This window comes from Pseudoliparis swirei, chromosome 13, assembly GCF_029220125.1.
Source record: "Pseudoliparis swirei isolate HS2019 ecotype Mariana Trench chromosome 13, NWPU_hadal_v1, whole genome shotgun sequence".
NCBI lineage: Eukaryota > Metazoa > Chordata > Actinopteri > Perciformes > Liparidae > Pseudoliparis > Pseudoliparis swirei.
This window is the reverse complement of record NC_079400.1, coordinates 17,317,993-17,444,823: the sequence shown is the minus strand read 5'-3', so window position 1 is coordinate 17,444,823 and position 126,831 is coordinate 17,317,993. Positions and strand designations below refer to the sequence as shown.

Genomic DNA, 126,831 nt, shown 5'->3' with positions numbered 1-126,831 from the left:
TCCCTTTGCTTTTCTGGTGGCCCCTGAACTTGGAGCCACTGTACAGCAGCGAGGTGACAACACCGAGCTGCCGGGTGTTTATCGGCGGCGGTGGAATAAGCGAGGCCGAGGATGCGAAGGCCGCGACTGGGGAGTCGCTGACGTATCCAGCGGGGACAGGCATGGCTCCCGCTTGGCTAGGCTGGCCACCGACCGTGGTCAAATTGCCGTCCGAGCGATGGTCTCCGTCGGTGTCTACAAAGAGGACTGAGACGTCCACCAACATTCAAAGCGCCCCCCGATTCCTCCAACAGTTTTTTAGTTTACCAGGCGCCAAGCTTCCAGAAAAAAGTATGTGGACTTCGAGCAGAAGAATCCGCCCTTCTGATTGGCCGAGAGAGTTCACCTCGCCTACATCCGTTACGCTGATTGGTGCGAATCGCGGAAGGCGTTCAGGAAATATCCGGATGTAGTTTGTTCCTGTGCTGTTGTGGGGCGTACGAGCGCGTTTTAAAACTACACTTCCCTGCTGTAGAAACTATTTGCGACGGTATCTTTCATACACGGAAGGTCACACGCATATGCATTTAGGTTACCGCTGTTTGAAAGCTGAGGCAGAAACGTGCACCAGTGTGATAGATCCATAGCACATTTAGACAGGTAGCCAGTGACGTCACCTCGTAAACAAGAATAGATGCTAGTACGAAACACGTTGACTCGGATACAAATGTGGCGTTTAAGGAATTAACTGAACTGCTGTCAGAAAACGAAACAGGTAGCCTAGCCTGTTCAGCTAGCTTCTCTTAAACACATTACTATAACATCTTCTACATGACTGCCGCGATGTTGAAGAGCCTTGTTAGACTGCAAAGCCATTTTGGAAATATCCTCTCTCCCGGTCAATTGTGTCCGAGGAGTCAGCAATTACGCACCGCACTCAATTACTCCTCGGCCACAGCAGGTAAGATACATAATTAATATGCATACAATATGTATTTCTGCTGTGGCAATAAACTCTTTGACTTAACCTTGTAGTGCGCGTGTTGACTGATGTCACGTGCTCTGCTGTTTCCAGAAAGAAAACGATTTTATCAAGATGTCAGTCTATCCCAAGGTGAAGGTAAGTGTCAACAAAAATACTGCTCTTCACTGGGACTTCTTTGCTTCATGTTATATATATATATATATATATATATATATACACATAAAGTAACCCTATTCTCCATATCTATAATTAACCTGCTTAATTCATTTTTCCCATTTTTCTTTTAGGTGGTTATGAGATAAGCCTAGACCAAAGAAAACTGAAGACACCGGGAGGGAAGCTGTTCATAGTGCCAAATGAAGCCCTGGCCATCGCCGTGGCAACCGAGTGGGATGCTCAAAAGGACACACTCAAGTTTTACACAATGCACCTGGTAAAGTTTATTATCCTCAGGCGAATTTAGGGTTAATTTTTTTGAAATGTCTAAGACAATATAGCTCTTGGAGCTCCTCCTTTCTTGGGATGCTTTTCAGGAATTGAGGCATCCCTTAAGTGGGCGTGCTGAAATTGATTTCTGGAGGACGGAGGAGAGAGAAGACGATAGAATCCACTGGTAAAAGATATTTAACCAAAATGTAACTGACTGAAAGAAACATGTTGGGACTCTTCCTGCAGAGTACACTATGCAACACAGCGCTGGACAATCCCACCCAACGTAACAAGGAACAAATGATCAGTGCTGCCCTGAAGTTCCTGGAGACTGACACCGTCTGGTAAACTACTTATTCACTTATAACCTTATTCAGTTTTCTGTTCATCCAGAAATAACCACAGCTAATTTCTAACAACATCAACACAGTGACAACACAGATATTAAATGTCTATTTTATTAATTAAGTGACACCCTTTCAGTTGAAAGGACACGTTCAACACAATGACAGGAGAAAAAATGCAATGCTGCATTTAGACAAGCATGTTGGTTATTTGCAGAGATATTTTGTACATTGGTAAAAGTGACTTTCCTTGCAGTTGTGGTTTTACATGTTGATGGTGTTTGTTCCGTGTAGTTACAGAGTAGATGAGCCCCATGGTTTGGTTGAGCTACAGAAGAAAGAGTGGGATCCTGTGCTGCACTGGATGGAAAACAGGTAACCGCAGCGTTAGCTTTTTACATTCAAGGCACATTAAAAGCGATGTCTGGTGATTATAGCCCTCGTAAATGTAGCTATCATAATAAACTTTTTCCTCATTGTCTCTACGTCCCACAACTCAATTGCAGATATAATGTCACTATTGGCTCCTCGTCCAGTATTTTGGGTCCTGAGATCCCAGAGGCCACCAAAGAAACTTTCCGGCAGCACCTGAATTCTTACAGCTTCTGGTCCCTGACAGGTGAACTATCTCCCAACTGATCCCAGATAAGCACTTCTGAAATAAGCCATGATTTTAGATGATTTAACTGTAGTGCAAAATATCATCATACACACTGTCATGACAAGATTGTATGTCTAGACATGTTTTTGTTCGGGTTGTGTGGTAATTGTAAATGTGTGTAATAGTTTATTTATTAAGTTTTGCATTAACAGCATTGTAATAAGCTTTATTTGTAGTAGGACATAGCTACAGTAATGTGGTTTCTCCTCTGCAGGGCTTGAGTATGTGATCACTCAGTTGAAGTCTGTTGTGCTGTCCATGGGGATGATTGACAGACATCTGACTGTGGAACAGGCAGTGCTGCTCTCCAGACTGGAGGAGGAATACCAGGTAGGAGCTAAATGTTTTTTTCCAATATATCCTATATCAACCATAAACAAATGAGACCTTGGTCAAGTTGCTTGGTAGCCTCTATGTTGTGACACTGTTATTGTTAATGCTGGTGCTGCTCATTACCACGTTTTCAAGTCACCCCTGTACTTCTTTTGCAAAGAGAATCTTGTATTCTTCAGTCAAAGTTTCCATTGGCTTAAATGGAGAGGAGGAAAAAAAACATGTTTGAAGTGTAATTGCAAGAAACTCAAACGGTTTGCTTCATTGGAACAACAGCACCTTTCTTTTATTTTCATCATATTCCCCAATGGAACCTAAACTGGTAGCACACAATGTACAATGCAGTGTAGAAGCTGACGCTGCTATGATTTATTTTATGTTTTTATTTTGCCTTTAGTGTGACAATTGAGCATCTGCTGCTCTCCCTGCAGACCATTACTTAATATTCTCTCGCATGCTTTTTGATCCTGTACAGATTCAGCACTGGGGAAACGTGGAGTCGGCCCATGACTACGACATGTATGAGCTGAGGGCGCGCACCGCGGCCGGAGCTCTTTTTGTTCACCTCACATCCGAGAGTTTGACTGTCAAACGCAAACTTATGCAGAACTGAGAGGGATGAGATCGGACATAAAACTCTCAGTGAGCACACATCCAAGCAACTCTGTGTCTCCACGCTTCTATATCCATTCGGACAAACACATCCAGTTTGTTCTGTTTAGCAGCGACAGCTGCTTGGTCTGTGATCTGTTTATAGTCATCTCAATCCAGGGGAAAACATTGGCTGTGTTTTTGCAGTGTTAATATGTGGCAGCTGCCAAGTGTGGCACCCCTCACCGAGTTTCCAGTCATCCGTAACATTTTGGACACTTTGCAAGAGAACAGTGACTCATGTTGTTGTTGTCTGTTTGGTGGTGGAATGTGAATTCCATGTCTGAACGCTGAGAAGCACATATGCTGTCCTAACATCCATACTAATTGTGCTGTGTGAGGTGTTTGGTAATAAAGAGGTTGCAGAAAGACGAAACATACTGCATTTAAATTGTTTTTCTGTAATTAAGATTGTCATCATCCAGGTTGTATGCATTCAGTCATTTTAAGATTGAGTGCTGCACACAGAAGACCTATCCACCTGTATCACCTCCACTTAACAGTCAGGTTCATGTTTAAAGCTGAAGGTTTTAAGTAAAATAAATGTCTGCCCTTTTCACCTTCTGTAAGCAAAATGTCAGTAAAGATCATCATGAATTAAAACCTAAATTAATTACAATATGTCTCTTTTGTTTGTGTCTGTAAAAATCACCAGGATGAGAATGCTATAGTCACCTTTGGTTCCTTTTTTATTTACAATCGTCCAACTCTCCCGACGGATGTTGCAGCTGTCCAATCACAACACAGGGCAGTATCTCTCGACCAATCACGTTGCGGTGTGGGCGGGACGTCTAAGACGCTTCCTTCATGTTTTATCGTCATCAACCCATGGACTGACTTGTTTGTTGTCGAGCAAGATGGAGTTCCTTTTGGGAAATCCTTACACTACCCCAGTGGGGCATTGCATTGGTACGTAACCATATGTTTAAGAACAGTAGGGCGCGTGTGCCCCGTAAATGCGTTAAATGGTGTGAGGTGGTCGTTATACCTTTTATCATGCTAGCTAATGAATGAGTGCTCCACAGCTGGACCGTTAGCCGTCTAGCTAAGTGGTAGTTTCCATAACGTCTCTTGTCACTTTCTTGGCTGTACATTCAACAAACCAACGGTCTCTTTTCTGTCAGTGTCCATGTTTATGTTAGTGCTAAAAAAACTAAAAACATGTATATGTTGTGTAGTCTTAACTACGCCGGCGGATAGGAGCGGACGTTGACGGTTAGCTAGCCGCCAGCCAACGTCTTGTGGTCGGTCTGCTGTCTCTTTACTCTGCGGTCTTTATCCGGTTCTAAAATTCTTGTGTGTCATTTCCAGAGAGAGCCACCGATGGCTCTCTGCAAAATGAAGACTGGACCCTTAACATGGAGATATGTGACATCATCAATGAAACAGAGGACGGGTGAGTCCACGAGTCTCCATCTGTGTTATTGATTAACCCTCGTGTGTGTCATCTGTGCTGCTGTGGTGTTGACATTATATTGGAGGAGTCCATCTTCCCCCTCTTTTCTTTATCCATGTCGTACTGAGAGAAGATGCCTGACTCTGGCTGTGTACGGTGGATTGAGGCAAGGCCTCATTGCTTAGCTCATCCCTCCATTAACCTGGCACTGTATGTTTAAGCTGGTGTGTGACGTCCAGGTCTTGTTTGATTAGTGGGTCGTAAACTGTCTTTAGTGGCTCTAAACCAATGCAGTGGGCTGTATACCAGCGGTGTATAAAAATAGCTCTGACTCACCATGTTTCTTCTCTCTGGGGGATGTAAATGGTATTATACGCAAACTGCTGTGAGGCTGGTTTGATCTCCTAGTAGTGGTAAAAGGATTGCTGAGTTAATAATGACTCCCTCGGGTTAAAACAGCCACTTTTGTTAATGTGTTAAAAGTCAAAGAATCATTGACATGTACCTTTGCCTGGTGTTCTGCTCTTTGCAGTTTGTGGCCATCATTGTGCCAAAAAAATTACTCTTAAAGACGTCACTAAGTCAAGTCGGTCAACTTGACAATGTGTTTGTTCTGCTTGTACTTACTTTATCAAACCATTTAAAAGCTGTGGGCATACATAACTATGCTATCCTTGTGTGTTTAATGTGTGTGTGCAGGCCAAAGGATGCGATTAGAGCGGTGAAGAAGAGACTGAATGGCAACAGAAACTATAAGGAGGTGATGTTGACTTTAACGGTGAGTTAAAAGTGGCCTGTCAAGTATGTAAATGGAGTTATGCATGTGGTTTTGTTCTCCTGTTGCACAATCAGACGTCTAAGTCACATGTGAAATTATATTTGTTGTTGTTGTTTCTGTCACTTAATGTATCTTTAGCTACAATCTGCATACACAGATCGTTTAAAAACCTGTCCATCTATTTCTGGGTTGCCAAACTCAAGCTGCCTACAACGGGATGGGATTAACAGCAAATAGTGACGTTGAGTTCTTCTCTGCATCCATCAGGTCCTGGAGACGGGTGTGAAGAACTGCGGCCATCGTTTTCATGCGTTGGTCACTAGCAGGGACTTTGTTGATGGCGTGCTCGTTAAAATCATCTCCCCTAAAAACAACCCCCCGACAATCGTTCAAGACAAAGTACTTGCCCTGATTCAGGTACGGTAATAGTTAGCAGAGTCTGTGTCATAAGCCTAATGGGTTATTTGCATTAAAGTTATTGAGTCTTTAAATGAGATCTTTAGGGCTGTCCATCAATGTGACAGAAAGCTGGTGTTTTGGATTTGAGTCGGTTCGTGAGAGGTGAAGTGTGGTTAGCAGTGTGTGTGTTCGGTCCAGTATGTGTCAGTGTGTTGCAGTCCAAAAGGTGGACTGTCATCCCCAGGTAAAGTCCAGTGTCTCCGGGGCTTCAGCCGGGAGCAGCTCGAGTTACCCCCCACAGCTCGGGTAACGCTGCTCGACTCGCGTGGGCTGCTCCTATTTCCGCCAAGGAAACCATGTGACATCATGAATCCTGGATGGGGGTGGGAGGGCAGATTGTTTACTGTTTGCCTCCTTAATGTTAGGAGGGCCTGCTGGGAACACGGTGTGGGAACATGTATCTAATAGCACTCTATTTACACAACAACAGCAGGAGTATTGTTGATGTTTTTGTTGAGCAAGATGTGTCCGTGTTGAGCAGCGCCATGACCACCTGTCTCTCGGTAGTTACGGTGTGTACCTTTTGTGGACGTGAGCATTGGATGCACAGTTTATAGCATGGCATTAACTGTATAATAATATACAGTTAATAACTATTATTAACTATTGTGTTATTAATTATTGTGTTATTAACTGTATAATAATATACAGTTAATATGTAATTTCAAAATGGTTATTTCCAGGCCTGGAAAAGTCTTTGAAAAAAAAATCCCAGAAGTTTTGGAAAAGTCATGGAAATGTGTTATATTCATCTGTGCATTTACACAGATATAAATAATGAATACGCTTTTAAAAGAATGATGCTCAAAATATAAGCCGGAATACTCTCTCATACTCGCAGCGCACATTTTTCGCGCTGCAATTGAACGCACCTTAACTGAAAAGACATGCATGTTTTGTTCTTTTAATCAAACTATTGTCTCTCACTCATTTTTATAATTTAAGGTTATATACTGTTTGCTTTGGAATTCTCATTGTTAGTTTAAATACGACATCTTCTTACTTTTTCATGTTTGCACCGAGATTTCACAAAATGTTTCCTCATGGAAATTTGGTTTACAGTCATGTAGAAGTCCTGGAAATCCATTGGTCAACATGTGTGTGAAGCCTGTAATAGTCTTAACGACACTGAAGTAGTTCTAGGTTTATAAATTTCCACGAGCGAAACTCTCACCAGCCTCCGTCAGAGCGTAATCCGTTGTGGAAATTAGAATTGGCCTCTTTACCAGCCGCACAGCCCTTTTGCTTTTGTTTGCCGTCTCTATTCAGTCTCCCTCTCTTTCTGTTAAGCTCTTTTCTCTCTTGTTTTCCCCCCTACCCTGCCTTCTCCAGGCGTGGGCCGATGCGTTCAGGAGCAGTCCGGACCTTACGGGTGTGGTCCAAATCTACGAGGAGCTCAAGAGGAAAGGCATCGAGTTCCCCATGTCCGAACTGGAGACCCTGTCGCCTATACACACACCTCAGCGGGTAGGCGGCGTCGTACCAAGTAGGGCTGCATTTGGCGAATTTCCCAGTTTCTGTTTATTCCCACCACTTGCTTTTAAAAAGCACCACACCGGACCAACAACGGCTCAGTTGTGAGACTGTAGTGAGGAGTTCATCCTTATGATGCCCCCTCATCTGTATCTGTGATATCCACTTGCCGGTCTCTGCCATTATTACGCTTGTTGTTGAATCATTTCTTTTAATTTGAATTTGTTAAAAGTGATGTCGTGGTGCATTCAGTGCAGACGGGTGCATTTTGTTTGATTTAGAAAACCTGGATTTAAATTCTTCTTTTTGATATCTTTGCGAATTTAACATATTTATTGACGGCCCTCATACTGAGCAGCTTGTGTAAAAAGCTTCTGTGCGAGGTCAAAGTGTGATGCCTCTTATCTTCCCAGGTGATAACTCTGTCCGTCTGTCTCGTTTGCTTCCAGTTGGCCTTTGGCCCAGAGAGCGACTCCACCCTACATCAGTTCAGCCCCCCCCCTCAGCCCCTACCACAGGCTGTCCCACCTGCCTTCACCGCCCCTCAGGTGCCCAGCGTTCCTGCCTCTGGATCCATCAATCCTACATCTGAACAGGTACCGTGCTCCTCCCATAAACACACTGACACCCTCAACCCTGTGGCAACCTGCAGGTCCAAGAGGACAGACATGTTCTGGTTTTCTCCTTTGGTGCCGTGAAGATTCAAAATAGACGTATGTCTGCGCCCAAAAAGACTAAACTAGAAGATGTAACGCTGCATTGTTTGATTCACTCTCCAAAGCAATGCTATTGTCTTTAACTCAATTTGACCGATTCATTTCACCCCCCCCTCGCTTCGGGTCAATATGACCCGATTCAATGTTAACCCTCCTGTTACCTTTATATTTACTAACATATTTTACCCTTGAGGTCAATATGACCCCAGCTATTAAAATCTCCAGAAAATTATTAGAATTAATATTGTTTTCCAAGTTTAAGTGTGAGGTACTTTATGTTTGTTTGTTGACTCCCGAAAGAACACCGACATTAAACATTGGATCGGGTCAAAATGACCCGAAGGCAATGCTATTGTCTTTAAATGTGATAATTCTTAAAGACATTCTCACTGATGAGATGAATTCAACTCCACGACACACAGATTTGCCGGCTGCGCAGCGAACTCGACGTTGTTCGTGGAAACTCCAAAGTGATGTCGGAGATGTTGACTGAGATGGTCCCAGGACAGGAGGATGCTTCAGACTACGAGCTGCTACAGGCAAGGACCGTGTGTGTGTGTGTGTGTGTGTGTGTGTGTGTGTGTGTGTGTGTGTGTGTGTGTGTGTGTGTGTGTGTGTGTGTGTGTGTGTGTGTGTGTCTTCAAATATAAAAATACAACTAGAGACTACTGTGAAATATGTGTGTCTGAATATATTGTGTGTGTGTAGGAGCTGAACAGGACTTGTAGATCCATGCAGCAGAGGATGATGGAGCTCATCTCCTGTGTGTCCAATGAGACGGTGACTGAGGAGCTGCTGCATGTCAACGATGACCTCAATAACATTTTCCTACGCTACGAAAGGTTAGAACACAGTGGGGGGGGGGGAGCATGTTCATATTTAAGGATAAAAAGTATGCATATTGAAAACATCTTTTCACCCACTTCCTTCTGGTGGGGTAAACTCAGAGATTTGTTTTGTTGTTGTTGTCCTTAGGTATGAGAGGTTCCGGTCTGGGAGGTCATTGGTTCAGAGTGTCAACAATGGGGTGAGTCGGCAGTTGGTTACTAACATCCTGGATGACTTGACTGAAACCTCCCGGCTAGTTCTTCCGTGTCGTGATGTTTATCTTTTGCTCGTGTTTGCTCACCTCTCCGTGTCAGCACCGTGGACTCGCATGTCAAGTGCTGTTTATCTGTCTGATTTACCAGATTTAAATGCCCAATTAAATGGAAATCCATAATAAAGACGTGCACGCATTTACTTTCATTATAAAAAGGCGACGCAAATATGATTTACTCAGATTTTCATTATTCCTTTTGAATGCTCCGTCTACAATCAGTGCAGGCCTGTTGCATTTAAGTCCAGTCCAGTCCAGCAGGGGGAAACATTGACCGTGACAACAACACTGTCGTCAGAGCAAAGCAGTCATTGCCTTTTGGGATTGGGATTGGGATCAATAGTCCAGACAGTTTGGAGCGGCAGGTTAATACCAACAAGGTGCTTTAGGGTTAATCAGCCAAGAAACCTGACTGCATTGTTAAAAAACAGGTTTCATTGTTTTATCTCACTTTTATTTCCCTGTTTAAAAAACCCCCAAAAACTTTAAGTTGAGGGAACATAGCGAGGCTTATAAGTAGCACAGAGAACATCCACCAGCCATCAGGCTGGTCATTTCTAAATTCCTGAAGCACATTTGATTATATACATATATATATATTTGTGTATATGTATATATATTTGTATATGTATATATATATATATTTATTTGTGTTTGTATATATATATATATGTGTGTGTGTGTGTATATATATATATATTCCCTTAACTGCTTCCAGTAGAAGTTGCCTTTGGTTTCCATTTCATCAACGCATGCACCGATTCATATTTTCTTAGTCGTGCAACAAAATCCACACGACCCAACGCTGATGAAACGCATGGTCCGAGGAGACTTTGTCGGCACACGCTCGACCCCGTCATCGGGTTTCCAGTTAACCGGGCATGCTCTATCTTCCACAGAGGCATGTTAATGGTATTCACTGTCTCTTCCTTTCTGTTCTTTTCTGTTTCTGTTCTTCTGTTTCTGTGGCTAGCTGAGACAGGCAAGTATGAAACACATTGTCAAACTCCCTAAATGACCAGCCTCACCCCACTACCGCCACTTTTGAAACATGGCTAAATAATATGGGCCCTGCCTCCACCGCTATCTGTCACCCCCATATGGCATGTTTTGACTCTGCAGTTTTTCAAGAAGTTATTTAATTACAGTTACAGACATGTTCATGCTCTCCTGAAGCTAACCCACATGTTTTCCATGAAACATGTCCCCATCTTTTTTTAATTTTTTATTTGAGCCACAATGTTCTTACTTTGTTTTTTCCGAGACAGTCACGTAACTATATATGCGCTATAACTCCTCCTTCTCCTTTAGACTCCCACAAATGGATTAAATCCTGAGTGTTTCTCATCGGTTCTTCTCCTCCAGGTCCTGAGTGAGGCGACAGAGGACAACCTCATCGACCTCGGCCCGGGCTCCCCGGCGGTGGTCAGCAACATGCGGGGCGCCGCCTCGCCGGCCCCGACCGGCCCGCCGCCCACTGTCACCGCCACCGCGGCGAGGCCCTCCTCCCCGGCCACCTTGGCCTCCCGCCTGGCCGGCCTCGGTGAGTAAGCCCCGCCTCCGCCATTAACCAAGCACTCACTCTGAGACAACCAACATGTTCTTCTTGTTTGTGTTGTTGTTGTTGTTGTTCTTGTTCATGTTGTTTTTGTTGTTGTTCTTGTTGTTGTTCACCTCCCTCCTCGATGCATTGTTATATATTTTTTTTTAGTGTGTGTTCTGACCCATGAAGCATTTCAATGCTAAGCTAACTCTTAGCAAAGTTAAGCTTTTCCTTTTTTAATCACTGCAGTTTATTGGACACTTAATTCAGACCCGAGCTGCTTTTTATTTGTTAGTTTTTTGTAAATTGAACCTCTCCAATAGTGGAACAGTGACGATTCCATTTACTTTGAGCTGTGTTATTCAGTTGTTGATAACCGAGTGTTTTCTCTCCCTCCAGACGTGGGTGCCGACAGCGTGAGCAGCACCTTGAGCTCTCTGTCCAGCTGTCAGCCGCCCGCTGGCCAGGATGACTTTGACGTGTTTGCCCAGACCAGGACGGGAGCTCTGCCCGACACGCTCAAGACGTAAGGACGCGCTCGAAATGAACCCACCACGCACCAGAGAGTACCCTGTGTGGTGTTTTTAGGTGCAGTCTCTACACGGCGTTTCAGATCCCACATTAATTAATAAAGATGAATTGATTATCAACATTGTTGTGGATTAATTCACTGATTGTTTCAGCGCTATTTTTTATTTTCGAGGACCAGCAGGCCTCTTTAAAAAGCCCATTGTTCTACCTTTTGTCTCAGAGCGGCAGCAGAAGACGGCCACGCCCCCGACGGCGCTCCTCCCACTCTGGACGTCCAGCAGCCGACTGCAGGAGGGGTGAGTCCCGGTGACACGGTGACGTCCATGTCCGCCGAGGGGCTTTTTAATTCTCACTCTGCGTTTCCATAACCACCACAAAAAAACATTTGGAGTTTGTATGTGTGTGTGTCTGTCCCATTCAACTCGCCCCTCGTGCTGCTGGACGCTACTAACCGCTACTATTAGTAACCGCTACTAACAGTTAGTAACCGCTACTAACAGTTAGTAACCGCTACTAACAGTTAGTAACCGTTACTAACTATTAGTAACCGCTACTAACTATTAGTAACCGCTACTAACTATTAGTAACTGCTACTAACTATTAGTAACTGCTACTAACTATTAGTAACCGCTACTAACCATTAGTAACCGCTACTAACTGTTAGTAACCGCTACTAACTGTTAGTAACCATTAGTAACATTTAAAGTATATCTATCTATCTAACCGCTACTAACCGTTAGTAACCGCTACTAACCGTTAGTAACCGCTACTAACAGTTAGTAACCGCTAATAACCGTTAGTAACCGCTAATAACCGTTAGTAACCGCGACTAACCGTTAGTAACCGATCAGTTTGCTATGACAAAATAAGAGAACAGATTCAAAGCTTCTCTTGGGACATTATGTTTCTGTCTTTTTGGTCATTCTCAGTCGTATCTTTGCTCAGCTGTTTTTTGTTGTTGTTGTTTTGCGTGGCTCTCAACATGTTTCCGGCACATTAGATTTTTCAACAATCCTCGCTGCTACTAACACAAGGCAAAGATGTCGTCTTGTCGGTTGTAATGTGTGTGTGTGAGTGTCTTCGTATGACTGGACTGTCTGTGTGTTGGATGTGCTCTGCGGGTTATTAACCGTGTGAAATGGTCAAATTTAAAAGATTAATCTTCGGCGTCTTTACACTGCAGGCTCATCTTCATCAGCTTTTGTGATGTGGCGTCTCCTGCATGTTCACTATCGGGGTTCGTACGGTCATGAAAACCTAGGAACGCCACGGAATTTAAAAAAAGGTTATTTACAGGCCTGGAAAAGTCCTTGGAACAAATAAAATCCCTAAAGTTTTTGAAAAGTCAAGGAAATGTTCATTTACACAGTTTAATTAAAAGAATACACATTTATATAAATATCTATTCTTTTAATCAAACTATTGTCTCTCCAAAATGTTTAGTCATGGAAATTTGGTTTGAAGTCCTAAAAAAAGTCCTGTAAATCCACTGGTCCACATGCGTGTGTGAACCCTGACCGCGTGTGATGCGCCTCACAACCAATACTTTCCCAAGTTGCATTTTGAGTTGACGCTGAAGTTCATGTAAAGTCATGTTTTCTGTTGTGTTTGGGGCGGGATTTTTGTTCCTTCTTTTTTCTTTCGTGGCCTTCGCTGCCATCCGTTCCACCCGTTGCCATCTCCGCAGGGCGTCGGAGGCCAGTCCTCTGTCATGGATGACATAGAGGAGTGGCTATGTACCGATGTGGTGAGCCCGTCATGATTTGTTTTCTTTCTGCCTGCAGTTCTCTCTCTCCTTTTTTCACTCTGTTTTATCCTCTAATCTCCAAGTCAGAAAGTAACCCGTTTCTTTTTAACGTTACGTTTCCTCACCTTCTGGCCAATCACACACTCTCATCCTCGGTCCCTTTGAGTTACTGGTGCTGTGTTGTGGGGACGTACCTGACTAACCTGTGTAACATGAGCATGACGTTTGCCGTGACCTGTCGGGGATTATGCTTTCCTACCACTGGATGAACTATAAATGATCTATAATCTGGTTTTAGTCTGATGCATCCATCTGACTGTGTCCATCCAGCTTCAGCTCAACATTTAGGGATAAAGTTTCTCCTACTGTGTGAGATTTTTAGTTGTAGCTGTAAATCAAACCAAAATGTGTCGCCTAAATCTATTCAACCGTTTCAATGTTAAGAAAGGGAATGTGTAATTATGTGTGTGTGTGTGGCCGAGAATGACCAGCGAAGCATCACAAGAGACCGCGCTCATTTTTCACACTTTTATGAGATGGTGTTTTCTGAGTGGTAATATCCAGATGTTTTGGTTGGGGAACCGACTGGTGGATTTGTCTTGAAACTATTTTCCCTAAATGGGCATCGATAGAAAAGGTATTTTCAAACATTCTTTGCACACTTTTGGGTGATTGGTAATGTCGGGTAAGTGGCTTCTTGTTATATAATAAAACTTGTGAGTGGGTATAAAAAAGAGGGTGTGTGTGTGGTGGTTTTGGACACATGCACGGGTTTGCTGTGGTTTGCATTGGATTGGGTTTAGCAGTCAACTCCCAGGTGTGTGTGTGTGTGTGACATTGCTCTCTTTTTTTCTCTCTCACCAGATCGGGGATGAAGGTGAAGAAGGCGTGACGAGTGAAGGTGGGTCATACATCTTTTTTTCCCCTCTAACTTTCCATCCTGCTATGTTTCCAGCTGCATTTGATCCACATCGTCTCTTAGATTCACATTCCTCCTTTTCTTTTTTTTTCTTCTTTCTTCTTCTCAGAGTTCGACAAGTTCCTCGAGGAGAGAGCCAAAGCTGCCGAGATGGGGCCCAGTTTACCGTCGCCCCCTAGTGGCGAGCCGGGTGCAGCGCAGGGAACCCCCAACCGCAAGAAGCCGGACCGGCCGGAGGACGCTTTGTTCGCCATGTAGACCTTTGACCTCTGGTCGAAGACCCCGACCAGCCGAGCAGCATCACCCGAGGACAGACCGACCCGACACTAAAATACATCACCGCCCATTTATTTTTCTTTCTTTCTTTCAATCTCACTACAGATTTGTAATTTCTCTGCTTGTGAAAAGGGGATTATTCACGCTCTGCGTTCATTCTCACGAGAGAAGGAGAAACCGAACGAATGGCCTGGTCTGACGCTGACGATGGATCTCCCTGCACATGACGACAGACTCAGAGGCTTCCCTCCTCCTCCTGCTCCTCCTTTCAAGTGTGAGGGATCTCCCTCCACCCGCCGTGCCCCGCAGAGCTTCATGTTGCAGCTAATCTTCAAGAAGAGTTTTATAAAAGGATTAGTAGGAAATCTATTTCTTACCCGTGAACCCATTAACACCAACATTATTGATCATTTAATTTTTAATATTCGCAATCCTCCCCTGACAGAAACCGTATTGCAGTCCAAGTGTAAATCTGTAAATGACACAAGTCAAGTGTATTAGTTGTGTGTGTGTATATTTGAGCTACAGAGAAAGAGATGTTGATTTAACGTAGATTATTTAGTCTTTATCGTGCAGCTGCTTTGACAAGAGGGATGTACTCACCAGCTGTTTCACACGTCAAAAGGGAATCGTGTAGACACCTGATGATCTACAAAGACTCATTTAAAATATCGGTTTTCTATTGGCAACAGATAGCCTCTAAATCACATGTTGGAGACGCGTCGTTGACAAACTCAACCTCAGCTGGAGTTGTTGTTGAGATCATGTTGCTGAGATTTTATTCACCTAAAGCTGCTGACTTTGATTTATTTTCTTCTTCCATCCGCTGAGAAAGACGCGGTGTGTGTGTGATCCTCTTGTGTGAGCTTTGATCCTCTTCTGGGCACAGAGGGAGTGGTCTTGTTATTTTTGAACAGACTCCCAGTCGGAGAGACACACACACATACGCTGTCTTGTTGGTGAGTTTAGTTTTTTTACTCATTCGCTGTCGGTTTTAACTCCATTTTTAAGTAGATTCGGACCAAAATGTTGCTTTTTATTCTTCACGCGGAAGGAAATGCCTTTGATACTTTAGGGTTGTCGTTACACAATCGCCTCCCCCGTCTTTTGAATCCTCAGCTTAATACCCAGGGATGGAATGAGAATGAAAACGTCACACTACAAAAGCTGTTTGCGTATTATATATCCATATGTTTTTAGTTTTGTTCCCCTTCATTTCTCTGCTGACATCTTAAAGGGCCTGACATTTTCCACATGACATTTGTTTAGAGTGCTACAAATGAGACGTTTGACTCGACATCACGTGCAACATGTTACGCAATCACGACCACCTTAAAACGAGCGGTGCGCTTTCTGACGGCCGCGTTACCTTTTCAACCCGCACTGTAAATCCGCTCCACGCTGTTAACGGGATGAGATTAACCGAAGGACCGCGTTGGGGAATATTAGAGCTGGAAGTGTAGAAATAATTTATTCAGAACAATTGTTTTCCTTCTTCAGATCAGTATTTTAAATAATTTTATTGTGCAAAAAGGAAAATATGGGAAATGTTAAGGCACAGACGGATGAGTTATGTCATCATAATGTGTGTTTTAGTGTTTTTGTTAATGGAGTTCAGATTTTCCTTTTATACATTACTGCTGGCTAATGTATTTCATGTTTAACAGTTATATGAATATTCTTCTTGGTTTAATTTGTTCATACGGTAAAAATTATGGACCTATAATTCAGCCCATCACTGATTCCTAGCTGCGGGAGAACCTCACCAGTTCTCCCATCAACTCATGAGGACCTGGTTTCACTCTGAAGTATCACACAGCAGAACACACACTTTTTGAATGGAAAACGTGTGTCGGTTTCTGTAGCGCACAACATTTGAAAAAAAGAAGCCTACAAATTGTTTTAAAGCATACGGGTCGGTACCATCCTGTTTGGTACCGACCCGCCTTACATCGGCGTGGCGCTGTGATGTGTAACTGGTTCTCGGCGAGCCTGAGCCCGTCCTCTGCTCTGGAGGAACAGAGTGTGTCTTTGTCTGTCACTGGTTGATATGAATAGAGATGCTGATAGGTGTGTGTGTGTGTGTGTGTGTGTGTGTGTGTGAGTGTGACTGCTTCTTTCTCCGAGTTGCCTCATCTCCCAGTTCTCTCTCTTGTGTTGTTTGACTTGTGCATGAACTCTTAATAAAACATTCGCAGTGTGTCCAGCACCTTTTTGTTTGCTGTTTGTCTTTATTTATTGATTGTTGTTTTTCCCGTTGTTCGCGGCCACCTCTCCGGTCCTCTCCTCCATCCCTCCTGGCTCCTGCTTCAGATGCTAATGGCGGAGGCTGACCTGCAGTAAACCCTCCCTGGAGGCCCAGGGGCCCCCACACCGAGGGGCTTTCCCCATTGGTCGCCAGGAATCGCCTCATACCACAACATGGCCCCCTCTCCCCACCACACCACACACACACACACGTTTTCCCGGTCAAAAGGAGAAAGAGGGCTGTGTGTGTGGGACAGTAGCCTGGAGGACCCGACGTGCTCGCATCTGCTGGATCTCTCTCCCAAGAGGTAAACGGATACTTTAAAAAAAAATAATAATAAATGTTTTCGAGCTCATCACTAAAAAATAAGTTCTACATTTTGAATGTTTTTTAGAAATGTGTTTTATTAGGATGCTTTTGCAGCTCTCGATATAAATACGCGGGTTTTTTTTGGAGAATGGATCCTTGTCGGTGTAAAATAGTGTCGTGTGTAAAATAAAGTGCACAAATCCTTGCGCACCACTGTTGCGCAGGTCTCGCTGAGCGCCGCATTAAGTTGTACCTTTGCGTGTGTTGCAGAGGCCCGAGTGTGTGGAGCTGCTGGCCTCTCAGTGGAACTACAGAGCATCAGCTCTGAGGTGTTTGTGACTCTCCTCTCCACAGGCGGAGAAACAGCGCCCCCTGGTGGTCGGAGCACATAGCCTGACCACACACACACACGTTGGAAAATGAGGGCCCTTTCACTTGAATCATCAATAACACTCACAATGTACCTCTTTGTCGCCCTATGAAGCAGCAAAAAAAAAAGAAGACTTGTAAAATAGAGCCGGATATCAGGGGAACGACCTCCAGATCGACCTTCAACCCAGATGGTCCCTCTGGGCGTGGAGGTGAAGGCCCGGGTCAGAGCTGTGGTGCATTGTAGTTGCATTGCATGTTCTGATGACAGTGCAATGGAGCTGCTCTGCAACACAGAACTTGATCACATGACAACTCGACCATGGGAACCAAGAAGCATCATCATCATCATAATCATCATTATTGTTGTACAGGTAACTAAGTAAGGTACAGGAGTCAATTAAATTGTATTTACAATAATGGGGACCAAAAGTTTCAACAGTTAAGTGTCAAGTACAATACAAACATTTAAAAGCAGGTCAGAGAATATGTAATTAGTTATACATTGTTTTCATTTTTCATTTTTGTTTAATTTTGTCTCTTTTTTCTTTATTCTATATTTTACACTTCTTGCTATAATTATAACTAAAATGAGCATCATCCAAAATCCTGCACATGCAATGTCAATTGTCTTAAAGTCATGTGTAAATGTATAATTGATGACTACTTTCAATAAAAAAATGTAAACAATTTAATGAACCAAATTCTAGTTTAGACGGGTTTGTCTTGAGTTGGTGTTTAATAAATAAATACACGTACAATACAACTGATATTTATCACTTAAAAAGACGTGTAAATGCTATTGTTATTTATAGGGGTTTACAATAAAATATATTGCGTTCATACATGTTTGTTTATGTACTGCAATGAGTGTTGCTTTGAAGATTGTGTCAATATCATTTTGAGGGGCATGTTATGTCTTTTAATAGATGGTTCATATAGTGGAGAGATGAGGACTGACACCCAACCCAAAGGCCACAGGACTCCCTTATGTTTTATATTTTAAAGAAATGTAGACGATCGCATTATTATTTAAAGTTCCCCAGAAACTTTACACTATAATTTAAAAAAAATTCAGATTTGACCACGAGTTGTGCCTATAATCTGACATATGACATAATATATCTGCTGTAAAGGAATTCAGTAGCATGCTTTATTAAAATGTACATTTTACTCCACTGCATTATTTAATATTATTTACCAGTTACGCTGCAGCTTCAGATTCATAATAAAAATATTGTATTGTTAAATGATCGCTATCAGGTAAGCCAGCCGACGGTATATAAAGTATTTAAATGCTTCAGTACCTCTAACATTAAAGTGATGGACACATTAATGCATATTTGTGATTGAATGCACTGCACGGCCCCTTCTCAGGTATTCCAAGTGAGAGGACTGTGGGGCTATGAGGCATAATTAACCTTTCAATGACACCTCGTCATCACGTTTAGTGGAGAACAAGTGCTGTGTCTCTTTTCTTGAGGCTAAAACTGTCATATCTGTTGTTTTCTTAATGTATATTTTGAATGTGAAGGCCACAAACACGCGTAAGGACAACATTAATGGAAATTAAATGAAATAAAGCAAAATGTATCGGTGTCTATACTGTTTTGTGTTTCATTAAATAGAAGGTTGCAGGCGGACTAATGTTTTGTCTCTGCATATATTATATGTCGTTGGTCGCCATCTTGGATGTTGTCACAGTATTTTACCAAATAGATGTCATGCTTTATTATAGAAGACTTACAACTATATCCATTGTTACCATAAACTACAAGTTCATAATGTTTACAGAGATAATAAATCAAATGAGAAGTAGGTTAGCCTTCTCGTGGACGTCCATTCAATCTGACTTCCGGAGGAGTCGCCCCCTGGTGGCGAGGAGCAAGTATGTCATCGTATAGTATGTCATGAAAACGTTAAAGTTGAGAGTTTTATAAAATGCCATAATATTGTTTATACAAATAATGAAAAAATGGACAGACTTTTATATGATCAGTCTCTTTTAGAAGATGAGAATAATATTATACGCTGGCTCTTTTTGGATTACATCACGATAAATATGAACTGAATTTAAAGCTGCAGAACAATTCAGTTCATTGTATTAAACTAAGAACTGTATTCTAAGATGTGCATTACATTTTTTGGTCTTGTCCTAATTTGACTTGAAATGAGTGAAGATCATATATTTATTATTAGAGGATTTATCATTTAGAATTGATCAATAGTTCAATTTAAAACCTGAAAATGAATATTATTGGGATATTGTTCTCTATTTGAAATAATAATAACAACAAATATTTGTATAGCGCCTTAAAAGGTCCTCATGGCACTTTACACAGTAAAGTAAAACAAATAGAAGCAACACAAATATAAACAAGAGAGATGACAATGAGAAATAATATTTAAAAAATAGTATCACAGGCTAAAAGCAGATTTAAATAAATGAGTTTTAAGAGTTATTTTGAAAGAGTGATGGAGAATATCTGAGCTGACGGGGGAGGAGGGAGCTCCAGAGGGAGGGGGCAGCAATGGAGAAGGCCCCGTCTGTGCCGTATGGGGATCTTGAGATGGTGGAGAAATGAGTCCAAATACAACTATAAGCTACTTAAATCTGATGTACAGGAGATCCCTGCAGCGAGCGGAGGCCAATGCAACAAGCTAATGAAAATAAAATACAGAGTAACACGTTGGTGGCCGCACCATGACTGAAAGCCAACAACGACACTGAACCGGGGGCGGGAAGCAAGTGGCACTTCTTTTAACACCTGCTGGGCGCAGAGGTCAGGAGGTCAGGGGGGTCAGGGGTCTTTACCATCATGAACATATAATACTCATAGTGACTAGGAGCTGTTATGGACTAATGGAGGAGGCGGTGCCGACACCCTAACCGTTATCCAATGAACGGGCCTGCTGTGGTCTTGTATCGCATAATTAATGAGTTGTTTACATTGTAAACAACCCAAAGTTGTTGTTCCCTCAGCCCTGATATGGGACCTCTCTGGCTCGTGGATCATGATGTTTAGGAAAGTTGGGATGCTAAGGGAAGGAACATGTGTTTGTGTTTACCACAGAAATGACTGTCATCACATTGCATTTACATTTGAAAATGTAAAATAAATTTTTATTTTATTTTAATGATATTAAAAGAAAATGAGGTTGCATTTTTTTTACGACATTGTATTTACATTTTTTTATTTGTAATCAATAAACAGCTTCTCCATGTTAATTGTACATATGGTCACAGGGCACGGTTCAGCCCTCATACGAGGGTCCAATTGGATTATTGTAACACTTATGTGTAAAGAAAAATGGTGTGCTATTTTGGAATTGCATTTCATTTTAAAGTTGACTCTATATAACGTTATTAAAGTCGCCTTTGGGCTTCCGTAGCGTCCAGCGGTGGGTCAGAGGATCTAGTCGTGACCCTCCAAGCACCAGGACCTTTTCCCTGAAACTTTCCCGCCGCGTAGACTGTTTACCAAATGAAAACTGACAAGTTTAAACAGATTTTTGGCAGATTTCCCGAGTCATATTTTCATTTGAATGTCAAACCCGTTCTTTTATTAAATTGACTATATTTTCCTTTTTTTTTCTAGAAAAAAACCAAACAGCACTTCTGGTATTCCTAGCAGGGACATCCATGTGACAGGCAGAATGTAAACACACACAAATTACACACACACACACACACACACATTCAGTATGTGTGTGTGTGTATTTTTGTTAGGCCTCAAGCTATTTCCCCGCTCTTCATTAGCTAGAAGCTCACGCTGTCTTTCCGGTGTCGACTCCTCCAGCCACAGAGGGGGAGAAACACACTAAGAAACACTCATATTTATAAAAATTAAATGACCTAATTGTGTTTATGATTTACTTTATATTAACGTTGCAGATCAACGGGTTTCCCAATTTTCTTTTTCTTTCCATTCTGCTGTTTCTCGTTGTATTTTTTCTTCCTGGCAGCAATAATAAAGTCTCTAAAACGCCTAAATGAGAAATAGAATTGCGCATAATTATGAATGTTGAGAAGCATTAACCAGGAATGAAAAAGCAAACGGATGAATCTAGAAGTTATTTAATCGAGGCCGCTCATCAGGACAATGTGCCAGTAGCTACATTTCGTACCTTCCCCGGCAACACAACATGTGCATTGACTTTTCGGGCCTGGCTGCTGCCTGGGCTTTTCTCTTTAGCCCCGTAGCCTCCGAGCACTTTATGCTAAGTTAATTTACCCAAATATATATCTTTTTGCGCGACAACATCAACAACTTTGTTAATGGAAACTTGCTGATCCGTAAACATTTTGTGCCGCCGCAGACGTTCGCTCGGGGGGGCAGCTCACATATGAATGTTGAAAAAAAAAGAAAAAGAAAGAAAGGAGCTCCAGATCGATGAGGGGCGTTTGCAAAGGAGGCATAAGGTGTGTTTAATTATAATTTGTGTGTGTTTGTCAGGGGGTGTTGCAGTTGAGGCTCATCCAGGGTGGGTGGGTGGGTGGGGGGGGGGCTCTGTATTTAAATAGGTTCACATCTCGGGCCTCACCTCGCGAGTGTTACGCTATATTAAATGCCACTCATGTTAAGTGCGTTGAAAGCCCCCCGATGTACTCAAGACATAATATAAAGGTTAAATTGAAAAAATGTCCCTTCGACGGCACGAGGGAGGGTGGGTGGGGTGGGGGGGGGGGGGACGACGACGCTATGATTGATCTCTCTCGTACAGGCGAGGAAAAGGTTCGCCTCCGTTTCGTTAGGCCTCTTTTTTTTAATGCGTGTGAATACAATGTGTGATATTAACAAGGGAAGGTCGGGGTCGGGGGGGGGGGGGGGGGGGGTTAGAGATTTAAGTGTCAGTCAATCAGGACCTCAAAAGGTCAAATGAAAAATATTGTTTGCAAAAGGTCTGAAACGAGCGCTCCGTCATAATAGGACCACTTTGAGTCTTTACGTGGGACATGTCCTACGAGCTCATATTACTATGGGTATTAAAATGTGGAACTCCCAGCATGCACTGCAGCTCGGCCCAAATGAGTATGATTTATTAATTCCATGCATATTGTTGTATGTTAGATTAGATTACGAGATTTTACTTTGTTCCTCCCCAGAGGGAAATTTATTGACGCAGCAGCGGAAAACATTTTGTTTGCGACGGAAAAATGACAAAATGAAATATAATTAAAGTGTAAATACAAGTTTTTGATTGCAATGCACAAAGGAAATGGAGCAGGTCCTCAGCCGGTCCATGCTAATGTGTTAAGTATTAACGATTATTATAATATGCGGTTTTAATACAGAAATCAAATTGAAAAAAATTGAAATGGTGCAATATATGTACGTGCAATTAAACTTAATGTATAGACGGCAATACACGTTTAACAACATTTAAATAACTTGTTTCCTGAGGGTTTCTAGTCTGGTATCACCACAATGAGATGTTCCTCTGTGTTGCATTGTGGGAGTCGTAGCTTCTATTCATAATAATAATAATGTGCATTATTTGTACGCACAGGACTCTGAATCTGAAACCGCGTAATAAAATTCAGCCACCATTAATCTTGTTATTTATAAAAGGTTTTTGACATCATTAACAATGGAATTTATGTATTTTTTTATTTATTTAATGACATTATTAACAATGGAATTAATGGAGTTTTTTTTAATTTCATGACATTTTTAGGAATAGATGTATTTTTTTAATTTAATGACATTTTTAACAATGGAATTTATGTATTTTTTAAAATGTGATGACATTTTTACAAATAAGGGAATGAATATCTTTTTTTTATTTTTATCTCTATCAGTCAAAAATAGTCTTCATACAGCTACCGTGTGTCTTAGACGCGTCTGGAGGGGACGTTTTAACTCATTTGTCACATTCACACACACAAAAATAACTAAATGTTCCATTAATGATAATTAAATCTCCGTACATGATATGTTTGTTTGACCGGCCAAAAGAATGACATGTCCAACCATAAGATTATGAATAAACTCTTCTTTAATGAAGAAAATAATCTCACATTTTAGATCAGAAGATGGAGTTTGTTTTGACTAACGTGATATTTACTTATTTTCACTCCTGTGTACATACAGAGGACTGTAAGCTAGTCTATGTCTACAGGACAATAACAACATGACGACTGTACCGGTCACTTGATGTCTCTGATGAGTTCTTGACGTGCGCCTCCACGATACTGTACCTCTATACTCTGCACCTCATATACATGTTTCACGTTACCCACAATCCCCTCTGTGGGCTCCTCACAGTACTTCCCAGTTCTGGACACAGACGATACAAAAGAAAAGATGAAAGTCCGGTCTCTCTCCTCTCCTCTCTCACAGAGTCCAGAAGTGCAGGTTCAGGTGTTGGGGCTCCAGGACGTGCACGGGAGGCCCCGCGGGCCCGATGTGAACGGGGCCCTGGGCGGATCGGTACCCGGACGGGGGCGGATCCGGAGTGGAGAGGATGTAGTCAATGCTGAATTTGATCTCCGACTCTGGTTTCCCGTGCTGGGCTGGGTTCGGGACGAGGTGGTTCTGCCGGGGGCCGGGCCTCGGCCTCTCGGGGTTCAAAGGGCAGACGGCGGAGGCGGGTTGGGGCCGGCGAGCCGCGGCCGCGTGCCGATCGCCGTGGCCTTCCAACGGGTGGAGGAAAGGCGCCTCTTTGGAATCCCGGAAGCCGATCTTCATGTTCCTCCGGCGCCGGCGCCGCCGGAAGTTGCCGTTTTCAAACAGGTCGAGCATTGACTCGCAGCCGCTGGCGAAGGTCCAGTAGTTCCCCTTTCCTTTCTCGTTGCCCTCTGTGCGAGGAACCTGCGTGGAAACACAAAATAATACTTCAAATATCACAACAACATCACGAAGAGAAGGAATGATGTTATTACCGCCTCACTCGACGTATTTCCTCATAAAAAAGGACACGTGCAATCTTTTAAATCTATAACACGTAACACGTTCCCTTCTGAATGTCTGTGGTGTGGCGGACACCCACAATGCACCTTGATGAAGCAGCTGTTGAGGGACAGGTTGTGCCTGATGGAGTTCTGCCAGGCTCTCTGGTTGGAGCGGTAGTACGGGAAGCGCTTCATGATGAACTCGTAGATGCCCGACAGGGTGACCCGCTGCTCGGGACTCTGCTGGATGGCCATGGCTATCAGAGCGATGTAGCTGAGACACACACACACACACACACACACACACACACACACACACACACACACACACACACACACACACACACACACACACACACACACACACACACACACACACACACACACACACACACACACACACACACACACACACACACACACACACACACACACACACACACACACACACACACACACAGTCTGTGTTAAGGCAAGAACGGACAGACTTTTTTAACAATGGAATTTATGTAGTTTTTGTTTTAATTTAATGACATCTAAAAAAAATGGAATTGATGGATTTTTTTTAATTTAATGACATTTTAAACATTTTTTTATTTTATTTAATGACTTTTTGTAAAAACTTTTTTTTTGCTTTTTTTTATTATAAGACAAAAGACAATACATAGACATAACACCTAGAGGACAATAAACAATGCAGACGACAAAACAATGGACATAACATCATAAAGTCAGAGTATTTGTGAGAAAAAAACAACAAAAAACAAACAAAAAACAAACAAATCAAAATCAAAATAATAATAATAATAATAATAATTAGAAGGAGAAGAAGAAAGAAAGACAGATGCATGTGTACATGTGTATATGTGTGTGCGTGTGCATTATGAATTAACTAATAAATAAGAGGAGTGGTGTCATGTTTGTGAAAATACAGTGAATGATGACCAGATGTCGTGGTGTTCTGTTGTATTGTAAATGATAGATGAGGTGAGTTGTTCCATTGAAATATATTCTGACATTAAATTTTTCCAGTGTGAGATATGTGCGTTATTACTTGATTTCCAGTTCACAAGGATTGTTTTCTTGGCGATAGTTAGGGCCACGAGAAGTATTTTGCAGTTTGTTTTGCTCAGGTTTATAGATGAGATGTCTCCCAGTAAACAGAGTGATGGGGATAACGGGATGAGGCAGCCCAGGAAAACAGACAGTGACTCAGTTATTTGTTTCCAAAAGTGTTGAACTGGTGTGCAGTGCCAGGTGGCGTGAATGTAACTATCCTGAGTATTTTGCATGCAATGTGAACAGATGTCTGTAGTGAAACCCATTTAAAAAATGTTGTGCCCAGTGTAGTGAATTCTGTGAAGTATTTTATATTATAGTATATTTATATTGCTAAGTCAAATTCCCATTTTATTATTGGTATGGTTATTATTTCAGAGTGTGATATTATGCTACATATTTTTTAGATTAATTTATTTGAGGAGGTGATATTAATCAACTGTGAGGTTGAGGAAGGTAATTCCAAATGTGTGGCCTTAATGTTGAATTTAGTTTGAAGGGATGATTTAAGTTGTAGATATTCCAAGTGCTAAATTGATTAAATTGATTAAATTGATTAAATATGTGCACGTCTGTCTGATGTACAAAATCATACATGGATTGACCTCTCCTCCTCTCAAACAATTTGTCACCACACGAACTGGATATCGGCTCACAAGAGGTGCAGCAAGAGGGGATTGTATCGTCCCTCTCAGGAAAAGTGCTTTTAGTCATGCTGCTTTCTCAGTACAAGCAGCAGTTGACTGGAACTGCATTCCAGTATCTATCAGAGAGCTACAATCATTCAACTCTTTTAAAGCAGAAACAAAGAAATGGTACATTACTACCCAGCTCTGTCAGCACTAGACTGTAACGGCTCCTCCCTCCTCCATCTGTCCAGGTTGGACTTTCATTTTGTCTGTCTGTCAGTTGTTGTCTGTCTGTTGTCCGGTCTCTGTATGTCTTGACTTGCTGGTCGGCCGTTTACTCCACCTGCGTGTCTTCTCTTGTCGTTCACCTGTTTGCAGTTGTATGTCACATTTAGTCTGTAAGCTTTTATGTTGTATCTCTGACATTATGTTTTTATTCTGTCCATTTTAACATTGTTCTCCCCTATTTTATTTGCTTTATCTGTAGATTGTATTTGCAATCTTATGTTTTTAGGTTTGTTCTTAACATCAGCAACATTGGGACTACAGATGAAAAATAGCCTCTTGGCTAACTCTGGCACATTTACTGCAATGTTTTTATCAATGTGCACTGTCCCTTATTAAATAAACCATTTAAATAAAGTGATTTTTCCCGATGCCGTACTTCTGAACCAAATGGGGGAATGAAACCAGGGTATTGTTATTAAAGATGTGTTTCAAATGAGTGATGCCTTTAGTGGACCATGTGTGGAGATTTAAAGGCTTATTACTGCTTTAATGACATTTTTAACAATGGAATTGATGGAGTTTTTTTAATTTAATGACATTATTATGACATGATTTTTGAAATGTCCCCACTGTGGGACGAATAAAGGAATATCATATCATATCAACAATGGAATTGATGGAATAAAAAAAAAAATGTAATGACATTTAAAAATAATAATGTATGACATTTTTAACAATGGAATTGATGGAGTTTTAAAAATTATTTTTTACAAATAAGGGAATAAATATCTATTTTGAAAAAATCTTTATCAGAAGAATAGAGTATTCGTATAGCTACGGCGTGATTAACGTTCTCGATCGTTGTTTTCTTGATGTTTGTGTGTGAAAAATTGGGAGAAAAAAAATTTCTGCACATTTCTTTCCCGAGTGTTTTCTCACTTTGCCTCATCTCGTTCAAATTGTTAACCCTTCCCGTTGAAAAAGGACCTTTGTGCACTCTAATTATAGCAAATTAAAGTATATTTTGTGAGTTACAGTATGTGATGCATAACTTAATGATATATATATATATATAACTTTTGTTTAAAAAGAAAAAGATGTGCCTTACATGTACAGCTTATTAACCTTGAATCCTATAATATCAATGTGAATGGAGTTCTTTGGATTTGGGTGGAGGTCGAGCTCCACGAGCATCACTGTCTCTGATCATCAGTCCAACACCACACACACATATGAGCAATTATCATCCTCATAAACTAATAAAACAATGTTCGATCTGTTAATGACACCAAACAGAATATGATGGTAAAGTAGTGGCGATGGAATTATATCTTTAATTCAATTCAAGTTCAAACAGATGCAGAAGAAGAAGAATATCAAAAATATGTTTACAGTTATATAATGTGAGAAATCATGAAACTAAATAAATGATGAAAGAAAAAACACATGAACAACTATAAACCTCTTATATATTTGTGATTATTCATACATTTTTAAACAGAATACAGGCCTGTATGGACTATTAGGTTGCACTAAAACAACTTTTTGTATGTTAAAGGCATCACATGCTCAGATAACATGAAAAACTACAAAAAAGAACAATAATTCTTTGTATAAAATTAAAAAGCCCCTAAGTGTGTTTGACATAAAGTGCCGTGGCCCAGCGAGTGAAGAGGCGAGGGGTCCATACCTGTACGCGGGTCTGCACATCTTCTTCTCCTCGTCCGTGCTGGAGGACGGGTACCCGTCTCCATCGTAGTTGAAGCAGTTGAAGGGGTAGTTGGAGTTATCGAACATGGCGGCGCTGGGGGGGCCGGGCTGAGGGGTCCAGGCTGCTCGTCTCATCGGAGGGTCTCCTGGTCGCAGCCCGGCAGCAACACCTCGTCCTGCCGCTCTGCCGCCGCTCCACCATGCTCTGCTCCGCCGACCCCCCACCGCACTCTGAGCAGAGCTGATGACGGCTGCCTCCAGCCCCCCCCCCACCTCTCCCCCTCCCCCCACCTCCTCTCTCGCTGCTTTCCAGGAACGGACTCAGGGCCACCCCTCTGAGGTCGTTGACCTCTTTGCACTGCTCTTTTTTCCCTTCTTCTTTCTTCTATTATCACGTCTGAAAAACTGGAAATGAAGCTATATTTTGTGTGTAGAGTTAAATATAAGTTTTTAAAAGCTTAATACACTTACGACTTAAACTTACATGAAATAAGAATAATAGTGCGGCTGGCTTCAGGGCACCGACATGACCCGCGGCTGGCTTCATGCTCCGGCTGTGTTAGCAGGAACTTTGATCCCTTCATATTGTATTTGAATCGTTGCATAAATTAAAACATGTTGAATATAGCCCACAAAGAGTTGGCATTCATAAATTAAATAAGTAGAATGTAGACTACAAAAAGTAGGCAATAATACATGAAATAAGTGGGTTAAAGCTCACAAAAAGTAGGCAATTATAAAGGAAATAAGTAGAATATAGCCCACAAAAAATAGACAATCATACATAAAATAAGTAGAATATAGACTACAAAAAATAGACAAGTATAAATAGTCCACAAAAAAAGAAGGCAATATTACATGAAATAAGTAGATTAAAGCCCACAAAAAGTAGGAAATCATAAATGAAATAAGTAGATTAGAGTCCACAAAAATAGACGATTATAAATGAAATAAGTAGAACGTAGACTAAAAAAAGTAGGTAATATTACATTAAATAAGTAGAATATAGCCCACAGAAAATCGGCAATCATTGAAATAGTTCGATCCAAATAACCGATAAATAACCAATATTGTTTTTTTCAATTAAAACGTGATGGTGTAAAGTTGTAAGCGTGCTTGAAGCTGTTGGAAACATTTAGTAGAAGTCAGAGGAGTAAAACAAGTAAAGTGCATCAAACAGGAAGTGCTTCAGTGCCGAGCCCGTCGGGCGCCAGCGCACCACGACGACCCGTCGCCGGCTTCCTGCTGCGGCCGCTGGGCTCGGCGGGCGGAGCAGGAATTTTGACCCCCTTCATATTTGTATTTTGGACCCTGAGCCGCGGCGTGTGTTTGCCCTTGTTGAGCAATGAGCTCTCTGTGGTCCGGCCCTCGGGGGCCAAATCACACAACTCCCATGAAAAAAAGGGACAAAAGATGTCGTCTTTTTCTCTTATTACGCCTGCTTACAAAACCCACAATGCAACTCGACTGACGCCAGTTGTGTCGCGGAGGCTAGCGTGGGCTCGAGCAGAGACGAGGAGCAAGACATCCCTCCAGATATCTTCATTTATTCTCACACCCGTAGTCTGTAGCCACGGAAAAAAAACTTGGGACTCAAGTGACATCACTTGAGGCAAGATATCAGATTTTCACATATGCAGCCGCACTTCCCTGTAAACCTCGTAAAAAGACAGCGAGTGGCGAGCCCTTTAACTCCGTCTCACAGTAGCAGCCCGGTGGTCACCGGCGGCAGGATTCTGGGTGGTCCGCCGGGCCAGTGGGCCGCCTCCATGTTTTATTTTGCCTCTTTTTTATAGCCTAATCTCTCTAACTGTACTTAAAACAGCAATCCCCAAACCAACAAACAAGATCCTTTTGCATCTTTGTTTTCTTTTTCTCTTTATTGGAGTGTGTGTGTGCATGTCTGTGTGTGTGTGTGTGTGTGTGTGTGTGCACGTGTGTGTCTGGCAGACGTTTGGTCAACAACGGGAAGTTTTGTAGATGTTATCTAAAACGCTCTCTAATGGCCATAAATTGTTTCCGTGTCTATAAAACAGGGGGATGTGTATTTTTAAAGGATCTAAGCGATGCAATTGGAGGCCGGGAAAACAGCCCGAGGGCCAGCAGGCCTGTGTGTGTGTGTGTGTGTGTGTGTCCGCTGGTGGAGGAGGAGCCTATAGGCGCTGTATTCTACATTATTCGGACTAATGAAGCAGTGAAAAGGTCAAACGCAGTCCTCAGTTTTAGGCCCAAAGGCCCAAATTGTTTTAAATCTTGAAGCATGAAATGTGGATTCACGTCCGTGGTGTCGGTCTGGATCTTTTATAACAATTAGTTTAGATTAGATTAGATATTTCTTAGGTTTCTTCTTCTTTGAATGTTTTTTGTGACATTTGAACCACAATGATTGTCCCCGTGTTCATGTATCGTATTTTATTTATTGTTGTTGTATTTGTGTTTGCTGCTTTATGGACTCATGAGTCTGAAATAAGATATATATATATATATATATTCTTTCGGATATTGTGTTTTTCGCGTACAGGTCAAATTTATTTAGTCTAGTAATGAATAAATATATAATTTGAAGGCTGTGGGCCTGGAGGATCCCGTGTTGTGGCAGCACACGTCATAATATTTCTGCTTCTGCTGCTTCCATGTCGACTATTAAACAGATTAATCCAAATATTTAACAATTTTTTGCAAGAAAGGATCCTCTGAGAGGGACTCATAAGAATTTAAAGGCCTGAAATTATTTTTTGTTATTAAAATGTTATTAATATGTCTTGCAATAGGTTAAAGTTGTTTTCAAATAATTTTGTTTCTTTTTATTGAATTTTATATTATTTCTGCCTTCCTTTTTCATCTTTTAAAAATGTTGTCATGTATTTGATTAAACTACCCAACAGTTATAAGATATGTAAAATCAACACAACATGACCAACTACAACAGCAACATGTAGTGACATTTAAAAAAATTAATATAACAAATAAAATATTTCTATTTGTCAAACTTTCAAGTACATTTAACACTAAAATACTTTTGTAGAGCACTGAAGCTTCTGTTTTATTCTTAAATGAAATGATCTGATTGCTTCCTACATCATCCGGTTAATAAATGAAATGTTCTGCTTTATAAACATAAACACTAAGCAACACAATTAACTTCATTTAACTTCTTTAGTGCCTAAATGAGCATTTAACTGTTTTCACTCCAGACACGAAAAACTGCTTTTTTTGTTGCCTTTTTAAAAACTAAACATTAAATAGAGCAACAGAGAGAAGGAGAGGAGAAGAGCAGGAGTGCAGGAGAGGAGGAGAGGAGGAGAGGAGGTCACCGGATCAGGTCGGTCTGACCTGAGATCAGATAAGCGCCAAATGATTCGCTCCCGTGACGACGCTTCCTCTGGCGTCCTGTCTGCGGCCTGCTGGCATGATTACAGCCCTCAGTTCTCCTCTGGTCACTCTGATGGTTGTCTCAGACTTCCTCCATGCATAGCCCTGTATGTGCGTGTGTGTGTGTGCATGCATTTATGTAAACCAGCCGAGTAGCTTTTCCGGCGGCTGTTCTGTGAGGAAAGGTCATCACAACAGAGCTCTGGGAACAGTAAACATGGCCGCACACGGAGCCGAGGCTGAGGGCCGTTTTCCTCGGCGCTGGGCCGTGCCGCCATCTTCACCGCCACCGAGCACCGTCCAATCACAACGAGGCGCAGAGAAGGACTCTGGGTTTACTCTTTGTCAAATTCCTGAAAAGATTCCTTTAAATCAAAAAGGAATCGCTTCTCCGTGTGTTCACTTTAAATCCTGATATTCATTATTATTATTTTTTATGTTGCCTTTGTTAATATATTTTTTTATTTAGTTTCTTTCCTGTTTTCCTCTTTACTATTGTAAACTGACATACAAGAAACACTTGTTCTTTGATTCCTGTATAACATATTGTGCATTATCAACAAATATATATATATATATATAAATATAAATATATATAAATATATATATATAAAATATAAAATAATATATATATATTTATATAATGTGCAGGTTACACCCTAACAATATTATTCTAAAGCGCTAATCAATAGAATCACTTCTCAGGTTGTAAGACAGACTGATGATAATCTCCCATGACGATGTAATATATAACATCATGTATATTAAAACATAACAAAAGCACTATGTTATTCTGCTCATTTAAGTTTTATTGCACTTTTACCATGATGCAAGAAACGGGTGAAAAAGAAAAATCCACAGAAACAATGAGTTGAATACAAATTTTCCTTTTCACTTGAACAGCATCTTAAGGTTCACTATGGACTCCCCCACGCATCCAGACACAATGGACACACACATATGAAGACCTCATATACCGCAAGCTCGTACCTGGGAGGAGTTCACGTCTTTCTGCTATATGAAACCAGACATTCAAGTATTTCTATCATTGCACAGGCACTAGATTTTCCTACTTTATATATTAACTTTTCAGCCCGCTGCTGAATCATTGACGCCAACAGTTAAAAGCTATCTGCTGTTGGTAATGAATGAAATATACATCCCCGAAAAAAAGAATCTCTCCACGACAGCAACATCTGGACATCCAATATATTACAAAAGAAACAATAATTTAAAACTATTAGTGTCACATTTGGCTTTTGGTAACATATAACTAATCGCAATATCTGTTGCACTTAAAAAAACAAAAAGAACAGAGACAGTTGCTGGATTAAATGTTAATAATAACAACCAATCTTTGTAACCAAGTTTAAAGTCGAAATGGGGTGAAATATGGAGGGTTAACTTTACTGAGAGGCACGGACCCAGCAGCTACTTTTGCACGTGCTCAGTTTGCCCCCTGCTGGACAAATGAGGAAGTGCACCACTGTGATGAAAAGTTCATTATTAACATAAACCGATTAGTATCCCTTTCAAATAATAAATATCAACTTCAATAAATACTCTCTCAAGTACAATAAACATTTATGGGAACTAAAAAATTAAAAGACAAAATCCAGGAGTAAACCTGCACTCCCATCAGAAATATCTCCATCTCGAATACCAAATGATAAAAAGCTGAATCAACTCAGCAACAATCAAATAAGGAAAGAATTAGACAATGTAATAAAACCTAATTTTGATCATTAAGACACCGGGAGTCCACCTCGACTTCCTCCTCCAGCGTGAGTGTTCAACCCAAACACCTGCAATACCAACAATACGTATAAACACATAATTCAGCTTGTGAGGGGAGGAGGGAGGGGAGGTGTGTGTGGGCGGGGGGGGGGGGAGGTTCTTTACAAGTCTCTCAGAATTCACTGAATTCAAAAAAAGGTCCTGAACAAGACAGAGAGAGAGAGAAAGCGTCTCTTGCCAGACTTTCGGTGAGCGGTGAGTGGGGGGAGGGGGGTTGGTTTTCAGTTTTCAGTTTCAGTTTGTTAACCGGCGCCCGAGATCCGTCACCTTGGAGCATCCGTGCAGTTTTAAAGTCATTGCACTCGTTTTGTCGCGGTCCGGTCCCATCCAGCAGGCGCCCATGTCCAGACAGCTCGTATCACCACAACATAACCTCAGGCAGACAGGCTTTACCTGAAAGTTCGGCAAAAAAAGCAACAAAAAAAAGAAAAAAGATCCGAGGCCCATCTGAGGAACTCGGCACCGATGGAGCTCACCTGCCTTACAGGTCGCCGGTTCAGTTTTAAAGAGAAAGACTCCGTCTCCTATCTCCAGGGGGAGTCGGCCCTACCCCGAACAGCTACCTCCGCCGGGGGCCATTGTGGGCGTGGTCCGTGCCCTGGTACCCCTGGAGGTCGTCCTCCACCACGTAGCTGTAGCCCTCCTTTTCGATGCATTCAGTCAGCGCGTTGAGCGCCTGCAGGGACACGAAAACACCACGAGGCACAGAGAAACGGTTTCATTGTGGACCAGAGGAGAATGTGATTAGAGGTCAAATGAGGTCAGTGTCAGAAACACACGAGGGCAAAGGGCAAAACTGCCCCTAAGAAGTATAATTTTGCCCCTGATATCACGAGGTGAGGGGCAAAAAATGCCCCCATAATTTCCTCTGATAATTCAGATAATGTAATAAAGTTTTTTAGTTTTTGTTCTTTGTTTTGTGTGTCCTATATCTGTACTGCCTCTACGAGGTAGGTACACAATAAAACATCAATACATATAATATTGAATTATAAAAAAACAAATACATAAGTTCTAATGCTGCCGTGCCAGTTTTGATGTGAGTCAGCGACAACTGTTTTTGTTTTTGTTTTTTTTTTTATTTTTTTTGTTTTTTTTACACAATTTTTGCGCCTTTTACACATTTTTTCCAAACAAAAAGCACAAGTTTGCTTTTATTTTTTTTAAACAAAAACCAAAACATTCACCACTTTTTTGTGGACTTTAACAAACAACACGGCACATAGAGCTAACAACAGGAGCATCAACAACAACGGAAGTTCAGAGACAACGAAAGAGATCACGAAAACATGAGAAACAAGAGCGAAGTTTCCGCTTTTGCCTGGTCTTGAAGATAATCGTCCAGCCTTAACATGACTGATGGATTACGAAGCAAGAGGATCGATAATAGATCGGCTGACGGATTGTTCCTTCTTGCGTCGAAACGAACATCTGATCTGCTCTATGCGGATTTGCCGCTAAGGATCAAACAAAAATCGTGTAGTCCGGTTTTCTCTTTTCTGGCTCTGTTACAAGAAGAGACTTGTAAATCTAAGGGTGTTTAATGATTTTGGACATGTGGTGTTTTACGTGCAGACACCAATCGAACATCCTGCTCTTTCCCAAGACCTTTTGGGTTCCCTTCCCGGAGTTCAGCATTCCCCCTACCTACACCGCAAGTTCTAGCGACACCACTGTCCTCATCACGGACACCACGCACATCGATATCCCGACCTAGCTCCACCGGCGGAGAACGACGCGAACAGAACGGAAATCATGGTGGATCCTACCTAAACACACACGGTGCAAACAAAAAAATCACATATAAACTACACAAGAGGAATTTCCCAAGCCAGAGGGGAACCAAGGGGACCACTTATGCCCAGAGAGACAAAGGCTGTCATGCTGCTTCTACCCGGAAATCAGACCAGACCATGCTTTCATTTTCCTGACGTAGTGTAAACCTCGGTATAAGCTGCGGTAGTGAATCAGAGGATCGGTGGTTCCGAGGTGATGCTGTCTGACAGAGGAGAAGGCTGTGATCGCGGCGCTCTGAGAGGAAAGCAGATAGTGGATCCAATCCAGTGGCGAGAGCGGCACCAGGGAAAGTGGGACAGATAGCAACACGCAACGGTTAACCTCACCCACAAGGTAAAAGTTGATAGAAAGTTAACAAAAAGCCTTGAGTGATCTCCGTGAATCCATGAATCCCGTTGAGCTGTATAGCTCTCCGGTCTTGTATCCTTGCACAGATCAATGATAGGGAAGCGGCCGGGGACTGAGGAGGCGGACTAGGCGAGCGACACCAAAAGGAGCAGCAGAGTGAGAGGAGGAGGCAGTGAACAGAGTGGGCGCACAGATACACCACAGCACTAATACGGACTACTAGGCTAGACAAGCAGACCCTATGGGAAGTGCTAGCAGCAGGCACCAGCGACAGAGGTGATCAACACAGCGTACGACACGCGCCGCAGCAACACAACTAGCTAGCTCGCCCTAACAACAAACAACAACAGTGAGAGCGGACCTCTCTAACGTACACGGAGGGGATAGCTCTCTCTGCTGAGAGTGAGGATCAGTGAGGGCTCTGTGAACGGAGCAGGTGAAGAAGGCAGAGGTAGGTGGAAAACTAGAGGGCCCAGACTGAAGACATGGGCGGTGTACTGGCATGCTCCAGCTGAGCTCCAGTGTTCACCACAATATTCATGAGTCCGGTCTAGTCCTCCTCTGGTCCACCAGTGTCCTGCCCCTGTGCTATTGAAGAATGCCCAGGAACCCAGGCCTCAGCGTGGTCTCATGACGGTGGTCATGTGGCCCTCACCTCGGTGGTCATGCTATGCTGAGAGGCTGATAAAGGACCCCTCCCTTCCTCCCTCCTCCCATGACCTGCGGATGCCCATGCTGGCTCTGCTGTACTGATGCTGTCTGCCCACATCACAGCCTACTGCACTCTGACCCTCTCAGGGGGGGGCATGTGATGGACTTACTGTTCATTGATTACCGTTAGCTTTTCACCACATAGTCCCCTCCACCAGGGCCGCAAGCTGATTGGCTGATTGAGCTGCTGCCCCCTGACTGGCTGGATCCTGACTCCTGGTGGTCAGGTGGCACAGGGTGTGGTGGGTCACCTCCCACACCTTCCCCACCCTGTCCTCCCCACCCCCCCCCTCTGTGCCCCCCCTGTACCTGTACTTCCTGTACACCACTGTGCTGTCAGGGGTTCCTCCCAACACCCATCATCAAGTTTGGAGGTGGAGTGGTGGTGGGTGGCAACGACTCGACAACACTTTGAAGGCCTACCTGAGTGTCACCTCTTCTCTGTCACTCAGGACCTGATCCTGAGCCTCACCAAAACTGAATGTCAGAAAGTGCTGAGTTGGTAGGACTTTAGGAGACACACACACTGGGAGACGACTACCCACGGGACTACTGTGGGGAGGGGGGTGGAGGGGAGAGATATAGATAATGATCATCGACCGAGGGAACATCAACTGACATCAGCACACACACAAGACACTAGAAAGAAAGGCAGCAGGCAAGGCCTCTACTACCTCAAAGGGAGGAAGAGGAATTCCCCCTCTATCCTCAGCTCTCTCCTCTGGCCTGAGCTGGAGAGCACACTGACAGGAAGCATCACAGCCTGACAGCAACTGCTCCGGACAGCTAGAGAGAAAGAAGCAAGGCTAGCTGCCTCGGCTGAACACACACTCCCACTCCCACCCCTGCCACCACACACCAGGACCAGCAACCAGAGAGCAGCAGGCAGGAGGATCCTCCCCACCACACACCCTGTCAGACTGTTGCTGCTGTCAGGTCAGGCAGGGCAGGCGCGTAGTCATCAACAGAGAGAGAGAGAGAGACTGAGTTTCTTTCCTCAGGCCATCAGGATTGTGAACTCCTCACCACTCACCCCCCCCCCCCACACCCACACAACTGCCCTCTTAGGCACCACACACACTAATATTGTGTTGTTTTTTTTTGTAAATAGGTGTGTACTTGTTGCTGCCCTGCATTGCTGCTGATTGCCACTTTTATTTTGTTTAAGACAAATTATTATAATAAATACACAAAAAGAAATAAGTGTACAATTGAATATGATTGTCTTATTATTGCCCTTTTTATGAAAATTGCTCATGTCCTTTTAGCCTAAATAAGTATAGTAATTTAAAAAAAAATGTTATTTCACACAAGTTTCAAAAAGTGCCTCCAATTTATATTTAAGTGCCCCTGGATTTCAGTCGGTGGGGGAAAAAATTGCCCTCTAATTTTCTTTTTACATTTCCTACCCTGAACGAGGTCAAAGTGTTTAATGGCCTTTTGTCCTTTTTTTTAACATAAGCTGCATGTCTTTGGACTGCCGGAGGAAGCTCGGAGAACCCGGAGAAACTCCACGAGAACATGCAAAGTCCACACAGAGCAGGAGTCTGAGCCGTGGTTCGAGGCCTCTGGGCCCAGAGCCGCCGCGCTGCCAGTGAATCCTCGATTCTTTTAAAAGGTTCCAATAATAAAGTAGAATAAGTGAAAAAGAAAAGGCGTGCGCGGCACTGACCAGGCGTAGCCGGCGGTCCATGGCGTCCAGGTGCGGCTGGATGAGGATGGGACTGAGGCGCTCCCTCGCCAGGGACTCGGCCATGAGCGTGGACAGCTTGTACTCCTCCTTCGCCAGCAGCTGCAGACGCAAGTGGGTCGACTTCCTGACCCTGGAGGAGAGAGGCCGGGGGGAGGGGAGGGGGGGCGGGGGGCAATACTGATTATGTGACGAGCCGACTCAGCAAAATCCTGCTTATGTTCTTTGCACTTTGATCACTGATCTGATGGCGCTTCATAGAAACATCGTCTCTCACCTGCAGCACTGGGTCAGCGGCACCAGGATGGACACCTCGTCGTGGGAGTGCTTCCCAAAGCTGGGGGGGGGGGGGGGAGACCATTGGATTAGTGTGACCGCTTCACACTCATTCACCATCTTATTATTTCTTATTTCCTCCTTTTGGCTCGCCTTTAACTCAGAAACTGTTCACGCTGCATATTCGTGGTTATTAATTTCTATGTGCATTATTATGTGCATTATTATACTGAGCTGACAAACTCACTTTTTAAGAGGATTTCTTCCTCTGATTTATTTAAAGACAAACCCCGTGGACATAATGGATATACATCCTTTTAAATCGCAGTCCACGTGTATTAACTACTTCGAGACTGGATTACTGCAACTCCTTATTATCAGGCTGCTCTAATAAGTCTCTTAGGTCCCTCCAGTTGATCCAGAATGCTGCAGCTCGTGTTCTCACTAAAACTAAGAAAAGAGATCACATCACTCCTGCACTAGCTGCTCTGCACTGGCTCCCAGTAAAATCAAGAATCACTTTTAAAATTCTTCTCTTAACGTACAAAGCCTTGATTGGTGATGCACCATCATATCTTAAGGAGCTTGTAGTACCATATTGCCCCACTAGAGAGCTGCGCTCACTAAATGCGGGACTACTTGTAGTTCCTAGAGTCTTAAAAAGTAGAATGGGAGCCAGAGCCTTTAGTTATCAAGCTCCTCTTTTATGGAACCAGCTTCCACCTTCAGTCCGGGAGGCAGACACAGTCACCTCGTTTAAGAGTAGACTTAAGACCTTCCTCTTTGACAGAGCTTATAGTTAGGGCTGAATCAGGTTCACCTGGTCCAGCCCCTTGATATGCTGCTATAGGCTTATAGCTGCCGGGGGACGTTTTAGGATGCACTGAGTACCTATCTCCTCTTTTTTCTCTCCTTAAGGATGAATTTTCATCTCTCAATCACACGTTACTAACTCTGCTTTCTCCCCGGAGTCCTTTGACTTCACGTCTCATGGGGTCATCGGACCCTATGAGACGGCATAGATCCTATCTGCCTGATGGATCATCGAGGTCTGGGTCGTGGAATTCCTGCTCCTGACTACGCCACTGTCCTGTTGAGACTCCGCCCACTGTTGAGACTCCGCCCACTCCTCCTCCCCACCGCCATCTGCCTGATGGATCGTGGAGGTCTCCATCGTGGAATATGCCTACTATGAACTATTCATACACTCTGTCATATTAATTGAATGTATTTAAACTCTAAATCTGTCCTTCTGGTCACATGACATCTATTGTTCTGTCCATCCTGGAGAGGGATCCTCCTCTGTTGCTCTCCTGAAGGTTTCTTCCCTTTTTTTCCCCCTGAAGGGTTATTTGGGAGTTTTTCCTGGTCCGATGTGAGGTTTTGGGGCAGGGATGTCTATGTGTACAGATTGTAAAGCACTCTGAGACAAATTTGTAATTTGTGAAATTGGGCTATACAAATAAACTGAATTGAATTGAATTGAATTAACTGCGAGCTCACTATGATACAATATGACATTTATTAATTATCCTCGGCGAGGCATTAAAGCGACACGACGGGCCTCTCGGGGCTCGATCGGTCGCTAGGACGCAGACCGACCGACGGAAACACACAAACGCTTCCCGACGGAAATGCAGAATCCGTTCCTAGAGATGAGCGGAACAATGAATGCGGAGCGTATGAATGTGTTTTAACGTTTGCGTTTCACCCCGCGGCGGCGGCTCACCCTCGGCCGTTGTCCAGGTGGATGATGACGGTCTCGTTTCCGAACTTCTCGAACGTCTCGTAATGGTGGCGATCCATGTTCCCTGCGTTGGAAAAACACCCACTGTGTGTTATACAGCGTTCACACTCCATTCAACATGTCTCCCCCCCATGATCGACCTCTGCTACCAACATTATTCAAATTGCCTTCGTGGTTGCAGAGAAACACACTTTTTTTAGTTTGGGTTTGTTATTTCGAGCAGAAACCACAAAAATCAGGCGGTATTCAAAAGCTCATCGACCTCTACTCTGACCTCCACGGCGACCTTGAAACTCACCCATGAGGAAGTCAAAGACGGTCATGTCCATGATGTCCAGCAGCCGGGTGCCGCCGTCGTAGGGCGGAGTCTGTTTGACCTCCTCGCAGTAGTCCGGGTCCACCTCCCATCTGAAGGATTTAAAGAGCACGGCATGAAACATCGAGTCCAATTTGTTCCGCCTCTCAACACGATCGCTCTAATCCATATTTAAAATCATCAAAACAAGATGGCTTCCTCCTGCAGAGTGTAATGACCCCCCATCTCTTACTCTGCCTTCTTGCGCTTGTGGTAGGAGCGTCTCCACGGGTTCCTCCAGGTCTTGCGCTTGGCGAGCGCCAGGTCCGGGAGGAAGGCCGCCAGGGATCCTTCGATCTGGTCCGGTTTGCCGCACACGGCGTGCTCCGTGGAGCAATAGTACGAGCACTCGCCGTAGAAACACACGTTGTTGGCTGAGATTTGGAAGAAGCAAAAAAAAGGGCACACGTTATTTTTATAGAGATCACACGGGGACAGCTCAGTGTGACGACACACACTTTTAATCCTCTAGAAGTGCACACACACACACTTTTCCCAAGATATTCAGAAACTCGTGTTAATTGAGATTGTCAGTATTGTTTTAATCCCGTGAAACTTTTCCACGTGTAGAACTTGTAATGGGAAAGTTGCATCGCTAATTCACTGAGTCCCCCCCCCCCCCGCTAATGCTAATCCCATGCAAATTAATAATATCACAGTAATTCAGGGCACAGAAATAGCTTTTTTGAAGAAGGAGCTTTAACTTTTGCATTATAAATAAATATGGTTGAAGATGGCACAGATGGAGTTTATTTATTTGTTCTTCTTATGAAATCATTTTGATCGATGGTTTTGGCGTAATGACCATAACAAGAATTTAACAGAGTTCAGCTGAACTGAAATGTGTGCAACATTCTTCATTTCGGTGTTTCGAAATGTGTATAAAAAAAAACAATAACACATTGTTGTGCTAGTTCTCACCTGGTGAAATGAAGAAGGTCCTCCAGAGCTTCTTGTCCTGCGTGACGTCTCGTATCTCTTTCGTCATGTTGAGGAGTCGGCCGGCCACGGGGGGGACGCGGCGAAAGTCCAAGATCCTACGGGACAGAGACCCAAACCGAGGTGTTACGTTCAGAGCATCAGAACACAGTTTGTCAAACAGCTCCCGGAGGCCATTAACATACGTAAACCATTTATTTTTGACTCATAACTCCGTCACAAAGATCTCTAAGCATAAGAGTCCAAAAAAAGATGCTTCTTATAACTCCAGAACTTGCCTCTGTGCAAATATATGCACAAAAAAGTCACAAATCACGGGCCTCAAGAGGCCGGCGGCTTATCCATTCGGCCGCCGTGGCAAGCAAACATGGCCATGTGGCCTCATTGTACTCATGTCATCCCCTGCCGCCGCCAGCAGGGGGCACTGTGACACAAGCCCTGACCTGACGGTGACGCCACCTGATGGAAAACGTTTGTGGACATCTTTTTTTATTTTATACATCAAACACATTTTTCAACTTGCACGAAGCGTTCAGGGACAATTTATTTCCAGATGACGGTTTCTTTGAGAGATTGCGTAACCTGTCGTCAATACCGGCCGGCTACAACATCGGGACGGGCTCTTTGAAAAATTGATAACCCTGACTCCACCTAATGGCCAAGGCCTGAGGGGAGAGAGAGAGAGACAGAAAGAGAGAGAGAGTAAGATTTTTTTTTTAACGGGGTCCCGGGGGGAATACAAGGAGAGAGATAGAGAGACATGGGAGAAGCTGCCGGTTAAAAAAAAAAGAGAGAGAGAGACGTTAACCGAGAGCTCGTCATATAAATGATGTCATCAAGTAGAGTGGTGGCGTCGAAGGACGAAGCTCGCGGGGCCTGCTGCCATGCTCAAGGGCTTCAGTGCGCTCCATCACTCTTTCTTCTTCCTCGTCTCTTTTGATAAACCTCGTTTCCCACGGTTGACATTTTTGAACTTGTGTTATCACAACGCACGTGAGACGGCCGGCGGGTATATTAAGCTGTACGAGGTTTAATATTTTATATTTGAAGGTCACGCCGGTCCTCGCGTGTCCTTATGTCCGCTCGCTCTCTCATCCCCACCGAACGCAGCCGCACACAAGTGCACTTCCCATTTAAATCCAATCACATAATTAATGATGCTTACAGCTGTGTGTCGCCTATATAAGAAAAGACAGTGGCTCCTTGTGTGTGTGTGTGTGTGTGTGTGTGTGTGTGTGTGTGTGTGTGTGTGTGTGTGTGTGTGTGTGTGTGCCGGCCCCCTGGGAGGCAGTGTAGCCTCGGCAGCAGCAGCGGCAGCACTTCTGTAGCCAGCCTCTAATTTAGAACAGACAAAATAAAGGGAAAAAAATAAATAAAAAAGCTGCTTTTGGCAAACCCGGGCTGGCGTATATTTAGAACGGGCACAGGGCCTTTTTCATGCCTTTGGTTTTTCTCCTCTCCCCCTTAACCCACACATATGCTGGGAGTGCGTGAGGCCTGTTGTCATGCATGTGTGTGTGTGTGTGTGTGTGTGTGTGTGTGTGTGTGTGTGTGTGTGTGTGTGTGTGTGTGTGTGTGTGTGTGTGTGTGTGTGTGTGTGTGTGTGTGTGTGTGTGTGTGTGTGTGTGTGTGTGTGTGTGTGTGTGTGTGGAGAGGAGGACCAGATGTGGAGGAGACCGGTGAAGAAAGCTGCTGCTAATGCAATTGCTGCTGAACTGTGTCATAGTGCCTGAAGGGAAAGCAGATTCTACATCACTACCCGCTGTGGCCCGCGCCTGTGTGTGTGTGTGTGTGTGTGTGTGTGTGTGTGTGTGACCTCCGAATCATCTTGTATCACACCGCAACACAAGCCCCCTGCTTGTAACGACCGACAGCCACATGTGACGTCAGTCTGGCTTTATTAGCGCCGCTTGTCGGAGACCCTCGAGGAGCAGACGGGTCGGCCGGCCGTTTAAAAAAAAAGAAGCGCCGGCCCCGCGAAGGCAGTGAAGTCAGAGGAGCGTGGAGGTTAGCTCGCCGCGGAGGCTGCAGTCATTATTCAGTCACATGCTCGCTGTGGGAGGGCCGCATTCATTCGCTGTGACTCACGGCCTCTCGGAGCCCTCGCCGAGCGGGTCCTCGGACTCTCACCGGCAGAAAAAACGAGAATTTTGAGGAGATAGAAGCGGCGGAAAAGAAAATGCAAATGAAAGAAGTAGCCGGGCGAAGGGGAACGCCTGTGGTCCGGGGTGCGTTCACGACACCTGGACCTCGCGTCGCCATCTTAAAGCTTCCCCGTTGGAACATGAAGGTAACCCGGTCGCGGGCGCTCGGCAGGCTTCTGGCCCTCCTGGGCGGTTAATGAGCCGACGCGAGGAGAATCAAATTAGAAATCAGGGAGGAACAAAAGCCAGCAGGACGTTGGCCCTCGAGGATGGAGAGAAGCACTTGGGCTTGAAGGAGTTAGGGAAGGGATTCAAGAACATTGGATAAAAAATAAAAATAAAGTTTTTGTGGGAATCGGGGGACGGTTTATTTCATCCACTGGTGAACCTGAGGGTGATGTAGCCACCCGGCTCTGACAAGGGGAATGCAAGGAACTACAAAAAAGATGATGGATTCTTCTGCTTTGATTGTGATCGGCCCAACGTGAGTCCAGCAGAGACCGACGCCGCGACGCCGTGACGTTGCGACGCCTCTCGGGTCTCATCGCGGTGACTTACTTGTCCAGGTGGAAGGCGGCGATCTCCGCGTTGTGTCTCTCAAAGTCAGAGAAATAGAAGAAGTCGGGCGGGGTCTCCTGCTCCCGGGTTTGCCTGCAAAGGCACAACGGACACACACAAAAAAAATCATTACAGGTCAAATAATGAGTCATTTGATCACAAATCGTGGTCTAATTCCATATTATGATGTTGGATACAAATCAATCCACGTCTTCGTGTCTCAAAGGAGCCCAGCGAGTGATAAAACCCCCTCGGCTTTTACACCTGCGCTCCTCACACTGCCGACAGTGTGTGTGTGTGTGTGTGAGCAATAACAATGACACAATAAATACGTGTATACGCGCCTCAAAAAAAAAGGAAAAAAAGCCCTCTTCGCCAAGAGGGGACAATCGAAGGTCAGAGTCTTCCTCCTGAAGTGCCCACTCCTTAAATCCCAGAGCTGGTGGAGGAGGGCCAGGACGGGGCAGGGCAGACGGGACGGGCAAAGGCAAACGAGTTGAAAGGAAACAGGAAGTGAAAAGAGTCCCCGAGAAGGTGCATGGAGTATGGAGAGAATATGTTAACGCGGTTGAGATACACCGGCACAGCGGTGACGCCCGTCAACAATCTTTCTGCGCTTTTCAGGTTTTTTTACCTCCTTTCATACACGGTGCCTTCTTCTTCTTTTTTTTATTGACAACACTAAATACTTTCCAGGAAGGCGGCTGAGTGTAATGACTTGGACCGCAGCCTCGGCCAATTCTGCTTCAGCTCGCCGAGGGAGGACGAGAAGAATGGAAACTGTCTTTCTCTCCCTTTTCTCTCCTTCTCTCGCTCTATTCCCCAGCGGGACGACGCCTCTCCCGTTTTTTTCCCGCTCGAAAATCCTCCATCTCGCCTACTGCGCACAGAATAGTTTTCTCTACTTCCTTCTTCTTCATCTCTCTCTCTCTCTCTTTCCCTCTCTCCGTTCCATCCGTCGCTCCCTCTCCTCAGCCGGCTGGCTGGCTGATTGGGACTCCACAGCTGCGTGGCTGACATATGCACCAGTCATTAACTCGCCCAACAGAGAGAGCCCAGAAACACACACACAAATAAATAAATAAAGACACATTTTCCTTCCGTCTTCATCCGTGTTTCTCTCATCGTTCTCTCCATCCTCGATCGCACAGCGATCGTTTTGACAGGCAGCCGCACGCAAAGCGACATTTTGTGTCTTTAGCCATCGAGGAACAATGACACCGACTTGGAGAGCGGAGGGAAAGTGTCTGTTTGCACCAGGACACTCAGTCCAGATGTGTCCTCCAGTCCAGATGTGTCCTCCATAGCTGGTGCATAGTCAGGTCCTGGAGCTTATTTCCCACCAGATGTAAGAGAATTTAGTCTAATAGTTTCCCAGTGAGCACTAATGTCAGCGACATGAGGAACACACCAGTCCACTTCCGGATTCATACCTTTGATGAAGAATGAGATTACCAACCCGAGCTTTAAGTCCCAGGGACAAAACATCTGATCGGGAGCGTCGCCATGGAGATTTCTTGGTGGTTAAGCGCTCGAGCAAACATTCTCGGGCAGTGATTCACGGCCAGTCGGCCTTTAAAGACATCCACCGGCATACCTCACACGGCCCCGGCACATTGCTGTCTCTATGGGGGCACAACACGCTGCTGTATTAAAGCTGCAACACACACCACAGACACACACAACCGGATGAGGACGTCTGGTTGAACGTACGGGGGAAGACGACGTGACCACGAGCGTGTGTTGGTGTGTTGGTGTGTTTGAGACCCTCAACGCTCTGCACCGCCATGTTCTCCTCCCGCTGAACGGCAGCCAGGAAGGAAGCAGGAAGGAAGCAGGAAGGAAGCAGGAAGGAAGCAGGAAGGCGGGATGATTACCGTGATCCAACATCCAATTCAAATGTGGATAAAAGTTATTTAGAGCTCTGGTTCTCAAACTTGTTGTCGTTGTTATGTAACCCCCTGTGAACATTTTGTTTCAGCTGAGGACCCCCCGACCAGTGCGAAGCAATTTTTGGGTTGAAAAAAAAGATGTAATGCGCAGCATTTTGCATATAATATATAATATATACAATTCAGTTGATGAACTTGCACTTATATTGTATTGAATATTTATTACACAAATATTTTCAAAGGCCTTTTTTTAATGGATGCTCATTTTAAATGTATTTAAAACCAATCTCACGTACCCCCCCTAGAGCAGTGGTTCTCAAATGGGGGTCCGTGAAGGCCCTCTGGGGGGTACGTGAAATTTCGTCACATAGATTCAAGACACACACACATTGTAATAAGTGACATAACCAGCAAATGAAAGCAAACAATGAACACAGGAATACACAACAACACAATATACTAACAACATGTGTGTGTGTGTGTGTGTGTGTGTTGTGTGTTGTGTGTGTGTGTGGTGTGCCTGGAGGTGTGTGTGGAGTCTGTGGGGGGTGGTCCTCCTGGGGAAACTCCGTCTCAGTCTCTCTGTTCTTGCAAACCTGCTCTGGGCTCTCTCAGGCGTTCTCGCAGTCTGCGAGGCGAGGCGTGGTGGTCCTTCACTTGCAGCTGAATCAGGGGCTTGTGGGAGGATGGTCCTGGTCCTACAGTCCCTGGTTCTGCTCCTCCTGGGTGTACCTAGTGCACAAGGTGGGAGTACTCAGAGAGTGAAGTTCCCTTCCTGTCACTACTCTCTGAAAGAGCCTGTCCTGGCTTGAGCCCCAAGACCAGGGGGCGTGATGCAGAGAAGGACTGGAACTGCCCTCCAGAGACTCAGAACATTTCCTCAGCTGCCTTTGGTGGTAGGCGCTTCTCCTCTTTCTCACCAGAGTGCTGCCTGAGGTGGTACCATGTCAGATCCTCAGTGATCCCATGTATTGTTTGATATTGATGCTCGTCCTCAGTAGTCCCGTTAATCCGCCTCACCCTCCCAGTCGTTGTTGTTAATCCCGTCCCCAGTAAGTGTTGTTGTGTTTTGGTGAAAGTCATGATGCAGCTCCTTAGTTTTGGTGACATGACTGATCAGCAACATCCTCCAGCAAGGCCCCTCAGTTCAACCTTCCTCCATCAGGGCCACCCCCAGGTTGTCATCCATCAGCCTGACCACCACTGTGTCATCCCGCAAACTTTGATGATGTGTTGGAGCTGAACCTGGCCACACAGTCGGATGTTTACAGGAGTACAGTAGGGGGCTGAGGGGGAACCCTGGGGGGATCCTGTGTGTGTCTGTGAGGATTTGAAGTGTCGGCCCACGGTCCCACCTCCAGCCTGGCGGTCACAGGGGTGTTCAGTCCAGTGTTCAGTCCCAGCTCCATCAATCTTAGCGCCTGTTTGAAAGGGACTATCTGCAGGGACTATGGTGTTGAAAGCTGAACTATATCACGTAGCCCAGCTTCTGGAGTGTCTGGCTGTCCAGAGTGTGCAGTCATATGTGGAGACAGCATCATCTGTGGATCTGTTTGAGCGATATGGTCCATGGAGGGAAGGAGGAAGGCGGAGATGTAGTCGGTATCAGCCTCTCAAAGCATTCTTCAGTTCATGATGACCACGGAGGATGATCATTCATACATACAGGAAGCATTCTGAGAAGCAGCAGGGGCAGGGACAATAGTGGCAGTCTTGGGGGACGGCGGGGACCACGGACAGAGCCAGGGAGGTTTGGTGAACACTGTGAACATCTGGCCATTGGGTAGCTTATTATCTTCAGTACGCCTGAGATGCCATCTGGACCTCCTGCTAGTTTCCTGTTGTTCACCCCACTCAAGCCTCCTCCCTCCACTGTGTGTGGGTCACAGTGTGTGTGTGGTGGTGGGAGGCGGCTCACTCACGCTCTGTGCTGTTTGTGTTGTTGAGCGTGACGCTTAGCGCTGTTGTTGCTAGCCTCAAACCGTGCATAAAATGAGTTCAGGTCGTCCGCTAGATTTGATTTCAATACATTTAAAATGAGCATCCATTAAAAAAAAACTTTGAATATAGCTATGTAATAAATATTTAATAGAATATTAGTGTAAATTCATAAACTGAATTGTATATATTATATGCAAAATGCTGCATATTAGGTGGAGAACCAGGGCCTTCTCGTACATGAATTTGAGAACCACTGATTTAGAGCCCTCCCCCCCCCCCCACTGACCAGGAAGAAAGAGGAAGAAGAGATGAAAGTGCAGCGAGTTGAACAGGGAGCACAGCCGGGGACCGGCAAGAGGGCGCACGACAACAAGATATTTCTGTTCAGCGTGTTCCGATCAAGCAGAAACCGTCGGGGGCCATGTTGTTTCAGGGGCAGGGGGTGGGGAACATACATAAATGCATGACCGCATTATAAAGTCTATAAATGTTTAAATACACCGTGTGCAGCGAGCTCAGAGGAACCAGAGGGGCCGGTGACTCCAGAGCTTCTCGCCTCGCTCACTTTAGACCGCCTTTTGAAATATTCACATAAACCTCCTCTGAGTTATGCTGAATGATAAGTAGATATCTCTCCAGAAGGAGCATACGTTTATTCTCCTCCTTGGCGCGGGCCCGGCAGCCAACTGCCAAGCGCTGTTATGCAAGGGCAGAATAAATAGTGTATTCTTCAAGCGGGTATTTTGTTGTTGGTGGTGCCGCTGTAGCCGGCGTCAGATCTTTTATCATCGGCAGCAGGTGAGACGGGCCGAGCAGAGCGTGCCCGGTCTGACCCCGGCCTCACTGTAAACACATAGTTTACACTCGGTGGCCAGACAGTTTCTTGGCTCCGCTCCCGGGCCTCCGAGGGGCCCCCCGTGCCACCCGGTGGGACAGCAGAGGTCTATCGGCACTTGCACTGCAGTGTGAGAATGTAAACAAAAAAGGTGAATGAGAGAGCGGCCTCTGGAACATCTACCTGTGCAACAACAGCGAAGAAAGAGAGAGAGAGTTATGAACCCTCGAATCAGGATAACGGGGTTTGACCTCGGGCTGTAAAATACATTTTTTAAAAACATTTAGATTCACTCTGTGAGGATGAAATTCTGCAGGTGGTCACATCCCTGCCTACGGTGGTGAGTTACTGTGTAGGAGCACTCCTACACAGAGAAGCTGAACAGTAGATGTATTTATCCCTTTAGGTTAAAAAAACAACAACAAACAACTGCATAAATAGTCTCTTTAAGAGAGGGACGCTGTCTCTTTAAGAGAGGGCTCTGCCTCTTTAAGAGAGGGGCGCTGTCTCTTTAAGAGAGGGGTGTGTGGAGGGCGAGGTGCAGTCAGCAGGTTGAAGACGACACAAAGTCTGCTTGTTTTTAACTGGGGAACTTGTTAAATAAAAGTTGCAGAAAACAGAAGAACGACATGCTTCTGAATGCTTCATTTTAAGGTGCAACAGAAACTTACTGCAGGATTTGTTTAATCTGAGCTGAATTATGTTGTCTCCTTTAACTTTACAGTAAGAGTGAACATCGTATCCATAGTGCCGTCTGACACCCAAAAGCCTCCATATGACGTGGTGCATTTGGGGCACGGCATTAAAAAAGGAATTTTTAAAATCTGGTTTCAAAGTCAAACTTTGCAACAGATCACCTTAAGCCTCCAGCTGTGGTCGTATAGGCCACAGTGGAGGAGCACAAAGATATACGCTCTCAAGTGTATATATATATATATATATATAAAAGGACAAGGGCATCTTCCAGCCCCAGCGGGTTTCCACCAAAGGGCTGACTCCACACACCATCCGTCAAACCCACGGGCACGCACACACACACACACACACACACACACACACACATCCATAATCTACACAACTGTAGTATCATGTACTGCACACACACACACACACACGCTGAAGCAGCTTGAAACCTCAAGAGGGGGTGGTTGAGCTGCGAGGAGGCAGGTAAGCTTTTAATGCATGAGAGGGTGAGATAGAGAATCCCATCTATGGGTCGACAAAAGGAAGAAGGGAAGAAGAAGAAAAACACACTGCAGGGAGACTGGAGATGGGAGGAGGAGGAGGAGGAGGAGGAGGAGGCGGCACCTTGTTTTGTCTCGAGCGTGACGCATGTGAAGGATGACCTTTTGGGCAGTGACATTTGATAAATTGTAGGGGAAGAAGAAAAAGGCCTTTCACGAGACGGGCGTAGGTGCACGTTTGCGTCCGATGATCCTCGTTACCGCTGACTGGGGTGGATTTGTACGAGTCCGTGATGTGGGGGGGGGGGGGGGTGACACGGAGGTGACACTCTGTGTTTGAGTGGACAGACGGGGACAGAAATAAGCAAGGAAAAGGGAGAAGGATGGGGTGGGGAGGAAAGGAGGAAGGAGCAAAAGAATACAAGAAATGAGGAGGAAGTGGAGGAAGGAATGGAAGTAGAGAAAGCAGAAGGAAGGAAAGGAAGTGAAAGATAGATGAGAGATGGGGCGGGGTTCTTGGAGCTTCTCTGCAAAAGATATTTGATAAGTTTCGGGGAGCTCTAAAATATTGAAATTGTTGGTGCCAATGTTTTTTTTCTTCCGTATACATTTATATTGTCTTCTGTATATTGGTTTAAACGTGGCGTATTAATCCTATTGTTGTGTCGACAAAGGTTACAGCTGACTTCAAGACATTAAATATATATTTTTTTAGACGTCTCTGGTGAAGAAACATCGTAGAAAATAGAAATAGAAAAATAGTTTGGAGCCTTTTGGTCCAGCAGGTAAACAAAATTAAATAAAAATGGAAATCAGAATTGGCCAATACAATTTCAATCAGTGCATAGCGAGCGTTAAGTTAAATTCTGGTGCTTTGACACCCACCAACAAAAGAATTGGGCCACTCCAAAAGCCACGGTGTAACTTCAACAAGTATAAGATAAGGATGGAAGAAACACTTTAATACTTCTGTCACTCTTTTAAATGCTCAATGAATTTGGAATAAAGTGACCCACGCTGGTTATTTTAAAAAAAACCCTGAAAACGTGAAATATAAAGACACAACTTAAATCTTCACGCTTCTATACCTTCAAACCATCGTGTGTGTGTGTGTGTGTGCAGTCATCATGAAGATAACTCTAACTAGCACACGGCAAACACTCGAGGCCTTCACAGCCCGCCATCCAGGTGTGTGTGAGTGTGTGTCAGGTTTGTGTGTGTGTGTGGTTCGGGAGTTATATGCGTGTGTCCCAGTCTCTAAGTGTGATGGCTGTCATAGCTCCCCGGGCACCGCAGTGCTCTTCATCATTTTCCTTTTCTTTCTACTCCTCCTCCTCCTCCTCCTCTCGTCCCTCACCCCTTCAGATCTCAGGCCCTGACATACAGAGAGACAGCTGTTTCCTTCCAGCATCTCTCTCTCTCGTTCTCTCTCTCTCTCTCGTTATCTCTCTCTCTCGTTCTCTCTCTCTCTCTCTCTCTCTCTCTCGTTCTCTCTCTCTCTCTCTCTCTCTCTCTCACACACATTGACACACACACACACAGACAAATAGGTACGTGTGTTTGCACACACACATTTGGGAGAGACAGATTAAAATAGACACAGGAGAGAGCCACAAATAGGCATATACAGGGTACACACACACACACACAACAGCAAGAGATGAGAATACAGAGCACTAGCGTACTGAAAACTAGTATTAACACACACACACACACACATTGTAAAAACACCGTCACAACCGGCCTTCTTTCTAGAAACCCTCCGTTATTAAAAATAGCCGCATGATCACGATTCACACGCTGCCACAATGTGCGCGAGTGAAGATAATGTCAATAATAATGAATTATGCAAAGGAGATCATTTCAAAAAGAAACTGCATCCTGTTCCTAGTTCAGAGTCCTGGGGTGGGGGGGGGCACCGTGTTAATGAAGGCATCCGGCATTAGCCTTCACAACAAACAGCTTTTTTTCTTCTTCCTCCTCCTCTTCCTTTTCTTTTTTTTCAATCTGGAGGCACTTCAAAAGGAGGCGTGAGCCTCAGCAAAGAATCGCCTTAAATGAAAATCACTGAGCAAAACACGACTATTAAGAGGTTTTGGCGCGTGGCGGAGGCGCCCTGACGAGGAGGAGGAGGAGGAGAGTAACCACGTTGGGCAGCGCCGCTGTGGACCGACGAGGGACCGGCTGGTGAAATATGTGGGCCATTAGTTTAAATCTATAAGTCATTCTCTTTGCATTAACCCTTTATGGAGAGGCCCAATGTACGGACCCCGAGAGCTGCAGGCAACACTCCACCCAGCTCTCTCCTCTCGCTCCTCTCTCTCCTCTCTCCTTTCTCCTATCCCTCTCCTCCCTCCTCTCCCTCCTCTCTCCTCCCTCCTCTCTCTCCTCTCCCTCCTCTCTCTCCTCTCTCTCCTCTCTCCTCTCTCCTCTCCTCTCCCTCTCCTCCCTCCTCTCTCTTCTCTCTTCTCTCTCCTCTCTCCTCTTCCACCTCTCTCTCCTCTCTCCTCTCCCACCTCTCTCTCCTCCTCCTTTCTCATCTCTCTCTCCTCTTCTTTCTCCTCTCCCTCCTCTCCCCCTCCCTCCTCTCTCTCCTCTTCCACCTCTCTCTCCTCTCCTTCCTCTCTCCTCTCCCCCTCTCCCCCCTCTCCCTCCTCCCTACCCTCCCTCCTCCCCCCCCCTCTCTCCTCTCTCCTCCCTCCTCTCTCTCCTCCTCCTCTCCTGAGCTGTTGTCATGTCGACCATGTAAATATCCGGGTCAGATAAACAGGCCATGGAGATGAAGCCATCATCTGAACAATAATCTGAGACAGATATATATATATTTATATATATATATATTTATATACGGCGGCACGGCGTCTCGTCCCAAACGGCACGCCGTCCTAAATACGCCGCCGCCTCATCGCTGCACCTCCATCTCACCCCAGAATCTCTGGAAGTCTTTAAGGAAAAAACCAACACATCAGCACCTCCTGCCTCCCGCTGTCAGCTCCTCTCTGCACCTGGGTGAAGAGACGCCTCCGAGGCCTGATGCCTCGTTCTTTTTGTGGAGGATGTTTTCCGTGGTAAATAATAACAAAAGAGCATCCGGCAGCAGAAACACACAATCGCCGGTTGACGAGAGAGAGACAGTGAATGCATCGTCACATTCAATTATCCCAATCTCTAAATGAGGCTCATTTTGACTCGGTGGGAGGAGCTTTCGGAGTGTCCCTTTGTTTTGAGGAGGAGCGTCTCCACCGGAGGACGAGGGGGACGGGCCAGACGAAGACTGATTGCCGTGGCCTTTTCCGCGGCTATTCTGGCTTTTGCTGAGCGTGTGCCTTCCACTCCACATCGATCCATCGACCCACGGTCCAGTAAAACCTCGCTCGGAGCAGAAGGTGAATCTCATTTCTAAAACACACACACACACACGCCGGGGCGTGACGCACACAAACACAGACTAACAAGCGTGTTGATTTTTCTTGAGACAAGATTGATGGAGCCTCCCTGAATTCTCCTCGCGTCGAACAATAGCCCCGGGGCCACTCTCGCTCGCCGGTGTGTGTGTGTGTGTGTGTGTGTGTGGCTTTTTCGACCACGTCGCAATCATCCGCCTCGTAATTGGAATTGAGCAGCTCGCCCCTGGATCCGTTTCGGCTCGGGAGGCGCGGCTAGAAAACCCATCGCTGTTGTCTCTGCTGTTAATGAGATGCAGGCGGATGCCCTGGGGGGGGGGGGGGGGGGGTTAAAGGTCAGACATAAAGGACGTCGACGGGAGTGTAACTGGCGGCAACGACCGAATGCTCCGCTGCTTCGTCTCCGCCACACTCATCGACGCTCCCGTTTTTTTCTATCAACATTTATTTGAAAATAGGATTCTTTTTTGGTTTAAACACACTCGTTATGACGGAGGGATTCTCGTTCAGAGGCGTCATCAGGGCCTCCTTTTACAGATCTGTAGGTTCAGCGCATGGGGGTCAGGACCGCGGGCCTTTGGGTTCCGATGTGTTTCCTAAGGCTGTTTCCACTGGGTCCCTTACAACACTATTCTCCGATATCGACTCACTCCTCACTCCTGGACAACATCTCTCGCCCCTTCGTAATGTGGAGGGCTCATCTTGAACTTGTATAAATAAAGATATAAATAAAGCTTTATTCAAATGTGATTTTGGCGACTTTCATAGCAAGATCTTTTTAAAAACGTATTTCTTATCACAAAAGAATGAGACTGAGTTCATATCGAATGTATTTCTCGCGATCTAATAACGCGAGTATGGAAGGTGGAGGTGGTTTTCATATCTCATACCTCACTGCAGCTCTCAGGAGCTCTGTAATTGTTCAGTAATGCCCTTTGAGCAAATCACATCTGAGGCAGTGATCAAATCAATATTTCACTGAGGCTAAAGAAGCTCCAAGTTCTTCCCCACAGAGACTTTGAGGCTGGACTCATCTTTGTGTCGCTGGTTAGAGTTCTTGGGGTGGGATGTAGGTGACATGTGGTAAATACAATGGAGAGATATGACTGAGTATGTTTACATGTCTACAGGTTTAATGTCCAGCACTCACATATTGGATCCAGCCCTATCTCATGGACCTGAGGGGCGACTTCATGGTGAAAGAAAAGCTACGTGACCGATAATAAAACATATGACTATCAGTTGGTTGATCGATGGAAAATGAATCAGCCGGCGAAATGAGGTGACCTCTTTTTTTTTCAATGTTTTTTCTTCTTCTGTACTCTAGGTGAGTGTACCGGTATTTTTTTTGTCTGTATATGTTAACAACAAAATTAAAAACAATGTAAATATCAGTTAAAGTACATGTTCACTGTGTTGTGTACCTGTCAAGATTTCCTAATAAAAAGAGACCTTTACCTGTTTTATTTGTGTGTGTGCCCTTCTTGGCCAGATGCATGGTTCATTTTTACTTAATTTGAATTTATTTTTAGGTTTTATTATTGTTATGCATTTAAAGGTTGTATTTCTGTAAAAATACCTAAATAAAATATCAAGTATAACATTTTTTACAAGCGAGACCTAAAAAGAAAAAAAGGAAAATGAATCAGCCACTGAGTCATTCTGACAGTTCCAGCTTCTGTTTTGCAATTGTTTGACTTATATTAAATCAAACTGAACATATTTAGGTTTTGGACTGTTTAATAACAGACTATAGCCGATGATGAAAGACACTGACTTCTTCTGTGGTGCCGGGATCACATAAAACAACCTAAATAACTCACAGGAGGAACTCTCCGACGTAAACAGAGATGAAACCCAAACCAATTACCCTTCTCTCCCCTCTATGAACAACAATTACTGCTAATCAGCTGCTCTGCCCTCCTCAGCTCCCGCCCCCTTTAGCACTCAAAGCAGTAGCACACATCCATCCGCTCACTTCACTCGGGTCATCCTCCTCCCTCGCTTACAACTCCCACTTCCCCCTCAAAACAGCACAAGAGGATGCCGGCGTGTCACCGGGGGCCCGATGGGACGCCGTGAGTCCGGCCTGACGCTTTTCATTATTATTCATGGCCGCTGCCCTCTTTTCTCTTTTCCTCTTTCCCCTTAATCTCCTCATCCGCCCCTTTGGTCTGGCAATGGTTTTATTAGGGAGGTTGTATCACCGAGCTTCCATCCCGACGGACACAACGCGGGAAGGAGAGGAGGAAAGACACACGAAGAGGCGGCAACGCGGCGGCACTGCGAGCGAGGCGGGGAAGAGGAGGGGCGGGGAAGAGGAGGGGCGGGAACGTGCTCCATAGAATGCAAGTTGTGCAAATGTGTTTCAATGAAGCTTGCGTTTTGTTCCTGTTGCATCACAGGAGCGAACACACACACACACAAACACACACACACACACACACTCCATCGTGGCCTCCATGTCACACGACTTTTCGTAATCTAAGCGGAACATCGATGCCAAACATCTCCAGACAGCGTTCATTCCACATTATGGGTCTCTCTCCGTTGTTTTCATACATCTTAATGTCACGGGAGCTCATGTTCCCTGAAGCGTGATGAGTCACAGAGAGGTCAGATGTCGTAGATGTGCCATTATTATTAATAGACATCCACAGGTCGGCTCATTTCTGTGTGTTTTTTTGCATCTTTATTGACACGTACGCGAGGGGGAAATAAAGGCCACAGCTGACGCTAAATGAACTCCCAGGCAGAGAGTAAGAGCTCCCAGGTGACTCACATCCACATCTGTGACTGCGGAGCAAAGAGAGGGAGGAATGTGCACGCTGCAGGAAAGAAAGGCCGTTTCCAGTGAGCAGGTGGAACATTTCAAATAGAACACAAACACACACACACACACACACACACACATACCAGCTGTCTTTAACACTCATGTCTTCATGCCGTTGTGTGTGTGTGTCAGTCTGGCTGTCTGCACGTGGCCGATGGACGCTCGTACGCAGCACAGAACCAAACACCGGGGGTCTGTCTCATGTCATTAGAATGATTATGATTTGTGCCTATAGGGATTCATTTTAAATGCCTTTACAGGCGTTATGTATGTGATGTTGTGCTTTTGGATTCCATTTTCATTTTCTGATCAGAATTGTTCCATCTCTGCCGAGTTTAGATTCCTCTTCGACAAACCGCTCGGTATGTCGCTCCAAAGTTTTTTATTCATCAAGTCCTGAGAAAATGTCTCCGCCTGCGTCAATAATTTAGGCAAATAAGGCAATTTACCGCATCTCCATAAGACGGGACATCGTGTTCTTCTGCAGAGCATAATCTTGCAATGGATAAAATATTTACAAAAAAAAAAAAAAAAATATAAATCTATATATATTATATATTTTTTATTTTTTTGAACTAAATGAAATTATTTATTTGTAAGTAAAGTAATTTTAAATTGTGCAATTTAAAAATATTCTATTATATTTTTTTTTTATTTTTTTTTATTGAACTGAGTGAAACTATTTGAATTTAAATGAAGTAATTTCCTTTAAATTGATCCCGTTAACACTTTTCAGTTGTAAAAAAATGGGCTAGTTTATATGCACCTCCATGTTGTTATGTGCAATGTTTTGTGCAGTAGTATGTGCAGTGTTATGTGCAGTAGTATGTGCAGTAGTATGTGCAGTGTTATGTGCAGCCCAGGCGGCCATGCCGAGCTCATGTCACATGGCGGCTCCTGTGACATGAGCCCGGTCCCAGCGTGAACCGGGCGGATGACGACGTGACTTCACGCCGATCACATTCTCAGGTTGTAAGTGACGCGCCGCGGCCCCTGGGGACACGAAGATTGCAAATTGGAAATATGGTTATCTAAACATTTAAAGGAGCCACAGCTTCTCTGAAGACCGAGCTAACCTCATTGGCTGAGATGAACCTCAGCGGGCAGGAGCCAATCACAGAGTGGATAAATGACATCACAACTGAAAGACATCTTTTCTTTTTACTCGCTGATGGTATACGTGGCTGTACTTGCGAACGGGTTTATAAAACAGGGAACATTATGAGAAAAGCCATCCAAAATGCAAAAAAACTAAAACACAAAGTAAGATCAAGAATATCTCACATTGAATAACTTGGAAATATCATTTTTTGGTCTTTTATGACTAAATTGGTAGCCGGCAAAAAGCAAGATAGTTGGTGATCTGTGGCCCCTAAATCCTCCGTCAAAGAAAAGCTCCCATTTGATAAGACTCCAAATAAAGAAGCATCGACTTTACCGGCACCACTGGTCTCCATGGATACCACGTGTCTCGTCTTGTTTACATTACGCACATGAACCCGAGCTTTTTCCAAGAGTGAGAATACACAAACCGCACACACACACACACACACACACACACACACACACACACACACACACACACACACACACACACACACACACAGACTCAAACACACGCAGACTCAAACACACACACAATCAAACACACATACTCAAACACACACAATCAAACACGTACACAATCAAACACACAGACTCAAACACACACAATCACACACAATCAAACACACACATACTCAAACACACACAATCAAACACGTACACAATCAAACACACACAGACTCAAACATACACACAATCAAACACATACACAATCAGACACACACAGACTCAAACACACACAATCAAACACATACACAATCAAACACACACAATCAAACACACACACACACAGACTCAAACACACACAATCAAACACATACAGACTCAAACACACACACAATCAAACATATACACAATCAAACACACATACTCAAACACACACACAATCAAACACATACACGATCAAACACACACACAATCAAACACATACACAATCAAACACACACAGACTCAAACACACACACAATCAAACACATACACAATCAAACACACACACTCAAACACACACACAATCAAACACACACACAATCAAACACACACAGACTCAAACACACACACAATCAAACACGCACACAATCAAAACACACACAGACTCAAACACACACAGAATCAAACACACACAATCAAACACACACAGACTCAAACACACACACAATCAAACACATACACAATCAAACACACACAGACTCAAACACACACACAATCAAACACATACACAATCAAACACACACAGACTCAAACACACACAGACTCAAACACACACAGAATCAAACACACACACAATCAAACACACACAGACTCAAACACACACAGACTCAAACACACACAGAATCAAACACACACACAATCAAACACACACAGACTCAAACACACACAGAATCAAACACACACACAATCAAACACACACACAATCAAACACACACTGTCAAACACACACAATCAAAACACACACAGAGACTCAAACACACACACACACACAGACTTAAACACACACCCACACAGACTCAAACACACACAGACTCAAACACACACAGACACAAACACACACATAATCAAACACACAATCAAACACACAGTGTCAAACACACACAGACACAAACACACACATAATCAAACACACAATCAAACACACACAGTGTCAAACACACACAATCAAACACAGCCAGACTGAACACGCCGTCTGAGGGCCGGTTGGTTAACGCCGTGTTTCGGGCCCCGATGGCCCCCGGCTGCATAGACGCCCCCGGATCGCCTCTGATGGGACCTGAAGTCGTCCCCTCTCCTCTGCTTGTCTTTCATGTCGGCTACATTAGTGACAGGAGAGTCCTCAAAGCCTCCATTAACGCCTAGTCGTTTCCTCTGTCCTAGGCCAGGACCACATTCTCTCCTGCGCCGCTGAAGAGCAGCGGCGGAGTGGCAAGGCAGATAAACAAAACTCCCCAGCTAATGGATTTTCCTCATTTCCTGACCTCAACCCTGGGACTTGAAAGAAAGAACAAAAAACAAAACTCTCACACACATAAAGATGTTGGATGGTAAGAGTAGTGATTTGTTAAGAGCGTGATTTAGAGACAAAAGGGGGTTTATTGTAGCCCCTGTGAACTCCGCGGCTCATCTCAGCCCGGAGTGGCTGGTTAGCCGAGCTTCAGATACAGAGGAGAGGAGACGTCACGGCTCTTCATGACACTTGGTGGCTCTCCACGAAAACCCGGAGGGCTTATTTACATGTTTGGTTTTCTGACGAGTTAGCGCCTCTGAACGCCGTTTACGCTCATTTCCAGTCTTTTCCGCTGTGGGTCAACAGGTGATGAACACAGACGCCATTTACTTCAATTCATCGAGGATTCACTCAATTTTAAATTCCCTGTTCACCGTAGAGGCACACGGGCAGAATAATTAAAATGCAGATGGTCGACACCAGCTGCAATTAATATTATGTGTTTATGAATTTTTCTAAACTAACTAAATATATATATATATAAAAATATAATTAGGTTAGTGGATATATATATATATATGCATAAATACAATTCCCTGTTCACCGTAGAGGCACACGGGCAGATTAATTAAAATGCAGATGGTCGACACCAGCTGCATTTAATATTATGTGTTTATTCATTTTTCTAAACTAACTAAATATATATATATATATATATATACAGGACTGTCTCAGAAAATTAGAATATTGTGATAAAGTTCTTTATTTTCTGTAATGCAATTAAAAAAACAAAAATGTCATGCATTCTGGATTCATTACAAATCAACTGAAATATTGCAAGCCTTTTATTCTTTTAATATTGCTGATTATGGCTTACAGCTTAAGAAAACTCAAATATCCTATTTCTAAATATTAGAATATCATGAAAAAGTATACTAGTAGGGTATTAAACAAATCACTTGAATCGTCTAATTAACTCGAAACACCTGGAAACACATTTTCAAATGTTTGATTTTGTTTTGCTGTTATAAATCTTTTTTTACTTGGTCTGAGGAAATATTCAAATTTTATGAGATAGGATTTTAGAGTTTTCTTAAGCTGTAAACCATAATCAGCAATATTAAAAGAATAAAAGGCTTGCAATATTTCAGTTGATTTGTAATGAATCCAGAATGCATGACATTTTTGTTTTTTTAATTGCATTACAGAAAATAAAGAACTTTATCACAATATTCTAATTTTCTGAGACAGTCCTGTATATATATAAAAATATATATACATATATATATATATTTAAATATATATATATATATATATAAATATACATATATAATCAGGTCAGTGAATATATATATATATAATATATAATATATATATAGCACCTCGCCTCATCCAGAACTGACAATGGAGACGGAGATGAGCTGAAGTGAACACGAGAAGATAAACCGTTCATATATCCGTTAGCTACGTCCCATTAAATCCAGTTGAAGTGGCTCATTCTGCCGGGCGGCGCGTCATCCCGTCTGCCTCCCCACGCCGTCTCCACCTCCCTCCGCCCTCTCTCTCCCCCCCCCCCCCCCCCCTCTCTCTCTCTACATCTCCGAGTCGAACCCCACCGAGGTGCTTATTCTTTTTTCTTCTTCTTTTTAATCGCGCTGCTGCTGTGCACAATTTCATTTAACTTCGGCCTGGACCCGTGCGCTTCACTTTAATCAACGGCAGCTTCGAATTACCCCCTACAATCCACCACTGCGCCGGTCTCTGGCGTGAAACACATGTCTCGTCCCGGCCCTCTGAACACGGGCCGCAAAAAAACCAAAAAGAAAACGTGAATAATTAGTAATGCAGCCCCCTCCCCCTTCGCTTAAAAATTTGTTCATGTCTGGATTGAAATGTATTGCCGAGACAATTAGCTTAATTACACAGTGTGCCGCCTTGCTGGGGAAGCTGTGGCATGCTCACTGGAACAGGATCCAACGTGTGTCCTCCTGTGTGTCTAACGCACACGTTGTGGCGAGCGCAGGAGCGCAGATAGCGTAAAAAAGTGCACCAATGTGATTTATGACCTGTGATCGCAGTTCACGCCTCCCGGCTAAAGTAATGCACGCACGACGAGAACGCTGGGAGAGGGAGGGGCGTTCGAGTGTTCTTCTGCCGTTCCTGGAGAGAACCGCTGAGGGGCGGCCGGTCTCGGAGCTACGTGGGGTTGCCGGAGAGAGAGGGAGGGATGGTGAAAGGGAGAACTAATCAGAGATGGGTGGTGGAGGAAGAAGGGGAAAAAACATGTCTGAGCAGGACGCAAGTCGAGGGATTTGGGAACACTTAAAAAAATGTTTTTAAAAAAAGGAGCGAATGAGAAAAGGGGGAGTTACCGGCATCTGGTGAGCGGAGAGCGACGGCAACCAGGGCCTGTGGTGTCTGGTAAATTAGTGGGTGGGGTCCATCGGTGGCTGTTGATAAGCAGATAGAAAACAGAGCCCAGTGCCTATAAATACACTCTAAATACACATCGGGAAACCCCGGAGCCACGGGACGGGTAAAAGAAGGATGAAGACGGGGAGGCGGCGGAAAAAAGGAAAAACCGAGCACGATGGAGATGGAGAGAGAGATAAACTACAAGGGGGAGGGAGAGCCAATTAGATGCAATGAGGAAGATATCCGGAAAGGTTTTAACGTCAAACTTTATCAGATCCACACGGACGCCGTGAGTCACGTCTACGGGTTTCACGAGACCAGTAAACTCCTCTCACTCCTCTCACTCCTCTCACTCCTCTCACTCCTCCAACCTCAGAGGAGCCAACCCCCAGATTTTTATTGCGGCGACCTCACAAACACGAGATGGAAGCTGATGGACGCCGCTGGAAAAGTACAATAGAAAAGTGACCTTGTTAAGCGTTTACAAAAGGGCTGTCTGGGAGGCTTTATGAGCGGGGGGGAAGCACATTTTTGCGAGAGAGAGAATGATAAACATCAGATTCAGACTTTCCACGGAGGGCTGAGAGAGTGAGGAGAGGAGAGGAACTCACAGGAGAGGAGTAAAGGGAGGGAAATGAGCCCCAGCTGAATCTCTCTTGTCATGTAAGGAGAAAATGAGAGGGCCGAGGCCTCCTCTCGCTTTCTATTCTCCCATGAGCAGAGACAGTGAGGTGTGAGGTGTGGCTGGAGGAAGAAGGAGTGATGGTGAAAAGGAGTGATGGGGGGGGGGGGGGGAGGGAGATAAAAACAAACAGGAAGTGGCCTTGGGTGGGCTAGAAAAGAAGCCGAGAGGTGAATGAGGAAATCGAACAAGCGAAAAAGCAAAGAAAAAGGAATGCGGGAGAGGAGCAAAGGAAGATGAAAGGTTCCTGATAAGAAACGAGCCAATCAGAACGGAGCGGTCACGTGACTTGAGAAATCGTGAGTCATGTTTTTCTCGAGATTGCTGAAGCCGACACACAAACTTAGTTCACTGCTGCCGACAACTCTGTGCACATTTAATTCAGGGAATTAAAAAAAGACATTTTTATCGCCCTTTTCAAAGTACTCAAAGATGCTTACACGGTAAAAAAAAAAAAAAGAAGGAAAAAGAAGAGCAATGTAAATGTGCATATCTAATATTTCTTACGCCCGTGGCAGCGCGGCCATGACTAAAAGTGAATATTAGTTTTAATGGTTCCTTTACAGATTCCTCAGACTCACTAATACATGACGAGTTTTGCTCTTACGGTGCATTTAGGAGCGGGAGTGATGCTTTTGTGGGTATAGTGCAAATGCTGATGAGTTGTTCATTTAGAGGGGAATTAAAGGTGAATGCCCCCCCCCCCCCCCCCTACATATATTCCAAACACCCGGGCTGTGATTTCCCCCCCCCCCCGGATCATTGACTTTGAATGACGAGTAGGCCACGCCCCCTCTCTGAAGCTGGCTGCTCGTGCGTGGACAAGAACCGAGAGACTCCAAAGCTCATATTTGAGTAAGCGCTGGACAAACACCAATCGTTGCCCACTCCCCCCCCCCCACACACACTCCCCCTCCTCCTCCCACCCCAGCATTGGGGTCGACTGAGCACACAGCGCAGCGTCCCAGTCGGTAGGAAAGCTCTCGCAGCTCACTAATCCGCGCCATTTTGCCGAGCTGCTTTCTCCTCGCTGTGCCCAACAATGCCGAAGTCGCTTTTCCTCTCTCTCTCTTTCCCCTCTTTTTTTTCGCAAACAAACAACAAATCATAATCCTTTGGCGAGCCGGACCATATGGTATTTTTCTTTAATAATCTGTTCAACTGAAGGAGAGATGGCGCCGAGGCAAAACACTCCCAATATTAAAATAATCTCAGTCGTTTTTGAGGTTATTCTTATTCAAATATGCTTTTTTTTAATCGTTTATATGCCAATATTTTAGTGAAAATGATCATGCCGTTTGCTATGTGGTGTATATATTGTGTTGCATTGGCTAGAAACACAAATTCAAACCGCTTCCAGTCTCCAGACATTAACATACATTTGCAATAACCTTAATTTCAGAATAACAAGGCATTCACAAGGGAACAAGTCAGTTTATTTGCTAAAACGATGAGAAAATAATGTCATATTGCCGCATTTTCGGTGTTATATCTGTCACATTATATACTTATTCCCATTCGAGTCGTTATATAATCTATTACTCTCCGCGTTTCGTTCATCAATGAGTACATTTGCACCTCCTGCCAATAAAAGCGCCTGTAAACTGTAATGAAGTAAAATGAAAGTGTGCCTATAAAAGATGTACTCAATCTGAGTATATTACTGCGCCACTTAAGCCGCAACAACCCGGCAAGTGAAACTAATGACACGCTGCCATTGTTTTTAAATACTGCTCATCTTTTTAAAGACAACCAGAGGTGGTAGAGTATATACGTGCAACCTTCTCCATCTGTTTCTATCATTTTTTTACTTAACCCTTGTGTTGCCTTCGGGTCATTTTGACCCGATTCAATGTTTCACCCTCCTGTCGCCTTCGGGTCAATATGACCCGATTCAATGTTTAACCCTCCTGTTACCTTTATATTTACTAACATATTTTACCCTTGAGGTCAATATGACCCCAGCTATTAAAATCTCCAGAAAATTATTAGAATTAATATTGTTTTCCAAGTTTAAGTGTGAGGTACTTTATGTTTGTTTGTTGACTCGAAGAACACCGACATTAAACATTGAATCGGGTCAAATTGACCCGAAGGCGACAGGAGGGTTAAATATTGAATCGGGTCAAAATGACCCGAAGGCAACACAAGGGTTAAAAGTAGGCGTCAATTAGACATTTTTAGATAATTTAGATAGATTTTTTAGATGATGCTCATTTTAGTTCTACATATACACTACCGTTCAAAAGTTTGGGATCACTTAGAAATGTCCTTATTTTTCAAAGAAAAGCATTGTTTTTTTCAATGAAGATAACTTTAAATCAATCAGAAATACACTCTATACATTGTTAATGTGGTAAATGACTATTCTAGGTGGAAACGTCTGGTTTCTAATGACATATCTCCATAGGTGTATAGAGGCCCATTTCCATCAACTATCACTCCAGTGTTCTAATGGTACATTGTGTTTGCTAATCACCTTAGAAGACTCATGGATGATTAGACAACCCTTGAAAACCCTTGTGCAATTATGTTAGCACAGCTGAAAACTGTTTTGCTGATGAGAGAAGCTATAAAACTGGCCTTCCTTTGAGCTAGTTGATTATCTGGAGCATCACATTTGTGGGTTCGATAAGACTCTCAAAATGGCCAGAAAAAAGGAAGTTTCCTGTGAAACTCGCCAGTCTATTCTTGTTCTTAGAAATGAAGGCTATTCCATGCGAGAAATTGCAAAGAAACTGAAAATTTCCTACAGCGGTGTGTACTACTCCCTTCAGAGAACAGCACAAACGGGCTCTAACCAGAGCAGAAAGAGAAGTGGGAGGCCCCGGTGCACAACTCAGCAAGAAGACAAGTACATTAGAGTCTCTAGTTTGAGAAATAGACGCCTCACAGGTCCTCAACTGGCAGCTTCTTTAAATGGTACCTGCAAAACGCCAGTGTCAACGTCGACAGTGAAGAGGTGACTCCGGGATGCTGGCCTTCTAGGCAGAGTGGCAAAGAAAAAGCCATATCTGAGACTGGCCAATAAAAAGAAAAGATTGGTATGGGCAAAAGAACACAGGCATTGGACAGAGGAAGATTGGAAAAAGGTGTTCTGGACAGATGAATCCATGTTTGAGGTGTTTGGATCACACAGAAGAACATTTGTGAGACGCAGAACAGGTGAAAAGATGCTGGAAGAGTGCCTGACACCATCTGTCAAGCATGGTGGAGGTAATGTGATGGTCTGGGGCTGCTTTGGTGCTGGTAAAGTGGGAGATTTGTACCAGGTAAAAGGGATTTTAAATAAGGAAGGCTATCACTCCATTTTGCAACGCCATACCATACCCTGTGGGCAGCGCTTGATTGGAGCCAATTTCCTCCTCCAACAGGACAATGACCCAAAGCACACCTCCAAATTGTGCAAGAACTATTTAGGGAAGAAGCAGGCAGCTGGTATGCTGTCTGTAATGGAGTGGCCAGCACAGTCACCAGATCTCAACCCCATTGAGCTGTTGTGGGAGCAGCTTGACCGTATGGTCCGCAAGAAGTGTCCATCAAGCCAATCCAACTTGTGGCAGGTGCTTCAGGAAGCGTGGGGTGACATTTCAACAGATTACCTCAACAAATTAACAGCTAGAATGCCAAAGGTCTGCAATGCTGTAATTGCTGCAAAAGGAGCATTCTTTGACGAAAGCAAAGTTTGAAGAAAAAAAATTAATACTTCAAATACAAATCATTATTTGTAACCTGGTCAATGACTTGACTATATTTTCTATACATTTTGCAACTCATTTGATAAATAAAAGTCTGAGTTTTCATGGAAAACACGAAATTGTCTGGGTGATCCCAAACTTTTGAACGGTAGTGTATATAGCAGGAAGTGCAAAACAGAGGATAAAAAACAAAAAGAGACAGAATTAAACAAAAAAACAAAAAGAAAACAATGTAGAACTAGAATGGGCACTCAGTAGAGCGCATACCTTCGCATATCACAAGATTGGGCATTGAATCATGAACATGTTGGCGTTAGTTGCATGCCAATTGGATAAAAATTGACCGCGCTATGGTAAAAAGAAGATTTTGACCTCTTCATGACCTTGACCTTTGACCCGATTGATCCCAAAATCTAATCAAATGGTCCCCGGATAATAACCAATCATCCCACCAAATTTCATGCGATTCAAGAAGATTTGGACCATTTCATGACCTTGACCTTTGACCCAATCGATCCCAAAATCTAATCAAATGGTCCCCGGATAATAACCAATAATCCCACTAAATTTCATGCGATTCGGTTTAATACTTTTTGTGTTATGCGAGTAACACGCATACAAACAAACAAACAAATAAATAAATACACGGCGATCAAAACATAACCTTCCGCATTTTCAATGCGAAGGTAACTAGGAGTGATCCATTCTCTAGTGTACATTCATTGATTTATTAATATAAAATCAGGTCTATGAGGTATGTCACCAATTTTCCCCAATATGTCAAAAACTGTTCACATTTGTAGTGACAGATTATCTTCATGTTATAAATGTCCATCCATGTATTCAGAGTGGGACTTTTCTTGTGAAAACCGTTTCCTGGTTTCAAGTGAGCCGGCAATTCATGTCGGGACTTGTTTTTGTTGTAATCTTCCCATCTTCAGGTCGGTTGCATCTCTTGTTTTGACTCCCCGAGGACGTCGGCGGAGATATGCAGATATTGAACTATAAGATCAGCGCTCGCCGCTTCACTCGGGCTCGACCCGCGCGCGGCAGCGTGGAACAGATGTTGTTTTAAAATCCGCAGCTCCACCACCAGCTGCGGTTCACACAACCTCCTCCTCCCGCCGTCACCTTAGTCGTGGCTCACATCATGCCCTCATGTTACCAGGGGAAGGGGGGCGGAGTCTAATTAGATAGAGTGTGCTTTTGCAGAGGGAGAGGTGGAGGGTTAGTTCAAGAAATGAGATAAAACGCAGTAAAAACAGAGCGTGGCGTCCCGGAGACCTTCTGGAGCCGTGATTGGATGTTGGCGAGCGGCGGGTGAAGGTGGTGTTTTACCTCCCGCCTCATCACAGGCTAATCTTCTTCATCATCATCTTCATCTTCTTCTTCTTAGTTTTCCTCACTGTTTTATCTTCTTCTTCGTTTTCCTCACTCTCTTTCTCCTTCTTCTTCTTCTTCTTCTTCTTCTTCATTTTCCTCACTCTTCTTGTTAGTTTTCCTCACTGTTTTATCTTCTTCTTCGTTTTCCTCACTCTTCTTCTCCTTCTTCTTCTGACGCTAACTACAGCTTCTAAAAAGGGATCGCTTCGGTGCAAAGAGATGCTGCAGCGTTAATAGCCGGTGGAGGTAAAAGAGAGAAAGTAAAAAGGAGGAAGATCAACACGAGAGAAGCTTTTGCACACCACACTTTGCACACCAGACGCTGGATGCTTCTTTAGAACTGCGAGCCGTCTCGCCCCGCGGCGGGAGAACAGACACTGTGTTTTCTATGGACCGCAGAGCACAGCTGCTTCCCGGGGCCAAACGCAGCTTCTCAAATCAAGAGAAAGTGAAAGCACCACTTTTTTATGAAGGTATGTGTGACCCCGGGGTGGACCTTACTTTGGAACCAGCGAAGTCTGGAAATGTGACAATAGCCTTTTCTCTACAGTTCTAGGCATCAGGGCTCCAGACTAACGCTGTGATTCATCCCATCGGGGAATAATATTAAACCCACAAAAAAATGAGCACGTATTATTTAGTAATAAAGGAGTGTATGTCGTGGAATTCCTGCTCATGACTACGCCACTGTCCTGTTGAGACTCCGCCCACTCCTCCTCCCCACCGCCATCTGCCTGATGGATCGTGGAGGTCTCCATCGTGGAATATGCCTACTATGAACTATTCATACACTCTGTCATATTCATTGAATGTATTTTAACTCTAAATCTGTCCTTCTGTACACATTACATCTATTGCATCTGTCCATCCTAGGAGAGGGATCCTCCTCTGTTGCTCTCCTCCAGGTTTCTTCCTTTTTCCCCTGAAGGGTTATTTGGGAGTTTTTCCTGGTCCGATGTGAGGTTTTGGGGCAGGGATGTCTATGTGTACAGATTGTAAAGCACTCCGAGACAAATTTGTAATTTGTGAAATTGGGCTATACAAATAAACTGAATTGAATTGAATTGAATTGTTTAAGTTTGTGGGATTTATAGAGTTGGGTTTTTTTGTTGAGTTTTTTTGCGTGACATTAAATTGAGGATTAAATTTCTGGTATTGCGACATCCCTACACAGAAACATGGACGTGCCATCTGGAACCAAAAATGGTTCTTCAGAGTGATGCCATAGAAGAACCATTTTTGGTTCCAAAAAGAACCTTTCAACCCAGGGTTCTTTAAATAAACATGTCCTTGAATAGTTCTTCAAAGAACCTATAAAAGTGTCTCAAAGAACCTTAAAAAATGGTTCTTTAAGGCACCATTTCTGGTCCCACAAAGAATCTTTCAAACCAGAGTTCTCTAAATAACCATTTCCTGAAAGTTCTTCAAAGAACCTATAAAAGTGTCTCAAAGAACCTTCAAAAAATAGTTATTTAAAGCAACATTTCTGATTCTACAAAGAACCTCCAAACCAGGGTTCTTTAAAGAACCATGTCCTTAAATAGTTCTTCAAAGAACCTATAAAGGTGCCTCAAACAAAAGAATGGTAGGTGATGGTTCTTCGTAGAACCACAAAGCCTTTTAACCCTTGTGTTGCCTTAGGGTCATTTTGACCCGAATCAATATTACACCCTCCCCCCGCCTTTGGGTCATTTTGACCCGATTCAATGTTTCACCCTCCTGTTACCTTTATATTTACTAACATATTTTACCCTTTGGGTTCAATTTGACGCCAGCAATTAAAACCTCCAGAAAATTATTAGAATTAATATTGTTTTCCAAGTTTAAGTGTGAGGCACTTTATGTTTGTTTGTTGACTACCGAAAGAACACCGACATTAAACATTGAATGGGGTAAAATTAATCCTAAGGCGGGGGGAGGGTGTAATATTGATTCGGGTCACAATGACCCTAAGGCAACACAAGGGTTAAAGAACCGTTTATGAACCATTATTCTTCAGTGTGTAGTTATAGGACTCATTAACTGCTGAATTAAAGTAATTAATTAGACTTTTACACGTTCACAATTGGAGCATTTTCATCAAAGTTTCGTTGTCTGGAACCTGAAAACCAAAGTGAAAATAATCCTCCAACAGGAGCGCGGTGCCGTTGTCTTAGAAATGTGTCAGAGCCGACGACTCGGAGGAGAAAACAGACTTGAATTCAACACGGAGAGTTTGACGTTTGATAGTCGTCAAAACAAACTAACTGGCAAAAGTTAAAAGGACTCAAGTTAAGATTTATTTAGATTCACACGGCTGCCAAAAAAAAAAGAAGAAAAAAAAGCGAGCCTCGTGAGATGACAGGTTTCCAAAACTCTGTCCAGCGAAGGAGCCAGTTCTGACTTTTTGTTGGCGAGACCCGGTTGGCTTGTTATCGTCTGCCGCCTGAGACGAAATCAATCAAATATTAAAACGCACAACGGTTAAAAAACTAATTATCAGACACATTTGAAGCTATAGGACCATAATGAGGTGCATGTAAAGCCGCATGGATATTCAGTTTGTAACATGGGTTAAAAAAAAGAAGAAACAAGATGTCACTCTGAAGAACCATTTTTGGTTCCAGATGTCACCTTCGTTTTTTTGCATATTGACACCTCTGTGCCTCTGCTCTCAGCATCTATGAATGTAATAAGTGTAATAAATGTCACATCAGCTGTTGAGGTAACGCCCGCCTTTGAGTGGCAGCCCCTTCAAAAAGAAAAGAGAGAGAGAGACCAGAGGACAGATGTTATGAAAAAAGACCTACGTTCCCACGGGAACGCCGCAGTCGGAGTAATTAAGCTTCTTTTTTATGAATTATTATTTCCAAGAAAAAAATTGTGGAGTTTATCAAGGATGAACCGCCAGTGACAGAGGCCGGGAACCACCTGCCTCTGAGTTGGCAGCGCGGCATTCTCCCAAAGCGAACACACACACACACACACAGACACACACACACACACACACAGATGGCAGAGGAATTTAGCCGAGGCTTTGATATGCAGATTCTTTTCTGCTGGCTGCGTTATCGTTCCTCCAGCGCGGCTTTGGAGACGATAACATTCACCTGAAGGGCGGCCGGCCGGCTGATAATATCGTCACGACCGTTTTCTGCTCCCGGGAAGCTCGCCACGACGGTATCGGAGCGCCGCGCGGCGCTGGTGTGCACGGGGCTCGCACTCGAGAGCGTCTGCACTACAGCAGGATTACAGAGAGCGCTCGTACGTCCAAAAAAAAACATCACACACACACACACACACACACAGTCTCAAGTGCACCTGTCAAACGTACCGATGGTGCTAATCGGCTACACTGATTAAAAAACCGCCACCGCCATTACTTCACAATATCTACATGATACATAAATCCACTTGGCTGATTACTGCAGATGGAAGAACGCCAACACATTAACAGATTACTCTGGTTTAGTTATTCTCCTCCCCCACTAGACCGGAGATTATTTGGATAAGCATGTGTTATTAAATGTGTTTCTGTAGGCCTGCACTGCTTATGGTTTATTGAATTGGTAACTTCAGCCCTGTATTAAGAAAATATGATCAGAGTGGGCTAGTTTACTTTTAAAGGTCCTCAAACACATTTACTTCAGCTAATTACATTAATTCAACATAGAAAAGGAGTTATTGTTATTAATATTTTTGAATATTGTTCATTACAGTTTGTGGAGCAGGTGGTGAGTCTTTCCATGTCGGCCACTGTTTGACCAATATGAACTCTAACACATTCATTTCACCCAAAAAACACGTTTCCATCTTTACAGAGAAGGTTCAAAAGAATAAAAAGGAATGATTTATGGGCCCCGGGCCCCGAGGAACACCGCTTCCCTTCGATGTTCCAATAATAATGACGATGATCTCAGGCGTGCTACTTTCAACCAAAACGTAACCGACTCGTCTCACACATTCTAATCCACTCGTTGAACTTTTGTGTAGAACTTCCTCTATGCAGCGATCCACCAGGGATGAGAGCCGGTGTACCAGGCCCGGTATCCGGTGTCAGGGAAGACAAATAGATCCACTAAGGCTCCGGAGCACGGGGGGGGGGGGGGGGGTAGAAAGTACCACGGGGGTTACCGTTTTTGTTTCATAATTTGTTCCTCCATCTCAAGCTAAAAGAAACACACACACACACACACACAGGGGGAAACACAGTGTGTGTGTGTGTGTGTGTGTGTGTGCTCTACATGAACCTGATGGCCTGCAGTGTGTTACAGTCTCTGCAGTGAAGACAGTAGGAGGTCAGAGAACTGGGCCCCGGGGCCTCCATGTGGTCATAATGATGCACTCCGAAAGCATGCTAGTGTGTGTGTGAGAGAATGTGTATGTGTGTTGGTGAGTGTGTGTGTATGTGTGCACATGTGTGTGTGTGTGTATGTGTGTGTATGTGTGCATGTCTGTGGGTGTGTGAGTGTGTGCCCATGCGTGTGTGTGTGTCTATGTGTCTGTGTGTAAGTGGATGTGTGACTGTGTGCATGTGTGTGTATCTGTGTGTGTGTGTGTATACGTTTGTGTGTGCGTGTATGTTTGCGTGTGTTTTTATGCATGTGTATGCGTGTGTGTGTGTGTGTGCATATGTGTGTATGTATGTGTATGTGTTCGATTGTACGTGTGTGTTTGTGAGTGTGCGTGTGTGCATTTGTGTGTGTGTGTGTGTATGTGTGTGTGCATGTACGTGTTTATGTAAGCGTGTTTATGTGTGTGCGTTTTTTGTGCGTATGCGTGTTTGCGTGTTTATGTGTGCGTGTTTATGTGTGTGTGCGTGAGCACTTGAACACATCATTTCTCTGCTCCCTCCATACTTCCTGCGCAGCACAACAACACCCTGGTGGAACAATAATCCCGCGGTGAGAACAGTCGAGTCATTAAGTGAGCGCGACGCCTTAAGTGCTGCAGAATAACGCTTCACACAGCGGCTGTAATTTCAGATCCTGAGGTCAGCCGGTGTGTTTACAGGCGATTATAACGTTCTGCTATTATTCATTATCCCCGAGTGCTCTGTTGTTGACGTCGAGAAAGCGCGCACCTAATTGCATTTATTATTATTTGGTGAACTCGCATTCTGAGCTGGGAACAATATGACATGTATTTGTGCGTATGAATCGTGACTGAATAAAAACCATCTACGAGCCACATCCTGTAACTTGAGTTAAAAAGCATGCAGACACACACACACAGTGGCGTTCATGGAGGAGCCAACAAGCATCAAGGGCTTTAATCTACTGGAGATATGTTGCACGTTATTCTTCATTATTGCTCCAATCCAGCTGCAGAGGTGTGTGAGTTGCACCATTATGAAGAGATGTGGTACTTTCTACCCCCCCCCAGCTCCAGCGTTGCGACCGCGCTACAGTGAACTTCCTCTCTTTCCAACAACCAGAGCTCATCGTCTGAGCTCTGAGTGACTCGCCCTGCGGCGGTTCATCCCTTTTATTTCCCCGACTTAAAGTCAAAGCGTGGGTACGGGAGACCTTGTGAACAGTGGCGGTTCGTCCATAGGGGGCGCTAGGGCGCCGCCCCTCTTAAAATTTGGAGATGAAAAAAAAAGAAGAAGGAAAAAAAAAATTCCTGTCAAAAAACATTATATGCCAAATCATTTAAATAGTAAATATACCGTGTTGACGCGCTAAATGTGTGTGGGAGACTGTAAGCCCCTGTCAACAACCACTTAAGTTAATGTGAAAAAATATAATATATCGCCATTATCACGGAGAGAAGCCCCTCCCCTTTTCCGAGGCGGTCTAACGTGTGTGTACGGCATCGATACAACATTTCAGTCGTTTTGGCAATGACCGGCTTCACATTGGCGGATGAAACTGAATCTTGGCGCACAAATGTGCGCACGCGATTGGATTATTCGGCAGATCAGAGACCCGTATGTTCCCTCAGCCCAGAGAGCAGTGTTGCCAGGTCCGCGGTTTTCCTGCGGAATCGGGCCACTTTTGAAATGTTGCGCGGGTTGAATTTTTGTCCTTGGTTCGGTAGACCTATTTTGCATGCAAATTACATGAATATCTTTAAATGAAATCCATATTTTAAATGAAATAATTTATTCATACCCAAATCCTACCAAACTGACTCCAGATCAGCACGTACACACATTTTATTTATGATAATATACTGTATCTAATTACACAAGGCCATTTTAGGACCTAGGTGAAATAACTTGAGGAAAACTGCTTTTAATGCTGGCAAACTAAACATATGTTGTTACTTTGTAGATATTACAATACATTTGGCAATGATAGCAATGCTGTTGGACTTTAAAAGCAGTGTATATGGTTTGGCACGGGCATATTTTGAGTTCTGATATTGGGCTGGTTTTGGGCTGGTTGTGTCACACAGACCTGGCAACCCTGCTGCCCAGAGCTCCACGGAGGTGCGAGCAACATAGCTAGCAGAAGCTTTATGTTAGTATGGCGTCGGCGACTGAAAACTCTGGTATCTCTACGCCAAACACCTTTCAATCGACGGTCAGATATTGACAAGAAGAGGCTGAAAGAGTTGGGACCCGAACATCCGGATTTAAAATTCTGCAGCAAAGCGCTGACCGCGGAGGACGTACACCCGGAGGTTCTCCTCAAGCCTATATGCTAACCGGAGCTGGTTAGCTGAATGCTCCATGAGTAATTCATTTTTTGTTTCCCCTGTCTGTTTTCCAAAGTCCTGGGACGGAAACTCTCTGGACTACAACGGGGTGAGGGATCTACAGAGCTTCAGACAAGTGTAAAGCACGAATCTTGCCGCAGTTATCTAGCTAAGAACATGGAGCTAACTCGCTAACAGCATGAAGCTAACCCTCTTTTCAGACCGAACTGGCATCGAAAACACAACGAAGAAGTTCTGAAAAACAGACACATTCCCTCCAGAATAATGGAAACAGGCTGGTTACAGACATGATTGACTTTAACCAGAGTTATTGAGAAGTTTGACCACTTTAACCCTTGTGTTGCCTTAGGGTCATTTTGACCCGAATCAATATTACACCCTCCCCCCGCCTTTGGGTCATTTTGACCCGATTCAATGTTTCACCCTCCTGTTACCTTTATATTTACTAACATATTTTACCCTTTGGGTTCAATTTGACGCCAGCAATTAAAACCTCCAGAAAATTATTAGAATTAATATTGTTTTCCAAGTTTAAGTGTGAGGCACTTTATGTTTGTTTGTTGACTACCGAAAGAACACCGACATTAAACATTGAATGGGGTCAAATTAATCCTAAGGCGGAGGGTGTAATATTGATTCGGGTCAAAATGACCCTAAGGCAACACAAGGGTTAAAGAGAGGAGGCTACTTTTCTTTACATATAGTGAGTCTACTCTGTCAAACAGTTAGAAATGCACTCTGTCATTTCTTGTTTTCAATGTATTGTATTTTATTTTTGTTTGTTGTTCAACGATATTATTGAGTGTTTGTGAATTTTATTTTAATGAGCTATTTTTATTTAGCGTTATTTTTAAAAATCTGTTTCCTGTGGAAATTGCTTTCCATCTGTTGCACTTCCTGCTCCTGAGTCCGTCTTTCCGTCACAATGGTTTTATATTGCCGAGGGTGAGTTGAGTGAAAAACGATTTTGCACTATTTTGGCTATATTCTTCAATAAAAATTAACCGTTTATGTTACATACAGTAATGGAATGTTAATACGATCCCGGCGTCCAGCTGTCGTGTCATTTAGACTGTCAAAATATACGTTTGGTGGCGGTTTCATTGAGCCACTTTCTAGCTCATGTAGTTATTTATTTTGTCCATTAGGGGTCTCTGTTTTCCCCTTGTATGTTACATGTCATGGTTTTTTGATTTAATGTGGTCCTGTCTTCCATGGACAATGTTTTTTTATTGCTGAGGGAAGTGGAAGTGCAGAGACAAATCAGAATGCAAATGTGTGTGTTCTGTTGTCTTCTGCAGAATAAATAAGTGCTGGGAAAATCCACCATCTGAGCCGACTTCTTCCATGCCCGTTCCACATCAGTTACATCTGCTCTGAACCTCTTTCATGTGAGGGTGAAACTCTTTTATTTTGCAAACCTCTGAAACCCAACCCAATGTTCCTTAAAGCTGCTCTGAACCTCTCATGCCCAAAGTTACAGTGTGTTGATAGTTGTTGTTGGACAGTGTTGAGCACGCTGTGTTCTTTAAATAAAGCTTTGTTTTTTACAATATTCTACTCAAAACCTCTCTTCTTCTCATTGTTGAGTGATATTTAAACCACGTCGCCCAACTGCGCCCCCCCCCAAAAAAAAGTCACCAGCCGCCACTGCTTGTGAATACAATATCACGCAGCAAACAAGCGCACATGCACACACGCTGACAAACAAACAAAACTGACAAAACTGACAAAATGTAAATTTAAATAAAGCGAGGGGGGCGGGGAAAAAACTGTCCGCGGAGGAGTCGGTTTTGGTTTGACATCAATAGTCTTTAATCAATATTTTCCTTGTTTGAGGACACACCTATGCAGCTTTAAGGAAGGAAACTGAAGTTGATGTATTTTTTGTTGAGACGTGACCTCCCTATTTTCAGAGAAAAAGCTTCCTCGATCTTATTCGTTCGCCTCCCACGCTCGATGACACAACATCAGCTCCTCCACGGAGCAGATTCCTCCGCTTATTTTCCATATTTACCACAGACATTTCCTCCGGGCTGTCGTTTGTACATTATCGACACAAACGAGGTGACATTATGTTGTCGCCCCCCCCCCCCTGAACGCATCAATAAAAAATTACTCACGGAGGAATAGATCACTCGGCGGCGGTAAAAGAGCAGATATCTCTTGGAGGAATACCCAGATTGATTTGTGCGTGTGAGCCGACAGTCGGCTTTGATTGACAAGCGACACAATTAAGTGGAAGCGAGAAGGAACGGAAGGCCATCATTATTTCAATCATCGGTTTCTCCTGCCCGCCTTCCTCCGTTGATCATCCGCGCTCATCGTCTAATGGGCTTAGTGCGCTCTGAGACTTTCTTTTTTTCCCTCATTGTAAATATGAACAATCACGTTACCCCAAGCGAAGATGACGGACAGACAAAAAGAGACAAAGAAAATCAATCAAGACACTCGGGGGTGAACGTACAGCACGTGGCCTCTAGCACCTATTTCAGGACGTAGACATACTCGTATCAAAAGGTTCCCGGCGGTCCTATTGCTCTACATGCATACATTTCCATTGCACTAACATGTCTGTAGACATGTCTGACAGAAAAAGGCACATTTTGTGTATTATTTAAAGCTTTTCAAAAGTACAAAATGTGCTGCACTGTCTTCCCGAAGGAGCTGTACCTTTTCAAAGAGGTATATTGTTGTTTTTCTCCACCGAGAGCCGCCACGGGGCGTCCAGTCCCGTCTTAAAGCTCGAGTCATTTACTCAAAAGCTGCTGGCAAAAATGGTCGTAACTGGTGACCCTTTTGGCATCGAGTTAAGAGATTGTGAGTTATGATGGAGTGACACGGTCCTATCAATCAAAAAGCCTGGAGAATAAAACGTATTATGGTCCACCCACGGCGGTGTTGAGCCTCACGAGCGGCGGTGAGTCCACGGTGCGCTTTCTTTCACCTGTCAAGCAAAATAGCAGTTTAGCTAACCCTGTGATTGGCGGAGGTCGTTGGAGGCACACGCAGCCTGACAGGAAAAACTGGGAACACTACTAAGGCACACCGGAGTTAAACACAGTGTCCAGGAACTGAAGGAGAAAACATCCCCGGTGTTTAAATCGGTGTCCCTCAAGGTTATGTGCTAGGCCCCCTTTATATTTAGTGCTATCCAACAGTCTAAGTGGAAATGTTCCGTATGTATGCAGATGGCATGGTCATATATATTCTAAAAGAGCAGATGGGTTCACTCAACCGGGTACGACACCTTCAACATGTTAAATCTTAATTTGATTTCCAGTTCTTTATCATAGTTTTTGGTGTGAAAAAACCCGAAATGAGGGCACATTTTGTTTTTAACTGGAAGCGCATGAGGTTTAATTATACTCTTATTTGCTAAGTTGACCTAAAGGCTGTTTTCATAATGCTTTTTTCCTTTTTAGCATTTTTATATTGAGTATATTTGTTCCAGTAAACCACTTAATTTAACAGCAATATTCTTGCATATTCAACTTGAAAAACACTAGCTGAACCAAAGAACTGCAGCATTCAGGAGCCATAAGACTAAACTATTGGCACCATGTTATTATTATTTCTAGCTAAGCATCAATGTGCACTTTAGCCATTTCAGGTGACGTCACTGTATCTTGTCTGCTGTGTATTTTGAGGGTAAAAAAATGGACATGCACCCACATAGTAGATATTTCCAACCTGACAGCGCTAATTATGGAATTATGGAAATCCCACAAATTCAGGGTTATTTCAGTCCCGGCCTCAGGCACAACAGGATGCAGGGGATGACGAAAGATGATAAATGAGGTGAGTCATCAGTCGGGTTACAAGGCCGTCGTTGTGACAGAGGTACAGCTTAAGCAACACGGGGCTGGGCATCGGCCGGGGTAGTTTAGTGCCTTCCCTCAAAGCCTCTCTGCTCTCACAGGAGCTGTGGTCTTAACACACCTCGAGTTAGATGAGACCAGTTAAGAGTGGGTTTACTCCACGTCTGGGAAACGGGACCGCAGACAGTGGGCTGATTCATCGACGTCACATCATAGTGTTCAGGTACTGGAAGCAAGTGGGTGGGACCTATAGGCACAGAGGAGCCAGAAACCATAGTCTCTCATCATTCTCTCTCTCTCTATTTGAGGAAAGAAGCAAAAATGATCGATTGGCCAACCCCGTTAATGGATTTCTTCATGATAGAACGAGCGAGAGAGAAAAACAGAGTGTAAGTGACGAGGGACGTGGGGGGGGGGGGGGGGGTGGAGAATACTGCGAATGAGGAAGAGACACAAGGGCCGATAGAGAGAGAGAGAGAGAGAGAACAGGTTTCCAAAGATATGGATGGTGTGAGGGTCGATCCTTACCCAGACACTGCGTGAATGCCTGCCTGCCTTGCTGCCTGCCTTGCTACCTTGCTGCCTGATTGCCTGGCACACATTTCCATTAGAGTCGAGAGGAGCCGAGCAGACGAGCACAGCCGGAGATGTCTTTGATCTCTCAGCCTCGCTCTCTTTGATGCGCCATGTGGAAACACACACCAGCAGATTTAGGAACTAGGAGGTGAGGTTGGGTGTTAAGTGGACGTGTGTGTGTGAGAGAGTGTAAGTATAAGTGTGTGTGTGTGTGTGAATGTATATACAGTATGTATCGGGAATGACACTGAACATCCGTCAAGACCTCGATTGCAGACCAAATGAACACAGACACACACACACACACACACACACGCCTGTATGGGTTGCCCTATTTTGTGAAAGTCAAGTGCATTCAAGCTGAAAGGAATAAATCCCCCTCCCACCAACACACACTCACTTGCTATTTTTCAGGATTACCAAACATCGCGGCGGCTTTGACAACCACAACTGTCACACACCAGATTTACATCCGACCCCGTCACCCTCGTGCTTCCCTCTGAAAAATGTCATTTCACATTTCCGTCCGGGTTGAAGTTCAGGGCGGCGTGCAGCAATAATCTGAGGATTCTGACTCGTATCGACTCTCTGCCCCCGTCTCCTCCTCACCCTCCTATCCTCTCTAGCCCCGTGAACCCCTCACCTCTCTTCCCTTTCACCCAACACTGCTCCTCTTCCTCCTCCCCGACCCTCCAGGAGGACTTCAGGCCTCGGTGGCGTGCGTCCTGACGTAGCGCGGTGACATTGAAGCCGTAATTACAGTCTGTGAATAGCTTTTTTCCTCCCACGAAAAAAAAAGAAAAAAGAAACAAACCCTCCGCTACCTATCATCCACAGGCTTAACCCCGCTCTTCACGCTGACATTCAGGGCCCAGACAACATTCTGCTGTAGAAAACCATTAACCCACAATTAATTATTAGAATCACCATCACAAAAGGACGGGTGACATTTTAAATCCACCCATCGAGGAGGGATTAGGAGCAAAGACCACTTCTCTTGGGATGTGTTATCGTCTAAATATGACAGCGTGGATAAAGGAGATGTGAATTAATCAAATTATTACAAAGTATCTTACCAGTGGGGCACTTAGTTTTTTACCAATTGGTATAGACTTATCTGCTCTACAAGTTAAGCCCGGCCACGGTGTATTACAGGGCGTGCCGAGGAAAAACTGGGGTTTAAAAGAAGAAGAAAGTGAAGCTTTCGCTCCTCTTCACCTTCCTAGAATATGATTCAGGAGGAGATGAGGGAAGGAGGTGTTGGATCACAAAAGCTCACAGCATTTATCTCTGGCACTGTCACAAGAGAGCTACGAAGAAATAATGACAGGGTGATAACCTGAGAGGCTGCGGCGCCAAAAATAATAAGAAAAGCCTTAAACACTCGCTTAAAATAGGCCGTTACATTATCTAACACATGGCAACACACACACCGGTGTTTATGTATCTTTCAGCTGCATTTTTTTGGTTCATCCGAGTTACCGAAAATGGGCTTTTGAGACACAGTTGAGCTCCTCCATCGTGGCCACTAGGGGGAAAAACCCGTGAGGTGAAATGCCTCGGACGAGGCAGAATGACGCCGGCCTTCAAGTCGAATATCAAGGTCGTGCCGAGATGAAAAGCGATTTGTTCTTCTTTTTTTATACAGCCGGAGACGAGAATGAGGAAAGGAGAGTGACGCTCGCGAGCAGAATGAGACGCTGGATGGGAGAAGGAGAAGAAAAGGGAAGTCGCCCTGAGGTGGAAAGCTGCGTCGCTGGGTGTTTTATGCTGAAATGCACTCGAGCTTTAGCGCGATGCGAAAAAGAGATTGCTTTTTCTTAAAGAGACGGGGAGAGGGGGGGGGGGTAAAAGATGAGAGGGCAGTTTAACCTGAGGAACAATGGAGAACTTTACACACGGTGCACTTACTTCATGGGTTTGAAGAGAGCCTGGCCGTAGTTCTGGAAGGTCATGATGAGCTTCAGCTGAGTGCCTCCGGACTTCATTGCTGTTGAGGTGGAAACAGACGACGCTGGTGTTAACATACATGGTGGATGTGTGTCATAGCGTAAAGGTACGGTGTTAGTTATAGACCAGAGAAGTGAGCCGTAGTCGTTGGGTTTACAGACGAAAAACTGACCTGCTGGAAATTTAGTTTTTAAATACATGCGGTGTAACGGCCAATTTGACAAGCTAGCCGTTGACCAGTCGTATGAGCTAGTTAGCTTAGTTAGCCTAGTGCTGCGTTCACACCAAAAGAGTTGCGAAGTTTTCACGTGAGTAGATCCCATGCAAAGTCAACGTACAGACGCGAGTGGTTGCAATTGACGCAGATTACGCGGCGCGTAAAATTCGGCTGAAATATTTCAACTTTGCTGAAAAATTCGCCCGCTGCCGAGTTGCGAAAGCCAATCAGTGTTGAGACGTTCCGCCGTTGGTGAATCAAACTGCTGCTCTAATGGCGCTGGAAGAGACAGTCATTCAGACGTAGAGGTGAAAGTCACCGAGCTGTGTGAGCCTACGGGTGATGTTATGAATAAATATAAATATATGATATTAATGTTATGAACGAGGACGTTAGATGTTCAGATATGGTGGATGGATGGCGGAAATCATAACGTTTTTTACGGAGACAAGCCACAGATATTAAGCCCCGCCCCCTCGAAGGTGAAAATCACGCATAGAGAATAACTGAATAAAGGTCTCCGCATCCTTTGCTCTTTTTTTAACCAGTGTTCAACTATCACACTTTTAATTACACAACTTAGCCGTTTTGCATTGTAACTGTCGTGTTGCTCGTAGCTTTCCCCTCTAGACCTGCTCTGCACTGACTAAGACTGATAAATCAGCATTAGGAAATAATGGAGAAAAAAATCGACTCGCATATTATTCCAAAAACCCAATGATATGTTTTTATATTATCTGTTTACTCCAAGCAGCTGTAAAAAATATGAAAAAGAAGATTAAATTAAAATATAAAATATGAAAGAATCCTCACATTTGACCCAGATGAGGAAAGTTTACAACTTGGGCAATGATGTCTAAAAGAATGTTGAATTGCTTTTGTGGCTCAGTCTATTTATTGAAAAGCAGTCCGTGTCCAACACGTCGACTGTTTCCTGACAGGTGGCTCCAGAACTTTCTCTCATTGAAGCAACAAACACAGACATTGTGCAAATAAAGCCACCAGACGTCTGTTGACCAGGAAATACACAAACCTTCAGAGATAACAATCAAATCATGAATCCACCAACACGTGACAGAGAGGACTATATTCTGTTCCCTGAATGCAACATTCACTGACATGGATTTAACATGTCGCTGTACATCTGAAGCCTGCCACATCATCACACTGGTGTGCATGTGGTATTTGTGTCTTTTGAGTCTTTGTGAGTGCGGCTGCCTCTTTAAAAAAAAGAAGAGTGCTGATGTCACAATGTTTGTTTGATGGGGAGGGGGGGGGGGTGAAGGACAGCCAGTGCTCTCGCCGATGTGCTCTCTGCTCCTCTCGCTGTTTACTCTCTCTGTGTGTATTCTCCAGAGGGTCCATCTCTCTCGCTCTCTCTCTCTCTCTTTCCGTCTCTTTGTGTTCCTATTCATCCGTCTATCCTTCATGTGTTCTCCCTTTTTTTTCCCCACGATAATGCATTCTAAAAGGCACTCATGGGACCGGAGGGCCAGGGCCGAGCACCGTTCACGGCAGAAAAATACAGCAAAATGTGCACAAAAGAGAGAAATAAATGAATAAAAAGAAAGAAAGAAAGAGCAGAGCAAAGCAAAGCCGCCTGCTTTTTCTTCTTTTTTTTGCCAGCGGATCGATTCGAGCGGCATTCCGGTGGTCTTTTGCCAAAGAACAACCTTCTCAATCAATGCTCCCATTAATTTTTACATATACGGGATTCTTGAGTACAAGGGAAATGTGGAAAGAGGAAGAAAATACAAGAAAAAGAATCAATATCCGTCTGACCTCACCCTGAGAAGAGGAGAAAAAAGGCAGATCTCATTGTATCTGACAGGACCTGCATGCAGGGACCATGACAACGGCACCGTTTCCTCACAGTAAACACACCGTGTTCATAAAGAGGCCAAACGTGAAGTCTTTTTATCAAAGTCACAGACTCTCACTCTCATCTAGTTATATAATATTATAATATTTATCACATCTGCTGCTTATGTCGATGCATATGTTGCTGAAAAGGGGGTCACAGTGCATAACACATCCGTGAGTTGAGATGATATGCAACTGCTACTGGCTCCTGTTGGTAGTCGCCTGTGTGAAGCCTCTGTAATTACCGAGCCACCGTGTATTTAGCTGGCCACAGACGCTGAAAGCTGCTTCCTCTATCCACCCAGCCCCGAGTTCCAGAAAGCAAAATAAAGAAGAGAGGACATCTTGAGTAGAAACACCAGGAAAGAAAGAAACTCTTCCAGAAGTCACCGGACGCTATCGTTTAAACGGCTTCTCCCATGTGAAGTATTTAAATCCTTCACCTAAAGGCCCGGTGGCGGCTTTGATTTTTTTTGGCAAGATGAACCTGAAATCTGCGATCGCTTTTACACGAGAGCGAGATGGGCCGCGACCTTGAGTCGACAAGCACTCTTGGAATGTGGGAGCCGGACTGAGCCAAAAAGAAAAAAATCCCCCCGGAGAAAAATGGGGAGGAAAAAAAGGAGAAATAAGAGTCCATAGAACGGCCTCGGCCTGAATTATCGCCTCTGGTTCAGCATCCACTAGCTCTGTGAAAAGGACATAGCCACTGTGCACTTGCCAATCAAACCGAACATATATGCATATATATATATATATGCATATATTTGATTTTCATGGTGACCAGGTGCTCTGTGGGGGTGCACGAGCGCTCCGTGAGGCCTGCAGAGCTCCACCTTCCTGCAGACTTATACGATGTGTGTGTTCATGTCGTCGGTGCCACGGGGCAACGAGGGGCGTGGCTGTTCATGACTGAGCAGGACCTCCTCTCACTCTCAACCAGAACCCCCACCCTCGGGTACATTGGAGGCTTCTGGTTTGAAGTCTCCTCCTCAGTTTCCCACCCAAGTGGGCGGCGAAAAACCTGTTTTGTGCTGCTTGTGATTATTTAGGCGTTTTTTTTTTTTACACTTTTGCCTGTTTTCCCCAAAGAAACCCTGTCTCCCTTCCTTTTTCCTCTTCAGGTATTATGCCCCATGGTCCTGAGATGCCATGACACGTACAACTAGCGGGAACTCTTCCTATTCAAATGGTGGTTTGGAGCACCGTTTGAAGACTTGTAGCTTATGTCTCCTCATCCAAGTGATGACTTTCAACCTTTTATATTATGTTTTTTATGATGGTAACCATCTTCTGATAGTTGACATACCAGGGGGGAGGATCTATATCTGATGGTGCAAATTCCTTTCCAGCATCATAGGGGGCAACCCCAATAAAAGGTGTGTAACAATGCTATTAAGATGCTGTATCATCTTGGTGGTCTTCAGACTGAAGTGTCATTCCGACCCTCCGTCTACGACTCACCGACGCTGGTGATCTTCTGGGCGACCAGGTCCTTGAGCAGGGCGTCGATGACCGGGTTGTGCCTGGAGTACAGCTCGTATCGGTTAATCCCAATGTGAAAGCGGAGCCAGTTGGGGTAGGAGTCGTCCGTCAGCTCCCCGGTTGGACTGAACTCCTCCGGGTTGCCGCCATCGTTATTCCTGGGGTGAGGAGAGGGGGGAAAGGGGTCAAGGAGAAGGAAGCACTGGCGGATGTGTGGTTTTTTTGGGGGGGGGGGTAAAAAGTGACAGGTGTTGCGCAACAAACAGAGTTACAATAATGCCAACTGGGCCTTCTTTTACGCATGAGCACATCTACAAAATGACTTTTTTTAATTATTTTTTTACCACGCCTGGTCCTCTGCGACTTTGGGGTCAAACCGGATGTCCGTGTTGACGTTGAACAGCGTGTCCTCGTCCGTCAGAGGCGGCAGGGTCCTCTTATACAAGGGGTGGTCGTAGAGAGCCGAGAGCCTCGAACCCTGGAGCGACAGGTGTCTGGTCACCGCGGCGTCCTGCATGAACTGCCTCTTCCGGTCCGCGCGTTGGCTGAGATGCTCGAGCCTGCGGAGCGTGTGCGTCTTGTCCGCCGTGGCCGGGACCCTTCCTTCCAGGGAGTGGGAGGAGGACACGTTGGAGCTGGGCTCGTTGCTGAAGTCCTGGAGGATTCGCAGCGTGTGCTTGTTGGGCCAGCCCTGCTTCGCCCAGCTCTGGGGCTCCTCGCTCGGCGTGTGGGCGCACGAGCAGCCGCCGCCGCCGTTACCGTTACCGTGCCTCTCCAGCTTCGGTAACAAGTCGATCATGATGTGCATGGAGCACGCGATGAGGAACACCATGAGGATCAACACGCGGAATTTGCGCAGCAGGATCATCTTCATGGTCTCCCGTCGGAGCTGATGTGAGTATTTACTGCAAATGATGAGCACGCAGATGACCACGCTGACTACATCGCTGATGATGTTGATCAGACTGGACGCCAATCTAACGACGCACAAGTTAAACACGTAGGACCCATCTTCACTGGACGTCTTGAGTAAAGTATTCAGTGTTCAGCTTTGGTATTTTCAACATCCGAGTCCTGTAGTCTTCATGCGCGCGAGGTGGGGTGGGTGGGGGTCCAGGAGAGTTCAAACGCGCAAAATCATCCGCAAGCGTCCAGGTAGAACACGTCGAGTCAGTTCGGACCGACGCAGGATTTGCGCAAAAGCCACATCGTCTTGGCGCTGCCGCTCTCTCGCCGACCGGCGCATATTTCACAAGGAACAAGTGAGGATAGGAACCACAAAAAAAGCGGCTGCGATGCGCGAGGAGGGAGGAGGGAGGAGGGGTGATCCGTTAAACGTGTCCAAGAGGTTCGAGGTGGCGCGTGCGCGCGTCGGTCTCACCATCCAATACCCGCGGTCCTGTGCGGTGTTGTCGTGTGGATCAGCTGGGGGAGAGAGAAATGTGCAAGCTCTTCACATCTTTAAAAAAAAAGCTTTTAGGGAAAGTCCCCGTGGAAAAAAGAAGAAGAAGAAAAGTAGTGTGTGTGCTCTCATCCACCTCGGCGAGCCCCGGACGCGTTGATTTCTGTCACAGAAATCCGAGTCCCGAGGATCAACTGCACCGGAAACCGGAGACCGGAGAGGTCTATACTCCCCGCAGGGCCAGGCCACCTCTAAAGAGTAACGAAAAGCAGGGGACCGGGAGAGAGGGGGAACACACTTCTTGTAGCATGTGCGAGTCCTGGTGGGTGTGTTAAATATGATGATGAAGCTCAGACTAGAGCCAGCCTTTTGCGCAGCGTCACCGTGCGCAGATTGGCTGAGGGGAGAGACAGAGAGAGGGAGAGAGAGAGGGAGAGAGAGAGAGAGAGAGAGAGTCGCTGCGACCATGTGAAGCAACCCTGTCTGTATTCCTCTTGGAATAAATCCTCCCTGCACATCCCGGCTGCACAAGAAGAGGGCGTCTTTCCACTGGCCAAATATTCAGCAAAAAAGCATTTGTTCTTTCTTTCTATCTCTCCCCTCTCCCCCCTGAAATTCATCTCCTGGAATCCCTCAGAAATGTCTCCTCCGAGACGGCAGTCAATCCATCGATTATACGCGAAACAGGCCTATTCGGCCTCTCATCAGTTTGAGGATCCGGTTCCATCCTGCGCCGCCGCCACTCAGCGGCCATCGCGTCTCAAACGAAGTTTAAAGGCCGCATGAAATGAAAACCACAAAGCACCTTTCAAAAGAAAAAAAGGATGAGAGAAATAAACTGACTCTGACCTCTGACCTCTAAACCACGCAAAGCTACATACACACCAACCTGCCGTGGAGGCCAAACGCAGCTTTCTCCAATATCCAGTCATCGCACTAATGTTTCTCTCGTCTTCTTTTTTACGGCTAATTGGCACAGCGTTATGGCTGCATCCAGGCTTCCTGTTGGCTGGAAATAGGCATCCGAGAGACAGGGGGTAATAAACTGCTTGCATTTCATAGTATGGCATATATGCATGAGTAAGTGATCACGCTGTTGTCTGTGATTACCTCCCTAGATTAGTTTATAATTAAAAAGAGCCCAGAGAGAGAGAGAGAGAGAGAGAGGGTGGTGGTGGCTCTTGTAAAAACACAGAATAGAGTCATAAGAGAGGAGATGGGCTCTGTGGGGGGATTTACCCAGTGGAACAAAACATTATGTGTGAATGTTAATGAAGCTGAATGTAAAAGGCTGAATTAAAACAGCAGCATAGAGGTAGGAGGTCTAAGTGTGTGTGTGTGTGTGTGTGTGTGTGTGTGTGTGTGAGCAGGAAGTGAAATGTGCCTCAGGTGTCAAGTGACGAACAATAGATTCGCCTCCATTGACTTTTGCGTTGGACATAAGATATAAAACATGGCCGCATCACACGGCCTGCTGCCCCCGTACGTTACATTCACTTGACCGCTGAAATTTCGGCGGCCCCCTCCAACGGTGACTAATCCCCAACAAAAGCCAAGAAGGTCCCTCGGATCTCCTCCCCCGGTGTGTGATGTCGGCGATAGCGCGAGCGCCGGGAGACAAAGCGATGCTTGTTGCCCGCGCAGGTCTCACGCCGCCCCCCCCCCCCCCACGGCTCACCAGCCGGAGGTGAAACGAGCAGAGATGAATGCGTATTGATGTCAGTCAGACACGGATCACGGCAGCCGACGGGTCAATGGTTCCTCGCGAGGCCCGTCTGGTGCAATTGTAGCCGAGGTTTCTCCGCACCGAGGGGATTCTCTCTCTCGGGATGATGCGTCTGCACTTTTTCTTTCCCCTTTTTTCTACGCTGTCAAATGACATTAGCGCTACACGTCCGGTAATAGAAGTGGACTTTTTGTGAGATGACAATTTGCAAACTCCAAATGAATAATCTTACTCTATTAGTGGGCAGAAAAAAGAGCAGCGGATAAGAAAAACATCACATCCACAAGGATCCGGTGTCCCAAGTTCCACCCTTTATGTGCAAGAGTCACATTTTCCCTGTGAGCAAGCCTTTATTTTTATTTATTTTTAAAGCAATCTGTACCCGAACAGTCTGATATCCCATGTGACAAACAGTATTAAAAGCACCAAGACCTTGCACAGACACGATCGGGAGGAGGAGGAGGAGGGCGGCCTAACAGATAGCTGACTACAGCACAGGTCGTAAATACACAAGAGTTGTGTCCTCTACACTTCACAGTGTCTCTCGGTGAGATAGCGCAGGGGGAGGATAAGCGAGATAGCGTTATCCGTTTTCCTATCTGCACGATGTCGGTGAAGGGTGAGCGCCACTACTGTACAAAGTCTGACTAATGGTTTGCTGTGAACACTTTGGCTCATATTATTAGTTCATGCTGCTAGATTCCCATTTGTCTTGCGTCCATGGAGGAGTGACGCTGCCAGTTGGATATGGATTGAGAATATTCTATCAAAAAACTGTTTCTCCTTTTCTCATCCCAAAATCGACGTGAAAATGAAACTTTTAATTAAATTGTTGTCGTCAGGTAGTTAAATCCTGACAAAAATGTTTAGCTCGTAATTGCTCTTCAAGCCATAAATGGGATAAAAGCACTCTGGCGAGAGGAGAGTCAAGGGGAAAGGGAACAAAATGTACGCGTTTGTGTTTCGTTTTCTTTTTATTCTCCAGCGATACATCTGTGTAAGTAAATGAACGGGATGATTAAACGGTTTTTTTCTTCTTCTTCTTGTTGCTATTTTCTGACTTTTTTGTCGTTGTTTTCTTTCTCTCATTTCGTCGGGACTTCCTGTTTTACCGGTACTTCCAGAGGAGGTTGCGAGTTCATTCATATGGAAGAATCAGGAAGTTAGAGCTAAATGCATTTTAAATAAAGTCATCCTTGATACTCTGTGCTGTCTATCTAACACTAATGGCCCAAAAAATAATCTTTGAAAAAAACATGGAAAAAATGGGGTTACATATTGATTTATTTATTTTCATAGTTCAATGTACAATAGAGAATGGATCACTCTTTAGCTATACATTGTTTTCTTTCATTTTTTTGTTTCATTCTGTCTCTTTTGTTGTTGCTTATCCAATATTTTACACTTCTTGCTCTAAATGTGTCGAACTAAAATGAGCATATATCAACAACAAAAATCTGCACGTCAACTGTCTGATAGACATCTGTAAAAGTCTAATCGATGCTTACGTTCAATAACCTGGACACAGCGTTGGTAGTAAGATGCAGACGGCCGTTTGGTCTCACTGAGGTATCGGCCTCTCTTATTTTAAATCTATTTAACCAGGAAAAGCCTCATTGAGATTTAAAATCTCCTTTACAAGAGAGTCCTGGTCAAGACAGCAGCAGTAACACATGACACAAAGGTTCAGACAATACAACATAAAACAGTGACAGACAATACAAAAAAAAGAAAGATCATTTTTTAAAACCCAAACTAAGACTCAAGTCATCATGACCCGGTTCACACAGCTGCACATCCCGGCTTCACATCCCTCCGTTAGCGCCACCGATCCACGCGTATCGTCTGAGTACGTTAATTTGTGTGAATTTGAATGCATATTACAGATGACGATGCCCCCCGTTGGCCCCAATAAGCCTCACGCCTCCGTCTCCTTGGACCCTCCTCCACCTTCAGACCCTCAGACTCAGACACATGCAAACCGTCACGGCAATAAACTCGGGGAAAAGAGGTTCTGCGTTTATTCTCTCTGTGCGCGGCTCTTCTCGATATCGTCTCATATTCTTTCGTTGTCCCTTTTCATCTGTTGCGCCTTTTTTGTTTACACAATTATGACTTGTGGGTGTCGGCACAAAGCGAGGTTGACATTCTGCCTGATTGCATATTAGAGATGTGAGCGAGAGAAAGAGAGAGAGAGAGATGTGTTCTCTTTGTGATTCCTTCTTTGTTCTTTATTCGCTGAAGTTGTTGATAAAAAATAATTGGAGTCTAATTTTTCGAAGAAATACGATTCATTGTTCTTCGAAATGATACCCGAGGGCTTAAGAAAACACGTCTGTGCAGCTCTTTACACATCAGTAGCACTAACAGTGTGTTTACAGAGCGCACAATGGATGCCTTCATCACTCATTATGGCAAAGCGGTTCATTTAAAGTGGGCTGTTGTGTTTGTCTCATTAGTATAATCACAGTCAGGGAGTTGAAGGTACATGAAACACATAGTTTACGCCACTACGATGACAAAAAATGTTTAAAAGAAAATCAATTTTTTTACCCCAAATATATTTTCTTGCAAGGTGGAAAACATTTCTTGGAAAACACCTCAGATCCACCATGAAAGACAAATCTGCCTCATGGAGGTGATCTAAACAAAATATTGGGCTTGTGATGATGACCAAAGTTATAGACCTTCATCTTGAGGGGGATATGAATGTCTGTCCCCAATTTTATAGAAATCCATTCAGTGGTTTTTCGACACATTTCACACAAAAAAAAGGGAAACCCCAAAGTCAGCAGGATTCATCCTCTGGGAGTCACGAATGTCTAGCGAACGTCGTGCCGATCCATCAAGTCGGCGTTGACGTATTTCACGAGCCGAGTCCGATTGTCCCCAAATTCAGTCGGATTCATACTCAATGAACATCTGAAGAAAATGTAATCGTGTTTCATCTGATAGCTGGTGGAATATTTCCATATTAAACCATCGTTCCTGTAGAGCAGTGGTTCTCAAATGGGGGTACGTGAAGTCACTCCAGGGGGTACGTGAAGTCACTCCAGGGGGTACGTGAAGGCCCTCCAGGGAGTACGTGATATTTTTCTAAATATATTTAAAATGAGTGTCCATTAAAAAATATGTATTTAATAAATATTAAATAAAATATGAATGTAAGTTCCTATATATTCTATTCTAAATCAGACACGGATGGCCCAGCGCTGTGTATTACATATTTTTTCCACCCACAAAATGTGTGCGTTGGTTCGGGGGTACTCGGCTGTAAGCATATTTCCCACGAGGGGATCATCACTGAAAAAAAAGGTTGAGAACCACCGCTATGGAGCCATGCTGCCAACTGGAAACAGAGTGTGAAGCATCCCACACCTGGACTTAAGCAAACACAATCATTTCTTAATTTGTGGTCATATCCCTGCGACCATCAGGATGATTTCCTGATCCAACCACGGAAGAAAAATAACTAAAACGAGGACGCATGTTTTCCGCTTGAATCCGGACTCTTAAGTGGCGCAGCGGGCTCCCCTGGGTCACCGCTTAAAAAAACATCTTAAAAGCCCAGACTGTCTGTGGCTATAATAAGGTGTTATTGAGAAGAGTCCTCCTGACCTTCGTCTGCCTCCCCCTCTGCTATCGGACCGCTGAGGGCTGACTCTCCTCGCCGCTCCACCTTGGGGGTTATTTTTAAGTCCGTGAGGGCGGTGCTCCATCAGCACTATACTTACCCAGCAGGTACGCGGCTTCTTTGGCTCGCACGCGGTTCAAACCGAGTGTGTGCATGCGTCCTGCGGAGAGGCAGAAGAAGACGAGCGCTGTGTTAATGAGTGTTTGGGGTTAGTGTGTGTGTGTGTGTAGGGTGGATACCTGGGGTCACTAGGTACAGGGATGAACGTGTTTTCGGGGGCAGCTGCAGCCAACTGGAGGCCCTCGCTGTGTTTGCCCAGTAATCCTATAATTAGAGCTCGGGTGGACCACTTTAATGAAGGCTGGCTTGGATGGATGAGTGTCCCTGTTTGGAGGATTTTTTTTTCTTTTTGGGTACAAGTGTGTTTATTTTAGAGTGCGGCTCCGTCGACCGCCGAGCCCCCCCGGCACGTCGCGAGCCGGTCAGGTCCCGATATAGCAGCGACCCTCAAGCACCCTCGACGAATAACAGTCCTCTGGGGTCTATTTGTTTGAGTTCACGTTAACTCTGATTGGCTGAGCTCCTCTGACCTTTCATCTTAAGCATCATGAGGAGTTCATTCAAAAAATAGAAAAAGGAATACTTCACATTCACCCAATAAACATTTGAGGTGATGTTTATTTAACGCTTTCCTGCTGCAGTCAGATGAGGAAGACATACGCCACTCGTCAATATGACAGACAGAAAATATGAAAGACTGAAAATATGACGCGACTTCATGGAGTCAATAAGACGCCAGATAAAACCGCGACTTGAAAAACAACAGCTGTGAGGCGTGAGACAAAAAAAATGAAAATTACCTTTGGACCGAAGCAGTCGAGACATTTCCTCAGTTTCCAGTTATGCTAAGTCCGACTGACCGTCTCCTGGCTGCTGCGGCGTCATATTTTCCATGTTGCCGTGCCGGTGGCATCGCTCTCTCTTCATCTGGACTCTGCAAGAAAGCAGACGGATTGTTTTTCTGTGTGAATTCATGTCGTGGATGTATTTTTGTGTTTGCACACGTCCCCTTTGGGCACTGTAACAGGTTCGTGGCTGTCACTAGGAGGATTCTCCTCCAAATATCAAAGGGTGCGATTGGCCTCAGCTAGTGCTTATTAACAATCAGCCACACGCTGAGGCCAATTAGACACCGTTCCCTGAACCACACACCCCGCTCCACCCACTCTGCAGCCGAGCCTGAACACACCTCGCTGCCACAGGCACAGATTAACCCTCGGGAAGTCAATCTTTAGGCTTGAAGCTCAGCTCATTTCTATGTTTAAGCTAAGCTAAGCATCTCGGGGCTGTAGCTCCATGTTTGAGGTCTCAATCTTCTTCTTTATGTATTTTCACATCCAGAACAGAATATAATCTTTCAATGACCTTATCCCGACATCTACTCACTGGAGGACAATGCCTCAACAGGTGCATGTTTTTTCTTTTATTGACCTCGTGGTGTGAGATAGTCCCAATGCACAACCTTGATACGTGGAGCTTTGGCTGCTACCCACTCAGGTACAGCTGTGGTACTCCCACTGTCCTTTGGTCAGGGACATACTCAAGTTGTAAGGGTTACAGGTACTGGAACCCAAAAGCACGACAAACACAGGAATGCAGTAGGAGGCAGTTTACTGTATGTTTCAGGCAGGGTCAAAACCGGGTAGTCAGTCCAACAGGGCAACAAATCCAAAAAAGGGGCAGGCAAAACCTTGAGTCGGGTTAACAGGCAAACAGGGTCGTAACAGGCAGGTCAGGAATAAGCTCTAATAACGCTGGAAGGTTTGGCGGTGACACACAAGACAATCTGGCAGAGGACAAGTAGAAGTGAGGGAGCTAAATAGTGAGGGACTAATGAGGGGATGGGCTGCAGGTGAGAAGGGTGTGAGGACCAGGTGAAGGGAATGAGGGACAATCAGGTGAGGAAGACAGGATCTGGAATGACAGGAGAGTTAATTAAACGTGTAAGCAGGATGAATTTAACTAGGAAGGTGGGGAATTCGTGACACAAGTGTCTCTGACATGGTAAGAGACAACCACTTATATGGACTTTAGTTATGAATAAGTTTTCTATTCTTAAACTCTTTAATCAAACAGATGTTTTAGGGTACCGTTTTCCCATCCTTCTCAATGCCCCGAGTGATTTATGCCTCGACTCGTGAATTGATTGTAATTAATAAAGGGTTTATCCCATTTATGGCTTTTAGAGCATTTACGAGCTAAACATTTTTGTCAGGATTTAACTACCTGACAACAACAATTTAATTAAAAGTTTCATTTTCACGTCGATTTTGGGATGAAAAAAGGAGAAACAGTTTTTTGATAGAATATTCTCAATCCATGTCCAACTGGCAGCGTCACTCCTCCATGGACGCAAGACAAATGGGAATCTAGCAGCATGAACTAATAATAATAATAATGTGAGCCAAAGTGTTCACAGCAAACCAGACGGATTAATCAATACGAGCAGTAGTCAATAGTTGCAGCCTAACGTTCAATAATTAATATAACTGAGGAAGTGAAACTTACCTGGACACTTTGAACTTGAATCAAAGTATTTTCTTTGCGTTGAATCCCACGTTTCTGTTATTGTTTAACGAGTATACCTTTTAAATGTTGAATGTTTCACTTTTACCTTTATAATTTAATAAAAAATACTAATCATTAAAAGTTGTATGATCAGTACTGCATTTCACATTTAGGATAAAGTACGTCTCTCCATCCGTGTTGAACTGCTTTACTCTCACTCTTATACACATGCCCACATATTAAATATCGTGCACATATTTGAATAAATCACTTTGACCACGAATAGAGTCTAAAAAAAACATTAAATGACATTATTATCTTGTAACATGCTTCTTTTGCCAAACAAAGTGTTGCTTCCTCTGCGCCTTTACACGCCCTCGTCACAAGAATCAACATTTATAGTAGAACCCTTTATGGGTTCTCGTTTCCTCTGCAGGTTTACAGGCTTATTATCGACTTATTCTACATTGTTGGGCCCAAAAAGTTCATTATTGGCCTCAGATGTCACTAATGCAACCTAATGAGACCTTCGCCTTCAACCCGGATGGAAATAATGTCTTCGCGCCGTGAAATAGTTAGTCATATTTCAGCGGGATAGAGTGCAAAAGAAATCTAGAAAGTGTTCTAATATAAATGAATAACCCCCAAAAAAGATGCAGACAAGACAGTCTTCACGAGTAGAGAGAGTGTGTCGGGACCTGAAGAGTATATTAACATCCCAATTGGCTTAAAAAAACACTGAAAATCTCAGTATTAATCCGGCCGCTTGCTCGGCCGAGACATGTTTGGGTTGCTAAGTGCGGCGGGGGGTGGGGGGGGGGGGGGGTTGAGTGGTGGAGGCGTCGCTCTGCAGTGAATCTCAACAGTTATGACAGCCCGGCTAAAATAGAGGTAAATGGAGACGGATCCCGAAGTCGTTAAGTCATAATGAGAGAGAAAGGGAGATATCTCAAAGATTTGACTGGGGGCCAACACCATTAGGAGGATGATATATGAACCCATTCCATCTGGGATCTTAACTCATAGTGGACAATGCACACACACACACACACATCCACACACAAATATGTGCAGGCACACTAACTAACTTGCCTATACCAGCAGTTCTCACCTAGGAACGCTCTCTCTATCCCCCCCACACACACATCCACACACAACTGCTGACTTTGCAACTCGTGCCTCCCTCTTCTTGGTTTGTCTCAGCCTCTTCATCTTTTTTTCTTCTTCTTCTCTTTTTAAAAACACTCTCGTGACTGTAGACCTGTCACGGGGCTCCTCTCCAGCTCATTATGTCCTCATTTCCTCCTCCTCACACCATCTCGTCACCGCTTTCCTCTTCTTCATCACAAACTGTGTGCATAAACATGAGGTTTGCAAGAGGTAGCGGGCTCTACTTGGCAATGCTGCCTTGGTGTGTGTGTGTGTGTGTGTGTGTGTGTGGGAGGATTGTCACGGTGACAGAGCGAAAGAGGCACTTGTCTTTGTTTTTCCTGGAGGTACGAGTCGAGCGTGGAACCCACAAATCCTTCACAAAGCCACAAGAGGGGATTTCGATGGGTGAAGTGTGTTTTGCAGGATATTTTCTTCTTCAGCGAGTTATTGTGCTTCTGGGTCACAAAAACACACCGGCTCCTTTTTATGATCCGTTCTATACGCCGGTGCAGCCAAACGGACGCTATACGAACAACGATGAATTGATCAACAACATTCCAATAATTGACTGCCAACTTTTTATCTCAGGACTTGTTGGAATGCGTATTGTGTTTGAGTGCCTCGTTACAGGAAACTCTTCTATCTGACTACAAGGAAATGTAACTGGAACACTACGAATGTCTTCTGGGGGACTGAATATGCGCGCCGTTATCCCCATGTACTGAAATACGTCTAACCCTTCTCTGTGGTGGATGATACATCGGACAAACTACGTATTGTCAAGCGGAACCCAACTCGAAACACAATAACTCAGTTTTTTGCCATCTTGACCACGTAGGTCACGTTTCTACCTCTCAACTCGGAGTATACAGCCCGGCCAGCAGCTTTGTTTTACTTCACAACATACATCAGCATGCCAATTAAATTAAATTCAGTTTATTTTTATTTTTTAATTTTTTTCTTTAAATAATTTTATTTTAAGACAAAAGACAATACATAGACATAACACCTAGAGGACAATAAACAATGCAGACGACAAAACAATGGACATAACATCATAAAGTCAGAGTATTTCTGAAGAAAAGAAAAAAACAACAAAAAACAAACAAAACAAACATAATAATAATTAGAAGGAGAAGAAGAAAGAAAGACAGATGCATGTGTACATGTGTATATGTGTGTGCGTGTGCATTTATGAATTAACTAATAAATAAGAGGAGTGGTGTCATGTTTGTAAAAATATAGTGAATGATGACCAGATGTCGTGGTGTTCTGTTGTATTGTCAATGATAGATGAGGTGAGTTGTTCCATTGAAATATATTCTGACATTAAATTTTTCCAGTGTGAGATATGTGTGTTATTCCTTGATTTCCAGTTCACGAGGATTGTTTTCTTGGCGATAGTTAGGGCCACGAGAAGTATTTTGCAGTTTGTATTGCTCAGGTTTATAGATGAGATGTCTCCCAGTAAACAGAGTGATGGGGATAATGGGATGAGGCAGCCCAGGAAAACAGACAGTGACTCAGTTATTTGTTTCCAAAAGTGTTGAACTGGTGTGCAGTGCCAGGTGGCGTGAATGTAACTATCCTGAGTATTTTGCATGCAATGTGGACAGATATCTGTAGTGAAACCCATTTTAAACATTTTGTGACCAGTGTAGTGAATTCTGTGAAGTATTTTATATTGTATTAGTTGTAAATTTGTATTTTTGGTCATAAAATATATATTAGTACAGATTTTGGTCCAGAAGTCGGCATCAGGAGTGATAGCCAAGTCAAATTCCCATTTTATTATTGGTATGGTTATTATTTCAGAGTGTGATATTATGCTACATATTTTTGAGATTAATTTATTTGAGGAGGTGATATTAATTAACTGTGAGGTTGGGGGAGGTAATTCCATTTTCAGTTTATTTTTGTATAGCACAATATCACAAATTACGAATTTGCCTCAGAGGGCTTTACAATCTGTACACATACAACATCCCTGACCTTTGACCTCAAATCGGATCAGGAAAAACTCCCAAGAAATAGAAAAAAAACTTTCACAATGAATTTAATTTAGTTTATTTTGTACAGCCCATTATCACAAATTGCAAATTTGCCTCAGAGGGCCTTCAGGAGAGCAACAGAGGAGGATCCTTCTCCTCGGATGGAAGGAAGCAAAAGATGTCATGTGACATAATTAAGCATTATATAAACACATTCAATCAGTATGACAGTATGAATAGATCGTAGGAGGCATGGTCCACGATCCGGACCTCCACAATCCATGAAACAGATGGAGGTAGAGAGGAGGGGGAGGCGGGGTGCATCAGACACAGCCCTAAGGATCCTAAAATGACAGCGTTAATTCCTCTTATTGAATCCCAAGTGCAAACCTCCAATTCTAAAAAAAGTGAAGCCAACGCGGAAGATGTAAACCTGTATTCTTCCTAATGGCCCATAGGGGGCGACTCCTCTGGTAGCAAAGAAATGTCTCAAATTATAAAGAAGCCTCTAAAGAAATGACCCTACAGCCAGTTTAGAGTCTTCTTCAATGCAGCATGATGGTCATTAAGTCGATTACGGTCCTTTTAGATTAAAACAGCCAATCAAGCAGAGTGCGCTTTAGGGCGGGGCTACGTTGTGATTGACAGGTTGCTACCACGGCGTCGCCCAATCTGGGAGTCGTTCGTTAGTTTTCAGTTCATAACCTTTGGGTCACTTAAAGATATCTTTATTCAGGGTTCATATGTACTAAACTTCCCACTTTCGTGGCGATTTGTCACCCCAGTGCTATTTAAACATAAATAAGCTTAAATGTTAAAAGTTGGGTGTTGTTTAAAGAACCACACAGAGCGGTGACAGAGGGAATAAAGGGCACCGTTAATGCGAAAGACACAGGTTGCTATTCTGACACGGACCGAGCGTTAGATGCACATCTATATTCATGCCGATCAAAAGGTCAAAGCGTTGTTCTGACATTCTCTCCTCCTCCGGGGGCCCGCATCGCCCTGCCGAAGGTTGCGGAAATGTTATTGTAACAGAGATGATAGCTCGCCGGAGCCCAGTGTGGCACGGGAAGTGTGTATCCTGAATGGAGTTTCCACGAGATTCGGAGAGAGAGGCTTGACCTTTTCGGTGATAGCCTCAACGTGAGGTATTTTCCCCTCAGGGTGAAAAAGAAAAGGTGAGTCTGCTGTTTTTTTTTCTTCCCTCCACTCAATGGGAGCTTTATTTAACGGAGGGGGGGAGCGAAAGGAGGCCGGCTGTTTTCCCCCCCACTTTTCCTTATCGAATATCGGGTTACATTTTTTTGTAGATACAGTCTGATTCTCATCCATTTCTCCACCTTGGGGTTTTCCTTTGTGTCTTTTACACAAATACTCTCACCATGCAGATGCATTAGGGACGTCAAGTGTATTAAGAATTGAAGCCGTCCAGGGTATTATGGGCCGTGTTCCAATGTGCTCCCTAACGCCAGGCGATATGAGCAACGCCTTCTGCTCTCTGCATCCATCATTTTATTGTTTTTTGTGATTGTATACGGCAGCTTACATGATTTTGCTCTATGACAGCTGCTGCTATATAGGCAGTTGAGGATATGATCAGCTGGAGTAAAAAAAACAACTACAAACCCCCCGAAGTATTATTGCCTCATAAACCCTATACATCAGACTCTATTACTGCAAACGCTATTAAATGGACGGAGCTCCGCCAGAACTCTGCCGCCGGTTCTCTTTTGCTTTTTAAAGGACGTATTGATTGAGCTTTACACAAAACCTGCCTTATTTCCCTCAAGGCTGCGGTGACTAAAGCCTCTTGTGCTTCTGTATAATGAACTGTTACCCTTAACAGATCAACATATAACACACATGACACGTCGCCCGTTGGGTTTAAATTGCATGTATACATTACATTCCTCAGCGTGATAGCAGTTGTTGTCCCTTTGAAATGGTTTCATATGCTGGAGGGTGTTGGGTTCTCTAAACCCATAAAGAACCGTGTTATCCTTCCGTTTAATTTACAAACACAAGGCTTCTCACATGACAACGGCAACATGAAAACGTGTGTATTACTTAATCCAATTCAACATGAACATAAACCTGAGATGGACCTGCCGCTGGTTAAGTCAGCGCTCGAGAGAACATGAAGGGGCGACAAAAGCACTACAAAAAAAAGGAATTCAGTGCCCTTCATCCTTTATTCTAACATCAAATAGAAACGTATTTCGACGGCAATTTGGACACCAAACAAACATTAAAGCCTCCTTTTCTCTGTTTCCCCCAGATTACAATGCGTCGGTATATCCCGATGATTTCCCTCGATCTGATGATTCCCCGTTGTCCAGGCTCCCACCTGCCCGCTCGGGCTTTGTTTGGCCCCGGGATGCAGCTTAACACCTGTGGCTGATCTTAAACCGGTAAAGGCTTTTCTCACAGGCGTCCCGCCGCATCTCATTTTCTCGCGCCGACGGCGGGTCCTTTTCGCAAGGACAAGACGCAACCAGAAACACTAAAAAGGCCACAGACGAAAACAGGGTATTGACGAAGGTATAGGTTATCGTGAGCCACCAAGGTCTTCACGTCTGTTGTTCGATGGACAGATTCTGGGTATTCTGTCAAGTGGATTGCGCATTCATCTAAATACAAATGACTAGCGCTCCAAGGGGGGTACGGACGGGTCTCGGGACTATCTAAAAAGGGTTGAAATGGCTCCCGGCGGGGGCTCGTGCTTGTTTGTTGAGCATTATGCAGTCAGGGCTCACGTCGTGTTCTACGTGTCCTAGACTTTCAAAGATCCTTGAATTCAGAGTCACCGCCTACAGCGTAGCAATGGAAGCCGGGCCAAGGTGAATATACCGGAGAGCCGGACGATTTGTAACGGCACTCCCCTTAATGGATGGCACAGAGCGGCAGAGTCTGTGTACAATGATGCATTTAAACCGAGCGTGGATGTACTCGGTGGCCAGTGATCACAATCAAGCCCAAAGACACTAATACCCTCCGTCTCCATCCGTCTTTTAGTCTACTTTAAATGAAAGAAAACAGGGGGAAACTATTCAGGGCCTCTGAATAAATGGCAGCCAAATGGGAGGAAAAAAGTCAAAGTAAATTGGATTAGTAGTCCTCAATGATTCAATCACACTATTGATCTCCAGCCAGAGGAAATATCTAGAGGGCTCCTATCCAAAGTAGGATTGATTGGTAAAATGGGACAGACAGGAGGCGATTCGGTTAATGCATCCAATCACTTCCAAGTTCAACAAACTAAAAGTGGCCTCCAAACTATGTTTAGCCCTGAAATACACACATTACACACATGTATACAAACGAGGCATTGTCTAATGCTAACTTCTGGTGAATTTAGGAGAAATCTAAACGAAGCAAAAAGAGAAAGCTTATTAAATGATTACCTTCTCGTGTATTGTATAGTCTGAAAGAAGTTGCGTCCATTGCACGAGGCCATACGAGCCGGAATACAACGGAGATGTTGTGAGGATTACACCTACTTGAACCCAAAAGCACGACTCGGAAACAGGAATGCAAGAAGAGGATCTTTACTTGTCTTTTCAGGCAGGGTCAAAACCGGGTGGTCAAGTCCAACAGGGCCACAAATCCAAAAGGGGGCAAGCAAAACTCTCAGGTCGGGTAAATCAATATTAGGAATACACTGGAGAGCTTGGCAATAACACGCAAGACAACCTGGCAGAGGACACGAGGAAGTGAGGGAGCTACATAGTGAGGGACTAATGAGGGGATGGGCTGCACGTGAGGAGGGCGTGAGGACCAGGTATACCGAGCATGGTTGGGAGAGCACAGATTAGAGTACTGTTAGCGTTCTTAAAGGAAACAGGGTATAATTGAAATGTAGTGATGAGGGTTAATTATTTATTTATTTATATTTTAATTAATGTATTACATTTTAAATTTTATTTTATTTTTGGGTAAAGAGAGTCTACTGTCCGATTCTGTCCGGCTCACGAAAACCTATACCTTCGTCAATACCCTCCAGAGCAGAGGTAATGGTAATAAAATATGGATGCCATGATGCCAAAAAAAAAAAAAGAAGAAGAAAGAGGACCAGGTGAAGGGAATGAGAGACAATCAGGTGAGGATGACAGGTGAGTTAATTAAGCAGACAGGCAGGATGAAGACTATACTATGAAGGTGGAGAAACTCATGACAGATGTTGACTGGGTGATGCACCATACGGGCGGAACAACACTGCTCCGCTTTGCTTTTTTTGGGAGGGGGGGGGGGAGTAGAAAAAAGGCTTTTTAGCCTTTTGTGGTTGAGCTGTCATCGAGGCGCCGGTATTGATCGACGACCCGTTATCGACCACCATTGGGTCATTTTGCTCTACGGGGGTGCCGATAAAAAAGTCTCACTCGCTGGTGCTTTTTAAGTCGGGTGAAATGATCCTGAACCGTAACAGATCTGCCAGATTTCATTACACTCTGCTCATTTCCTCCAGTGCTTCCTGTTCTTGACTGTGTGTGCAGTTGAGCTGCCATCACCTTCATCTGCAGCCCTGCTCCTGCTCCCCTTGTGTATTTTAGTGAACAGCCAGGAGACACACACACACACACACACACAGAAGATCCAGAAAAGAGCCATTCATAATCCATTTGTTGGCATTGAGGGGAAATTATATCAATATTCCTCACAGGGCTATTACCAACAATGTTTTTTCCCCCTCACATTGCATCTCGTCTTCCTCGGCCCCGTCTCTCTTTGCCATTTATGAGATGCCTCACAACTACGAGGGCGTGATCTGGTGAGCGGAAGGGGAAGAGACTCCAGCTGCTGGAGGGATGCTGCACATGAATGTAGATATATATTCCAGTAAAATAATATTTAAAAAAGCAAAAATCCAATTCTACGGTTTCACACTCTGAGGACGTGGATTATTGACCCTCGGACAGAAATTAATCCAAATGACAATTTCCACCTTAACTGAAGCAGTGATTGCTCAATGGACCTTCTGAATTTGCAATAAAAGTGGTAACCAAAGGTAGACCCATTAAACCTGTGTGTGTGTCATTTGACAGATAGCCACATGGGAGATTGTGATAACATACATGAAATATCACCGTCATTATTTGCCATCTGACGGATGGCGAGCATCTAAAAGTGGCAGTTGTTGTCTTATCTGGGCAGCGGCAGATTTAAATGTAAATGAGGCCTTTTGATGAACAGCAGCCCGTCGAGCCGCCAGCCTCTAAAACGGATTTGTTTGTCCACGGGTTTGAAAAAATCAAACTCTCCGGTCAGGTGACCTCTCAGTTGAAATCAAGAAGGTACAAATAGTTTCGTCCGCGGTGTCCGGGTATCGATTCAGCCGTGAGAAGAAAGACAGGAGAAGAAGAAGAAAAAGACGAAGGTCTTTGATGGGGAAAGAGGGATTTGTTCATGAAATCCCAAATGCAGATGAGTTTCAGAGGGGGAAAAGAAAACTGGCAACATCAGCAATCAGAGAGCCACAGCAGAGAGATTTCAGCCTGAAAGAAGCAGAACCGAGAGCTACTGCCAAGACCGAACACGGAAGAGATTGAGCGGGGAGGGGATTAATATATTCATCTAGAGTCGAGAGAGAGGAACAAAGAACAAGATATTTTGATGTTTCTCCATCTCCACGCTTACAATGAAGTAGCATGACTTCATTACGACTGACAATAGAGAGGGGAATGGGCAGCGTTAGCATGTGGCTATCGTCAGCATCACTGAGAGCATCTCAGTGTCAATATGAATGCTGATTTCAAATCGGTCCCCGGAGACTCATTTGCCCGACGATGTCCCACATATCCAGAAATCCTGTTTCAGCATTGTCTATACACCTTCTATACATCCAACAATGTTTGCATCCGCTTACGCGCCGATTGAAATGTTTCAGTTGCATCTCCTTCCAGCAGAATGCAGGTCATTTCACGTGCGCTCGGCGTTGCATATATATATATGTGTGTGTGTGTGTGTGTGTGTGTGGAGCCATCCTTCGCTGAACAGGTTGCGATGGCAATGGCAATTCCCAGATGAAAGGACACGAACCCTAGAAAACCAACTCTAATGTCCTCCCGTTGGAGCGCTGTGTGTCATGAGGTACTCTGACAGAGGGTCATCCATATGGATATGAACTGTGAGAAGAATTATGTTCACAAACATCTGTATATCCACAGTGTTTTTTGTGTGTAAATTGTGTATTTATTCTAAGCTGTCAAATTGCTATAACCGCAAAGATGTTGCATTTATTTTTTCTGCCATATAGCTGCAGTATCATTGCAGGGTAGGAAATGTAAATATTTTTGACTCCAGCTGCATTTAAAAATAAATTGGGGGCACTTTTTGAAACTTGTGAGAAATAACATTTAACTGTTGTTAAAAAATAATAAATAGAATTATTTAGGCTTACAGTATATGAGTAATTGTCATAAAAATGGCAATAATTAGACTATTAGGCTTTAGACTACAGATTCAAAGTGTTTTCTTAGATAACAGAAATCAGATAATTATATTACATTTTATTCTTATTTCTTTGTGGTTATTTATTATTAAAATTTTTAACAAACTATTAACAATTATAACATATTTCTTTTTTAAATTATATTTTAAAATTATATTTATTGATTGTTTTTGTGTACCTACAGGCAGAACAGATAGGACACACACAACAAAGAATAAAAATGAAATGCTATTAAATTATAGGGTCATTTTTTCGCCCCTCTCCTCGTGATAAGAGGGGCAACATTATATTTCTTAGGGGCAGTTTGGCCCTTTGCCCTCGTGTATTTCTGACGCTGTATCATTGACATTATCTTAGCCCCTTCGCAGGTTTTTTTTGTCCGCTCTGTATTTAGAAAACTGAGTTTGGATGTCGGATGAGAATATGTCACGAGGTTATCAAACTGCCACCGAGTCCAATTCAATTAAACCAAAGCCAGCAGCACCTGAGGGCTCAACTCCATCCTGCTACCTGCCACCCTGCTTGTTAGCCCTACACTTGTCTACAGCCGCAATGACACATGCTGCACCTGCACATCTTCGACCATGTGATCGCTTTGCCACTGGAATTCCATTCAATTCCAGTAAAGCGTGTTCAGAAATAAAAATCAGTCCACTAATTTAATGTACTTACTCATACTGTTGCTGCTTCGATCAGCAGTTTTCACTTTAATTGAAATATTGTGATGTGAGAAATCTTCGGTTTAACCCATTAAATTAGCTCCAAATGTCTTCAGCTCAAGGTAAAATAAAGAAAAATAGTTAATATTTTTACTGCCAGAAAAGGAACATTTTCTTGACAATATCTCAACATTAATTGAAGGACTCCACACCTACCTTTATGTGTATATATATATATATATATATATATATATATATAAATATATATATTTAGGTTAGTGAATGACATTTATATATATATATAAATATATATATTTAGGTTAGTGAATTACATTTATTTATTTATATATATATATACATTTTAATCAGGAGCGACTTGCATTTCGAGTTTAACAATAATTTATTACCATTGCATATATTTGAATAGTGCAAAGTCTTTGGCGATTGGACTCCATCCTGAATTAGGATAAGCAACAGGTAGTGATGCTGATGCTGATATCTGCGAAGTTTGCACAAGCTTGCCAACAACGCTGTGATTGGCTTAGAGAACTGCGCCTCCTCCGATTGGTTCATTCAGCGTACACGCTCCCAATCAGCTGATGGAGTAATACGACTAAGAGACTGCTTATGAATGAAGTCCTATAAATATATATATATATATATATATATATATATATATATATGTATACATTTTATATATATATATGAGACAACAGTTACTGCAGCCTCCGAGACGGTCTCTGGAGGCCAAATAGCTGCAATTAGCAGAAGTGCTGCTCTATATTTTGAGTATCAGGACACACGTGATGCACAGACACTCCTCCACACACACACACACACACACACACACACACACACACACACACACACACACACACACACACACACTGAGGCTAGAAAACCTGTCAGAAGGAATTGTGGCCTGAGTGAGCCGAGTGAGAGTGAGACGGAGGGAGAGACAGACCCGGCAGGCGGAGGCAGAGTTTCTCGTGCGTCTGCTAATAATATTGGGCTGTGGCTGCCAAGCATGATTTCATTGGCTGTCAAGAAGAGGACCACTGAGCCTGGATTAGCACCGGGGATAGAGGAGGAAGAAGAACAACTCACTAAAGTCTGTTTTAACACAAGCCTATTGTATTATTTTACAAAAAGTAACTTCATTAACTCTGTTTCGAGCACTTTTTAGTCATTTATTTGTAATGCAATCTCAGCCATGGTGAATAAACTATTGACTTTTTAACGGCCTCTAAAACAGATCTTTCATAATTTACGTTGAATTAGTTCATCTTAAAGTGTTTCTAATATACAGTTCAATAGATTGCCATGTCTGATTTGTTGATCCACCTTCTCATCAATTAATTTGACCCGATATTGTTCTTTTGTTTATACATATATTAGGGCTGTGAAACGATTACAAATTGTAATCAAATTAATTACAGGTTTCTGTGGATTAATCATGATTAATCACATATTACCGATATTCTCGGTATATTTTTGTGAGAACATAAAGATTTATGACAAAAGACGGATATATACATTTATACACAGGGGTGCACATAACTTGCTCACCAGTGTGCGCGCATCGCGGCTGAGCGATGCGCGCGCCGGCATCGGAGCTCTGCTGCGCGCGAGCCGAGAAGAGTTGTTGACGGGGGGGGGTGCAAGTGACTTTTTTTCGTCAAGATGTGCGCGCACACGCCAGCATCGGAGCTCTGCGGCGCGCGAGACGGAGATCAGAGTCGTGTTAACGCGACACGTAGAGACAGAATGACACGCTGCTGTAGAGACGACCAACAACAGACGTATTGGAAGCTCATTCTGTGCATATATATATACAAATATATATATATATGTATATATATATATACATATATAATATATATGTATATATATCTATGTATATATATACATATATATATGTATATATACCGTACATATATTATATAAAATATATGTATATATATTTACATTAGTTAGCCTATTTTATGTAAATTAATACATAGAGTACATTATTAATTAATAGATTGACACGCAGCTATTACATCACTGCATGATGTTTGCGTGTGTAATTGGGGGATGTTCATTGACACAAAAAAAGGAAAATGTTAATCTTCTCATAAAACACGTGAACAACACAAGTAAAAAATTAAATACATTTAAACCGACCGTGAGACAGTATTTGGCTACATGGGAGCATTGCATAGAAACCAGCCGTAACACCTTTTAATTCATACGTCAAACCTGTTTTCAACCACTTGGCTATTTACCTTTTAGCTCTGTGTTGGTCTCTACCGACTCTCGAGGAAAGCATCTGTCTCTTGAGCTGCTATACTTTCACTAGTGTGCAGAGTTCATGTATTCTTAGCAGAGGGAGCAGATAATCAAGCATTACCCTAAAAATGAAGCGATCATCTTTCAGGCCTCCGGAGCGGCCGCAAAATGTGTCATTGGTCTGGATGTAATGTGTCAGCTGTCGGGTGCTCACACAGAAGAGAAGGATGGCGTGATAGGGGAGAGAGGGAAGGTACCGGGAGGAGTGGCTGATGGCCAGTTTCTCTCTTCCCGAAACCGTTCTATAAACAGCACTTGGGAAAAAAAGGGAAAAATAAAGAAGGTGACAGGCGCTGAGACGGAGAGGGAGTCGGTTTAATTGCTGTGACAACCTCACCAGCTGGGTTTAAAAACAGGAGCCGCCGAGAGGAGAGGAGACACCGAGAGGCCTCGCCGTCTACCCGGAGAACCTCCCATTACCTGCTGCGCCGCCTCGGTGAGCCGGGAGCCCGATCCCCCTCACCGTCCCGACACACACACAGGTAAAGCCACAACTACACACCGCCGAGCGAGAGACACACGGTCACTCTGAGGGAGGCAGGCCGTGCAGACAGACAGGTTTCGAGGGCGGGCAGACAGTCGGTGAGAGGCAGACGGGCAGGAGGAAGAGGAGGAGGAGGAGGAGGAGGAGGGCGGCTGCACGCGCTCAGGCACCCAATGTCCCCGAGCGGCTCCAGATATCGCTGCTCCACTGAACAGCGTAATGACGAGTCCCTCCTCCTTCGCAACGGGGCCGATGTGGAAAAAAAATCTACTCGTGGTCCTTCTTCGCTTCAATTTCATCAGGTGGGGGAGGAGGATGAGGAGGGGGGGGGGGGTGGTCTGGTCTGCAAGGGGAGCAACAAACATGGCCGCTAATGACTTGCAGGGCTTCGACGGCAGGCTACTTCTTGGACGGGGGGGGGGTCCACGCGTGGCGGTCAATGAGCCGAGCTGTAAGTTCCCCTGCAGATCCGTCTTCAGATGAGACCCCGGACGACGGCTGCTCGGTCCAACCGGCTCAAAAAGGGTGAATTTTGACCTCTTTATTCCATTTTACACACGTAAAAAAAATAAACGTGCCACTTTAGCCCTCAGTCGGTCGCTCCTCATTTCGTTAATCCGGATGATTCACAAGGGAGTGACTCCTGAGTGTGATGGCGTGGTTTTATTTGGCCTGATAGGATTGCAATTAGCCACGTAATGGATGGGCAGCCTATCAGACAAGGATAATGAAACAAACATTCACGCTGCAGTGATTTTTAAAATTATTTTTTTCAGATAATCAACCAGTTTGGGCTAAATTTGCAGAAAATATTGGACTCTACAGCGCGGCATATTTATTTAGCCTCATGTCTTTTTGGTATGGATTTCTACAGGGATCATCACTATTTATTATTTGCCTCGTTTCCTCGTAGAAATCTCAGCGTTTACCTGGATTTGCTTCCACGCCGTGTTCCTCAGAAGGAAAGTCTGTACTCTAAATTACTGAGGAGCCGTGGAATTAATCAATTAGGCCGTAAACCACACAACGATACGGCGAAAGTTACGTTTTCGTTGCTTTCTTTGAATTAAAAAAAAACTAATTCTGTGCACGACGCTCGAAGGCTTTTATTTTTTCCTTTTCAAGATTGCATATAGTGGCTATTGTGTGTGTTTTTAAAATATTTTTATGACAGAAGTTGCAGGATATACAGTGTGTGTTTGTTTTGTGCAGCATTGACTCAAACTTTTAATGCACGATTCATTAATGTGCCTCTTCAGCAGATAGCGCGGTGAAGATAACCCCGGTCACTCACAGCCAGGCCTTCTCTTCTTTTGGGAGGGAACCGAAAAAGACAAGAAAGCAATTATATCTCTACCGCCACACTCATTTTCAGGCACTCTCTTTCTCTCTCTCTCTCTGTTCTCCCAGGCTGATGACAAATGGAGGGAGAGGAGCAGAGCTGCAGGTGCTGATGGTGTGTGTGATGATGGTGGTGGTGGAGGCTGAGGGGGAAGCCACATCATGCTTCATTTCAGGCTCACGTTGTGGTGGAGGAGCGCCGCTGACCACGGGCACTCTCAGTTTTTAGGGCTTTTAGCCGCCGCTCTTTACTTCTAAAATCAGACTACACATCTGGCTAAGATGGCCGCGCCTGTGTCGGCAGCCTGTCGTCTTAGCTGGCTACTCGTTGTATTTGTCCTGTCTGTGTGTTCGTCGTTGTGTATGAGCAGCAATATAAGGCAGGCGATTGTTTATGAGCGTCTTACCCTACTGGACATTGGTGCATCGGTGGTGAGATCCCTGTCTCATCGACCCCATCAGTGGAGCTCTCACCAGGCCCTACATTTCAACATCCCCGGGTCCATCTGGGCCTCTTCCTCTTGTTGCCCCCGGACGAGGAGAGCCAGGAGACGGGGCAGACGAGCTGGAGCCGCGGTGAAGTTCCGGAAGTTAATCCGAGCCCGTCCACCGGGCCGGCTTCATTCCATCTCCACGGATGCTAACTGCGGTGTGATACCATCCTATCTCCGACCTATCCTCCCTGCGTTGGCTTCACAGTCATCGGCGTTTGTCCCTGTGAGCAGCCGTGTGGCTCCGGCACCTGCGTATGTCAGGTCCAGGATCAGAGAAAGGTGCCTGCGGTCTCTGCCTCGAGCCTCGACCTTCGGCAGAGTTGGAGCCGATTACATTTGTTTTGGATTGCTAAACGCCAGATCCATAGCAAACAAGTCATTTTTCTTGAATGATTTTTTTTCTGCCAAAGACCTGGATTGTATGTTGATCTCTGAGACCTGGCAAAAAACCGATGAGTTTGCCTCGCTAATTGAACTCTGCCCTCAAAACTGTGTTTTCTCCTGCGCACCCAGATCCTCGGGTCGTGGAGGGGGCCTAGCTATGTTCCACCGAGACTGTTTCTCCTCGCGCCTGGTAAGCGTTGGAACTTTTTCTTCATTCGAAGTATTAATGAACAAAGTTGGACGAAAAAATCCTTTCCACTGTGTTTTAATTTATCGCCCTCCCGGCAGAAATAGCACTTTCCTAACTGAGTTCAGTGACTTTCTGGTTTCGATCATCCGTCTGGATAGAATTCTCTTAATTGGAGACTTTAACATTCATGTGAATGATAGCTCTGATAGTTTTGCCGTTAGCTTCCTCAATGTCACCGAATCGCTTCACTTTATCCAACATGTATCCGGGCCTACTCACAACAAAGGGAATACTTTGGATCTTGTGTTCACGATTGGTCTAAAAGTCAGTAATGTCTGCACTGAGGAACTAGTGGTGACTGATCACAAATGTGTATTATTTAACGTATCTTTTGACAATGATTTTGTGCCAGCGAAGCGCATAAAAAGCTCGCGCATTGTAAACAGCTTAGCTGTAGAGAATTTCAATGCTAGTTTCGATAGTAATGTTCTAGTGTCCCCTGATGAGTCCTTTCTTCCCGCTGCGGTTAGGCTACACAACCGGCTGAGCTCCCGGTAGGCCACTTCACAACCAAACTGAACTTGGTCACTCAGCAGTTTATCACTTTATCACTCTACCACTACCTGGTGCAACAACATGTGCAATATGCTGAAGTACTTTTTGTTTATATACTTTGTTTATATATATATATATACTTTTTATTCAGTCTGTACATATATTCTACTGTTTTTAATGCTTATTATATTCTACTGATGTTTTCTTTTTTAATGCTTATTATATTACTTGTTTCTATTTTATTATTCGTTTATCAGTGAGCTATACTACTGTGATCCTGTAATTTCCCCACTGAGGGACTAATAAAGGAATATCTTATCTTATCTTATCTTATGATGACGTAGACTGTTTAGTTCTGGCTTTCAACACACATTGTACTGCCATTTTAGATGACGTAGCACCCTTTGTGACTCGCACTGTCCGCTCTGTGAATATCGCCCCTTGGGTAAATGATGACATCCGCATTCTCAGACGAAAGTGTCGAAAAACAGAGAGGCTCTGGAAATCTTCCAACCTTCAAGTACACCGCCTCTACCTTAAAGAGCTCATATCTGATTTTAATGAATTGGTTAAGAGCTTTAGGGCTGCTTATTTTTCTAAATTAATCATCTCTAGCAAACAAAATCCCAGAGTATTGTTCAGTACCATTAAGAAGTTAGTTAGCCCCCCTTCCTCATCTGTACCTATTGTTTCTAATGTAGACTGTAATCGTTTTCTTTTATTCTTTGTGAACAAAGTTACAGATATAAGGGCGAACATTACCCCCTCTCCCTCTCCCTCCCTTCCTGCCCAGCCAGAAATTTCTCTTTGAGTAGTTTCTGTATTATCTCGAAGACGGAGCTAACAGACATAGTAAACTCTATGAAATCTTCCTCTAGCCCCCTAGATATTCTCCCTACTGCCATGCTAAAGGAGGTAATCAGTGTTGTTGGCCCCAGTTTAGGCATCATTATAAATAGGTCTTTAGTTTCTGGCGTAGTCCCAGCTTTTTTTAAGCAGGCGGTCGTTCAGCCCCTCCTTAAAAAGCCAAATCTGGACCCCTCCCAACTAAAAAATTACCGACCCATCTCTAAGCTGCCTTTTATCTCGAAGGTATTGGAGAAAGTTGTGGCAAACCAGCTCACCACGTTTTTGACTAACCATAACATCTTAGACAAATTTCAGTCAGGTTTCCGCAAAAAACACTCCACCGAAACCGCCCTCCTCAGAGTCTCAAATGACATTATGATGTCCTCTGACTCCGGCAGATGCTCTGTTTTGGTCCTGTTGGACCTTAGCGCAGCATTTGACACGGTAGACCACCGTATCCTGCTGGACAGGCTCAGGGAGTGGGTGGGCATATCTGGGAGCGTCCTAAACTGGTTCGCCTCATACCTTAAAGAGAGAAGTTTCTCGGTGGCCGTTGGCCCGTTTAGGTCTGACCTTTCCCTCCCATGTGGTGTGCCACAAGGTTCCGTGCTGGCTCCAATCCTTTTCGCTCTATACATGCTCCCCCTGGGTGTCCTGATCAGCAAATTTAAGGACATTTCTTACCACTGTTATGCTGATGATATCCAGCTCCAGATTTCTTTCAAACCGGATAATTTGGAGAAACTCTGCATACTCCATGAGTGTCTATCTGCCATAGAGAGTTGGATGGCAAATAATTTCCTCCAATTAAATGCAGCTAAAACTGAGGTGCTAATTATAGCTGCTGACCACATCGTGTCCAAAGTGGCACACCACATGGGGTCCCTTAAGGGAAATGTACGTACCCATCTGAGAAACCTTGGTGTAATATTTGATCAGTCGATGCTTTTAGAAAAACATGTCATATCCCTCACCCGCTCATGTTTCTTCCACCTAAGAAATATAGCAAAACTCAGGTCCATTATATCCCATGCGGAACTAGAAATGTCTGTACATGCCTTTATTTCATCCAGACTAGACTACTGTAACTCATTGTTCACCTGCCTCAATAAATCATCCGTCAATAAATTACAACTGGTCCAAAATGCCGCTGCCAGGCTGCTCACCAGGTCTAGGAGGTCTTGCCAAATCACCCCTATCCTTGCCGCACTGCACTGGCTTCCAGTGCATCTCAGGATTAATTTTAAAGTTTTAGTAGTCACCCACAGAGCCATCCACGGTCAAGCCCCTGCTTATATCTGTGATCTCATTCAACCACACTCCTCTAGTCGGTCTCTGAGGTCATCCACCCAGGAACTTCTGCAGATACCCAGGACCAGACTTAAATCCAAAGGTGACCGAGCTTTTGGGGCGGTAGCCCCAAGGCTCTGGAATGCTCTCCCCCTGGCCCTGAAATCATTGCCCTCCGAGAGCATGTTTAAAAGTAATTTAAAGACTCTTTTGTTCAGGCAGGCGTTTGGACATTTATAGACATTTTCAGCGTCTGGTCCTTTTAATTGTTGCTCCCTGTGCGTGTTCTATGTTTTGATTTTAAATCGTAAATGATCTGTTTGATGCTATTTTTATTTTATTTTTTATTATTATTTTATTTCATTATTTTATTATTTTTATCTTACCTATTTTAAGGATGTGAAGCACTTTGTACATTCGTGTTGTGAAGGGTGCTATACAAATAAAGATTTACTTACTTACTTACTTACTTACTTACACAGCCGCTCATACTCTGCTTCCTGAGATCTTTTTCTGGTGGAGCTGTGCACCTTTCCTGGCCTGCAACTGAGGATCCATCCCAAATAGGCCAAGATAAGGTAACTTCTACATTGTATAGAAGCATGCGTGTAGCTCCGCCTCCAGAGTGGCCGGAGCACAATGGCGCCGGGCTCATTTTTACATGTTTGTGCATGTAGGTTGAGGTTTAAATATGGAAGCCAGGAGGTTTATGTTCCTTTAAGTCATGATTGTCTCTCAGATCATATTTTAATTCATACATTCAACAAGAAACGTTTCAGCTCGAATAAACTTTAGAAAGTTTCCGTTTAACATCGTTGAGCCGTCTGTTTGCTGCAGATAGTTCACCAGGAGGCTGAATTGTTGCCATCGACAGATCGGGCGATTTCATTGGTGCAATATCTGTAACATCAAATAAGCTTTAACACAATGTGAGCTTTGTGAAAAATATATTATACGATATTATTTAGACATTAGGGCAACAGAAAAGTAAAAAATGTGTCTCTGATATCTATCGATCATTTCCATGAGTAACACGAGGCTTAAAGCTTAGAGGCTATTCCCCAAATTATGAGCAAAAAGCTCATAAAAACTTATTTTAAGTCTTATCATATTTTGAAGGAAAAAAAGAGGAAATAAATGTTAAAATTTGATTGAAAGCTGTTAACTCTAAGGTCTGTGGATTATCTCAATTATACGTCATTTATGGAATGATGTATTGCTGCTGAGGTTTTGGTGAATTGACCATTCAACCAAATATTCATTTCAACCTACAGAATTTATTTTTAGTGGCTAAAAAATCAGTTATGTCGTTGTAAACTGTGGACAAAGTGTCGGCTTTCTCATCATCGAGCCAGAATACTTGTACGCTTGTTAGTGAGTTATGTGCACAACAAACAAATGGAGCTCATGTGGAGATCACAATGATGTGCTTCCTGGCAGGAGAAGATGCTCGTTGAGAAGCGGCCAATCGGAGGCCGGAGATCCGATGTGTCGTCTTCAAGCGGAGGCAGAACACATGAAGCGTCTCTCCAACAACCGCGATACAGACGAGACCAGATATCACACACTGAACATGGAACAGGAGCCGAGGGCTTTTCACATCGGCTCCAACACTGAAGCCATATTCTACTCTTCTTAGAGAGGATGAAAGAGGGGGGGGGGGGGGGGCTGGAAGACTGCCTTTCTTATTGAAAGGATTTAGGAAAGCTGAAACAATGACGACATTAAAGCGATAGTCTCTCTCCGTCTGGCTCTTCCACCCCTCTCTCGCGGCTTTCTTTCCCTCTATCATCTTTCAATCTCTGTTTCTCTCTGATTGATACGCCCACTTCACGAAGGCTTCACGCTCCAGAAACCCCAAATGGCTCTCCTCTCATGACAAACAGATCCATTATTATGGACTCGAAAGTTGCTGGTCTTGAAAATTGTTTGACTATCTTCAAGACGCCGCCAACTTTGGTGGCGGCCCCCGACCTCTCTCTCTCTCGCTCTCCCTCTCTCTCTACTTATCTCTCTATCTCTGTCTCTCTCTCTCTCTGTGTGTCTCTCTCTCTGTGTGTGTGTATCTCTCTCTCCCTCTCTCCTCCTCCCTCTCTCTCCTCCTCCCTCTCTCTCGCTCTCCCTCTCCCTCCCTCTCTCTCGCTCTCCCTCTCTCTCCGACTCACGGTCTTCATTTACTGTTGTTGTGTCGGTGTCATAAAACATTTATGAAGTTGCTAATATCCATCGCCGCCCAGATATATGTCGCACAATCTTTCACCCTTGAGTGATCTCACAAAGGTGAACAAAAAAAATGTGTGAAGGGTCCAGAAGCCCCCGTCGTCATGTCGGGGGGGCGAGACGTTAAATATGCTAATGAGACCCGACGTGATGCTTTATGGTCTGCAGGAATGTAAACAGCAGGTGGCTGAGCCTCTGCTGCTGCAGACAGATCCTTCCAGGAGCCCCCCCTGGCCCCTTGAGGGGCCTCTTGGCAGCGCGGCGTCACACTTCATCCGGCTAACGCGTGCGCGCGCTCATGGGATCGAACCCGCGTGCCCCGCCGCGCACGAGATGCAGGAATGAATGTCACACTCGCGAATTATGAGCACCAAAAGCTGCGTGCACAAACACGTTCATATCCAGGCAGCGTTCACACACACACACACAAAATTAATTAAAATACCTGTGTCTCCAGCTGCAGTGATATTCTTCAGAGCAGAACTACACTGTGAAAAACACTTTGATCACAGTGGGATCTGGCGGTGGCAAGGTGAGGAGCACATTTACATCTCACTCACAGACTACACAGAGAGTATGTGTGTGTGCGCATGCTTTTCCCTCTATATTCTGTCGACTCTCTTGCACCAGAGCCAACAGGTCTTAAGGAGGCATGTGTTCACAGTCTGATGTCACGCTTGATGTTTGGGTCCAGAGGTAAAGGTTCCTCTCCTCTAGGCCTCATCCGATAGGACGGAGTTGTTTTTAACCGTATTGGTTGATTATTCTTTTGCAAGCAAAGTCTTTTTTTTGTGATATTGCCATTTTCATCTGCTGCCAAGGTGCCAACATTTCCAGTTGTTTTCTGATCACACAAAGGTCAAAGGTCCCCTGTAGAAGCACCGGTTTATGTATAGGCTCAAATAACTTACCTGAGGTGTACAATACATTCAATCTGGACTCGGGGTGATGGAAATGAGACGGGTACGAACATAAACGTGGCCTTTTCCACTGAAGGGCATTCCCGTGTCCTTGTAATTTCTCACCCCGTGTATATTTGACGACAAAAAAATATCTTAATCGACTCCACCTTTGTGCACGAGGCCGAGTCAAAGCACACGTGTGTGTGTATGTGTTTTTTTGTGACTGCTTTTTTCTGGCACCGCACTCATCCATCTGTCTGGCTAACGGGTTCTTTTTTTTTCCCGAGGCCTTGAGCGTGCACGTGTGAGCATCCACGGATGACATCATTTACAAGTCCACTAAATCCCCGAGCAGGCGGCCGCACACAAAGCAACCAGAGCGGTTGCATTGTGTGCTTGGGAGAGCAACGACTGGAAACATCTGATGGGGTGGGTGGGTGGGGGGGGGGCAGTAAAGGTGGAAGGACAAGTTGAGTTTCATTTACCCAGTGGAGCCGCTCGGCCTTCGAGTTTTCACGCCTTTGGGTCTCGTTTGCATCTAAAACGTCCGAAGAAAGAGGTAAATTTCATTTAGATTTTTACAAGAGGGGGGACATTAAAGATGGACGGACCGGTCGGGATGCGCGCTCTCACCTGGGCGGGAGGAGCGGGTGCAGAGCCCCGTGGAGGTCTAATCAGAACCGGGTAATAACGCTCCGCTCGGTCCGTCCGGTCCCAGAAGGGCCCCGAAAAAAACAGCTGACCAACCCCCGAGCGGAGAAACAACAACACAGATAAATCATATCGCACCTTGATTGTTGTCAGCTGGGCAGAATGAAGCTCACTCGGCTTTTAATTATTTCTGAAATATGATCCCCCCGTTAGCGTGCATTCAAAATCCCTTCCAAGAGTTTTGTGGTTTGGTCTTTTTAAAGCGTATCACTCATAGAATATCTTCTGATAATATTCTCCCATAATGCAACTTGTTTCTGACAAGAAAATCTCATCAGCTGCTTGTTACGAACTCAGACACTTAGGAAGTAGGACCCAATTGCACGACCCGGGAGACAGAGATAAAGTATTTGTAAGTACTTTATTTTTCGGTTCTGCAGTGAACAAAATGAAAGCGCTCACGTAGTGAGGGATCAAAAACTTTTCAAGAGCACAACATAACCCGACCTGATCATGGCAAAAGACCAGACGAACTGACAAGGAACACTGGGAGACAGGGGAATTTAAGCACATGGTAACAAGACACAGGTGGGACCAATCAGGGCGGGCTGACACTGATGAGCATAGGAGACAGGTGTGATGACAGGTGAAAACAATCAGGAAGCCTGGAATGAGAGAAAGCGAACATAAATGACATGAACCTCTCTAGCATATCTGTCGGTGCACAACAGTACCCCTCTAGGGCCAACTCCTGATGGCCCAGGCTGATTGTAAAAGTCGTGGATAAGAGTCTTGTCTACGATAAATGAAGCAGCTATCCAGCTTCTAGCCTCAGGACCGTAACCCTTCCAGTCTACCAGGAATTGCTTGCCCCTCCCCCTATTACGGACCTCCAGTAGCTTACGGACCTTGTAAACGTCACCCCCTTCAAAGAACTGGGGCGGTGGAGGGGGCTTGGAGGCGGGAACAAGTGTGCTCTCACACACCGGCTTGATTTTACTAACGTGAAACGTTGGGTGCACTCTCAAGGTCCTGGGGAGTTGCAAGCGTACCGACGCCGGGTTGATGACTCTGGAAACGGACCCACAAATCTCGGAGCCAGTTTCTTTGAGGCGACATGGAGTGGTAAGTCTTTGGTAGAGAGCCAAACCTTTTGGCCTGGACTGTAGGAGGGAGCGACCCTGCGATGAACGTCCGCAACAGCCTTCATCCGAGCTGAACTTCGGAGAAGAGACTGGCGAGCACCAGCCCAAACTCTGCGACAACGTCTGATCATGGCATGTGCCGATGGAACCATCACCTCTTCCTCGTTGTTAGGGAAAAGTGGAGGCTGGAAACCATTGACACAATGGAATGGAGAGAGACCTGTGGCCGCCGTCGGAAGGGTATTGTGGGCAACCTCGACCCATGTGAGGTGGTCACCCAGGTGGTCTGGTTCGGGAGACGAGACAACGAGCGTAGTCTCTAGTTCTTGGTTCAGACGCTCCGACTGTCCATTTGACTGAGGGTGATATCCTGATGACAGGCTGACGGTGGCACCTATGAGTCGACAAAACTCTTTCCAGAAGGCGGAAATGAATTGTGGACCCCTGTCGGAAACAATGTCATTAGGGAATCCATGGATCCTGAATACGTGATTCATCATGACCTCTGCGGTGACTTTGGCAGAGGAAGCTTGGTCAATGGGATGAAGTGAGCCATCTTTGAAAATCGATCAACCACTGTTAGAACCGTAGTCTTGCCTCTGGATGAGGGAAATCCTGTCACAAAATCCATCGAAATGTGTGACCAAGGACGATGGGGAATCGGCAGCGGCTGGAGCAAGCCCATCTTAACTTGAGATGAGGTCTTATTACACGCACACACCGGACAAGCCGCTACATACCGGCCACATTTTTCTTCATGGATGGCCACCAGAAACGTTGTTGAATCCTGAACATTGTTCTTGCTACTCCCGGATGGCACGAAAGCACAGATGAGTGAGCCCAGTGGATGACCTTGGAGTGAAGAGCCTCAGGAACAAACAGCAGATTGTTGGGACACTCGCTAGGCGCTGGATTCATGACATTTGCCTCTTTAACGTCTGACTCCACTTGCCAGTAAAAGGCTCCGATCACCCGGTTAAGTGGAAGGATGGTCTTGGGCTCTACCGCAAGTGGTTCGGGATCGTAAAGACGAGACAAAGCATCGGGTTTTTGATTCTGAGACCCGGACGAAAAGAGAGTGTGAAGTTGAATCTACTAAAGAAAAGTGTCCACCTGGCCTGACGGGAGTTGAGACGCTTAGCCTTTCTTATATATTCTAGATTCTTGTGATCTGTCCAGACTAAAACGGTTGCTCTGCACCCTCTAGCCAGTGTCTCCATTCCTCGAGGGCAGCTTTTACAGCTAACAATTCCTTGTTTCCCACGTCATAATTCCGCTCTGCCGTTGTCAACTTCCGCGACAGGTAAGCACATGGATGCATCTTGTTGTCTTCTGCAGAACGTTGAGACAGTACTCCTCCAATTCCCTCATTGGAAGCATCCACCTCGACCATAAACTGGCGCTGGGGATCTGGAATGGTGAGTATGGGAGCTGATGTGAATCTATCTCTGAGAAGTTTGAAAGCAAGATCCGCCTGGGGGGTCCACTTGAAGGTAACCTTAGGAGAAGTCAGAACATGCAGTGGAGCAGCAACAGAACTGAAATTCCTAATAAACTTCCTATAGAAGTTAGCAAATCCTAGGAACTGCTGAACCTTTTTCCTGGAGTCTGGTGTGGGCCACTGGGATACTGCACTGACTTTCGCAGGATCCATTTGGATATGATTAGGTGAGACTATGTATCCTAAGAAAGACACCTCTTCTGTGTGGAACTCGCACTTCTCTGCCTTGACATATAGCTGATTATCCAGTAGTTTCTGCAAAACTTGGCGGACATGGTTAACATGAGATTTAGCGTCTGGGGAGAAAATCAGTATGTCATCCAGATACACAAACACTGAAATATTCAAGAATTGCCGCAAAACCTCATTCACAAAAGCTTGAAAAACAGCCGGTGCATTGCACAGTCCAAAAGGCATTACCAAGTACTCATAGTGACCATTCTGAGTGTTGAATCCAGTCTTCCACTCATCCCCTTGTTTTATTCTAACCAAGTGATATGCATTTCTTAAATCCAACTTGGTGAATATCTTGGCCGTTGAAGCAGTTCAAAAGCAGATGACATGAGTGGCAGAGGATAGCGGTTCTTCACCGTAATGTCATTTAGTGGACTGTAGTCTATGCAAGGTCTCAGAGACCCGTCTTTCTTTCCCACAAAGAATCCCGCTCCGGCTGGAGACGATGAAGGACGGATAATCCCTGATTTGAGTGAAGAGGAGATGTATTCATCCATTGCTGTTCTCTCAGGTCTCGAAATCGAGTAAAGTCTCCCTTGGGAATGGGGCTCCGGTAAGAGATCAATGGGACAGTCAAAATCTCGGTGAGGAGGTAGCGACAAGGCTTTAGACTTGTTAAACGCTTCTTTAAATCATGGTAACAGGAAGGTACCTTGTGTAGATCAGGATAGTCAGGGTGATCTATAATGATCCTACTAGAGTCTGTTGGTGCATTAACAGGTTGCAAAGTTTACACCTGCCCTTACAATCCTCTCCCCATTCCTTAACTTTCCTGAAGGCCAGTCTATGTGAGGATTGTGGATCTTCAGCCAAGGAAACCCCAAAATAATCGGGTGCTGAGTCGACTCAAAAATATGAAATTGCATGCTCTCGGTATGGTCCTTATTTATAGTAATCCGTATGGGCTCAGTGCAATGGGTAACTGTGAACAACAAGCGGCCGTCTAAGGCACTGGCACTAACAGGATGAGATAGCGGGACAGTTTTATTTTTAGCTGTTTGACTAGGCCCCAGTCTATAAGGCTTTCGTCAGCCCCTGAGTCTATTAACACACCCTGGTCAATGGTCTGATTGTTAATACAAATGTCTACCTGAGTAACAGGTCGAGGAGGGAAGTCTGCGGAAACTTGCTCACCAGCGCCCTCCTTTTGACTGGTGAGCACGATCTTTTTCCCGGCATGAAGCGAGGTGATGACCCGGCTGGCCGCAGTAGAAACAGCATCTCTCCCGTAGACGGCGCTGTCTCTCCTCCAGAGAAAGCCTGGTTCTTCCAAGCTGCATGGGTTCACCGGAGTCATTCGGAAGTGTAGTCCTCTGATGGTCCGGTAACATGAGCTGGAAATCCTCCGCTGGCGGCGCGACCCTCCGAGGCGAATTCTGGAAGCTGGGAATAACATCTCGGTTGCGTCGACGCTCCTCTCTCTTTCGAAGACGGTTATCGATCCGGATGGCCACAGCGATGAGGGATTCCAGATCCCGGGTGTCTCCAGTGGAGCCAGCTGGTCCTTTATCGGTTCGAAAGTCCTGTCATGAAGGCGTCACGAAGAGCCGGAACATTCCATCCGCTGTCCGCTGCTGCTGTACGAAACTCGATGGCATAATCAACCACCTGACGGTTGAGCTGACGTATTTGAAACAGTCTTCTGCTGGCCTCCGTAGCAGGCGATGAGTGGTCAAAATGCGCCTCATAGTCTCTATGAAATCGGCCAATGAGTAACATAGTTCGGTGTCTCTAGACCATTCTGCAGTAGCCCAGGCTGCAGCTCTTCCCGTTAAATGAGACACAATAAACGCCACTTTACCATGCTCAGATAAAAAGCTGCTGGGTTGTGTTGAAAATGCAGATCACACTGTACCAGAAAGGCTCTGCAATTCGAAGAGTCTCCGGAAAATCTCTCCGGAAGAGCCAGCCGTAACGGGGAGGAAACAGCCTGACCTGGGTCATCAGCTGGAGTATTGACAGGCAAATTCTCAGCTGTGGATGACGTCACCGGAGGAGCAGTCTGTTGATGAGTGAAAAAATTATTCATTTGGGCAACCAGTTGTTGCATCTGTGTAGATAATTCTTCCTGAACCCGGGCCTCGCCTCCTCTCAGCTCTTGTATTTCCCGGCTGACTTTGTCCAGTTTTTCCTCGTGATGAAAAATCGTCACGCCCTGTACCGACAGAGCGGCGTGAAGCGTTCTAGGGTCGGCTGGGTCCATAATGTGGTCAGTTCGTTCTGTTACGAACTCAGACACTTAGGAAGTAGGACCCAATTGCACGACCCGGGAGACAGAGATAAAGTATTTGTAAGTACTTTATTTTTCGGTTCTGCAGTGAACAAAATGAAAGCGCTCACGTAGTGAGGGATCAAAAACTTTTCAAGAGCACAACATAACCCGACCTGATCATGGCAAAAGACCAGACGAACTGACAAGGAACACTGGGAGACAGGGGAATTTAAGCACATGGTAACAAGACACAGGTGGGACCAATCAGGGGCGGGGCTGACACTGATGAGCATAGGAGACAGGTGTGATGACAGGTGAAAACAATCAGGAAGCCTGGAATGAGAGAAAGCGAACATAAATGACATGAACCTCTCTAGCATATCTGTCGGTGCACAACACTGCTTCACACGCCGCTGACATCCGACACCGTCCTTCAAGCTCAAAAGTCACACTGCAGATGTGATTTTTTTCAGCACATTTCTTTTTTCAAATAGTGATGCAGAATAACAAGCAGGTGGTTATTAGCCTCCAGAAATTCACCCACACCACTCCGCTCCTCCGCTCTCTCCACTGGTTACCGGTGGCTGCCCGCATCCGCTTCAAAACATTGGTTCTGGCGTACCGTGCTCTGAACGGATCGGGCCCCGTCTACATCCGGGATATGGTCACACCGTACACCCCGGTACATTCGCTCCGCTCGGCAACAGCCAATCGACTTGTGACTCCTGCACTTCGTGCTAATCACTCGAAATCCAGACTGTTTGCTGTCCTGGCTCCTCAGTGGTGGAACGAGCTCCCCACTGACATCAGGACAGCAGGAAGTCTCTTCATCTTCCCCCGGAAACTAAAAATACATCTTTTCCGACTTTATCTGGATTAAAACACAGATTAGCACTTCAGTGGCTTTTAAATGGCTCTTTCTTATTGTACTTTTGTAGTTCGACTATGTTGAGGAAATGTTACTTTCTTTATTCTTGTTGTTCTTAGTTTGTACTCTAGGTTGATGCACTTATTGTAAGTCGCTTTGGATAAAAGCGTCTGCTAAATGACATGTAATGTAATGTGATGTAATATTATTTGTACGTAATGCACATCTCCAATGGGGAGACAGACTACTTTTTTTTCAAATATTTATCAGTTGGTCCGTGAGCTGACGAGAGCCGGGGCCGTGGTCACCGGTCAGAGGGATATCTCATTACAGAGCTCACGTCGATATTTTAAGGAGACGTGGTTACTTATTGATTTTGTGCCGTCCTGGAGGGATGTGCACGCCGCCGCGCCCCGGAGAGGAGGAGGAGGCACGTGGCGAGGATTTGGTCAGAATCGACTTGTGTAATGAAAAAAAGGTGGGGGAAAAAGGAAAATAATTCTCAGTGAGTTTTTTCTTCTTTTCGTTTTAGAAGTGCACGTGGATCAGAATCTGAAACGGTTATGTCAGGTTTGCTATACAGATAATACAGTAAAGGGTTTAGATGCAGGAAATTAAGCAACACGTCACATCTTTTCATTTTCTTTTCCAACAATGAAAAACGGAAGAAAAAAAGGTTAGGTTACCGTGTTAAATGACTATTCTCTGGTTGTTAATGAAGTCTCTACAGAGGTGTTTAGAGGCCCATCTCCAGTGTTCTCATGGGACATTGTGTTATCGCCTTAGAAGACTAACGGAGGGGTAGAAAACCCTTGAAACCCATTTTTATGTGAGCGCAGCTGAAAACAGTTATGCTGCTGAGAGAAGCAATAAAACTGGCCTTCCTTTGAGCGACAAGTTTGAAGAACAACATTAATATTTACAATAAAAATCATTATTTATAACCTTCTCAAAGTCTTGACTATATTTTCTATTCATTTTGCAATTCATTTGATAAATAAAAGTGAGTTTTATTTTTATTTATATACACAAAAATTGTCTGGGTAACTTTTGAACGATAGTGTACACACACACACAAACTATATCTCTCTTTACCTCCATGTGTGCAGGAGGAGAAAGGAGACGAGGAGCATCTCAATTGTAAAAACAACAGCTTCCTGAACCCTCTCACCTCTGGATGCAAACAAAATTCCTCTGCAAAGAAAAGGAAAGAAGGTTGTAAGATGACGATTATGAACAGTGCCTATTTTCTGTTTTACAAGTCACCCATTTTTATTCATTTTTAAATAAAAAATAACCTATTTTCACAGGATTTGGGGGAGATTAAAATGAAATACAAGCTTTAAATGAATCCTCCGAGCACTGTCCACACACATGGATATCATCACAGCTCAGATATGACTCTCCATTCTGCTCCTCTCATTGTTCTCCATCGATTTCCTGTCCTCGCTGGTGGATAACAAGCCTTCCATTATCTTCTGAAACTCTAGAGCTCGACCATAAATGACAATTTCGCCGATCAATGCGGGTCATTTTCATACAGGAATATACAATACAAATGGGGTTATGGAGGAGGAGTGGGGGGGGGTGAGGGGATCAATGTCACATTTTATCCACCGCGGGATAAAAAAGCAGACATCACAGGATCTGTCTGGCGGCGGGGTAAAAAAATGGACAACTGGACTTTTTATATCGTCCGGTTGAGGATGCTGATGGAAGTTTCAAGGGGGCGGATAGGGTGTGTGAGGATGGGGGGGGGGGAGGGGGGCACAAGAGAGCAGAGCAAGGACCGGATGAGATTTCTTTTTAAAGAAACACGAGAGAGAAAAAGACAGTTATCTTAACTGCGACAGCTCTATAAACATTTACCTGCACCTGCCTATACGCTGAGGGGAGGGGGAGCAGGGGGGGGTGGCTGTTTGATTCCATTCCACTTCTATTACAGCTGTAGTTAATGGCTGCGTCACAGTCTATTACCTGCATTCATCTTTGCCTCTGATATATGTAACGGGACATCAGCGCTGAACAAAGACAGATGACTGTGGCTCTCTGCTTCGCCCCCGTTGCTACGTGTACCTTATTTCCAATGCATGGGACACACACACACACACATGTAAGACATTCAGCACAAACACACGTGTGTGTGGCCTAAATTCTTAATACACAGTAACACATCCATTCATCTTTCTGTCCTCTCCACACTAACATCGCGTTGCTTTTAATCTAAATATATTCAGCTTTCAGAAGAAAGAGAGATATCAAGTCCACACAACTTGCTGTGTGTGTCTGTGTGTGTGTGTGTGTGTGTGTGTGTAACATCATTAAACAGCTTTCTGAGCAAGTATATAGTCCGACCATAACATAGTAATAGGCCTATACCTATTTTACTTATACGGTATATTAGTTTTAATATATTCAAACATATTTCCTGTGTATAAGTACGAAGTCAGGTTTTACATTAATACATATCCGTTTATCCATCCGCTGTAGTCTTAGTCACCCACAATGCATTGCAACCAGGGCCCATGTTGGATTTTTTATAAATGATAAACAACAAACTGTTTTTGCTCTTCCTGTTATGTCACGATCCCCCCCCCCCCCCCTTCCTCCCACGCCTCCTGCATCAAAGTAACAAAGAAGATCTATTTAAAGACGGCCCGATCGCTAATGTTGTTTTTTGGGAGAAGGTTGTGGATTATGACCACGGCGGAAAAAACTCTGCATCACAAAACACCGACGCTAACGGAATTAATGGGCGGCGATGGCGCTAATGAGGCTGAAACGCCACCAAACGGGCGGCGGCCCCTCGGATCACATTACAATCGCGTTAAAGTACGAAATATACCTTGTAGCTCTTCGTGTAGATTCTACTACAACAACAACAAAAAAGCTTTCGGGGGTTTTTCACTGGACAGTCGCTGCAATTTCATCAGTAGGCGTATGGATCCCGACCAAGACGAACCAATCCGCCCAACGGTCACGGATGATCCCGTTCCAGGGAAAGAGGGACCTCTCCACCAAATGACCCGTTCATCCTCAGTGGCTCCGTTGGCTCGTCCGGAGCTTCGGGGTCAGGGGAGAGCGGCCGATCTGCCACGCTGTCTGTGAGTGTAGGACGGTGACGGCACCGGCTGCATGTAGAGTGGATTCCCTACACGGCAGTCTGTCTGACTGCGTCCATATTGTATTTCCAAAATATCTGCCTGTGTCTGAAAACCTGACTCCCCGAGTGCAGGAGTGTTTGACTATACCCGTTTCTCTTCCCCCCCGAGTGCCGGGGTGTTTGACTATACCCGTCTCTCTTCCCCCCGAGTGTCGGAGTGTTTGACAATATCCGTCTCTCTTCCCACCTATTCTTGTGTCTGCCTGTGTCAGGGATTCACACACAATCACATCAAGCAACAGAATCAGAATTATCGACAGCGGTTTTATGTTTTTCCGAGAGAAAAATATCACTAACACGACCTGCCGTCACTCGTCAAATGAAGTAAACGAAACCGCGCAAAGCGAAGTACAAAGAACGGCCCGGCACTTATACCACCGCGAATCATTTATTTATATCCAACAAACCAAAAGTTGTTAACTGCTTCAGGTTGACTGCGGATATGAACAATAAAGGTGAAAAGCTCCATAATCAGAGCGAGGGAAACGGGCCACAGGTAGCACTAAAAATAGATTCTCTCAGCGGAGGAATAAATTGCGTGTGGAGCATTATTATTATCATTATTATCAGTATTATTATTAGATAAAAAATGCTTTGTGAGGGAGTCGCGGATGCATTTCCCACTGGGATAATGTGCAGCAGAGCTTCTTCCCCTCCACGTTGTCTCAATAAATATTCAGGCCCACGGTCCGGGGGTCATGTTGGGCGAAAGAAAAGCGGTGGTTATTCAAACAGGGTTTTGCAAGAAAGGTTGATATATAGGTCGTGTTGACAGAGTAGCCGACAGCCGCCTCTTTTCTTCTTCACATTGTATTTTTTTTTTTTTTATGTCCTCTGTTTAACTCTCTCTTATTTTCTTGAAACTTTCGGAGGACGATATATATATTTACTCATGCTGTGCTATGCTCATGCTTTAGTTTTTTTAAATAATAATAATAATAATTCTAATTTATATAGCGCTTTTCTGAATACACAAAGACGATTTTTTCTTGTCATTGTTTTATGTGGTATGTTTGAAACTTTAATGTGCTACTGCCCGGATACTCTTGTAAAGGAGATTTTTTTTTATCGCTTCCTGGTTAAATAAATTAAAATAAATAAATATACACAAAGCATTACAAATCCCCTGTAATACAGCAACAATCGGGCCAGCTGATCCCTGTTTCAAGTCTTTACGCAAAGATAAGCTACGCTAAACAGCTATAGGTGAGGAAATAATTGTCATTTTTCCCAAATATGTACCTTTGTTTACACATCTTCTCTTCTGCTTCTAACCGCGTTTTCCTCCCTCCTTCTGTCCTGTGTCCTTCCCTCTTTTTAATCTTCTCTATCTCCCTTCTGAGAGGCCCGAGCCCGTTAGCCATCTGCTCGCCGCAGCAGAAGCGGTGTGACCGGCCGGCTTTTGATGGTGCGACCCCCCGGGGATCGGGACAGGTGAGTGGGCTTCGATCAAGACACTTTGATTACTCCCTTAACTACTTTTACCAAAAGGGTTACCACTGAACCTATTAACCTGTTAGCGTGCACAGCCACCCGCGAGAAGATTGGATGCTGGAGGAACGGATGTAATGCTGCTGTTTTCTAATGGGAAACCGTGTCATGCCTGCCCTTCAGGTGAAGGGAAATAAGATCTAGAGGTAGTGTATGTATGTGTGTGTGTGTGTGTGTGTGTGTGTGCACACGGGATGACCGGGATACATGGGTACTGTCATCAACGCTGTAATCAGTAACATAATCCAAGACATTACTTGCACTTTACTCTCTGTTTCTCCCGATTCTCGCCTTTCATTTGCAGTTTCTGTGAACTGAAAATGTTTTATGTGCGATCCACACTCATCATGGCCTCTTTTATACTGCGGCAAAAACGTCTCACGGAATTTATATATATATTTAAAAATTATGCATCGGCGTACGGTCCTAGAGTTTACCTCTGTGTGAACAAGGTCAGTGAGAACAGTAATTAGCTGCTAGTAGGCCCCACTGATGATGTTGGTAATTGTTTTTTTTCCCATGCACTTTCCTCTACATGTTTTCCACCATTATGGGGATCGTTTGAATGTTCTCAGCTAATTAAAATATTGGAGATAACACAACATATCGTTCCCTAATGGCTAAAAAATAATGTTGTGTGTGGTAAAAATGAATTATTATATGAGTCATAAAAGCCGAATGGCAGATTCTTGTTATATGATCATTATACAGAAGGCTATAGTTAACATGGTTATACAACTGTGTATAAAAATCGGAATGAGCTCACGTTATGGTGTCACACTGCGATGTTAATTAACGCGATGACTCAAAAGAAGACAAAACGAAGAAGGCTTTCCGTGCCATTTTCATGCTATAATGCTGGAAATGAACAATTTCTGCTCTACTTTGGAGTCAATTGCATCAGGCTGCACTCCGATGGGATGAATGAGCTCAAAAGGATGTCAGCGGGGGGACAAATGAAAGTTGGGAGGAATCTGATGGTTGCAGCACAGACCTCTCTCACATCAGAGCTGTATGAGATGTTACTATAAGATAAGATTTGAATGTTAGCGTCCTTTAAAAAAAAAAAAATCTACGCTGTTGTAATAAGGCCCTGGAGTGATGCAAGAAGTTATAGCTGCTCAAGAGTTCAACATCGGGTGGTGCACGTGACATTTATTTTTGTTTGTTTGGAGTGATCGCAGGAAGAAGTGAAAAGTACGCTGTCTCTTTAAGAGAGGAAAGTGATTGTTGTCCCTTTGGAAGAGAGCGTTGCCTCTTTAAGAGACGGGCGCTGTATCTTTAAGAGAGGGGCGCTGTCTCTTTAAGAGAGGGGAGTGCTGTATCTTTAAGAGAGGGGCACTGTCTCTTCAAGAGAGGGGCGCTGTCTCTTTAAGAGCGGGGCGCTGTCTCTTTAAGAGAAGTGCGTGTGGAGGGTGAGGTGCAGTCAGAAGGCTGAAGACAACACAACGTCTGCTGGTTTTAACCGGGAACTTGTTAAATAATTAGCGGTGAGACGCAGAGAACAAAAAAGACAAAGAAAACAGCACGATGTCAAACTTATTCTTTAAAAAACAATCGGTCTCTTACAAGACGC

The 126,831-nt window shown here is 44.4% G+C and overlaps 5 protein-coding genes and 2 long non-coding RNA genes across 8 annotated transcripts in view; 2 read left to right on the top strand and 5 right to left on the bottom strand.

Moving 5' to 3' along the window:
• The window catches only part of LOC130203705 (glucose-induced degradation protein 4 homolog), a 3,942-nt gene extending 3,528 nt beyond the window's left edge, over nt 1-414 (bottom strand). The window contains exon 1 of the mRNA XM_056430067.1: nt 1-414. This exon is cut by the window's left edge and continues 29 nt beyond it. Coding sequence (XP_056286042.1) covers nt 1-265 — 265 coding nt within the window. The 5' untranslated portion in view covers nt 266-414.
• A 119-nt stretch (nt 415-533) lies between these two features.
• atpaf2 (ATP synthase mitochondrial F1 complex assembly factor 2) lies at nt 534-4,001 on the top strand. Its single transcript, XM_056430066.1, has 8 exons — nt 534-940; nt 1,055-1,099; nt 1,252-1,397; nt 1,640-1,737; nt 2,032-2,112; nt 2,244-2,356; nt 2,613-2,728; nt 3,207-4,001. The coding sequence occupies exons 1-8, from the start codon at nt 811-813 to the stop codon at nt 3,342-3,344; spliced, it is 867 nt and encodes a 288-aa protein (XP_056286041.1). The 5' UTR covers nt 534-810; the 3' UTR covers nt 3,345-4,001.
• A 220-nt stretch (nt 4,002-4,221) lies between these two features.
• tom1l2 (target of myb1 like 2 membrane trafficking protein) lies at nt 4,222-16,528 on the top strand. 2 transcript variants are annotated; one of them, XM_056430034.1, is made up of 15 exons: nt 4,222-4,291; nt 4,694-4,778; nt 5,478-5,556; nt 5,824-5,973; nt 7,348-7,482; nt 7,938-8,084; nt 8,627-8,743; nt 8,913-9,046; nt 9,180-9,231; nt 10,669-10,846; nt 11,246-11,372; nt 11,598-11,673; nt 13,065-13,124; nt 13,989-14,025; nt 14,153-16,528. In XM_056430034.1, the coding sequence occupies exons 1-15, from the start codon at nt 4,240-4,242 to the stop codon at nt 14,299-14,301; spliced, it is 1,578 nt and encodes a 525-aa protein (XP_056286009.1). In that variant the 5' UTR covers nt 4,222-4,239; the 3' UTR covers nt 14,302-16,528. The 2 variants fall into 2 exon arrangements, with proteins under 2 accessions (XP_056286009.1, XP_056286010.1); XM_056430035.1 differs by lacking the exon at nt 13,065-13,124.
• Nucleotides 16,529-23,012: 6,484 nt separating this feature from the next.
• On the bottom strand, nt 23,013-27,978 carry foxl3 (forkhead box L3). The gene is made up of 3 exons (XM_056430059.1): nt 27,747-27,978; nt 24,246-24,414; nt 23,013-24,060 (listed from the first exon to the last, which is right to left on the bottom strand). Exons 1-3 carry the CDS (start codon nt 27,899-27,901, stop codon nt 23,584-23,586), a joined length of 801 nt encoding a protein of 266 aa, XP_056286034.1. The 5' UTR covers nt 27,902-27,978; the 3' UTR covers nt 23,013-23,583.
• Nucleotides 27,979-31,926: 3,948 nt separating this feature from the next.
• Nucleotides 31,927-85,080, bottom strand: fam20cb (FAM20C golgi associated secretory pathway kinase b). Its single transcript, XM_056430058.1, has 11 exons — nt 83,712-85,080; nt 83,347-83,525; nt 79,764-79,842; nt 43,501-43,593; nt 40,781-40,896; nt 40,053-40,233; nt 39,803-39,912; nt 39,487-39,568; nt 37,759-37,818; nt 37,464-37,614; nt 31,927-33,611 (listed from the first exon to the last, which is right to left on the bottom strand). Exons 1-11 carry the CDS (start codon nt 84,239-84,241, stop codon nt 33,495-33,497), a joined length of 1,698 nt encoding a protein of 565 aa, XP_056286033.1. The 5' UTR covers nt 84,242-85,080; the 3' UTR covers nt 31,927-33,494.
• Nucleotides 85,081-115,043: 29,963 nt separating this feature from the next.
• On the bottom strand, nt 115,044-119,589 carry LOC130203695 (uncharacterized). Its single transcript, XR_008833521.1, has 2 exons — nt 119,377-119,589; nt 115,044-115,306 (listed from the first exon to the last, which is right to left on the bottom strand). It is a non-coding gene; the product is annotated as an uncharacterized LOC130203695 (long non-coding RNA).
• Nucleotides 119,590-119,801: 212 nt separating this feature from the next.
• On the bottom strand, nt 119,802-121,765 carry LOC130203696 (uncharacterized). Its single transcript, XR_008833522.1, has 2 exons — nt 121,697-121,765; nt 119,802-120,066 (listed from the first exon to the last, which is right to left on the bottom strand). It is a non-coding gene; the product is annotated as an uncharacterized LOC130203696 (long non-coding RNA).
• Nucleotides 121,766-126,831: the final 5,066 nt, after the last annotated feature.

Bases quoted from the DNA above. Each gene is read 5' to 3' on its own strand.
- fam20cb (XM_056430058.1), bottom strand. From the start codon at position 84,241: ATGAAGATGATCCTGCTGCGCAAATTCCGCGTGTTGATCCTCATGGTG. The intron at 83,526-83,711 runs GTAAAAAAATAA...TCCTCACCCCAG, and splicing joins GTCGCAGAGGACCAGGCGTG to GAATAACGATGGCGGCAACC. The intron at 39,913-40,052 runs GTAAGAGATGGG...TAAATCCTTCAG, and splicing joins CACAAGCGCAAGAAGGCAGA to ATGGGAGGTGGACCCGGACT.
- foxl3 (XM_056430059.1), bottom strand. From the start codon at position 27,901: ATGAGACGAGCAGCCTGGACCCCTCAGCCCGGCCCCCCCAGCGCCGCC. The intron at 24,415-27,746 runs GTATGGACCCCT...TGTGTGTCTCAG, and splicing joins ATGTGCAGACCCGCGTACAG to CTACATCGCTCTGATAGCCA. The intron at 24,061-24,245 runs GTGCATTGTGGG...GTTTCCACGCAG, and splicing joins TCAACAGCTGCTTCATCAAG to GTTCCTCGCACAGAGGGCAA.
- tom1l2 (XM_056430034.1), top strand. From the start codon at position 4,240: ATGGAGTTCCTTTTGGGAAATCCTTACACTACCCCAGTGGGGCATTGC. The intron at 7,483-7,937 runs GTAGGCGGCGTC...GTTTGCTTCCAG, and splicing joins CTATACACACACCTCAGCGG to TTGGCCTTTGGCCCAGAGAG. The intron at 10,847-11,245 runs GTGAGTAAGCCC...CTCTCCCTCCAG, and splicing joins CTCCCGCCTGGCCGGCCTCG to ACGTGGGTGCCGACAGCGTG.
- atpaf2 (XM_056430066.1), top strand. From the start codon at position 811: ATGACTGCCGCGATGTTGAAGAGCCTTGTTAGACTGCAAAGCCATTTT. The intron at 2,113-2,243 runs GTAACCGCAGCG...ACTCAATTGCAG, and splicing joins CTGCACTGGATGGAAAACAG to ATATAATGTCACTATTGGCT. The intron at 2,357-2,612 runs GTGAACTATCTC...TCTCCTCTGCAG, and splicing joins CAGCTTCTGGTCCCTGACAG to GGCTTGAGTATGTGATCACT.